The sequence below is a fragment of the Cervus elaphus genome, chromosome 19, assembly GCF_910594005.1.
Source record: "Cervus elaphus chromosome 19, mCerEla1.1, whole genome shotgun sequence".
NCBI classification, from domain to species: Eukaryota; Metazoa; Chordata; class Mammalia; order Artiodactyla; family Cervidae; genus Cervus; species Cervus elaphus.
The window spans coordinates 51,069,713-51,213,608 of NC_057833.1; the positions used below are offsets into that span (position 1 = coordinate 51,069,713).

The window sequence follows — 143,896 nt, forward strand, 5'->3', positions numbered from 1 at the left end:
CTGCAGTGATTTTGGAGCCCAATAAAATTAACTCAGCCACTGTTTCCACTGTCTCCTCATCTATTTGCCATGAAGTGATGGGCCCAGATGCCATGATCTTAGTTTTCTGAATGTTGAGTTTTAAGCCAACTTTTTCACTCTCTTCTTTCACTTTCATCAAGAGGCTCTTTAGTTCTTCTTCACTTTCTGCCATAAAGGTGGTGTCATCTGCATATCTGAGGTTATTGATATTTCTCCTGGCAATCTTGATTCCAGCACAATCAAGATTGTGCTTCCTCCAGCCCAGCGTGTCTCATGATGTACTCTGCATACAAGTTAAATAAGCAGGGTGACAATATACAGCCTTGACATACTCCTTTTCCTATTTGGAACCAGTCTGTTGTTCCATGTCCAGTTCTAACTGTTGCTTCCTAATCTTCATATAGGTTTTTCAAGAGGCAGGTCAGGTGGTCTGGTATTCCCATCTCCTTCAGAATTTTCCACAGTTTATTGTGACCCACACTGTCAAAGGCTTTGGCATAGTCAATAAAGCAGAAATAGATGTTTTTCTGGAACTCTGTTGCTTTTTCAATGATCCAGAGGATGTTGGCAATTTGATCTCTGGTTCCTCTGCCTTTTCTAAAACCAGCTTGAACATCTAGAGGGAGACATATAGATGTAGACACAGATACACTAAGTTCACAATTAAATACATATTTTATCTATAATATATTTAATATGTATTTAGGTATTAGTTGATTTAGTTTTACAGAGAAGTATAGAATTCTTAAAATTGTAAAAAAACCAACATTGGTCAAGAGTTTGAGGGAAAGCAGTTACTTTCTCTAAATAATTTCTGATTTTTTTGGCCCAGACACATTTGCCCCTAGGGTCCTGAAAGAATGGGGACATTGCTAAATGATGATCCAGGAAAGGGAAGACTTACTGAGCAGATATTATGCTGGGGAGCTTATATAATACTGACTAATGGGACTTGGAAAGGAAGAAATAATTGCTAGAAGCAAGGATCACCACTAAAAATTTTGTTGGTCATGGCAGAAAGTAAGGAACCCTGTGTTCCATCTGAGCTGTGCTACTTACCACCTCTGTCAACCTTTATACATTACCTAAACTTCCTGAGCCTCAGCCTCCTCATTGCAATATCATGGAGTTGTGTGAATGTTGCATGAAATGGTCCTAAAAACGCTTCCCATATGTAAGGGACTGTGCACAGGTAAAGGATTATTAGATTGTTTCATCAGAGGAATGTGGTAGACATAATATACCCAGACCTCAACAACACATCTGATAGTATCTTCCACTGTATCTTTTAGGAAAGGTTGGAAAATATGAGCTGGTTGCTGGGACAAGTGAGGAACTCGCTGGATGACTGTATCTAAAGAAGCTGAACTATTGGATTGATGGAAAATTTCTATTGGCCTGATGCAGGAGTCTAGGATACACTCACTATCTTTTATAGTGTTTTTTTAAATTATTTATTTATTTTACTTTACAATATTGTATTGGTTTTGCCATACATTGACTTGAATCCGCCATGGGTGTACATGTGTTCCCCATCTTGAACCCTCCTCCCAACTCCCTCCTCATCCCATCCCTCTGAGTCATCCCAGTGCACCAGCCCCGAGCACCCCTGTATCATGCATTTACCTGGACTGGCGATTTGTTTCACATACGACAATTTACATGTTTCAATGCCATTCTCCCATATCATCCCACCCTTGCCCTCTCCCACAGAGTCCAAAAGACTGTTCAATACATCTGTGTCTCTTTTGCTGTCTCGCATATAGGGTTATCGTTACCATCTTTCTGAATTCCATATATATGTATTAGTATACTGTATTGGTGTTTTTCTTTCTTTCTTACTTCACTCTGTATAATAGGCTCCAGTTTCATCCACCTCATTAGAACTGATTCAAATGTATTCTTTTTAATGGCTGAGTAATATTCCATTGTGTATATGTACCATAGCTTTCTTATCCATTCATCTGCTGATGGACATCTAGGTTGCTTCCATGTCCTGGCTATTATAAACAGTGCTTCGATGAACATTGGGGTACAAGTGTCTCTTTCAATTCTGGTTTCCTCAGTGTGTATGCCCAGAAGTGGGATTGCTGGGTCATATGGCAGTTCTATTTCCAGTTTTTTAAGGAATCTCCACACTGTTCTCCATTGTGGCTGTACTAGTTTGCATTCCCACCAACAGTGTAAGAGGGTTCCCTTTTCTCCACACCCTCTCCAGCATTTATTGCTTGTATATAGTGTTTTAATTCTCATCAAAGTTGGAAGTGACATGAAGTTAAAGACAGAAAACTTGTCAGAGACTGAAACAGAATATAAAATGTCCTCACAGACTAAAACAACGAATTTTCAAGATAAAATGTAACTAGAAAGACTGTGCTTAACAATTACACTTGACCTTTAAACAACTTGGTAAAGGCACCAACCCTTTGGGTAGTCGAAAATAGCATTATAAGATTGTAACTTACAGTTGGCCTTCCACACCCTCCAATCCTCCATATCTGTGATTCTGCACCCATGGGTTCAGGAACCATGTGGATCAACCATGTAGCACTGTAGTATTTATTATTGAAAAAAATCCAAGTATAAGTGGGCCTGTGAAGTTCAAATTAGTGTTATCAAAGGGTCAACTGTATATAAAAAATAAAATGTGCAAAGATCTTTAAAAAATATATAAATCCCAGAGCTAGCAAGGGTTGGGAAAACAGATTACCTCGAAAACTCTTGGTAAGAGTATAAAGAGGTATGCTACTAAGAGAAAATTAATGTTTATCACTGGCCTTTAAAAAAACAGACCTTTAAAACAAGTATATTCTTAGACCCAAAAAGTCACTTTTGAAAATGTGTAAAATATATAAAATAACAAAATGAGAGATGTCCATCCCAGCATTATTTATGATAGAGAATAGCTGTGTATAACATACACTGATATATTTAATGGTATGACTATATAAATAAAAGATAGTATTTACATAGGATAAAGTATTATAAAGCAGTGATTCTTCACTAGGGGTAATTTTGCCCCGAGGGGACATTTGGCAAAGCCTGGAGATATTTTTGGTTGTCACAACCTGTGGGGAAGGGGAGATGTTCCTGGCATTTAGTGGATAGATAACAAAGATATTGCTAAAAATTCTATTAGAATTTCCCCACAATAAAGAATTATATGTTCCAAAATATCAATAATGCCCAAAAATAGTGTTGAGAAACTCTGCTATATGGTCTTTAAAAATAATGAGGAGAAAGAATATCTAATGATATAGGAAAATGTTTAAACATCTTCTGAATATTTTCAGTTATAAAATACTAAGAGATTTCATTTGTGTGTGATTTTAAAAAATGGAAGATGTAATCAAAGTGATCAGTAGTAATTGATGAGCAGGGATATGAAAGATTTAAATTTTCTTTTGCATGCTTTTCTTCATTTTTCAAAGCTTTTTATAATATATGTAGTATCTTGAAAATAAAGAAAAATATTCAATGAAAATTAACTATCAAGGTCTTTTCTGTGAGCACTGTGAAAAAGTTTTGAATGTTTTTGCTGACAGTGAGTCTGCAATCTTAGACTAGATTAATCAAGATATATCCTATAAGATCTGGAATAAGGGATTCATGGTCCTCTCACCGTTGTGCTGGCCAGGTCTCACCTGAACTTTTATGTTCAGGACCATTTTGTCAGGAATGTAGAAGATGTATATTTACACTGCCTATTTACACAGGGAAATTGTGTATTTTCCTATTGATTGATTTAGTAGAACTGGTGATCTCAGTCTGATCCAATAAACTGAAACTTCTCCTTAGGTAGCTCTAGGATGACTCCTTAGATAAACATTCAGTCTTTCAGAGGCCCGCTTCTTCACGAGGTGTGGACAAAGTGAAAACTGACAACCAGGGGAGGGACCTAGAGCCACATCAGGTCCTGTGGGTCCTGGCGCCCCCTGCTGGTCCAGGCTGCCTCTGGCACGGTGGCTGCTGAGGGGCACTGGGTCCTGCTCTGAGGTATTCTGTTGCTGTCTGCTCCCGAGGCTTTGGCTCATGCACCTTCCTTTCTTTTCCAGTCCTGCCTGGGCACCACCTCGTTCCTGCTGGTGCCGTGGACCCCTGAGCTTAGTCTGTAATCTCACGAGGTGACGCTCTCTGGCAAGAACATCAGCCAGACTCTTAGCCCACTTCTACACCCCTCTGTCGGGGACACAAGAGAAATTGGTTTCAGCCATAAAGGAAACGGGGCCACCTAGAGAGAGTTGAACACAGGCCCTATTTGTTAATCTGGGTCAATAAATTACGAGACATGCTTGATGTAATTTCAAACTTTTAAAATTGTAAGTTACATTATGCCCTTTACCTAGATTCACCAGTTATTTAGCTTTTGTCTCTTTAGCCTTATCTGTGTTTGTCTGCACATATATATATATTTTGAGTAATTTGAAATATTAAAAATCCCAGAAAAATTCACATATAGATAAGATTATTCTAATGTTTATATGAAAAGGTAAAACAATTTTGAAAAAGAAAGATAGTGAGAGAAATCGGTCTACTTGATTTCAAGGCTTACTATATAGACACCAGTAAGTAAGACTGCATGGTGTTGATAGACATAGATCAATGAAACAGAGAACCCAGAAACAGAACTCTGTTAAATATAGCCAACGTATTTTTTACAAAAATGTAAAAGCAATGCAGTGGAGGAAAGGTAGTCTTCAACAAATGGTGCTGGAACAATTGGACATTTGTAGGTCAAAAAATGAATTCTGACTTGAGTCTCACATATTTTTTGAAAAATATTTATTTAATCTATTTATTTGGCTGCACCAGGTCTTAGTTGTGGCATGCAGGATCTTTGATCTTCATTGCAACATGTGGGTTCTTAGTTGTGGTATGTGACATCTAGTTCCCCAATCAGGAATTGAACCTGAACCCCTTGCATTGGGAGCATGGAGTTTTAGCCACTGGACCACCAGGGAAGTCCTGAATCTTATATCTCATATAAAAATTAACTCAAAATAGATCACATATTTAAATGTAAAACCTTAGGGGAAAACATAGAAGAAAATCTTGGGGAACTAGAGTTTGATGATGAGTTCTTAAATATGATATCAAAAACATGATCCCTGAAAGAAAAGAAAATTGATATATTGGTCTTCATCAAAATTTAAAACTTTAAATTTAAGACCCTGTTAAGAAGATGGGAAAAAAAATTAGATATAAACTAGGGGAAAATATTTACAAGGACTAGTATCTAGAATAAAAAAAAAAAAAACCCTCTCAAAACTCCACAGTCAAAAGAAAACAATCCAATTAGAAAATGGGCGAAAGACACAGATAGAGATTTCACTGAATACGATACAGAGATGACAAATAGACACATGAAGAATACCCAGCATCACATCTTTAGGGAAATAAAGGTACAGTAAGACCATGATGAGATACTACTGCATACTAGTTAGAACCGCTAAAACTAACAGCAACTCAACAACAATAATAATACCACATGTTGGTGAGGATGTGGAGAAATTGGATCTCTCAAAATTGCTGGTGACAAAGTAAATGATACAGTCACTTTGGAAAAGTATGGCAGTTTCCTTAAAAGCAAACACACACATGGCCCTGCAATCATACTCCTGAGTAATTACCCCAGAGAAATAAAAATTTACATCAATACATAAAGTAGCTCTATTGTAATGGTCCAAAATTGGAAACAGCTAAAATGTTCCTTAATATGTAAAGGGTTATACAAACTGTGGCACATCCATACCATGGTATCCTGCTCAGCAATAAACAGGAAGGAAATATTGGTACATGCAACAACTTGGATAGCTCTCAAGAGCATTACCATAGAATGAGACAAGCTATCTCAAGAGATTATATGTTGTATGATCCCATTTTCATAACATTCCCAAGTGGCAAAAGTACAGACAGGGAGAACAAGTTAGCGTGTGCCAGGTTTTAGTGGTGAGAGGGAAAAGGAGAAAATGTGTGAACATAAAGCGATATAAGAGAGGCCTTTGGTGGAACAGTTCTATGTTTTGATTGCAGTCCTGGTGATGCAAATCTACACATATGATAAACGGCATAGACATAAGGAATTTCAAGGGAACTTAATAGCCAAAACAATCTTGACAAAGAAGAACAAACCTGGAGGACTTACACTTCCTGACCTCAAAACTTACTACAAATCTATAGCAATCAAAACAGTGTGGTTGTAGCATAAAGACAGGCATACAGACCAATGGGATAGAATAGAAAGCTCAGAAGTTACATTCTCACATATACGGTCAAATGACTTTTGATTAGGGCTCCAAGACTGTTCAATGAGGAAAAAATAGTTTTTTCCATAAATGGTGTTGGGAAAACTGGATATTCATATGCAAAACAATGAACCTGGACTCTTACCTTACACTTGAGTCAAACTGGATCAGTCACAAAGGTAAGACATAAAACTCTTAGAAGAAAACATAGGAGAAAAGCTTTAAACTTAGCAATGATTTACTAGAATCACCCCCAAAAGCACAGACAACAAAAGAAAAAATAAATCGGACTTCGCCAAAATAAAAAACTTGTGTGCATCCAAAGACACTATTAAGGAAGCGAAAAGAAAGACAATCCACTGAATGGAAGGGAATATTTGCATATCACATATTTGATACAGGATTAATATCCATAATGCATAAAGAACTCCTACATGGAAACAACAACAACAACAAAACCCCACAAACAATCCATTTCAAAAATGGGCAAAGGACTTAATAGACACTTCTCCAAAGAAGATACACAAATGGCCGAAAAGCACATGAAATATGCTCAGCATCACTAATCATTAAAGAAATACAAATCAAAACCACAATGAGATACCACTTTACTTCCATTGTTGTCATTGTTCAGTTGCTAAGTCGTGTCTTACTCTTTGTGACCCCATGAACTGCAGCACGCCAGGCTTCCCTGTCCTTCACTATCTCCTGGAGTTTGCTCAGACTTACATCCATTGAGTCAGTGATGCTATTCAACCATGTCATCTTCTGTTGCCCCCTTCTCCTCTTGACCTCAGTTTTTGATGGCTATTATCCACACACACACACACACACGCCCAAAAAATAACTTTCAGCAAGGATGTGGAGAAATCAGAACCTATGTGCATTGCTGGTAGAAATTTAAAATGGTGCAGCCACTATTGAAAATAGTACTGTGATTCCTCAAAACACTAGACATAGAAGTACCATGACCCAGCAATTCCACTTTCAAAACAACTAGGACTCAAACAGATGATTTGCACAATTTTGTTCACAAGAGCATTATTGGAAATGGCCAAAAGGCACAGATAGCACAAATGTCCATTGACAGGTGAGAGGATAGACGAAATTTGGTGTATTCATATGACGGAATATTAGCCTGCCTTAAAAGGAAGGAAATTCTGACATATGCTATAACATGATGAACCTTGAAAACATCATGCTTGGTGAAATAAACCAGACACAAAAGGACAAATATATGCTCTAGCTTATATGAGGTACCTAGAAGAGGGAAATTTATAGAGACAGAAAGTAGAATGGTGGTTACTAGGGGCAAGGAGGAGGGGGATATGGGAAGTTCTTGTTTAATGGAGTTTCAGTTTGGTGTGATGAAAACGTTCTGGAGTCGGATATTAATGATGGTGGCACAACAGTGTGAATACACTTAGTGCCACTGAACTGTATACACTTGAATATGGTAAATTTTATATCTATTCATAACAAAAAAGGCATCACACACACACACACACACTTCTCAGTTGCAGTAACCGCATTTCCAATACTAAATAGCCATATGTGGCTAATGGCCACTATGTTGGACATCCTAGGCCTAAAACAAAGGATTTGGGGGCAGGCATATATTTGGTAGGAACATAACAGTAATTTGGTTTTCACATTTAGCTCAAGGATATTAGTTCCATTTTTCCAGCCTTAAAATAATAAAATAGTTGTTGTTCAGTTGCTAAGTCATGTCTAACTCTTTGTGACTCCATGAACTACAGCACGCCAGGCTTCCCTGTCCTTCACCATCTCCCGGAGTTTGCTCAAGCTCATGTCCATTGAATCGGTGATGCCATCTAAACATCATCCTTTGTTGTTCCCTTCTCCTGCCTTCAGGCTTTCCCAGCATCAGGGTCTTTTTCAATAGGTCAGCTCTTTGCATCAGGTGGCCAAAGTATTGGAGCGACAGCTTCTGCATCAGTCCTTCCAATGGATATTCAAGGTTGATTTCCTTTAGGATTGACTGTTTGAGTAAACAGCAAAAGCATACCTACAGGGAGCTCAGTTGTGACCAGCAATGCCCAGTCACTGTACCTGGGAGCCTCCTGGGAACAGGACTGGCCCCTCCTCCATTTTGTGTGATTTAAGCAAGCCACGTGAGCCCCAGGCTTCACCTCCTGGTGCTTTCTAGATGAGATTACACATCTTTTTACATTGGAGGAGCAAATTGCTTCCTGAACCCAGAGCACCACCTGCCTGTGCCTGGCACAGGAGAGTTTCTGGAAGCCAAACATCTCTAGGAAGGGAGGGCACCACATGGGGAAGATGGGAAGGGTTGGTGGCCAGCTCTGGGAGCCCGGGTTAGTGCTGATGGGCAATCACCTATGGGAGAGAAGCAGAGGGGGCCACAGGGTAAGGCAGACCAGGAGGGAATGGAACCGGAAGTAGTGACCCAAAGGAGAGAAACTGAGGTGAAGGTTATGCCAAAGCCACCAGCATGAATACTGGGAATCCATTTTTTCCTAACTTATACCCTTGCTTTTTGCAGAAAAATCCGACAGCAAAGGTAAGATCTAGGGGAACTGAGGGGATAATGGCAGGTCCTCGAGTGAGGGTTAGGGAGGGGTGGGAACCCCAAGGACACAGGGGCCTGGCAGGCTATCATCCATGGGGTCGCAAAGAGTTGGACACAACTGAAGCTATTGAGCACGCACGCACACTGTACTGAATACCAGTGAATCCCTGATGAACCAAGCATGGGAATGAACCAACCACTGGGAATGTGACTAACCAGGGGCCATGCTCTAACCAATCTGCACAGAGCTCAAGAACTGGGGCATGGGGGGAGAGGTGGGGGGTAGGAGAATGGAGGAATGGAGCTCTGTCTGCAGAGGCAGCTTCCCAGAGCTGGGCTGAACTTGCTCTGGTCATGCCCAAAGTCATAGCAAACACTAGACACTCTGACAAGGGCTCTATAACTAACAAATCCTGCAAATAAAGAGGGAGAAGAATGCCATTTCCTAATGCTTTCAAGTTCTCACACAGAAGCCAGCCCAGACAGTGGAATAAGATGGAAAGAAAGCCCTGTGCTTTGAATGTGAGCACCAGTGGCCCTCAGCCAGGGAGTGGCTTTTCTCAGGCATTAAAGACGCAGTTAAAAACATTTTTGAAGACACAAATATGTTTCTCCCACAAATATTCCAAACAACTGTTACGCATGCCCATATGCACACACACTCTCACAAGCCCCTTTGCAGGAAAGGGTATATGACATTCAGCATCAGGATTAAATGGCTCTTTGTCTGATAGTGTATGGCACCAGGGGAGATCAGTAAAGATAAACACGTGCTTCTTTCATACCCATTCACCTGGAGGGAGACCAAGGACCACTTTAAAAAGTGGGTGCTTAAAGACAATAAAAGGCTGACCAGGCAGTGAGTGGACTGGGAAGTTGGGACCCTGCCCCAGAACAAGGGTTTTCAAAGCCTTCGAGCTCACTTAACAGCACTGTGTGCAGTTAACTTAACAGCACTGTGTGCTGCCACAGTGAACTCTGTGGCTCCCACCCCTTACTTGGGAACCCATCAGCAGGAAGGCAGGGGCTGCAAGGGTGGGTCTGGTCCAGGAAACAGGGCTGTGCCCACAGGCCAACCGCCCCGTAAGGCCACCAAAGTGTGCTGCCCAGTGCTGCAGCTCTGGAAACGCCACCTCGAACTTCCCCAAGGACTGCAAGGTGAAGACCACTGCAGAACACTGAAGTCCAGAGAGCACAGCGAGGCTGCTCTACTTCCTGTGGAGAAGAACCATGGCTCTGGTAGAAGTGCTGAGTTCAGGGCTGGTGCTACTCATACAGGGATACAGAGGGCAGGCCCAGTGGGAAAGATAGTCAGGAAAGAGATATGAGAGTGTCAGAGTGAGGCCTGGATGGTGCCCGTCCATGAGAAGCATGCTTGCAAAGCTTGGAGGTTACTGTCATGGGGCGAGGGGAGCTGGTTTACAGACCAGCATCCTCACACTGAGTATACGCCCCCACATCCCACACACCATCCCTTCCAGCCAGGGTGAGGAGCAAGCGGCCGCACAAAGGTCACCCCCTACCCCCGACTCCCTAGTCCACTCTAGATGCCCTTTCAGCCTGGGCTTGACCATTGCACCATCCCCTGGAGTGGAGACTTAGTCTTCTTTAATGGGAAAGCTGGGAGGGGATGGAGGAGACAGGAAGACAGAAATAGCCAGAGAAAGAGAAATATGCAAATACATTCCAGGAAAACACACCCAAACTAAAACCACAATGATCCAGAAAAAGCTAATGCTTGGTTCCCATAAGCTTCAGAATCCCATTTTCCTGACCATCCTAATGCATTCCACCGCCCCCCCACCTCCCCCAGTCCCCCAATCAGTCATTGTCCAACAGGCTATCTCGTGATCTGATTCCCCTGTTCTGCTCTCCAGTGGCTGACTGGGGCCAGTATCCCTGCCTCCCTCCTCACCCGCCTGCCCCAGGGTCTCTCCTGGACAGACATGACCGAGGAGTGGGGCTCTCCACCCCCCAGGAGAGGACACAGAGGAGGGAGGATATGGCATCCACCTTTGGGCTCCGTGGAAATAACCCACACCACCAAACAATCGGTTTAATTTTATTTCAAAATTGTACAAAACGGCCACACGCGGCTATAAAAAACTTCGTCTTCAGAACACGTGGAAATTCAGAAAGAACAACAAAACAGGTATCGTTCACAGTGTAATGGAAAAGCTTTCTCTGAGGCAGAAATTACAACTCTTCCTTCTTCTTTCCTAGTCTCTCATGGTCTCCCTCCCGGAGCGTTCGGATAAAATTGGTAAATCCCAGCTCCTGTAGGGAAGAAGAGAAGAGTAGGACCTGTAACTCCATGAGGATGTGCGCCCTCCCTTTATGCCCCTCTCCTGACCCTCTGCGTGCTCACACTTCTGGGCACAGAGAGGCGGCTGAGGGGGTGGCCGGGCCCATGTGGGAAGCTTGACTATGGAGAAGCCCTGAAAAGTGGGTGAGGAAATCCTCCCACACCCTGGAACCCTGAATTCTCCTCTGCCCCCACCCTGCTCTTGGGCCAGGACTTGTATGAAAACCTCTTGGGATTCCCTTCCAGCCGGGCCAGAGCCTCGCCTTCTTGGCTCTGAGCGTCGCAGCTGACTGGCTACCTGGGAAGCCCCCTCAGTGGCTGTTTCCCTGCCCCTCAGCAGACAGAGCTCGGGGCAGTGCCTCCCCACGACTCACCGTCGGATTGGTGTCATACTTCTCCACAAACTTCCCGTAGTTGTAGTAGTGGAAAGTGGGGTAGCCCTTGACTGCCTCCTGCTGACACAAGTCCTTGTTCTTCTCTTTGACGCAGTCAATAGCGACACAGGCAATCTGCAGGGTGCAAGAAGGGAGGCTCAGCATGGGGGTCTCTAGCCTGAGAGCTGAGGCCTGGATCCTCTGTGTGCAGGCTGCACCCGAGGCCCAGAGCCTGTGATTTCTGAGCTCCTCCCCAACAGCAGGGACACGCTGAACCAAAGCACCCCCAGCCCCATGCTCCACTGAGCCCAATAGCACTTGCTTTTAATTCCCCAGGCAGACAGGTGAGGAATGCCCTCAGACTACCCTTTAAAATCAAGAGTACAATGTAAAGGAAATTATGACTTGAAAGCATCTGTAAACACTACAAGTTTGTGATACTTTCTGTGAGGCACTGTGGGATTTATTCATTCATCTCCTAATATTTCCTGAACACTTTTTTGGGGAGGCAAGGTCAAGAATAAGAGCTTCAAAGTCAAGTTTTCCATGTGTAAGTCTTGGCTTGGCTGCATATTAACACTTATGGGAAGTCACTTAGCATCTTCACGCCTCAACATCCTCATCTGTAAAATGGAGATAGTATCAATACCCGGGCTATCAGGACATCCTGAAGACTGAGTAAGACAAGTCGGGGGAGGTGAAGGGCACATGGTCAGAGGTCAGTACACGTTAGCTGCTATTAGAGGCACTCCTACTGGCCTGGAACACTGGCTCTGTCCCCAACAGGAGCCCAGAATCTGGTCAGGGAGCTGGGTAAACAGGAAAAACCAAGGCGTGACAGGAGGCGTGTGGAGTGCTCCAGGGTGCCAGGATGGCCTGCAAAACGGTTCAGAAGAACTCTGCAAAGTTTGCCCCCTGGGCGGAGGACTGATGGAGGGGGAGAAGCAGATTCCATCCTGGGGAACACATTCCAGAACCCGGGACAGAGTTCAACATGACTAAAGCAAACAGGTTTTAGCCAGAAAGAGATTCCTAAATCGGCCGCTGCCCTCTTCTTGCCCATCTAACAAATTCCACGTGCTGGGCAGTTTTTCCTTATTTATTGCTCTTTCCCAACAAGAGGGTGTAAAGCAGACATGGGGAACTTTTCTCCTGCTGAGGGTCACAGAGCAGGGAGGGAGAGGAGGGGGTTGACTAACGGCAAGAGCAATCCACAAGCGTCACACAAGAGTGGTGGCATTGACGAAGCCAAGCCTGCTCTGGACGCTACGAGGACAGTGGTGACCTTGACAAAGTCAGCCATCGAGCGACTGACATTCTTACTACAGGAAGGCACTACAGACACATAACAAGCGAGATCACTGTGGAGTCCAAAGGATGCCCTGAAGGAACTAAGAGGGTGCTTGGACAGACCACGGCCAGAGGGGCTGCTTTCACCAGGATGGCCAAGGAGGCCTTTCCAAGGAGCTAACATTTGATCTGAGCCATCAGTGATATAAGGCAGCCAGCGGCATGAAGGCCCGAGGGAAGAGCAGCCAGCTAGGACCAGCCCAGGCCAGGACCCGGGAGAGGAATTGGCGTGGCACCTTGAGGGCCAGAACCCACTCAGGAGCCCACACAGAACTACGACTGCACTGGAGGTTTAAAGCTGCTGGACAGCCGTGACTCACAGGGTTCTCTGGCTGCTGGTTATTCACACTTGGATGGAGGCCCCCTTTCCAGGCAGGAGAGCCCTGCAGGGCACCAACAGTCATGCTTATTTACCTGTGCCCAGGTAAGCAGGGCTGACAGGCAGTGAAGAGGGAGCCTTGCATTCTGGTTACTAGTCACTTGTCCCCCACTTACCCACCTTCAAGCCCCCTTCTAACCCCTCAGCTACATACCACTCTATACGATGAGACCTCTTAGAGCAGAGTCTGCAAACTCTGCACACAATCAGTATTTGACTCTCAGTCCTCTTCTGTTTGGCCCACAGAAAATTAAAAAAAAAGAGAGAGAGTCTGACTTAGTTGCCAACCTAGATAAAGAGCCCAAAGATTTTAATAGAAAGTTTGGCTTTTCAGCTTTTCCTTAAAAGCCAAATCTGAGGGTACTTGCCCTGCATTCCCACAGGCAATATGTGGCTAGGAAAGTGGGGTAGCTGTCTCCTTCAGGCAAGGTCAGCTTGCTGTCTGTCTGTGTCCACACGTACCAGCAGGCTTCTGAGAATTCCAGCTCATCCTCTAAAGCCTTTCCTGATTTATTTAGGAACATGAGGCGGAGGCTCCTCTGGCTGTCTTCAGGGCTCCATTTCTCAGGGCAGGTGCTGAGCAGCCGGGCCCGTGGGGACCGTGCACCGGGGCAGCCCTCGTCTAGGGGCTGTTGCTCCCCTGCTAGGCGCTGAAAATGTTTAATGAGCTTTGCTCCAGGCTGCTGTTCTCCCTGTATCCGCTTTAAATTATAAATTTAATTTGTATACATTCCCTGGAGCTGTGGGAAATGTAGTGTATGGTTTTATAAATCAACTAAATAAAAAATGGGTACTTATTCTGAATCCCCTAATATAGCTGCCAGTGCTTCTTCCAGCTGCAAAGGCTCCTCAGTTCTCAGTCTCTATAGCAGAAGGGGAGACAGGCATGGGCCCTTCAGGAAGTGGCTTAGACTCTCTGGAAAGAAGGCAGCAAATAAACCTCTCCACATCTACCCCAGTGTCACCTAAGTGCTGCCCCCCTCACACCCACTCGAGATTTGCACCAACTTACCCGAAGCACTGAACGTACACTAACTTCTAGATTTGCTCCACGCCAGGTGGCTCAGTGTCCTGCAACATCCTGTCTGTCCAGCACTTGCCAATGGCACCTGCAACTCTCGGCTGAAGGGAGCTAAAAGTGAGGCCAGTGATGGAGAGGCTTGAGGACACCTCGACCTCCGAGGGGGACTACTCTGTCCCTGCTGAGGTCTCCAGGGACTGAGCCTAGTTAGCCATGCAGTGATTTGCTCATTAACACACCTGCTCTGGCTTCCCTTCCTCCATCCCCTCAACTGCTCCCCAAGACCACCTCCCCAGAAATCCCCTGCACGGGAGTCCAGGCCCCGAGTCCACTTCTGGGAGACCTCTGACCATGCCTATACATTCGGTTCTGATGCTGCCCCTTTCCATCTGGTAGCTTTGGGCGAGTCACTTAACCTCTCTGAAACTCAATCTCCTCATCTGTAAAATGAGAGAGTAATAATACTGAGGTGACTAGACTACTGTGAGGACAACGTCACAAAATGCTTTAGAAGTAATATCAGCAGAAGAGGAGGAGGACTTAGGAACTATCAAACATGTTACCCAGTTTCTTTATCCAGTCAACACCTACAGAGATTTCAGGCGTCAAGACTGTGGGGGATTCAAGGGAAAACAAGGTCCCTGCTCTCAGGGAGATCTCCCTTCTATGAACTCGAGGGACGATACGCAACACACACCACACAGTCAGAGCTACCCTAGCTTCGCCAGCCAATCACAGAGGGGCCCCCACTGCTCCAGGGCCTGCTCCTGGGATGACCTTGCACCTGGCCGGGAGCTGTGCTGTACTGCTGACCGCCCCCCCACCCCCGGGCTGGGACACTTTGCTGAGCAGTGAGAGAGGCCCCACTTTGCCAGGCCAGGGGTCAGCCTTCCACTTGAGATCCTGGTCCTCACGGCCACCTCCAGAACGTCTCCTGTTCCAACACTAACAGTGTGCAGCCCTTTCTGCCCGCAGCATGTCAACTGCTAAAGTCCCCAGTAACCTCCTGGGAGGGGGAGGCTCCCCAGCTAAAATATGAGCTGCTTCATGCGGCTTTTATTGATTCAGTAAAATAAATCTCTGCAGGAGCTAATATTGACTTTGGCTATGAAAATGGAAGTGAACAACCAACTGCATATTGATTGGGGAAGGAACAGGGACAAGCTTCTGGGTGGGAAAAAAAAAATGCAATTCTGGCTCACAGGTGGCAGCATGGGGTGTCGGGAAGGATTGGGAGTCAGGAGACCCACTTCTGGCTCTCAGTGACATATTGGGTGTCCCTGGGCAAGAGACACAGCTCCTCCTTTTTGGGCCTTCCTCCCTCAGGACGGGGAGAGGGCTAGTAAGGCCAGTGGTCACTAAACACCAGCCTGTGGTCAGCACAAATTCCTGGAGCCATCCCCCGAGGCTCTGATCTGATAGTTCTAGGATGACACCCAGCCATCATGGCACCGGTGCCCCTGGCTGAAAACAGGATGCTTCCTGCTGCTACTGAGAGCCGTCTCCAGAATGCTGGCCTGCGAGCTGCCTGGGACAGAGAAGTTAAGTATGTTCCTGAAAATGAGTGAGGGTGATGCCTGGCTTGGAAGGAGAGACAAGGAATAACAGGGGAATAATTCTAGAAAAAGGTCAGCAACATTACTGGCCCAAGTTAAGATAATTAAGCAAAGGCATATCGGTATCTCAGAGAAGGAGGGGGTCACCATGGAAACAAGACCCCTGTGCATCAGCAGGGGGACGGAGAAGAGAAGGAATAGCCCTCAGCTGCCAATGAGGGGCACAGCCAGCCTGGTCTCATGAGGACTGGTGTGATCCCCTCACAGGCCCTAGAGACCTGAGCAGCCAGGGGGCGGGAAGCCCCCACACCAGTCACCCTCCTGTGTGCCCAGGGCACCAAGTGTTCTGGGTAAAAATGATGGGAGCTGTGTGGAGAGACTGCCAGTCCAGCTCTGGTCCTGGGGAGTAAAGGCCTCCCCACACCAACGCACGCCCAGCCCTGCAGGGACGAGCAGCCCGGGCTGTACTGGAGCGGCCAGACTGGGAGCAGCCACCCTGCTCAGGTCGAGGGTGGCAGAAGTGGGTGGAGCGGTGAGGGAGACAGACGACAGGAAGCACCTCCCTGCCGTGCCCCTCTCAATGCAAGCCAAGTGGCAGGGAGAGGACATAAGTGTTTTTGGTCCTTATACTCCCTCTTGATGGCGAAGGGTGTCTCAAGGGCACAGGCAGGGCTCGCAGGTGACCACGGGACTTCCTGATTCAGGGAAGGTGTCTGGAGCCTGAGTCCCCCCACATGTGCCTGGCTTCCTCTGACTCACTGTTCCTATACAGCTCTCACCACCCCACCACTGCCACCGTGGGGCCAGTGCAAGGCGATCTCAGCATCTGTATCCCACCTGCCCCAGCTGCGCCTGACAACTCCACATGGAAAAATAAGGCAGAGATGTATCGGACTTTGGGTTTGGGTGTGTGTGAGCATGTTTGGGGGGCATTTCAGGGGACAGGTTCCTATGATGGAGTCCCAGGCAAGTAAACCAGTGCTGCCACTTTAGATGAAGGAAATGTGAGACCTGGAGTCTTACAGCTCACGCAGTTTAGCAGCAGCCCAGATGCACCAGCCTGAGTTCTGGGGTCTTCTCGCTGCCGTGCACCCCCTCAGCCTCAGAGTCTGCCTGGTCTGCTGGAGCTGCCTGGGGGACTGCCTGGGGCCCCCTCGCTGTGCTCTAAGCCGATCTGCAGCTCTAGCTTGTTAATTTTCTGCTTCATCAGTCAGCAACTGCAGGAGCCTTTCACTTGGGCGGGATGAGGCTCCGTTCCCATGGCCTTGCTCTCCTCCACCTTGGCCGCCTCCAGTTGACTTTTGTGGGATATTTTTATTTGTACTTTTAATTACACAAGTAGTGCATGACTACAAATCCTACCGTAAAAAGATGTGAGCATTAAAAAAGAATGAACAAATGACCCCTTTACCACTCCCTCCTTCAAGGAAGGGCTGTAACGGTTCAGTGTATCCCTTTCAGTCGGTTTTGCAGCATAAATGCAGCCAGCTCTATCCCGCCTTCTAAAAAGGATGTCCTGGTTGCCAGAAATCCCTATGTCTCAGCAGAAGCTGCTTGGGGAGGGCAACCTGAACAGAAGGGAGGAAGGTGTGGGCACTGGTGGTAGTGGGAAGCTGGAGGCGGGACAAGAGATGAAGAGGAAGGGTGTCCTTACCTTTCGGTCATCTTTGAAGGCATCAGCAGTGGCAGTAAAGTGTGGAATGACCTTCTTACAGTGCGGGCACCCTGTGTGAGAGGGAAGGAGACAGCATTGCACATGGAGCAGGGCCAGGGGCCAGGAGCCCTGCCTGGAACTTCCAGAGAGGCCTTTCCAGGAGTTTCTCTCCTCCCAACAGACTTCAGGGTCCATCTGACTCCCACCCACTGCACACCCACCGTCAGGGTTCAGGTATCAACCCCACCACTCAAACTCTCCATTGTGCGTCTGCTGTCGGCACGAGGGCTCTGCAGGAGGCCTGTGCCAGTGTGAGGTTCACTCTTGCCTGGGACCTCCCACTCCATACCCTCTGACCCCCCACCCACCCTCAAGGCTGGGGGTGGGGGACACAGACACTGTGGTCTTGGTCTGCAAGCTCCTTGCATGGAGGGCTGCCCTCAGGGTTCAGAAGAGCCTGATCCAGGGCGCAGCGGGAGCTTTTCGGGCTTAGAAGAAAAGGACATGTGCTCTGGCTTCTCGGAGCCTGTTCTGAAGCTCCTTCTTGCACCCCAGTGACAATGGCGGAGCCTGCCACTTCATGACTGAAAAGGTACATGTGGGAAAGTGGAGGGTGGGAGCAAGCACTCTGCCTGACTTGAGCAGCTCATGCACTGCTGTCGATTCCCACACTGCCCCCAGCCCCCACCCCCAGACCGAGGACCCCTGGTTGTCATGCTGTCCTTCCACTCCTGCCTTAGAGTCCACCTGAACTCTGGATCCAGGAATAGGAGTGTAGAGGTCAGGCTAAGAGGAGGACAAGCCGCCGGAATCACTGCCGCTTCTCAGGGCCTGGGTTCCCGAACCAGGGACGAGGACCAGAGCTCCAGAGGCCCCGGATGGGACAGTGGCATGTGGGCTGCCCCGAGCCCCTCCAGTTCCAGTGACAGGTCCCCAGTATGGGGCCCACCTGTGTGCGGCCACTTTCTCCTGTCTCGGCAAGTCCAGGACACCATACTCCAGGGAGGAAGCCCAAGAAACTGCGGGCTGCTCTGGCCCAAATCCACTTTCCCGGCCTTCCCCTCAGCTTTGGTCCATCAAAACCCAAAACCCACCTCTCCCTACTGCTCTCCAGACACTGAAGCCAACTGCCAAGAGAACAGAACTGCTTTGAGGGAAGGAGTTCCCTGACTGTGGTAATTAATTCTGGTCAAAACACAGATGGGAGAGGCCAGATGCCCCCTGGGGAGCCCTGGCTCCAGCTAACTTCTTGACCAACAGTCGGACCAGGCCTTTGGGCCCTCCCACGGCCTTGGGGAAGCCCAGACAGAGAAAGGAGAAAGCCTGGCTCATCTGCTCTCTCTCTTTTTAAAATAAAGGTAATGATGACTGGCATTTCAAAGGGTTTTATGAAACCAAATTAAGGCAGAGCTACAACTTTAATCTGAATTTAGCACCTGAGCTGGTTCCTGAGAACCATATGGCGGGACCACCCATATGGCCTGGCTAGTGGAGTGGCCAGCTGGCCCCAGAGCAGAATGGATGGTGGTGATGGGAGGATTTTCCCAATGTCCATCACAGGAGTAGAGAAGAGAGCTGAGCTAGTTACAGTTACACCAGAACTGAGACAAAGTACCGAGCACAGCCTAACTCATGGCAGATGCCAATGGCAATTATAGGAACACGGTACTAATTTGACCCAATAGAGGGAAGAATGGCTCAAATTCATGCAAATATCAATACTACAAAGGAATGATGGTATAGAGCTTTCAAAACATTTAAAGAGCTCAATATACTGGTCGAGAGTTCGTCAAAGTGTGCCCTGCAGTACCTAGAGGTCCCCTGTAAGTGGCATGTGAATGCTCGCTAAGACATCAGGTTGGCTGGAAATAAGCTACTCCCTTCCCCTAAATCTGGTATCACTCCTAATTTCTCCTTTTTAACTTCTCTGCTTACTGAAAGCATAAAGGTCACTGTCAGTTTAGTGCAAATTCCTGCTATCATCAATTTGAAGCATCCAGGTCTCAGATTAATGGCCTTCTGCTACATCTCATTTTCTCATTATCTAAAAGAAAGAGCATGGCAGATGAATAACTAGAGGGGAGGTTGTTTTAGAAAGGGCATGAAGATGTTTCCCAGACATGTCAGGTGGGCCAGAAGAGGCATGATTTTTTAATGTGGGCTCTTTAAAACGGTGCCACCTCTGTGTCGCAGGAAACTAAAGCAGCCTTCCAGAGTGGGGAGAGAGGAACAAAGACCAAGGACAGGACAGAAAATTCCAATTCCAACTCAGCCAAGCTGGCCTAAGAGGGGCAGTCACCATGACCAGACCATTCAGAGCAAACAGAGGGGCTCTGGAACAGCACAGAACAATGAAACAGCAGGAGAAAGAGCTGTGTAGAAACTAGAGAGGGAGGATGTGGGGGGAGGTGGGACATGGGGGGACAGGACAAACAGTGTTTGCTTTTTACTTTACACCTACCTTTATCCGGTATGTGACCTTTCTGCAGTATTTAGATTCTTTATATACAAATTAAGTATATGTTACAGTCCATGGGGTAGCAAAGAGTCAGACATGACTGAGTGACTAACCCTTTTACTTCACTTTAATATATACTACCTATAGGATAAATAAGAATATATTATTTTATTGCTATTTTATTGTCGAGAACAAGAAATGCAAAAAGGCAAAATGGTTGTCTGAGGAGGCCTTACAGATAGCTGAGAAAAGAAGAGAAGCTAAAGGCAAAGGAGAAAAGGAAAGATATACCCATTTGAAAGCAAAGTTCCAAAGAATAGCAAGGAGAGATAAGAAAGCCTTCCTCAGTGATCAGTGCAAAGAAACAGAGGAAAACAATAGAATGGGGAAGACTAGAGATCTCTTCAAGAAAATTAGAGATACCAAGGGAACATTTCATGCAAAGATGGGCACAATAAAGGACAGAAATGGTATAGACCTAACAGAAGCAGAAGATATTAAGGAGGTGGTAAGAATACACAGAAGAAATAAACAAAAAAGATCTTCATGACCCAGAGAACCACGATGGTGTGATCACTCACCTAGAGCCAGACATCCTGGAAAGTGGGCCTTAGGAAGCATCATTACAAACAAAACTAGTGGAGGTGATGAAATTCCAGATGAGCTATTTCAAATCCTAAAAGATGATGCTGTGAAAGTGCTGTACTCAATATGCCAGCAAATCTGGAAAACTCAGCAGTAGGACTGAAAAAGGTCAGCTTTCATTCCAATCCCAAAGAAAGGCAAAGACAAAGAATGTTCAAACTACTGCACAATTGCACTCATCTCACACACTAGCAAAGTAAAGCTCAAAATTCTCCAAGCCAGGCTTCAACAGTATGTGAACTGTGAACTTCCAGATGATCAAGCTGGATTTAGAAAAGGCAGAGGAACCAGAGATCAAATTGTAAACATTTGTTGGATCATCAAAAAAGCAAGAGAGCTCCAGAAAAACATCTGCTTTATTGATTATCCCAAAATCTTTGACTGTGTAGATCCCAACAAACTGTGGAAAATTCTTCAAGAGATGGGAATACCAGACCACCTGACCTGCCTCCTGAGAAATCTGTACGCAGGTCAAGAGCAACAGTTAGAACTGGCCATAGAACCACAGACTGGTTCCAAATCAGGAAAAGAAGTACGTCAAGGCTGTATATTGTCACCCTGCTTATTTAACTTATATGCATCATGAGAGATGCCAGGCTGGAAGAAGCACAAGCTGGAATCAAGACTGCCAGGAGAATTATCAATAACCTCAGATATGCAGATGACACTACCCTTATGGCAGAAAGCAAAGAAGAACTAAAGAGCCTCTTGATGAAAGTGAAAGAGGAGAGTAAAAAAGCTGGCTTAAAACTCAACATTCAAAAAATGAAGATCATGGCATCTGGTCCCATCACTTCATGGCAAATAGATGGGGAAACAATGGAAACAGTGGCAGACTTTATTTTTGGGGGCTCCAAAATCACTGTAGATGGTGACTGCAGCCATGAAATTAAAAGACGCTTGCTCCTTGGAAGACAAGCTATGACCAACCTAGACAGCATATTAAAAAGAAGGGACATTACTTTGCCAACAAAGGTCCATCTAGTCCAAGTTATGGTTTTTCCAGGTGTCATGTATGGATGTGAGAGTTGGACTAAAAAGAAAGCTGAGCGCCAAAAAATTGATCCTTTTTAACTGTGCTGTTGGAGAAGACTCTTGGGAGTCCCTTCGACTGTAGAGAGATCCAACCAGTCCATCCTAAAGGAGATCAGTTCTGAATATTCATTGGAAGGACTGATGCTGAGGCTGAAACTCCAATACTTTGGCCATCTGATGTGAAGAACTGACTCCTTGGAAAAGACCCTGATGCTGGGAAAGATTGAAGGCAGGAGAAGAAGAGGACAACAGAGGATAAGATGGTTGGATGGCATCACCAACTCGGTGGACATGATTTTCAGCAAGCTCCTGGAGCTGGTGATTGACAGGGAAGCCTGGCATGCTATACAGTCCATTTGGTCGCAAAGAGTTGGACACAACTGAGTGACTGAACTGAAGTGAACTGATTTTATTGCTGAAAACATGTTAAAGATTTTTTTCCATTAGGTAGTCCCCTCCCCCCTGCCCCTGTCCAGTGATGAACACACGTCTCAGAGCTTGGAGCAGAGCTCAGGGCAAGACTTGGCAGCAAGGGAGATGGGAAGACTCCAGACACCAAGCCCTCTGCCAGCAGCTGAGTCGCTCAGCAGCAGGCCCTGCAAGGACCACATTTAGTTATTTCTCTTTGGGATGGACTGTTAGACTTTTGAGGTGGGCAGGGACCAGGCCTCTTTCCCAGGTATCCTGGGTCCCAAACATGAAGCACAAAGCTGTTACTTTAAGGAGGTCATTAGCACCCTAGCAGGATAGGTGTCCCCACTGAAGTCTGGGGGCAAGGGGAGAGAATTTGGGGAAAGTATTCAGTCTGGACTCTCTCAAGTCCACCCCATGGCTGGTCAAAGACTTTCTCCAGCCAGGTTCTCACCAGGTGCTGGGAAGTAACTACCCTCTGAATCAGGATTGTGACTAAGAGAGGGTATTAGCCCAGGCCTCGGGAAGGGCTCCATCATCATTAACTTGCTGCCAAGCCTCAGGCAGTCAGGCATCTCCTGGTCTCAGTGCTACACCCCCAACTCTGCCTGGAAGGAAGACAGCTTCTCAAGATCCACACAGTCTTCTGGACTTTCTCTCAGGACAGAGGACAACAAGAGGAAGCTCTGTAAGGAACTGAAAGAGTGCAAGGCCCACTTGCAGAGGAAAAGGCACAACCAGAGGAAGCATCAGCCACAAGAGGGTGGGGTTGGAGGCTAGGCCAGGAGGCCTCTTCCCAGGACAGTGAGAGCTGAGCAGACTTTCCTCACTGGAGAAGAAGGGATGGGAGGCTAGGACTAGATTGAGCCACCTGCTTCTCTATGGAGTGCACTCCATAGAGCTTTGTTATCCCCATTCCATTACACTAAGCCGTAACCTGGGGGAGAAAGGGCAGAGCAAGAAATTCAAGAGCCTTTCCTTTACAAATCAGTGAACAACTTTAAAATGGGAACACACAAAACTTGAGATCACAGACACCTACATCAGCAGACACATCATTCCCTCAACTTAAGCTTTGATTAAAATGGGGATCCCGGTGGGGAGCTCTGAGCGAATGTGACTGAACTTCCACCACAGCTTCAACCCTATGGCTTCAGAGCCATGACCTTCAGAAGGTCAGGGAGAGGAGGCTGGGTTGGCAGTGCTCAGAAAGACAGGAACAGAGAGGCCTAATGAGGCAGGCTGAATTCCCAGCTACGAAGTGCCAGGGTTCAAAGGTGAAGTCAATGGCTGGAGGGATGGAGGAAGCCAGGGGTGGGAGAGTCCAGGGACGTGAGGTGGCTGAGTAATCATTAATACAAGGCAGGCCCCAGGCACAGGCAGAAGCAGAGGGCTTTAGGGCTGTTGTGAGAACAGAGCCGAACCCAGCCGGCCCTGAATTCTGAAGGACCTCAGCCAGGAATGAAACTAGAGCCCTGCTCACAGAGAAAATGGCCCAGAGTTGGCTTGTGGCTGCCCAGGTCCCTAGGGGATCTTCTCACCCCATCCTTCACCCCTCAGTGAGCGCCCCAGCGACTTACATGGGGCGTAGAACATGACTAAGGCATGCTTCTTCCGCTTCAGGGTCTCCCGGAAGTTGTCCCCAGCCAGATGCAACACGCTGGTCTGCTGCTCTTCCCAGGCGGGGTCTGGGGGTGGGGGAGACTCGGGGCTAAAGGATTCAGAGTGGAGGGGAGACAGTCATTGAGAGAAGTGCTTCCACCACCCCCCAACCCCCAAACACTCAGGGGAGCACATAAGAGAAAATCACTTCGCATCCTTTCCAAAACTGAATTTAAATCCTCAATTTAAACAGGAAGAAATGTGAACTGTCTGCAAAGATTTCCTCCAAGGAGCCTCTTAAGAAGCCATTCTATGAAGGTGTGAAGGACCTGAGCCTGTTTTGGGGATAAGGAGCCTCTCTAGTCGTCTCCTCGCCCTGGGGAAAACCCCAGCACCCGGGCTCCCTCTTTCCCTCCCTCCTGCCTCTTCTGGTACCCTAAGCACTCCATGATCTTCTGCTCCTGAGTCTTTGTTCTGGTGGAGAGAGCATGGGCCAAAGAGTGAGGTGGGTCTGCATTCAAATCCAGGTTACCAATCACCTGCATGACCTTAGGTTAAGTTACCAAACCCTTCTGAGCTTCCATTTTCCTTTCTGTTAAATGAGTACAACGATACCTACTCCCTGGGATCCTTAAGAAGAACAGAGACAAAGTATGTAAAGCACCTATTCGGTCAAGCAACTACCAGTTGCTAAGGGCCTGCAAGCACACATAAAGGACAGGCATTAGATAAAGGTTCACAATTTTTCAGTCTACTTCTGTCCACTGGTTCCCTCCACTCTGCCTCACAGAAGTATAGATCTCCAGGGCCTTTTAAAACCCTTGCTGCCCTTCACCCCCTTCCTACAATCGCGCTTCTCTCTCCCTTCTCTGATAAGTGGCTCTGGGGAGTGGTCCAGAACCCATGCTGCCACATCCACTCCCTGCCGGCACTTCCTGCTTCTCCTGGTGCCACACGGCTCCTGCCCGCCAGACCTCAGGCCTCGTACCCAGCGAGGTCAGCATAGTACAGTGCCAGCTGCCTCAAGTTCAGGTTCATCTTTCAGAAGCCCTCCTTCCAGGCACCTGCAGAGCCCCACCCCCCCACCAACCTTCCCCAAAGCCCCTGCTCTTCTTCTGGTTCCATCTCCATGCTCCTGCAATTCTCAAAAGGTTTCATCCATCTGCGTGGCTTCCATAACCCCCTAGACTGAGGATGACTCGAGCCCTGACCTCTCATCCAAGCCCATTTCCAGGTGTTCTCCGGGTATTTCCACCTGGAGGCCCAACTGTCACCCCAATCCCAACAAGATTTAGAACTCTTCCCCTTCCTCCACACCTCCCGAAACAGTTTTCTTCCCCACCTTCTTCGTTTGGTTAATGGCACCCCAGCTCTTGTGACTGGCCCCTCCCAGACTTCCTGTCTTGCCCCGTTCTTTGCCTTCCAGATCCCCTCATACATCCTGGGTTCCTCAGCTGACACCACCCACCAACCCTCTGCTCTGCTCTGTCCCAGGATCCTGCCTCCCTGGGCTGGTCTGCTGGTGGGCACATCTTAGTCACCCGATTGGGTTACTCATGCACAAGCCTGGAGGCACCATCAGCCTCACCCGACACCATCTGCTTGTCCTTCTGCTGGTGGCCTCAGCCCCTCATCACCTCAAAGCAGCTGCTGTTAAATTATGCTCTGGCTGGTGGATTCCTTTTGAGCTCCCAAAGAACCACAATTTGTTGTGAGGAAAGGCACTTCACCACTCTGAACCAAGGAAACAGGGATAGGCCTCGGTAGGATCTGAGTATAAGGCGGGGCAACAGTTATACAAGCATGCTGCCAAGGCTGGGAGGTTCCAGCACTTAGGTGGTGGCACCATCAGTCACAGCACTACATGAGAACTGCCATCAGTAACAAACCAGCTTCCTCCGAGTATTTCCACACACCATGCACAATAATCCAATTTAATTCTCTGAACAAGTCTATGGGAAAAGTATTGTCTCCACTTTACAGATGGGAAACTGGGGCTTAGCAGGGTCAAGTAAATGGCCCAGGGTCATGACCTGAGTGCAAGGTTCTCAGACTCCGAAGCCCATGCTCTTACCCTAGTGCTTTTCAGGTGGTGACTAGGACAGGAAGGACAGAGACCTTCCATGCTCGTTATCTATGTCCAGTCCTCTGGACCAAGGATTGGCAATAATCAATCCTCTGGTTGCCCCAGCTCTCTAACCACAGTGCAAGCACCAGGGACCTCGTCTGAGACCCCGTCCTGCTCAGTCCTTCCAGGGAACCAGCCCTGGCAGCAGAGCGAGGCCAGAGAGGTATGTGTGAAGAACAATCTGCCTCCTGCAGCAGAGGACCGGCAGAGAGAGTGTCTCGTTCCTCTTGGGGACGAACCACTGCTCCCTCTGCTCCTAAGACAAGGCCTGGCTACTCTGGGCATCCACCCCTAGTGATCAGCAGGAGACTGGAGGGGCTGAGACCAGGACCTGACCAGTCCACTCACCTCTTGCCAGGAGCCTCTCCTGAACCGAGTGGTAACTTTGCTCCCATTCCATAAGCTGGTGTTTCTCAAAACCCCATCACTGATTGTTTCATTCACATTTTCCGAATCAAAGGTTCAGAATCTGCACTTCAATAAGCACCTCAACACCAGGTAATGTTTACATACACCCAAGTTTGAGGACCAGTGTTCTGACAAAGTAACTGCCCCTGGATGCTGCTATTTTGCACAATTCTCGCGTCACTGTGTGACTCTCAAGTCTTGGTTCTCACATGGGCATGATTATGCCACATACCAGGGGCCTCTGCAAAGGCTGGAGAGTGTCTTCTTTGACTTTACCTTTCCCTCAGTGCAGAAATGGGGCAGTATTCTCAAATATTCAAGTTATGTATGGGTGTGTGTCTCGGGGGAGGGGTAAGGACAGGAGAAAGCACTTGTGTGGTGGCCCAGTTAGTCCTCTCACAGGAGGGGAAGAGGCAAATAACTGCAGGTTCCAATGAAAGGAATAAAGGGTATATGATGAAACCTGGGGCTAGCACACTGGGGAAGGGTGTCCTAATAAAGAAACACATGGCTTCCGGCAGCTGATGCCACCACACCTAGAAAGATTACTGTGACCTGCTGGATGAGGACACGGGGTCAGCACACCCAAGGTGCCCTAAGGATTGGGAAGCCCTGTCTGTCTTGGCTCCTGGGCCCCGAGTCAAGGTCAGAGGCTCCTAAGTTTACTTCATCTCCTCAAGGCCCTGTCCAGTGGCCAAAAGCCAGGGACCAGCATGTGCTATCGAGACCATGGGACTCACTTTCGCATCCACTCAATGAAGCTCTTCTTTGTTCTGAGCGCAGGCACTGCAAACTTCTCTCCATTCTTAAAATATTTGAGTGTAGGAAACTCGGAGATGTGGAATCGTTCTGCCAGGGCCTTGTTGACGGTGGCATCGACAGCTGCAAGGACACCAGAGCTCTGGGACGGGGGAGAGGCCAACCATGCATGACAGCCTCAGACACGGTGCCGGCAGAAGAGGAGCCCGGACGCCAGCCCCCGCCCACCCTGGGCCTGTCAGAGCTTCCTGGGGCGGGAACGCCATACACCCCAGGGACAGCTGGACCCTGGCACCAGTCTCATTGTGGCCTGAGATGAGGCCTTGTTATCGCCCCCATCAACCAGGTGGAGCAGACTGCGGCTGTTCTCAACAGGCAAGGTCCCACAGAAAAAGAACTGTGGGGCTTCATCCCAGAGCCATGACCTTGGCAGAGGTCACCTGGATGGGTACCTCCAGGTACATTCCTCTGAACCAGACCCCATAGTTTCTGAGCACTGCTCCACCCCTGGTAGGAGCCCCACCTGCTTGACTAACTCACATCTATTCGGGGACAGAGAAATCCTGCAGGGCTCCATGGAGCTGAGGAGCTGCTACAGAGTTGCAGGGGAAAGTTGTCCTAATGGTTCGTATTACTGAATGTACGAATTTAGTAGAAAGCAATGGGGGAGTAAGGAAAGAAAGCTTACGTCTCCTTCTCCGTGGAGGACTTCTGCTGCATTCTCAAACTCTGGCTTCATTTTCTTACAGTGTCCACACCCTGTGGGAAGAAATCAAGAGAAACCATCCCTATGGCATGGAGGCTCCAAGGATGTCCCCTGCCTCCAGAAAACAGATGGGTCCTAGTACTAGATACCAGGGGTACCCAGGAGAAAAGAATAACAGTACCAGTTCGGAGAAAAGAAAGCTTTTGCCTGATCCACTGGGGGTGGGAGGGGCACAAGAGGCAAAAATGAATCAACTACATCAATAATGCTGGTGATATGTATATAGGTCCCGTGTGCCAGGCACTGCTCTAGGTGACTGTATCTGCATGACAGCCCTATAAGGTCTGAACTATGTTATCTCCATTTTACAGATAAGAAAACTGAGGCACTGAGAGGGTGGATGACTGCCCAAGGTTACATACACAGCCACAGGTCACAGAGCCGGGCTGAAAATTCAAGCAATCTAGCTGGAGGCCACGGCCACCAGCAGCATGTGCTTCCTAGCACCATGTAGACTGAAGTGAACTGGGCCTTGAACTGAGAATAAGAATCCACAAAAGCAAGAGTATGGGGAAAAAATCAAGTTCTGACTGCCCCCACAAGGGAGGTGGTATGATATGACAAGCACTTGTCCTTTCCAAACAAATGGCATTTTCTTGGGATAGACTGCTTTGCTTTGCCCTCTTCTCCTTACAACCACTTGAATGCAATAATGTTACAAATAATAACATTTGATACATTAAAAAGGAAGCATCACCTACTTTCTGTAGGTGATAAGAGGACAGTTTTAAATTGCTTTCATTTTAGCAGAAAAAGTATTTTCTAGCATCTTAGCAAAAGGGGCTATGAGGCCAGTAGGACCAGACTGGTTCAGGCTGGAGACCACTCTCAAGGGAAACCTGGCTGGGGTGGGTACACACAGACAAGGTTAAGAGGATGCAGGGATGTGACCTGGCCTTCTTGTGGTGTGTGCTACTGCTTGGGAGCTTAGAGCGCCATGATTCTACTGCTGATTATTGGGAAAAAGAAAGACAAGAAAGGAAGATACATGGAGACCAAGCAACATGCTATTACTAAAAAATCAACAGGCCAATAAAGAATCAAAAAGGCTATCGGAAAATACCGAGACATGGAAACACAAGTTTCCAAAATCTATGGGATGCAGAAAAGCAGTTCTAAGATGTAAGTTTATAACAATAAAGGGGAACTTCAAGAAACAAGAAAAATCTCAAATAAAGAACCTAATCCATCATCTAAAGGAATTAGAAAAAGAAGAACAAGCAAACTCAAAGGTCAGTTGAATGAAGGAAATAACAAAGATCAGAGAGGAAATAAATAAGACAAAGACCAAGAAAACAATATAAAAGATCAATGAAACCAAGAGATGGCTTTTTTAAAAAGATAAACAAAATTAATAAACCTTAGCCAGGCTCACTAAGGAAAAACAAGGACTCAAATAAATGAAAGAGGAGAAATAACAACCAATTATCAGAGATATTAAAAAAATCTACTATGGTTATACACCAAATCAGACAACCTAGAAAAAAATGAACAAATTTCTAGAAACATAATCTTTGGAGACTGAATCAGGAAGAAATAGGCAATCTGAACACATTGATCACTACTAGTGAAGTTGAATTCATAATTAAAAAAAAAACTTTCAGCAAACAAAAGTCCAGAACCAGATAGCTCCACAGGGTAATTCTACCAAACATATAAAGAACAGCTAATATCTATTCTTCTCAAACTAGCTCCTCAAAATGGAAGAGAATGGAACACTCCCAAATTCATTCTACAAAGCCACCATTACCCTGATACTAATACCAGGTAAAAGCACTACAACAAACTACAAACTAATTTTATGATGAATATAGATGTAATATACTCTCTACAAAATATTAGCAAACCAAATTCAACAATATATATAAAGAATCATATAGTATGATCAAGTGGGATTTATTACAGGGATGAAAGGATGGTTTAATATCTGCAAATGAATCAAAGTGATACAACATATTAACAAAAAGATCATGTCAATAGATGCAGAAAAAGCATTTGACAAAATTCAATGTACATTCTTGATAAAAATGCTCATCGAAGCTGGCACAGAGGGAACACAGCTCAACAAAATAAACATCATTCATGACAAACTCACAGCTAACATCACACTCAGTGGTGAAATGCTGAAAGCCTTTCCTCTAAAATCAGGAACAAGACAAAGATGTCTATTCTCACCACTTTTATTCAACACGGTCCTAGCCATAGCAATCAGACAAGTAAAAGAAATAAAAGGCATTCAAACTGGAAAGGAAATAAAATCATCACTATTTACATATGACATGAAACTATATATAGAAAGCCCTAATGTCTCTACCAAAAAACTATTAGAACTAATAAGTGAGTTCAGTAAAGTTGTAGGATATAAACTTAATACACAGAAATATGTTGTTGTCTTTATACTAATAACAAACTATCAGAAAGAGAAAGCAAGAAAACAATTCTGTTTCAAAACTGTATTGAAAAGAATATAAAATATTTAGGAATAAACTTAAGGAGATGAAAGACCTATAATCTAAAACTATAAAACAATGATGAAAAATTGAAGATGATACACAGAGATGAAAAGATGACCTGTGTTTGTGGATTAGAAGAATTAATTAATTATTAAAATATCCATACTACCCAAAGCAATCTACAGTTTTAATACAATCCCTATCAAAATGACTATGACATTTTTCACAGAGTTAGAATAAATAATCCTAAAATTTATATGGAACCACAAGAGACCCTGAATTGCCAAAGTAATCTTGAGAAAAAAGAACAAATCAGCTGGAGATATCACATTCCCTGACTTCGGACAACACTACAAAACTGCAGTAATCAAAACACTATGGTAGTGAAACAAAAACTGAGATCAATGGAACAGAATAGAAACCCCAGAAATAAACCCACTTAGGATCAATTTGAGATGGGAATACCACACCATCTGACCTGCCTCTCGAGAAACTTATATGCAGGTCAGGAAGCAACAGTTAGAACTGGACATGGAACAACAGACTGGTTCCAAATAGGAAAAGGAGTATGTCAAGGCTATATATTGTCACTTATTTAACTTATATGCAGAGTACATCACGAGACACGCTGGGCTGGAAGAAGCACAAGCTGGAGTCAAGATCGCCAGGAGAAATATCAATAACCTCAGATATGCAAATGACACCACTCTTATGGCAGAAAGTGAAGAGGAACTAAAAAGCCTCTTGACGAAAGTGAAAGAGGAGAGTGAAAAAGTTGGCTTAAAGCTCAACATTGAGAAAACTAAGATCATGGCGTCTGGTCCCATCACTTCATGGCAAACAGATGGGGAAACAGTGGAAACAGTGTCAGACTTTATTTTTCTGGGCTCCAAAATCACTGCAGATGGTGGTTGCAGCCATGAAATTAAAAGATGCTTACTCCTTGGAAGGAAAGTTATGACCAACCTAGATAGCATATTAAAAAGCAGAGACATTACTTTGCCAACAAAGGTCCGTCTGGTCAAGGCTATGGTTTTTCCAGTGGTCATGTATGGATGTGAGAGTTGGACTGTGAAGAAAGCTGAGCACCGAAAAATTGATGCTTTTGAACTGTGGTGTTGGAGAAGACTCTTGAGAGTCCCTTGGACTGCAAGGAGATCCAATCAATCCATCCTAAAGGAGATCAGTCCTGGGTGTTCATTGGAAGGACTGATGCTAAAGCTGAAACTCCAGTACTTTGGCCACCTCATGCGAAGAGTTGACTCATTGGAAAAGACCATGATTTGGGGAGAGATTGGGGGCAGGAGGAGAAGGGGACGACAGAGGATGAGATGGCTGGATGGCATCACTGACTCAATGGACATGAGTTTGAGTAAACTCTGGGAGTTTGTGATGGACAGGGAGGCCTGGCGTGCTGCGATTCATGGGGTCGCAAAGAGTCGGACACAACTGAGCAACTGAACTGAACTGAGGATCAATTAATCTTATTTATGATAAAGGAGGCAAATTTATTCAAAGAAAAAATGATAGTCTCTTCAATAACAGGTGCAGGGAAAACTGAACAGCTAAATGTTAAAGAATAAAGTTAAAACATTTTATCACACCATACATGAAAAAAAAACTCAAAACAGAGTTGAGACCTAAATATAAAACTTCTAGAACACAAGTGGAACACTGACAAATTGTAGCAAAATTTGTTTGGATTTGTCTCAAGGCAAAAGAAACAAAAGCAAAAATAATCAAATGGGACCTAATTAAACATAAAAGCTTTGTGTAGCAAAGTAACCCACTGACAACATGAAAAGACAACCTACTGAATGGAAGAAAATATTTATAAATGATATGACTGATAAGGGGTTAATATACAAAACATAAACAGCTCATATAACTCAAAATCAAAAACAAACAATCTGAGTTAAAACTGGGCAAAAGACTTGAACAGACATTTCCCCAAAGACATTGCTAATCATTAGAGAAATGCAAATCAAAAACCACAAAGAGATATCACCTCACAGCTTTCAGAATGGCTCTCATTAAAAATGTCCACAAACAACGAATGTTGGCAAAGAAGTAGAGAAAAGGGAACCTTGGTACACCATTGGTAAGAATATAAACTGGTGCATTCACTATGGAAAACAGTATGGAGGTTCCTCAAAAAACTAAAAATAGAACTGTCAAATGGCCCAAAAAATCCACTCCTGGGTATATATTTTGAAAGAAAAAAAAATCCCACTAATTTGAGAGGATACATGCACCCCAATTCCCATAGCAGCATTACTTACAACTGCCAGGATATGGAGGCAACTGTCCATGAACAGATAAATGGATAAAGAAGATGTGGTACATGTATACAATGGTATATGATCCCACCATAAAAATAATAAAATTCTGCCATTTGTAACAATGTGTATAGACATAGAGGGTACTATGCTTAGTGAAGTCAGACAGAGAAAGACAAATACTCTATGTTAATTACTTATATGTGGAATCTAAACAATAAAAGAAGCAAATGTTTATAACAACAGAAACAGACTCACAGAGAGCACAAACTAGAGGTTACCAGTAGGGAGAGGAAAGGGAAAAGGGGCAAGATAAGAGTGTGGGACGAAAAGATACAAACTACCATGTATAAAATAAGCAACAAGGATAGAGCACATGGAAGTATAGCTACTGTTTTGCAAAAGCTTTAAATGGAGTATGATCTATAAAAATACTGAATCACTATGTTGCATACCTGAAACTAATATACTGTAAATCAACTACACTTTAATTGAAAAAAAAAAAAAGAATTGGGACAAAAAAAGAAAGGAAGGATGACTGACACCAGTATCATCAGAGGAGCCCTCTCAGACACACCCCTCCTCCCCAGAGGAGTCCTCTCACACACACCCCTCCTCCTCAGAGGAGCCCTCTCAGACACACCCCTCCTCCCCAGAGGAGCCCTCTCACACACAGCCCTCCTCCCAGAGGAGCCCTCTCACACCCTTCCTCCTCAGAGGAGTCCTCTCACACACAGCCCTCCTCCCAGAGGAGCCCTCTCACACACACCCCTCCTCCCCAGAGGAACCTCACACACACACACCTCCTCCCCAGAGGAGCCCTCTCACACACACCCCTCCTCCCCAGAAGCCACTGGGCCATGCAAACAGCTTTCCTGCCTCCATCTGAGCACTTTGGCTAAGACAAAAGTTCCTCTCTCCTGCAAGGTCATTCCTGCAGAGCTCAGCTCCACATGGCATTGAGACACACGTTCAATTTCTGTCTGTTCCAACTTCCTCAGTCTATGCTCACTTTGTTCCTCCCGGGGACAGGGGCCTCACAGTGTCTACCCTAACTGCAACCCCCTAAATACAAATACACACACACACACACATAACAGAAAATGCAGGCCAGTGTTGTCAAGCCCTCCTCTGGAGAGAGTGCTCTGGGGAAGCCATGAGATGACTCGATGGACGAAATTCACTGATGTAATCCAGCCCAGGGAGTGGCCACAATTCTCAGCCACGCTAACATGTTGGTCCTTCTCAAACAGGCCTGAGGAAGAGGGACACCTGTGGGTTCATGGTCTGACTAGAGCCCGTTGGGACCCCAAGTGAACCATATAGGTATCAAATTCATCACAATATTAAAATACAAGAACATTATTTTCCAGAGCTGAACATTTGACATGATCAGAACCCATTTGCACTTTTATAAACAACTGAGATACAAAAGTATCTTTCGTTTTGTTTTCGTAAACTGTTTCGAATTGAAAATGTGACTTCCCCACAGAAACGATCTTCTACACAGATTCTACGCAGAGCCTCAAGAAAGACCACAAGAGGATGTTCCTGAAGCATGCAGAGCACAGAATCATTTGTTTACAGCATGCAGCCCCCAGTCCAGCTCGGGACTCCCCCACCAGCCTCCCCCTGCAGGCAGCCGCTGCCCACAACAGCCAAACAGAGAGCATCCTCCTCTGAGCTGGGCGGACTCTGGGCTTTTTTGGGTCACTGACATTCTTGAGAATTTAATGAAAGCTTCTCTCTCACCTCTCCCATATTGATGCATATATAGTCTATATTTATGAATAACTTGAGGGCTCTGAATGTCCTGACTGGTTCACAGACCCCTGGTCTTATAAGCGGCCAAGACAGGGAAGGGCTGACTCCGAGGCAGTGGTGGGGGCAGAAGAACAAGGAGCGGTCTACACAGGTGTCAGACGGAGGTTCCCTTCCACGCGGATCCCCGTGTCTGGAGTAAATCAGATATTCTAAGGAGGATTCTACTGACTCAACATGAAATATATTGACTTAAAAAAATTTTTTTTGATCTGACTAAAATAAAGGAATAAATCGCTCTTGAGGGTTTACAGTCAGGAGGGTCTACAACTCTTAGAGAAATCCGCAGGCCTGCCTTCAGGCTGAGAACTCTCTGCACCCTGCCCCACGGTGACCACCCCCGCCCCCCCACTACCCACAGCTCCCAGGCTGACTTCCCCTGGGGTGGAGGGGGCTCACCTTGCATGAAGAGAAAAAGCTCAGAGGCTCTTCCCCTGCCGTAGTGTCTGACACCCAAGAGTTCTCTCTGCCTTGTAGTAAGTAGTGAATGGCCTGAGCAGAGCCACTCAACCCAGCAAAGCAGAAGGAAAGAGGCGTGGGCAAGCCTCAGGAGACCCGGGCTTCCAGCTCCAAGTGGCCTCCACGGCAGGCAGGAGGGGCAGGAAGGGGATGCTCTCCTGACCACCCTCTCCTGCACCAGGATAAGAATGTGATGTCAGGCAAGTGCCACCAGGGCCCATGTTCAAGGTGGGCAGTGGGACTGTGTGACAGTGATGGCAGAGAAGACAAAAAAGACAAAGTCACTCACAGAAAACCATTCTTTCTTTCCAAAATGTACCAGTCAGTGAGGCAGGACCCCTGAAGATGAGCGAGTTCACCTTCATGCTTTTGATAGACTCAGTCCTTTGATGCTACTGCTCCCTGGGGAAGCAAACGGACTCCACATCGCCTGCCAGCCTCTATCAGCGGCGGGCTGGAGATGGACTCCTGAGATGGAAAACTAGCTCACAGGGAAGAGGAGCTGTGATCGACCCGTGAGGCCTGCCCTAGACACGGGAGGGGTGGCTGGAGGACACGCGGAGGTGACAGATTGTGTGGTGTGCACACACGGCTCTCCCGAACCTCCAGCTCTGTCTGTAGGACTCTACCAAGTAATAAAAGGGCTCACTCTCTCTGCACTGGCCTTCCACACACTGTCTCAGCAGCCTCATGAGATGAGACACAGGACAGAGATCATCAGAAATGACGCTCTGGGAGATGAAATGAGAAACTGCAGCGGGGATGGGGGTGGGGGGGTGTTCCCGGGGCCTTGGATAAACAAGACGGGATTAGAAGGTAGGATTAGAAGGCTTCTGGCTGGAGCACACTGTGACCACACAAGCCAGTCTTTTCCCCAAAGTTCTGTCCACAGCCCCCAGTTCAGTCCATCACAGCCTCAGCCCTGATGGACCAGGCATCTCCAGACAGAGCATCCCCCTCAGCTCTGGCCCAGACTTTGAGTCTCCAGTTCACTTCAGCTCCACCAGACCACCTATTTCTCTTCTACTCATAAAAGATGTCTTATTCATATACTCCTATGGTAGTTCATTTTGTAATGCCCTCTGACTGTTAGACTGCTGTCTCCTGATATTTAGGGGGTGACCAGGGCATCTTTTCAAATCATAAATCTTATCAAATTCCCTTGGTCAAAACTTTCCAATGGCTTCCATCACAAGTAGATTGAAATCCAAACTCCCTCCCACAGCCACAAGCTCCACATAATCGGACCTTCCTGCCTTCAACCTCAACTCAGGGAGTATCCCTCTGTCCTCTACACTGCAACCTGTGACCTCTTTCTGCTTTCCTATCTCAGCAAGCTCATTTCTACCCTCACAGCTCTTAACAAGCTATTGCCTGGAACACGATCTTCCCCCAGGTCTTCGTATGGCTGACCACTTCACATCATGCAGGCTTTAGCTCAAATTTCACTTCTACAGAGAAATTCCCTGACCACCTAACCCCAGGGAGCCTCAACCCATCACATTCACTTCCAACAGTGTGTTTATTTTCTCGACTGTTCTCCAAATAGCTGGAGTAATCTGCTTACTTGAACCCTCTAATTCCCCAACTGGGGTGAATCTCTGTACAGACTGATCTCACTTAGTCTCACTCCCCACCACATCCCTGGTACTGAGGATGGCATCCCACACACACTTTGTGAATGAATGGATGTGTTGTTCAGGTTTAGAGCAGTGCATATGAGGTTGAACTGAATCATTCATGCCTGGTCGAGGAGAGGATGGTCAGGAGAGCATCCGCTTTCTTTTGGGGCAAAAGCCACACCAGTTACTAGGTTGACTAAACCTCTATTTAGTAAAACCAGCAGCCATATCATTTACAATGTGCACAGCCTCTCCCCACCCTCCCACCCCCATTTATACACTTCCCGTGTTCCTTACTAGGTCTGGAAAACATCTTGGAAATCTCCAGTATCTCCTGATGTTGTACTAAAGTTTCCGATACATTTCCAAGAGTTCTCCTGATAGTGTTACTTGTTTTCACTACTAGCTGCTATTCCCTCTGCTCCCTGAACAAGATACAAAGGCTAAGCAATAAACTTCTGTAAACAGTTTGGGTTGAGGAAACCAGCCAGGCCCCTGGGAGGAGAGCTGTCTGGCTGAGCAAAGGTCTCCCTCGCCGGCAGCCGCCTGCCTTGGGGAGCTGAGGGTGTGAGCGATGACTGCCCGGACCCCAGCCTCCACGATGGCCGTGTGGGCTGCGGGAGGGCTGGACAGCACAGTGAGAACTCCGGCCCGCTGCATTTTACTGTCCTGATTGTGATTTGATGGGCCATTAAGTTTTACTGCCAAACTTCCTTGTTGGGTTTTTATCAGCTGTGTAAGTGCACTTACACCGATTTTCATGACCTGGCAAAGAGGCTGCCCAGCAGTTCCTCGACCACACTCTTTTCTGGCTGTGGGAATGCTGGCCTCCTGTCAACCTCAGGCCTTCACATTCCTCTGGATTCCATTAACTTCAGTTACACCTAGGATTTTATTACAGACCAGCAATGGAGACTTTCCTGGCTCTTTTTACCAGAATCTTCCAGGGGACCAGATTATTTTGGAAAGCTCCCTAGTACCTGGCACTCAAGAGGAACCTGGATTTTCCTACCCACATTCCTGCTGCCCTGTCTGGACCTTGGCTTGGACAAGCCAGGGAGGTGGGGCTCCTAAAGATGCTAGCAGAAACACTAATGCTTTAACATTTAACATTCTGACAGGCGCCCCCTAGAGACCTCAGGGCTCTTTCGAGGCTTCTAGCTGTACCTGCACCAAAGCTGACTGTACACACTCAGACATTCTGGGGCAGACACATCCTGATGAATGGCTCATCTTTCTTGTTTGAAGAGAAAGCATGGGATTTTCACCCCCCCTTCCTTTACATTAGCATAAAATGTAGATAACAAGCTGTAAAATTTTTTCTTCCAGGCTTCTATCCTAAGGAAATAATCTGACACGTGGACAAATATTTATACATGAAAATTGCCCTCTGCAGCATGATTTATAAGGGGAAATACAGTAAACAACTCAAACCTCCAACATTATGGGGCTGGTTAGGTAATTTATGGTGCCATTATATAATGGAATATTATGTGACCACAAAAGCATGAACAAATAAGCATTTTTAATAACATTATCTTATATGTTCTTATGTTAAGAAAAATGTAAATGAAAAAGCATGGTAAAAAGAACTTAAAATGAAACCCCTTCCTCCCACCTGGCACAACAAATGAAAAATTCAGGGGAATTAAAAAGCAAAATGAGAAAAACAAAAATATTATCACAAAATAGATGCATGCTAAGTTGCTTCAGTCTTGTCTGACTCTTTGCGACACTACAGAGTGTAGCCCGCCAGGCTCCTCTGTCCATGGGATTCTCCAGGGAATACTGGAGTGGGTTGCCATGCCCTCCTCCAGGGGGTCTTCCCAACCCAGGATGGAACCTGCATCTTTTGTCTCCTGCACTGGCAACTGGATTCTTTACCATTAGCACCACCCAGAAGTCCTGGGACACTATTTTTACATCCTGGGGATAGATATCCCAGAGGTCAAGAGGGAAAAGGCAGGTTCTCAGAGAGCCTGGTCCTTGCAGGCTGTGGCCCCTAGGACCTGGGTTTTTCCCTGGCCCTACCTTTTTGGCTATGTGACCTCTGGCAAGCTTCTCAACCTCTTGGTGCCTCCCTTTCCTAAGCTGTAAAATGGGGATAATCATGATATCCACTTCACAGGACTTGCTGTGAAGATTAAATGACTTCATATATGAAAAGTGCTTAGGACAATGCTTGATCCACACCAAGTTGCTCAATAAACATTCTAGCTTGTATATGACTATAAAAATGTAATGCTGTTGTACAATGAAAAGGCAGCATAGACCAAAAGTAAGCAACAGACCAACAGGGAATATCTGGAACACAGAAAATAGATAAAAATTAATAACCCTAAGTATGGAGCTCTAGGTCAAGAAGAAAAAGACAACCCATAGAACAATGGGCAAAGGGAATGAACAGCTGGTTCACAGAAGAAATACAAAAGACTGGTTACCACATGGAGGGATGCTCACTTCCCTGGGAGCTGTGGACAAGCTGCCCCACTGCCCCATCTAATAGGAACATAAACGGCTGATAGCACTCAGGGCTGGCGAGGATGCAGGCTCTGCCACGCACTGCTCACCGGGTGTGGTGACCCCTTCCTGGAGAGAAGTGGGTGGCATCTATCAAGGCTCAAGCATACTTACCACAGGGCCCAACACCCTCCCTTCCGGGAGTCTAACACATCTCAACATTTAGACATGTTCCCTAATACATATGTTTATAAAGATTTACTGCATTGCCTGGACAAATACTGGAGATAGATGTCTATGTTGGGATGTCTTAAAATCCATAGCATATGTAAATTATAAAATACTATTTCTTAGTTTAAAAGATTGCAGGAGATTTATATGCTAACATCTTACATTTACATAAAAATATATTCAAGACCTATATACTGGTAAGTGAAAAAAAATGCAAATCACAGGAAAATGGGTAAGAAACAATCCCTGTTGTTCACAGAGAAGCACAGGAGGAAAAAGGACAACCAACGGTCAGCACTGATCAACCCTGAGAAGGGGGCCGGGTGGGGAGGGGACTGTCACTGCTTACACTATATTCTATGTATCCTTTGAACTCTGTGCCCCCAATAACAAGAATGTTAACACTGTTCTTAAATTATTTGTGCCATTAAAAAATAAAAGTGATCACACAAAGGAGTTTTACAGCAAGATGGTTACACAAATCTACATATATTAGGAAAAAAAGTCAATTTAACTTTATGTTAATTTTTTTAAAAGTTGAAAACAAGGGAAAAATAAAAAAGAAAAAGCAACTAGAAAAAATGATGACAAAAAGAAGAAAGAGGCTGCTTCTGAATAATGGGATTACACATAGTTTTTTTCCTTAATTGTTTATATTTCTCTGTACTGTCCCAGGGATCACGTATTACTTGGAGTAGACATAAATGAAGTAAGAAGCAGAAATTCTGGAGTCTGACAGGGGTCTGATGCTGAATCCAGACAGGCAGCCCAGCTCCTGAAGGCAGGCCGGGCCCAGAAACTCTGGCACACACCTGCTACCGGGAGTTATGGCAAAGAAAACCTCTCATCCTGGGCGGCCTGCTGCCAAGAAATGGGGCAGAGCTGTGGGTGAGCCGCCGTAGCCCTGGGGAAGGGGTGGCAAGGATGCTCTGATTCCCCAGCAGCTTCTCTTTAGGCCCCAGGACCCCCATGGGAGAGACAGGCTGCTCCTCAGGGCCCCCCCTCCTTGGAGCCCCACTTTGTTCCTTCTATCTCCCCATGTGAGTGACAGTCACTCCGGGGGGTGGGGGTCATTACAGCAGCATGTCCTTCCCTGGCCTAACGCAGGGCTGCAGGCACACGGAGAGGGAGGAGCTGGTAGACATTACAGCAGCAAAACAAATGGTGAAGAGAGATGAGTGACAACGTGCAGTGACTTTTCTCATTCAGAATGCTGCAGAAAGAAACAAAAGGCACCACAGAGCGCTGGCTGCTGGGGTCCTGCTACCTCGCCCTCTTCAGATACTATTTACTGCTCTGCAGATCAGGGGACCGGGCCTGGGGCTGTGACCTCCCCACAACCACTCAGAGCCCCATGTCAAGGGCCATATGGACAGCAGAGGGGACTGGGCTCTGTCCGTGCCCCGCACGGTGCACGACCCCTCTAGGAGCCCACTGCTTGCAACACACTGTTCCTTGCAGGTGGCCCAGGACCTGGACAGTGGGCTCTGGGGGCATATCTGCTTGTGAATCTCAGCACCCCCTGTTCCCTTGGTGTGACTGGGGCCAGGCTGAGTTTATTTGTTCAATAACAACTCGGGCATCGGGAGTACAAGCTGCAGAAGAATCTGTGTGGGATTTCTCCAGGACTCCAGCTGGGAGGGAGATGGGGGAAAAGGCTGAGATGGGAATTGCCATGGGATGGCAGGAAAGCTGGAAAAGAGGGTAAAGAAGCAGGGGGTCCACGGAGGTGTTTGATAATACCAGGTGCCTCCCCTGCCAAGAACCCAGGAGAGCAGTTCTACAGGCACTTGATGAAGGTTCCAGGCAAGTGGGACTCTGACAGAAATTAACATTGAGCACTTTCTCTGTATAGAAATAACACAGCAAAGAGGGACCATGGCTCTTCCTGGGAATCTGCACCAAGAACAAGGTTAATCTTCTCTCTACCTTCCTATATTATCCCCTTATAAAACATATACACACTCCCTTTTTAATTAGCAGAAAATCATAAAGATAAATTCAACTTTATAATCTGACTTCCACTATTTCAGTCTGTAGGGACCTTTTAAAATCTTCATGCAGTTTCTCAGTATTTTAACTAGCTTTCCTTTCTCTAATTCTAACCCTTGTAGATTTGAAAGTTTGCCTTGTTTTTTTTTTTAATAGTTTCAACAAAACTGCTGATTAAAAAACAAGTATCACCCTCTAGACAGAACCAGGCCAGACTCATAGTCACAGAGCACCAAGGGAGGTGTTCCCCTCGGGGTGGCCCCACCCTGCCCATTTCTCCCAATTGTACTTGGGAAAATAGCAACTCACCTTTGATAAAAGAAAGACACACTAATCCATCAACCTGGCAATCCTATACCAAGAAACAAACCAAGCTTATATGACAATCCTGAGTGGAATCCATGGTCTTCTATGTTGATAGATCCCAACTAGTGTTCCTAGGTCTCCAAAATGGTCTGTTTCTTAACCACTCCCTATATGGCCCAGGAGTGGCACCTGTAACACTGGGATTTCCAGAACTCACATTTTGTTTAATATTTGCACTGCCTGAGCCAGCAGCGCAATCTCTGGCCTCCTGACATTTGTCCTTTTCTCTAGGTCCCTCAAACATCACAGAAGTGGTCTCCTGATCAGGGTGGGTTCTCTGGAGCACTCCAGTATAAGATACACAGCTAGGCAGCTAAGGGACCCTGCTGTCTGTTAACCTCCTGGGCTCAGATTCCTCTCGGAACCATGTGCATTCCATCCCTTCTAAAGCCCAGGCACCTAGATAGAGAAAGAGGACTGTGTAGAGAGATTATTTAATGTGGAGCCACACCCATCAGATGGGAATTTAAACGGGCAGTTCCTCAGGGAGCTTCACCTCGGGCTTTTGCCCTGACCCTGTCACTCTGATAGTCCAGCAGAAACACACACACACACACACACACACACACGTGTGTGCACAGGGGGCAGGCAAACACCTTGTTAGAGAATGTAGGATTCATGTTCTGCAGACACCTAACAATCGAAACTCCAATGCTTTGGCCACCTAATGTGAAGAGCTGACTCATTTGAAAAGACCCGATGCTGGGAAAGATTGGAGGCGGAAGAAGAAGGGGACGACAGAGGATGAGATGGTTGGATGGCATCACTGACTCAATGGACATGGGTTTGAATAAACTCCGGGAATTAGTGATGGACAGGGAGACCTGGGATGCTGCAGTCCATGGGGTCACAAAGAGTCGGACACAACTGAGCAACTGAACTGAACCGAACAAGAGAAATCTCAGCTCTATTCATTTGTTAAGTCTGAAGCTGGAACAGCCTCAACAGGGCTGGTATTCATAATACTCATTCACAATGACTAATGGGGAAACAAAAGGCTGCCATCTGGTTTCTGGTTCTCGTTTTCTAATTTAGCTCTCAACAACCTCATTTGTTCATTTTCTCATTCATTAAGCCCTTACTCTATGCCCATAGATGACTTAGATGGGGAAGTGATGATCACTCTGGTTCAGGGAGCCAGGTGGGTGCACTGCAAGGGGAGAGGGCAGGGAAGAACTAGACAGCCAGGCTCCGGGGATCAGACCCTGCCAGCATTTGCTACTACAATGAATTCCTTACAACCTAAGAGTACAAGAAAGAATACAGACAAAAATCTTCCCAGTTTGCAACCAGGGTTCTATAAAAAAAAAAAAGGGCTTAATAAACAATTGGGTTTCCCTAGTGGCTCAGCAGTAAAGAATCTGCCTGCCAATGCAGGAAATGTGGGTTCGATCCCTGGGTTGGGAAGATCCCCTGGAGGAGGAAATGGCAACCCACTCCAGTATTCTTGCCTGAAAAATTCCATGGATAGAGGGAAACTGGTGGGCTGCAATCCAGGGAGTTGCAAAGAGTCAGACATGATTTACAGACTAAACAACAACTAATAAACAATTATTAAACAATTCCAATCTATCAGCTACATGTTGCTAGGATTCATCAAAGGGGACACATACTCTTCATGCTGTGATGCATAAAGCACTGTTCAAACCACTCTGTAATCTTCCAGGAGCCAGAGGGCTCTCTCTGGCACAGACTAGAGGCACCAACATGCGGGGTGAAGCTCCCAGGAAGGAAGTGAAAACAGTGAGCCTGGGGCAGGAACTTGGGCAGGGTGAATGCAGCTCTGGGTGCAGCCTGACTTCCCATAAGACTTCCTTTCATTAGCAAATCTAAGACTGGCCAGGAGAGTGCATCTACGAAGGGAGAAGGCTGCGGTGCTAACCTGGCGGATGTTCATTCATCAGGGTTCCTCTGCCACAGGGACTGAGCCCTGGCAGGGCTGCAGTGACATGCTCCTAGGGCCCTCTCTGTCACTGCCCTTAATCAGAGGCCCTTTGAAATTCAGGTGTTTTTTTTTTAAGGCTTTTTTGGGGGTCATTTTTCAGGAAAAAGGTCAATAATTTTTCTTTGGATTCTCTTTGGAATTTGGCACTTATAAGACGGACTTGGGGAAATCCCCAGGAGTGGTCTATTTATGAACAATTGCTAATTAACCAAACCCCTGTGATACTGCAGGGAAGCAGAGTGTGGGAAGGCCAGGACTCGGCGGTATAGGACTCAAAGAGCAGTGCCATTTTTCCACACCACTGTCTACTGGTCTGTAAAGCGGAGTTAATCGTATTTGCTTTGCAGCACTGTGGGTAAAACAGAAGGAGATGGCCCTGTGGGCAGCCACTTTGTCACCACAGAGCAAATCACAATCAACAGCAGAAAGATCTCTATGACTAAGACAATTAATAAAGTAATCTTTCACTAAAGATGCCTCTGTGGACTGGCAATTATGACACTGATTTGTGAAGAAGTTATTTTTGCTTCTTCTCCTCTTCCACAGCCCCTTACCCACCATCACTGGGCCAAAGAGCTGGCAAGAAGCTATAAGAGAAGAGCACCCCACACATGTACCCTGTCCCAGGGTGCTGGGGACCCAGCTTCATCACCCATTAGGATGGTCCCACTTTTCCCAGAAGCTGCTCCCAGGAACTCTGTGGCCAGGGGGTGTCATCCCTTGCTCACCTTTCCAGAAGCAGCCTTCTCCCTCTTAGAAAGGAATTACAATCCATTTCCACCCTTCATGGGAATGGGGAGGACACTGGCCTAGAAAAATCCTGAGCTACAGGGCTTTCGGTCAATATTGCAAACACATTTTACAGGATTCATGTTTTTCTTCCCTTGATCCACGATGGATACCAGGTGAAGCAGAAAAAAGGGGTTCTAGGTGCTGTGGGGTCTGAGGCTCCAGCCCTGGCTTCCGTGTGCCCTTTCAACTACAGGACAAGATACAGGCTCTCTCAGGGCCTCAGTGTCCCCACCCGCAAGCTGAGGGATGATTGCTGCTCTAGGTAAACAGCTAAAGGCTCAGAGAGGTGTCCACTCTGAGCCAAGGGAGGGAGGCTGTGGCGGGGAGGAGCAAGGTTCCACTCACATGGGGCGTGGAACATGACGAGCACAGAGGAGTGTTCCTTCACAAACTGGTCAAAGTCTTCATCGCTCAGGTGATAAACGGAGCCGCCCTCATCTGCCCAGGGAGTCTCGGGGACCTGGGGCTGTGGCGGCTGCGGACTGGAAGACCAAAAACAGGCAGAGCTCAGAGCACACGCTGGGGCCGGTGCAGCCCTCACCCCCACTGGCTCGCACAGCCTGCTTCAGGGGCTCCCCGCAACCTCTCGGGGGGAGTGGGGGTTGGGGGGACTCCTCGGCCCTGCCCACCTCCATCATCCCCTCAAGAGCCCAGAGGTGCTCAGCTGATATCCTCCGGCAAACAGTGGCTTCCAACTGTGGCTCTCTAGGGAGGTCAGGAAACCTCACTTCCTCCCTGGGATCAGGGTGGGGTGGGGGGATTTGTCAGCATCTAAAAGTTTAGCCAACTGGCAAGAATAAGCTATGGCAGCAAAGAGTGACCTCTGACAAAGCTAACTGATGTGCTGAGTGGTGCCCACAGGGTGAGGGGTGAGAAGAGGAGGGAATAAGAAGGGAGGAGGGGTGGTGGGTGAGGAGGAGAGAGAGAGGCCAGGTGTCTTGAGAAAGACCAAATATCAGGGAAGGACTGGGGGTGGAGAGGGGACTGAGAGGTGTTCACTAACCAGTGTGGGAGGAGGGTCATGATGAGAAAGAGTGGGGCCCAAGGGAACAAGGCTGGGGGCTCCTTAACTAGGAGAACATACACTACAGTAGGAACCCTTCCTCAAGACCAGGAACAAGGTTCTCTAGATCTCTAGAGGTGGAATGCTCGAGCAGAAAGGGCCAGGCTCAGAGGTCAGGTCAAATCCCTGTGGCCACCATGAGCTGTAAGACCTCAGGCTGGTGGCCCACCTCTCTGGAGCCTGCCCCACCTGGGACAATTGTGTGCTGACATTTACATCACCAGCTGTTACAGTGGGGGAGGCTCACAGCTGCCCTCTCTTGCTTCAAAGCCAAGGGTAAGCCGGCCAGTGACACAAACTCCCTGATGCTTTATGAACACCTTTGCCAGAGCCACCTCAATCGTTACTTTGAAAAAGTACCCTTTAGGATGACAAATGTGAAAAGACAACCATTGCTTCCTGCCTTTGGGAGCCTACAGTAAATAAGAAAAAGTGCAAAGTTCCAGCGGCCAGGACTGACAAGTCATGAGAGCAATGTGTCCCAAACAATGGGAGCTGCTGTCCTCCCCTGCGGCTGAGGTGGTGGGGCCTGCCACCCCCACCCCACAGCAGAGCCTGGGTCTGACAGCACCTTCAGAAACCCTCTCTGGTGCTCTCGACTAGGCCCCACTGGTGGTCTCAGCAATGGAAAAGTAGCAGCGAGAGGGTCAAACCACTCTGAGCCCATGTACATCCAATGTTAGACGGGGCTGATGGCAAAATCAAGCTTTAGAATGAGTCACCACCAGTCATTCAGCATTCCCAACACCAAGAAACCTAAGCTCCCATACACAGACTCAAGATACCAATTCCTGAAAGCATCACCAATTCCACTTCAGGGAATTTATCTTTTCAATATACCTGGACATGGTCAGAATTATACACATTCCAAGGTATTCGTTAGAGATGATTTGTTATAGCAAAGACTGGAAGAACCCAGTACCCACTGGTATATGAACTGCTTAGGTAAACTGCAATCAATCAGGACCCCAGAGGGCTGAGCATGGTGCAGGGGGACAAGGAAGCTCCCTACACTCTGATGTAGACAGCAGGGTCAGACACAACAGGCCATAATATGCTAACTTTTGCATAAAATAGAAAGAGATAAAAAATACTTATTCATATTTGCATGCGTCTGCATAAGGAAACTAATTAAAGTTGCTACCTCTAGGGGGTGGGAGGGAGAATAGGATAGAGGAAACAGGTAAAAGGAAGACTTCAATGCATAATTTTTAAGTATCTTTTAAAAAATTATTTCAATTATGTGAATGGAATCTATTCTAAAATTAAAATAATTTTTAAAAATCCAGCAAGAGTACACACATAGAATGGAGAAGCCATGCCTTAGTGGCAGTATGAGTAAATGAAGGTGACTGAAGAATTTCTAGTTAAACATAGAGGAGGACACACTCCAAAGCCACTAAAATAACATCACAAGAGCTAAAAAAGAAAAAGGTAATGAACTCATAGGAGCAAAAGCAAAGAGAAAAAAAAGAGGTCAGTGTAAATTTAGAAGCTAGAAAACTGACTTAGCAAAAAATTTCTGCCTTTCTTAGAGGGCAGAAACCAGAGGTGCTGCGTGCTCAGAGGGCGTGGGGACCCAAGAACTACCCCAATATGCAAAGGCTCCAGAAGAGCAGAGGTTCCCGTTGAAGCGGGGCTGGGGCCCAGGGCTGGAAATGGGAGACCTTGGGATCTCCAGCAGCCAGGCGGCTGCCCCTCGTCCACCCAGTGGACAGTAGGAAGTTTGCTTTCTGGAGGGGCCTGCAGACCAAGGCACAGCACTAAGAGGGCACAGCGACTGAACTGTGCCCTTTACTGTGTCTCCCCTTAAAGACGGGGGCTCCCTCTAGATCATCTCTCTACTTTCTGCACCTCCCACAAAGCAGTTACCCAATAAACACTCTTTGAATCAATGCAGGAATGAGAGAAGAATGGCTGAAGGAACTGGAGGTGTCTAACCAGGAGAAGAAGAGACAAGGGAAACAGAAGAGTTTTCTTCAAACATTTCACACTGTAGCGGGAAGAGAAAGCAAGGTTGACTTTCTACAGCCCCATAAAAGAGAACCAATACCAGGTGGAAGCTCCAGAGAAAGAAACTTCAGCTCAACAGAAGGAAGAACCTCCTATCTACAGCAGATAAGAGAGAAAGAGCCAGACTAGGAGTCAGAATACCTGGTTCTGAGTCGTTTCCTCCACCTTTCAGCTCTAGGGGCTGAGGCAACCAGTCCAACTTAAAATATCTATCAACTTACATGCAGGCCCTTCTTCATCTGCCCTACAGGTACATCTAGACAGACAATGCCCTTGAGATACTTTGTAAATGTATATAGTGCTACCCAGGTGTTCCTAGACACCATTCATAACCTAAATCATAAGAATCACTCAAACATGAGTGGGCCCTCAAAGTGAGTCAATGTAACCACAAAGGGTTAAATTTAAATTTACACAGGATCTGCTTCAGTGACTTTAACCCTTTTTTGTTATTATAAACATACATAATGGCCTGCCTCCTGTGAAGGACTGTAAGGAAGTGAAACTAACACATTCCCCTCCCTGCCTGAGGCGTGCCACTCTAGGGGACATTTGCAAGGATTGAATAGTCTTTTTACTTTATTTCCTCACCTCCCCTCCATCTCTGATCCATGGAAGAACCTGGCAACCAGACCCTGACAAGATGGTTATTTTGAAGTGCTAGTCTGCCATCTTCTTGGTCAGCTGGCTCCCAGATTCAAGCTTTTTCCTCAACTCAACATCTCATCTCTTGGAATCATTGGCCTGCCTTGAGGTAAGCAGAGCGAGCTTGGACTCCGTAACATGGAGGCCCTGTTCTTTAAAGTGTTCAAGCACGATCAGTAACTCCACCTGTCCTAGAGGTAAAGCAACACTGAAAGGGAACTGCTGGGGGCAGGTTCACTGACATTCACATTCTCTTACCATCCTGTGACCCTAATTCCCCGGCTCTCCAGGACTGCGAAATGCACACAAAGCAGGTCCTTGCCTGAGGAAGGTGCACATTCCAGAGATGAGAAGAGGCAACTTAAAGCATGACAAGTCAAGAACACTTTGTGTTTGTTTCCAATCCACTTCTGCTTAGTATAAAAATACCCAGGCAGAACTGGGTAGCCAGGTCAACACTGATTGCCACTTGTGAACACTCTACCTGCCAAGCCCAATTCAGCAGCATGAAGTCTGCAGAGCGGAATGAGAAATGCAGCTGCTGGGAGCACAAGAGGGCACAACCATCAGGATCACTGCAACCACCCCAGAGCCCCGGGACGCTCTCACACAGGGATGCCCTGCCCTGCCCACTCGCCAGAGTCACGTGTCACAGGGCAGGATTTGGCCCATCTCTCCTGGGCTTCTGAGAGCCATCTGGAGAACTAGCAAGGCTGGACCACCCTCCTCATCCTCTACATTTGGCTGCAGCCAAAGGAGGGGCCCAGGGAAGTGCAGGGCAGCAGGAAAGGTGGGATCACCGCGACCCATGAACCAGGACATGGGGGAAACCTGGTAAAGACTTAAAACACCAGGTACCAGGGAAAAACACACACAGAGCTGGCTATCTGTTGTGGGGGATCTGTAAGGAAATGCCAAACGCCACAACATACTATTCTTGGGTAATGGGGTAAGAGGGCCACTTTTCCCTTTAACTAAATATTTGAGTTTTCCAGTAATAACATACCTCACTGAATAACCTTAAAATCAGAAAAGATTTTGAAAAAAAAAATTAGCTACCTGGAAGCACAATGGCACTGCTAGATCTTGTTGGGGCATGAGATGAGGCAGTCCACGAGGGGTCCTTCAGGAAGGGCCTCTCTGCCCCCACCATGCTGTGAGAGTGGGCTATAGTCCTGCCTTGGGAGGAGTTGCTGCCCAGGGGTACCCAGAGGCTGCCTTCCCTTCCCCAGAGTTACCCCATCAACCTCAGCGTGGAGACTGCACACCCAGGGTGAACCAAAAGCTGCTAACAAGGTCTCCTTCCCATGGGGGGCGAGGAGAGGAGAGGTGGGAAGTGGGGAGGCGCCAGCCCAGGACAAGGTGGAAGAACCAGGCTGGGGCTGTGTGTGGGGTGGGGACAGATCAGTGGGTTCCCAAGGGGAGAAAATCACCTGTCTCAGAGCCTCCACTGACATGCTCCCCTGGTCTAGGAGAGCAAGCAGTTCTGAACACTTTCTAAAAAAATAAATAATAAACCTTATCCTTCCAAGAAGATATGAGTGCATTTTGAAACCAGAAGAGAAGGGGGAGGGAAGCAGACAGATTTTATGCTCTGGTGACAAATGAGATTGCCATTTGTTGAAACCTTTTCCCAAAGCAGAGCGAGACATGTCTGGCTGGAGGAGAGGACATGCTTATTATCAAATGAAAATGAAAAGGAAAACAGGGGTGTGAAGGCCCAGGTTAAGACAATGAGTATAGAATAATGGAGACCTGCCTTCCTGGGCAGGGGCTGGAATTGAGGTAAGAGATGGAGACAGAGATGTGAAAATGCTTCCAAGAAATAAATGACAACATGTAAACATGGTTTGGCTGTGGTGTTTTATCTCTTGGGCCCCTGGGAACCCAAGGAACAGAAGATTGAGAGTTTCAGCCCTTAGAATCAAACAGTTTGTTTCCTGTGGATTCTGGGGTTTTGTTTTGTTTCTGTACAAAATTTATCCTCCTTTCCCATTCTGAAAATACACATTTTCAACCTCCATGTCTTTGGATAACTAATTCTTTAACCCTGTACCCGTGCAGTAATAATGTCAATAAATATCCACCATGTTGGCACCTTGGTAAAAAGGGAGGGGTTCCAGCCAGAACTCAGGGCCAAGCCTGGCCCTGCTGCCTGTCAGCTGCAAAAGCTTGGACGAGCCACTCCATCACTCTGCTTAGTTACCTCATTCATGAAATCATGAAATAAGGATAATAATATCTGTTCTGAGGATTCTATAAGAATCCACATAAAGTGCTTAGAACAAAGTCAGGCACAAAGTGGAGTCCCCAAAATGCTGCTATTATTCCAAGGACTGCATAAAGTGGGCGATGACTGGCAGAGCCCAGAGCAGGTGAGTGCTTGGGGCAGGGCAGGGTGGTCAGAAGAACTCCGGCCATGAAGAAGGGGTGGGGGAGACAGACTCCCCATCCAACATGCTGGTCAGGGTCCAAGTATCACACAAAAGTCACACAACTAGCAATGGCGGGGGTGGTTTGGGTTGTAAAGATCTAATCACATTACAAACAAGATCCTTGGGTGCTATGAAGCAGCTCTGCAGGGATGCACGGTGAACCGCAAAGCAGTGTGCAAATCTAAAGCATTAGGACACTTCTTAGCTTCACAGCACCTCATACAAAGTGTTATGTTTGAAATAAGCATTCGACTGACAACTCTATTTTCAGAGAGACCTGCAGCAGAACCTCTCTCAAACCTGCCATCCTGGGTGAGAAACACTTCTATTCATCAGGTAGACAGTAAGGGAGGGGGGACACCTATCTGAAATGCAGTCATCACGGCGAGTCACATGAAATTCTCCCAACTTTCACATCCTGCACTCACAGATCCCTCATCTAGACGCCGCCCACAATCAGCTGTGTGGGCAGCAAGAAATGGTCCTTTCCTTCCTCATTCTCTTACCAACCGCCAGGCAGAGCCCTGTGACCAGGGAAATACTGGGGCCTGGCAGATGCCCCTCCCTCTGGGTACCCCCACCAAGGCAAACGCCAACTTACTTCTTCAGCCACTCCACAATGTCCTCAGCTGTGGACCCGTAGCTGTCATACTGGAACAGAAACCGTCCTTTCCTGTGAAATGTGGGGAGAAACCATGGGCTCAGACAGGGGGCAGATGCCATCGTGGGGGGGAGCAGCGTCCACAGGGAGGCAGAGGACTTACTCGAAATAGCAGATGGTGGGGTAGCCACGCACACTGTACTCCTCCTTGATGTTTTCAAATTCCGAGGGGTAGACATTCATCCCGGCCAGCACCTGGGAGCAAAGGGAGAACAGACCCGTCCACGCTCTGCCCGCAGATGCCCTTCACTTCATCCACACACTGCCCATTCAGCTGTCCCATCAGAAACAGATGATGGGGACTGAGCCTCAGAGACTGATGCGTCCAGTGCAGAGGGGAGCAAGGCACGCCAAGCCATCTAGGAACAATGCCCGAGCTCTCCGGAAAAGACAGGCATCTGGGCTAAGGGTTGCCCCCCAGACAGGCATTCCAACCTGCCTGCCCTGTAGGGAGGATCATCCCAGAGCAAACACAGTTCTGAGGACTGAAGAAGAAACCTGGCCTCATTACCAAGGTCAATCGGGTCCGAGAGTAGGACCACTGCCTCCCAAGTTCATACTATGCCTTTTCTCTGCCCATGTCAACTAAGGGTGTACTCTTCTCCATTCAGTCACTCCACGGGGTCCTCAAACACCTTCCTGGACACCTCAGTCTGTCCACCCCGGCTTCATGCACCGCATTCTCAGATTACACAGCTCATGTGGCCAAAGAGGGTGTGTAGTTCCCAGGACGACCCACCTGCCTGACTCTGCTCCCTCCAGACCCTGTTAGGTGACCTGTGGGGACCATCACCTATGGCCTGACCTGACCATCATCTCTGAAGTCTGAACATACTCTGGCTCCTGGGGTCCACATATGCCAACACCCCTGAATGGAAAAGGAACTTCAGTAGCTATGTTACTGACAACAAGGCTGTATGCTAAGAGCAACCCAGAATGAGTCCCCAAGAACTTCCTTCCCAAAGCAGCAACTTTCTCCTGTAGGGCAGGATAGGTGCCCAGAAAGAGGACTTTGGCTCTGTCATCACAAGAGAACACAGCATGACCAGATGCAGGAAGACTCCCAGAGGGAAGAAGTTCAAAAAAGCCAGGAGTGGTTAGAGAAGCAGAGAGGAGAAAGCAGGAAGTGGAATTTTGCTGAACAATACATAAGGAGGCATATGAAGAGAAAATGGGGAATAGCAGTCTCAGTGGACAGTGAACTTGACTCAGAAAACTGCTTCCACTTGGCAGTCACATGACCTTGGGCAAGTCACCCTCCCTGAGGTTCCTTGTTTGGAAGATGTGGTTCAGGAGAAGATCACAGGGTTCTTAAGAAAACTGAAGATGACGACCCAAGTCAGAGGGCTTCCCTGGTGGCTCAGATAGTAAAGAATCGCCTGCAACACCGGAGACCTGGGTTCAATCCCTGGATCAGGAAGACCCCTGGAGAAGAAAGTGGCTACCCACTCCACTATTCTTGCCTGGAGAATCCCACAAACAGAGGAGCCTGGCGGATCACATGGGGTAATGAAGAGTTGAATACAACTGAGCAACTTAGCACAAAACTGCTGCTCAAATTCATTATTTCCTACCAAATTCTGGGTGATGGGAACCACCCGGGCCTCTGGCAGCTCCATCCCACAAGGTATCTAAACATACTGACCATTTTAAATGCCCGGAACAGTTTCTGCCGTAAAGCAGACACACCATAAAAGCTTGCTAATCTGATTTCTTTCTTCCCATTCCATTTTAGGGTGCTACAAGGAATACAGGGAAAATAAACCTGAGACAGAATTTACTAGACGCTCTGGAACCCTCTAAAAGCCCTTCTACTCATTTCCCCAGACTGATTCAGCAGCCAGTTCCAGTAATAACTGTCTACTTTAAAGTACTTTTTTTATGTCTAATTGATCTCCTCATTGACAGTACACATTCACCACAAGATTAATCTTCCACATCCTCCTCTTTCATTACATCACTTCCCTGCATAAAACCCTTCCATTCCACTGAATGGAGGCCAACGTCTAACTCCAGACTCAAAGATCACATGGTCCCTATCTCATTTTTTAATTCTTCTTTTCTACAAAACCCTTAATGTACATTTGCTAGAGTCTAGATTTTTTATTCTCCCAGGAATGACACAGTCTGAGATCTCTGCACAGGGAGGCAGCTGGACTCTTTGCCGTCTCGGGCACCTTGAAGATAGAAATATACCACAGTGCCTAGGAACCTGGGCCCGGGGGGCAGGATGCTGGGTCTAAATCCTAAATCCCCTCTCAGTAGATGTTCTCCTTGAACAAGTCACAGTTGCCTCTGCACCTCAGTTTCCTCATCTGCAGCTCCGTCTTCTGGCTTCTGTGAAGACTAAATGAGATGGTGTGAGCAAAGTATCTACCACACTCAGAATCTGTTAGCTGTCATCACTAATATGAATACCACTAAGAAGCTCTACAGATCCGCTCACATTCCCAGAGCCCACACTGTGCTTTCTAGGCCCCGACTCCTGAGTCTTCTAGCCATGTGCTCAGGTTGCCCACACCCCCTCTCTTGGCCACCACAGAAGACACATCCAACTCTTAAGGCATAGCAAATCCCACCCAGAAGGTGGCCTTTGTCAACCACCTTTGTTTGTGATGAAGTCTTAATTCTCTGGGTTTTTGCAGCAGTTTTGACTACTTTGGGGGCATTTATTAGTTAACGAGGTAATTATTTTTTGAACAACTGACAAGCACTTTTTGGAGTTTGTGATTCCAAATAAGGCAAAACTGACCTCAGCCTACGGAGAAGTGAGGGCTGCCTGACACTGAACTGTGTGTGCTGGGGGTCAGTCAGCTGGCACAACATGGCCATCCTCCTGTCCGGCCCACATCCCACGGTTGTGGGGACAATCACAGAAGAATCATAGAAACTCCACAAAGCAGGTGCATGTGAGCGAGTAGTCAAGGAGGATAAGATTTCCACAGACACTTCAGAAAGAGAAAACAGAGGTAAGACAAACCAAGATGTGGCTCAAGAACTGGGGACCATGTTGGTTTAATTGCAGGACACAAGCGAGGGCAGTGAGAGAAGGTCGGGTGGGTTCGCTGAGGTAGCTGTGGACCAGCCTTTAGTGTCTGAGAAACTAGGATTTTATTCAGGAAGTGCCAGAGAGCTATTGGGGGTTGTAAGGGGAAAGTGGTGGGATCAGGGAGATAAGTGAGCGAGCAGTCACAGCAGCCACACTGGGTGGGTTGAGCGGGGTCTAACCCAGGCTGGTGGGCAGGTCTCTTCTCGGATGGAGGATGTATCGAGGGGGAGATGGATGGTGACAGCCTGGCAGAGGAGCCTGCGGTGCTCAGGAGGAGGCATGGAGGAAAGTTGGCCGTCTGCCAGATGTAAGGACACTGAATTTTAGTAAATATTTTAGACACCCCGCATCTGGATGCAGGAGAGAAATCCAGGGAGAGAAATCTAGACCAAGATGTCAAGCAAGCAGTCTGACACATGGTACCCGAGCTTAGAGACTCAGTCTCCACGGAGCTACCTCTTATTGAGTTATCGACACAGATAAAAACCACTGAGGGATAGTCCATGGGAGACAAGGAAAGCACAGTGTCAGACCCTCATTCCAGTGTGTTAATAAGAAAGAAAAGAGAGTGGAAAGCAGAACCCTGGGTGCACTCCATGCAGGGAGTGGAAGGAACAGCAAGCACAGAGCAGTGGGGTAGGGGGTGCCCATCGCCTGTATCTGTGAAGTGTTTGCAGGTTACAGAGCTGTCCCCATGCACCAGCCCATTCACTCTTCCAACAGCCCACTGAGGCAGGCAGGGCTGGTGTCATCATCCCCATTTTAAGAATGGGGAAATGAAGCCTCCAAGGCTACTTGCCCAAGATCTCCCAGCCAGTTATTAACAGCCATCAGCAAAGTCTGCTCTGCACAAACCTGTTGCCAAGACCAACCCATTTTACCATTTACACCCAGATGGCCCATCATGGCCAAGGTTAACAAAAGACTTGGCGTGTACGTTGATAACTGGCAGGGCTGGGAAGAGGAGGTGGGCAGGCATGGGCTCGTTCTGGCAGCTGTGCTGGCTGCTAAGGGTGTCAATCGGTGGGACTAGATGGGACAAATGCAATGACTCAGTGACAGCAAAAAAGAAGAGGAGGATCTGAGTTTGGAAAATGGCAAAGGCTATGCATCCCTGACCCAGCCTGGCTTCCATCTTAATGACATCATCAGATTGGATGCCTCCCAAGAAATCTGTCGAGGAGGAAGGTTTCTAACCCCTGCCACAGACAGGGCTAGCCAAAGCGGGCTCAAAGATGACAGAGACAAAGAGAAGATAGGAGGTGCTAACCGGTGGATTTCAGCAGTGTGGAGGGGGTAAGCTTTTGATTTCAGGGAACAAGCAGTCCATCTCTGCCCCAGGTTCGAGGACAAAAAGGAATCCACCCCTCTGGCCGCCCTGTTCTTGGGAGGCTATGGCTGCAACCATGAGCCCTGGCCTCGAAGGACCTCCTAAAGTAGGTGATGTTCATAGGGGCGAGGACTCTTTCCCTAAGGGAGCTAGGAAAGGTGAAAACTTTTCAAAAGATACTTTCCTAAGAAACCAAGGGGAAAGAATAACAAAACAAGCCCCGAGTAAGAAAATATAGAAGCGAAGAAACGGATGAGTTCACATAACACAGAGGCCTCTAACACGTGGCCAAAGCTGGGCTCGGTCGGCCAGACCCTCTGACCTGGGCCCGAACAGGAGCAGCAAGCACTGCTTTTTTGTTTTTTCTTTCTTTCTTTCCTTTTTTGGAAGCAGGTACCCTTAACAAGTAGTCTTCAGGGCAAACATTGTAGAACCTAGTGTGAACCTAGTATGAACCCAGGGCCAGAAAAGAAGGCCCTTGTTTCACAAACATCCTTCCTACTTCGTCTCTGTCCCTAGGAACTGATGCTCTGACTTCCTTTAAAAAGGAGAACATCACTTTTAATGTAAATATACAGCTTAAAACAAAATATACTCAGGAGTGGTAAGCCACACGCCCATTCTTTCATTCACTAGGACGTGTTGGGCCCCTACTCTGAGCTTGGCCCGTACTCTGTACTGAAGAAATGCTCAAGAAACTCATCTCTCAGTTAGAAAACCTCCTCATAATTAGTATCAACTGTGGATAAAGTGATTCAGAACATAAGCAAAGATGAGCAGACAGGACCACGCAAGGCAGGGACAGGCTCTGGGGGACCACGGGAGGGGCCTGGAAAAATGTTTTTGGCAGGTAGATGTAGCATTAGCTAGAATCTTCCAGAAGGTGCTAGAGATTGGCAACAAGACCTTACCTGCTTTGATGGGACTGGCCAGCTAATTTGTGATCTGACTGGGGCTTGACCAGAGTTTGGAGGGTGAGCTGAGCGGTTGTCTAAGTGTATGTGGGTGAGAAAGTGAAAGTAGCTTAGTTGTGTCTGACTCTTTATGACCCCATGGACTGTAGCCCACCAGGCTCCTCCGTCCATGAGAGTCTCCAGGCAAGAATACTGGAGTGGGTTGCCATGCCCTTCACCAGGGGATCTTCCTGACCAGGGATTGAACCCAGGTCTCTGGCATTGCAGGCAGATTCTTTATCATTTGAGCCACAAGGGAAGCCTATGTGGATGAGAACTTGTGGGTAATTAAGTCTTTCCTTCAGGCAAAATCATCTTAAAATATGGTATCTATTGAGGCCCCAAAATGTGCAGTGAAACTTCCCCAGAGTTATGTCTGTGTGCCGCAGGGCCAAACATCTCCAAGCAGCTTGCTAAAAATTCATTAGTGAGGAACAAGCAGGACCCTGGTGTCGCCCCAGAAATGAGGTCAGAAGAGAAAGCATGTGGCTCTTTGCAACCCAATCCTGGGGCTGGCGAGCAGAGGCTGCCATTTAAAACTTTTTTAACTGACTCTGAACTAATCACCAATTTGATCCATAAAGATCAGGATGAATTTTAAGATCTCAGAACTGTAGCAGGACTCTGGCCTGCCCCACTGAGATGGCAGCTCCCAACGACCTTTCAGGAAAGGCATATGGACTTTTCCATGCTCCCAGAGGAGCCAGCAGTTATTTTTCTGTTGCCACCAAAAAGAAAAAAAAAACAAGCAAAACACCCAAAACTAACCAAACAAAAACCTCAAAACCTCTGTGGCTTGGGGTAAGTGGGAAAATGGACAGACCTGTGGCACAGAAGAGGTAAGCCTGGCAAGGCGGCAGGAGAAACACATAGAAAAACAGGCCTGTCAGTGACTGAGGCTCAGCCCTGGGCGAGGTCTGACCGCCCTGGCCTGTCCTCCTTCCTCACTGACCATCCTGCTCGCTCCTGAAGGCCCATTTCCTTTGTGGCTCGCCTTCCCCTTCCTGTCTCCCAAAGGTGGGTGATCCTGAGACGACCTTGTCTCCTGTCCATTCCCCCTGCACACTCTCCTTCAGAGAACTGGTGTGTTTGGGTCTCCAGCTCCCCACCACCTTGCTCCACTGCGGTCCCGACATCCCTCCTGCCCCACAGACGATGTCCCTCCTGGTCCCTCCGGAACCACAGAGCCCTACATGCCTGGGCAGGAAGCTGCCTCATGGGCCCGCAAGTGCTCTGGGCCCACTATTGGGGTCACTGTGCCCTCTTTCTTTGCCACTAGGCTGCCCAGCATCCGGAGCCTCAGCCTGCCTTTTGGAGCCCAGCTCCTAGCATTGTAGACCTTGATGGTTTACAGTCAGCCCCTGGCCTCTGCACACCACAGGGCTTCCTGCTACTGTCCTGGCTATTTCATCACTGGCCTTGACAGGCCCCATATTCTCCTGGTCCCCAGCAATCTGGGGAGTCCTCAACATTCACTGAGGACAGGCCTCTGAACCACATGCCAGGGGCAGCAATAGTAAGTCCTTCTCACAATTTTAAAACGTGTCCTCTCCCCTCCCCTTGCTGTCTCCCCAAGTGAGAGGGAGAAATCGAGAGCCGGCAGCCAGCCCCGCCTGGCCCCTGGCTCCTCACTTACGAACTGGCCCCGCAGCTGGGTCGCAGCCTTCTGGAAGTGTGGCATTATCCTCTTGCACACGCTGCACCCTGGTCACCAGCAGGAGAGAAATGAAATGGTTACAATGGGCCCCATGCTCAGCCCTCTCTCCCTTCAGGCCTGCCTCTACCAGCAAGCATTTATCCCACTTCCAAAAGCCACGACCGCCCAGGCTCTGGGAACACACAGGCTCAGAGGCAAAGGCCCCAGTCCCCAAGAGCTGACCAACTCCACGGCATGAAACAGGACCCAGCCCAGCATTCCCTCAAAAGGTGTGGGACTGTCAAAGCTGACGCAGCTGGGGGAGAGCAAAGCACTGAGTAACTGAGAGAGGTGAAGAGTTCAGCAGGAATCCAGAGAGCCAGGGGAGCACCCGCTTCATGCACAGCTGAAAGCCTCCCCTAGCTGCCCAGCCGGGGGCTGCAGATGAACCTGGAGCAAATGCTATGAGGGAAAATGTGCAACCACACATACAGTGGCTTTGGGGATTTCTTGCCTCTTTTCCTTCATTAACAAAGACAATCACGCCATGACAGGAGGCAGTTGAGCACTGGCCAGGATCTGACACTCCATTCTCATCTTCCGTTGACCTGCCCAGTGACCCTGACAGGTCACCTCCTCTCTACTGCTCCTCCCAGCAAATGAGGGGGCTTGGACCAGACGGCCTCAGGCCCCTTCCAGCACTGACACTGGCGTTCATTCTCTGTGATGTCTCTGGCTCTACCCTCTCTGGTCCACTACGGTCACACTCCTCTCCTGGGTGGTGAAGCCCCCAACACCCAGTACTACCTCAGAGAGCCTCTGATTTAAACCTGCCCCTTCCCTTCAAGGAAAACAAGCCGCACACAGGCACTGACCCCACAGAACATGAGTCCCAGTTTCCTCAGACAGGAGGAATTCTAACACACAAAGTGTTACTCTTCCTGACAGCTGCTCTGCTGCAAAACAGGCTCTGAGATGCTTCTGAAGGCCACAGACACCAAAGCTGCCTGGAAGCCCATGTCAGTCTGGACGTCAGCTCGACAGCACAGTGGGGACAGGGCCATGCAGCAGCAGGCTGACAAGCTCGGATCTACATTTAGCTAAGGCCTCAACAGGCCATGGGCAGAGCAACGTGGCTCAGACAGGAGCACTCTCCCACTGGGCCAGATACAAACACTGGAGACCGTGAACAGCTCAGAACTCCCCGGGGACCACTCAAATCTCCCCAGCACTGCATCTACCAGACAAGACGCAATGCAGGGTACCCTGACGTGAAACTCTCAAAATGCCCACAGCCCCTCTGGGACGTTCCTGCCCAGCAGACAGACAGAAACACATACATGCCAACACATTAATAAGCCTGGGCTCAAGTTTATGCCATTAGTTCAGGCTCAGACTCAGGGGGACATGGTAGCTGCAACGAGGTCAGCCTGCAGCGTGGCCCCTTAGTGTCTGCCTGCAGAGGACAAGCGGCCCCTCTCCCCAGCAGCTGCCACCACAGCGTGGTCCCCATCAGCACTGGGAAGGGAGGCATGTGACACCTGTCAGGGGGCTGTGTTCCCACTGTGGGGATTCAGGGGGGAGAACAGAAACCAAGGAGGCAGTGCCAGCTCCCTGGGATGTCCAAGCTCCACCAGGCAGATGTACATGGTAGGGATGGGCGGTCACGCAGCAGAGGAGGGAGCTCGGCTCCGGGGAGGGTGAGCCCCAGGTCTGCATCTCCCCTGGACTGCTGCTGGGTGACCCAGGGCTATCGTGAAAGCAGTCTGAGCTCAGCCTCCCCATCTGTAAGGAAGAGGCAGCACCTGCCCTCAGGCTGAGGACCAGGAGGGGAGGCTCTGCCAACACAGGGCCCGAGAGCCCGCCTCTCAGTTCATGGTGGGGAGGCACTTCCACCTTGAACAGGGATGTCACTCGACTCCTCAAGAGGGAGGATGATGGGGGCACACTTGAGCCCTTCACCCTCTCTTTAGCCAGTGACTTGATGAGATGGAGGAGTCAGACACCCACTAGGGCACATTCTGCAGTCTGGAACTTACTGCCTGTCCTCAGAGCTGTGGCCTCTCCCCCCCAGCTCTGCCTGTCTATGACCTCAAATCACATTATCCCCCGTGACCCCTAAACGAATGGTAAGTTGGCCAGCTGTCCCCAGGGTGGAAATCAGCAGTATCAGGTGAAGAGGTTATGGGTAGGGGAGAGGCAATGGAACAGTAACAGGAAGCTCTGGGCCAGGTCAGCTGCCACTTGAACTTTACCAGAAATAGAGCAGATATTGTGGTCCCTATTTGAGTTTACCTTTCAGCTGATTTAACTGGGAGGCAGGGAAAGAGAGAAGACTAATGACCACTCTCAAACCCCAAAGCTTAGAGCACCAACCCATTCATTTTTCCATCAGTTCAGTCAACAAACATTTACTGAATAATTTCAGTAGGTCCTGGGGACCCAGATTTCTTGTCACAACTAAAAGTTCCCACTGGCTCTAGGTTCATTCACCCTAGTCGTGATCAAAGAAAGAGAGTCCTAAAGGACTTCCCAGTGAAGGATTTGGCGACTCCCAGGAATAAGCTGAATTATAGGGCCATGAAGGCTTGACAGGATCAGTATAATAAGAGCACAACAGAACCCACACAATCTGCGGGTACCTGGGAACCAGAAAGCCATCCAATCCGACCCTAACAAGTGTAAACAGCTCTGAGTTTCCTCCCTTCCTCACTACTAATCATTCCGTAACACCTACAAGGAACCTAGCTTCTTCTGTCCTAGCTTTCTACTCTAGGAAGATAATCTGCTCATAGCTCTGCTTCCTGTGATAAGGATGGTCGCCCCGCTAGACAGCCTGGGGAGGTGCTGTGGGGCGGGAGGATGGCGCACGCACTTAGGTGCACATTGCCAGGGGACCTCTCTCTGTGACTACCTAGATCATTACACTAAAGCCGGCCCGGTTGTACCGTGAACCCGCCTCATGACATGGACTGTATACTGATGTCACTGTTTTAGTCTCATTTAGAGAATGTGCTGAGACCGGAAGCGTTCTAAGATAAACCAAAGGAGGCCCATCCTCAGGAATTGTGCGAGCAGGATAATTCCTGAAACAATTCACAGTTGGGCAGGCCTCATAGCTCAGTTGGTAAAGAATCTGCCTGCAATGGAGGAGACCCCAGTTCAATTCCTGGGTCAGGAAGATCCACTGGAGAAGGGATAGGCTACCCACTCCAGTATTCTTGGGTTTCCCTTGTGGCTCAGCTGGTAAAGAATCCACCCAAAATGCGGGAGACCTGGGTTCAAACTCTGGGTTGGGAAGATCCCCTGGAGAAGGGAAAGGCTACCCACTCCAGTATTCTAGCCTGGAGAATTCCATGGTCAGATCATGGGGTCGCAAAGAGTCAGACAAGACTGAGCGACTTTTACTTTCACGGAGAAACAAAGGGCTTCCCAGGTGGCGCTAGTGGTAAAGAACCTGCCTGTCAATGCAGGAGACCTAAGAGACCTGGGTTTGATCCCTGGGTCGAGAAGATTCCCTAGAGTAGGTAATGGCAACCCACTCCAGTATTCTTGCCTGGTGAATCCCATGGACAGAGGAGCCTGGCGGGCTACAGTCCATACAGTCACAAAGGATTAGATATGAGTGAAGCGACTTAGCACGCATGCACACAAGGAGAAACAAAAAGGGGTGACACCAACCAGTGAACGTTAATAGAGAAAATGACCAGCGATTAAAGTGCAGGCCACCTGGGCAGAGCCAGATCTAACAGGAAGTGGGACTCCAGGGCCACTTTCCACTGGCAGGCACAGTCCTAGGGTGAGGTTGGGGGCTGGGTAGGGGTCGCCTAGCAATCAACAAAGACTAGAGGGAGAGGCTGTTGTCATAGGGGTCAACCATAGGCCCAAATCAGGCAGAGCCACAGAACCTTACAGAAAGGCATTCAGCCCGGGGAGGTGTGCTCACCAGGGCTGAGACAGGAGGGGCCTTTTGGTGGGAGAACTCCTCTGGAGAGGGATTGGAAGAAGGCTTTTAAGAGTAAACAGGAGATAGGGTAGGGAGGGAGGTGGGAGGGGGTTCAGGATGGAGGGGACACAAGTATACCTATGGCCGATTCATACTGATGTATGGCAAAAACCACCACAGTATTGTAAAGTAATTATCCTCCAATTAAAATAATTTTCAAATATATATATATATACACACACACACTATATATATATACACATATATATATATCTCACTTCCTGTTGTAGTTTAAAAAAAAATTAAATAGAACCCTGTGCCACCCAATTAAGCCACAGATACGTCTAGATACACCCACCTCCCATCACACACACCTCTCCTGCTCAGGCCTTTAGGTCTTTGCTTTTCAATCCATGGGTAGGGACAAGTCAGACTTCAGAGGTGGCCCAGATGGGGGAGTATCTGTGGCTTGGAGGACAACTGCTCCATTCCATAGCTGCAGCTTGAAGGCAGCCATAGACAACATGCTGTGAAGAGCCACATGAAGAGATCTGGCTGTGCTCCAACAAAAATTAATCTACAGAAAAGGCAGCCAGCCCACAGGCCATGATTTGCTGACCCTTTATTAGAGGGTTATGAAGTAGTAGGAAAAACCAATAAAAAACAATAAAAAAGAAAATATCAGGTCTTCCACATTTGGTAGAGTGGATAGCAAGCAGTAGGGAAGGGTAAGTCTGGTTTAGTGAAACTTTGCAGCTTACACATATAGTTTATATACTTACAGCGTACAGGGCTACAGTGTAAAATATGCTTAATACTACAAATACAGTCAAAAAGTTTGAAAGCCATAGCTCAGATCCAGTCCTTTTCTGCCCTTTCAGAAATGGAAAATGAGGCACAGAGTGGTGAGGACTTGACCAAGGTCACCTAGCGCAGTGATGACACAGTTGGAATTAGAACCCAAGTCTTCTGGTCACCATCTCAGTGATCCTTCTGCTGTTCTCACAACCTCTAGCCTCATATAGAGACTGAAACCCAATAGCGGGCCCTTCCTCCCTGGTCCTGATCCCTCAGCCCTCCCAGCTGGATGTGTGGCTGCCCAGAGGCCGGCCAGGCTCAGGATGGTCGGCAGCGGTAACCACAGAGTGCACACCAGGGCCGAGGCACGGCTCCACCGTGCACAGCTGCCAGCCAAGGGCTTCAGGCCGCAGGAGGCAGAGGGCAGGGAAGGCGGAGGTACCTGGAGCAGATGCCGGGGGAAGGGGACAGAGGATACCAATGCCAGTGAGAGAAAAACTGGTGTGGATGGAGGGGCAGAGTCAGACGAAAGGCACAGACAAAGAAAAGACGTGCAAGGCAGAGAGATGGGGTGAGCACTGCGACCAGGCAGGCCTAGGCGTTCCAAAGGGAAGCCCGGGGCTAGTTTTCCATCCCCCTCACATCCACAGGGGCCCCGCCCAGAGTCTGATCTGAGTGCAGACAAGAAAGGTACTCACATGGAGCATAAAACATCATTAGGATCGGCTTCTCTTCCTTCTTCAGGAGCCGACGGAAGTCCTGAGGTACACAGAACATCGCAGGTTAGAGACAGCACAGAACAGGGGTGACAACCCTGGGGACCCCTGGTGGTGGAGTGCAGCGAGCACTTCTGAAATCCCACGGTCTGCCTTGGGGGATGGAGTGCAGTACAGAGTCCTAGCAAGTCGGGGCTGAAAGGCCCTCAGAGACCATCTATTCTAGCTACCTCACATGTTACAGATGGGGAAACTGAGGGCCCAAGGGGACAAATGGCTTTCCCAAGGCTACCTGGCAGGACGAGGTAGTCGGGACCAGGTTACCAGCCTTACTTGCAGCTCCCACCGAACAATGAAGAGACTGCAAGGCGCTGACTGGGCCCCACGAGGCTGTCTCTTGTTCTGTGATCTATGGCTCTGCTATGGTGGGTGCTTGTTTTCATGGAGGCCCAACTTGGCCAGGCGGAGATCTGCTCATCACACAACCCAGGCTCACCCACCCTCATGAACCTTCCCCAGCCCAGCCCTGTCATGCCACCAACCATCCAGGGCCCAGAAGACCACAGTGCACACAGGAGCATTAGGATGAGACGCACCCATCCCCAGGAGGCTACACGCTAAGTGGATCATTTGTATTTGTAAAACCCTTAGAACGGCGCCTGGCTCGTTATCAGGCAATATATAATCATTTGTTAAATGAACATAATAAATGTAAAAAGACAAATGCTCACAACAATGCTAATGGAGAGACTTCAGTGCAAAGCAGGGCAGGAGACTTTTCTTCCAACCAGAGTCAATGATGTTCGGGAAAAAGCAAATCTATCAAGGACTGCGGAGTAGCACCATGACAGAGCACATTTTGATTAAAATAAGCTCCTCTAACCAGTTTCCATGGAAGAAAATTAGAGGTTTTTCTCTCTCAAATAATAAAGAAAATAAGAGGAAATTTCAAAATGCAGGCTTCCTGGCAGCAACAAGGCATTAGGTAAATAGATGATGGTACATCCTGCACAATAGAATACTATTGCATCATTAAAAACGATGGAGAGAAATATTTAATGTCACAATAAGATGCGCATGTCACATTAAGTAAGGGGGGAAAGCAAGTGACAAAACAGCATATAAAATGTAATGACACTTGTGTGAGTAACATTGTTTATGTGTGCATTACACTGAAAGCCTGAAGGCTACAGAAAATACTGGCAGTGAGTACCTCTCAATGGGCAGGGATGGGGTGGTTTTTTTTTTCTTTTACGCTTAAGCTGTATTTTCTAAATTTTCAACAATGAACGTATATTATTTATAATTTTTCAGTAAGAGAAAATAGATTAAAATATTTTGTGAGAATTTAAAACATTACATAATCAATTCTGAAAATGTTCACTCTTATTTATGTATCTAGAGGGTAGGGGCACCCATTTGAAGAAAATCAGTAACCAAGATCTTTGACCCTGACTAGGAGTGGAGGATGCTTTGAAAATGATCTTCTGAATCCCCAGAGCTAAAATTGTTAAAAAGATCTGAGAAGAAAAGGTTTTCCTGAGCCTGCAGCAATTTGGTTTCATATCCTGAACAGTAACAAATATCATATTACATTCAAAGATGCTTCAGTTCAGTCGCTCAGTCGTGTCCGACTCTTTGCGACCCCATGAACTGCAGCACGCCAGGCCTCCCTGTCCATCACAAACTCCCAGAGTTTACTCAAACTCATGCCCATCGAGTCGGTGATGCCATCCATCCTCTGTCATCCCATTCTCCTCCCGCCCCCAATCCCTCCCAGCATCAGGGTCTTTTCCAATGAGTCAACTCTTCGCATGAGGTGGCCAAAGTACTGGAGTTTCAGCTTCAACATCAATCTTTCCAATGAACACCCAGGACTGGTCTCCTTTAGGATGGACTGGTTGGATCTCCTTGCAGTCCAAGGGGCTCTCAAGAGTCTTCTCCAACACCACAGTTCAAAAGCATCAATTTTTTGGCGCTCAGCTTTCTTCACAGTCCAACTCTCACATCCATACATGACCACTGGAAAAACCATAGCCTTGACCATCAAAGATGCTTAACTACCTTCAAATAAGTGTGGAACTCTTAAGTTTACAAACAGAAATCGGCAATTCAAACTTGAATTTGGAACTTCGGTTATTTTATGTGTGAATTTTATTAGCACAAAAGCAGTTAATATTTCTACATGAGAGAAAATAGTACACAGTATAACAAAAGGACTGCCTACAGGCATGGAAAAGATATTTCTGCTTAATATTTCTAGTTATAGAAGAGCAATTTTAGGAGTTTCAGGACATGAACATCTTGGGGGAAGGAGGCAGCAGGCAATTGCTTGTCTGAGAGGCTTTAAAAACACGTATTATCATAAAATCCACCCGGGAGAAACCATCGGTTTAGGCTGTCTGTCTTTTCATGGCTATGGGCACAGGTGCCACCACCTCTGGACACTGGCCCCTCCTCCCCTCCTCCTCCCTCTTCCAGCTGATGACATCAGCACTTTCTATCCCAAAAATGTTGATGCCCAGCGCCTTAATGTGAAACACCCTTCATCTGAAAGGCCCACTTGGTTATCTCATGATGATCACACATGATCCCTCCTCCAGAAAGTATAAATGGCATCATTTTCTTCTGAGCTAATAACAAGCATCAAGAGTCAATGATTTTAAATGAAAAGGGAAGGGAGTCAGAGGAAGATAAAAGGTACGTTTTATCTTCTCAAGATAAAACGAATGTTCTCCCTCCATCTACAAAAAAGCACTGCTTGCTGCACAGGCCATTTGAAATGTGACAAAGAAGTTCTTGCCCATCCCAATAGGAAGGCACAGTCAACCAAGTAAGGTACACATGCGCACATGATAAAAACATAGGTACCCGCGGACAAAGAGGCACCTTTAAGTCATGTGTGACCAGGATAAAAGCATAGGTACGATGGACAAAGAGGCACCTCTAGGTCATGTGTGCACATGATAAAAACACAGGCACCCATGGACAAAGAGGCACCTTTAGGTCATGTGTGCACAGGATAAAAGCATAGGCACCCACGGACAAAGAGGCACCTTTAGGTCATGTGTGCACACGATAAAAACACAGGCATCCATGGACAAAGAGGCACCTTTAGGTCATGTGTGCACACGATAAAAACACAGGCATCCATGGACAAAGAGGCACCTTTAGGTCATGTCGGGCAGGCTTCAAAAGGAAGAGGTTCAGGGTTGCATGCAAACTATACTTCAGAACCACCCTTCTACCCCCCACCCCAGCCAAACCCAGAAACTGAACTTGTTCAAAATTAACACAGTGACTCAGAATTGTGAAGACCTGACTCAAGTCTGAAAATCCAACCTAAACCTCTCAGAAATTTTTAAACAACAACAAGAAAAAAAGCAAACACAAAATCCACCTTAGAAATAATACCAAAAAACACAAAGGCAACAACCACATTACATAATGAGAAGGAAACATTTAAATGTCCCTATAAGGAAAATGTACACATGTTAAAATACATTATATAAGACAGTGGAGAACAGAAGAAGTCCCAGGCAGCTAATCTCCTGTTGTTTCCATCTCGGAGCTCGGAAGGGAAACCAAATGTTAAGGCCTGGCCCAGGGATCCCTTGGAGGTTCCATAATATTCCTATTTCTCAGTTTCTCAGTCATCTCTCCTGGGGGACCCTGGTTGGGGGGAAGCTTCCAAAGTCCATCAGAATTGATATGGAAAAATTACCTTTTCATTGTCAATGTGGACAACATCTTTGGCTCCAGGATCTTCCTCCCACAGTGGGGGCCCTTTGGGATCCTTCAGAAAGGCCACTATGGACTGAGGAAAAGGAGAGAGAAGGGAAAACTCATTTTAGCCAGGAAAAGAGGTGGTAAGGGGATCAGGAACCTGCCCCATCCCCTACCTGGAGACTAAAGTGCCTGAAACTGGATGCACACAGCCTATGGGCAAACGACTGGGGTGTGCCATGCCATCACCCACTGACAGCACTGCTAAGAGCCCTACAAATGCACCCCACATGACACCTAACGCTGGCCCACCGACACCTACAATGCTTCTTCAGGGACAAGAGAGAGGAACTTCGAGACAACTAGCTGGCTTATTCAAAACAGAGGCACATGCTTCTGATAAATCTCATCTCTTCCAAAAAGTCTCCCTGATCAGTTTGAATAAAGGTCTCCAGTCCTGTGCTATGTAAGATACTTACACATTCACACAGCCATTAAAACTGTCCATGGCATAAGCCAGTTAATCACGCCTGCTGGTAAACTGCTTCGTATTTCATGATCTAAACTGGTTTGGGAGTGCATTAAATCCTGATCATACTCTCTGGGACGCAGGTGGGAAGCCCCCCAGGGCAGGGTGCTCATAACTGTGGCCTCCTGGTTGCTGGACTTCTCTCCTTAGAGACACTTTTCTAGACAAAGACAGTCCTACCTTCAGGATAAAGGGCTTAACTAGCCTTTGTCTTGTGGACAACTGACTCAGCTCTCTGCTCCCCTCGGGCAGGACACACAGGAGCAGGAATGTGGGCGGGGGGTGGGGTGGGGGAGACACGTCCATCCGCTCCCCTCCCCACCAGCCACACAACAGAAGCCGCATTCCTTTCGCTTTCAAACAGTCATCTCAGAAATGCCGCTCAAAGCCTGCGAGAGCCAGGACTGGGTACCAGAAACCAGCCAAGCCTCTATCCCTCCAACCCTGGAGAGGTGGCCTCCTTGTCATCAGACGAGCCCTCAGTGTTCTGCAACTGGATGCAAGATTCCATTACATCTGCCAGCTTTGAGCATGCTCCTGTGAGCAGATGATGAGCTGGGTGTGCCACGTGTGTGCTGGGGAGGGAGGGAGGTCTGTGGTGAGGATGGAAAAACCCTGAGTGAGGCTGTGCATCCAGCCCCCCACCAGTCACACACAGAGGACCTGGGAGGCTTGCTATTTCTTAGAAATTCCTTTTTGGAAAGAGCTCTATGGGAGAGTGGGAGACAGCCAGGACTTCGTAGAATTTCATTCAGATAGTGGTCCCTGTCTGTCCAAACAGAGCTATGAAACGCCTGCTGGCAAGAGAAGATGGCTGTTCCTACCAGGCAGAGGCGGATCAGCCTTCTCTCAGCACCTTATCAAAGCTTCACTGTGACGATAGCAGCCAGTGAGGCCAGCAGGGCTACCCTGAACGCCACACTCACCCACAGCCACAGGGCACGCCCACGAGCCATGTGATTAAGATGCTTATGAGAGCCCACCCACCTGCTGTTCCAGAAAGCTTGGTGCAGATGCTATCAACTTAGGGTGCACAGTGGACCTCAACAGTCTGTGCAGCCCAAGACTCATGGGAAAACACTCCCTCCAATGTATGTATGCACACAGTGTCTAGCGATAAGGTCCACAGCTTCCAGGAGATTCTCAGTAGGACAGGAACTCAAAGTAGGTAGGAACTACTGCCCTGGAGGGGGGTGGGGGGTAGAAGTCCTGGTCTATGCCAGGACCAGCTGAGTTAAAGGGCTAGAACCCCCACCCCTGCCTCAGTGTCAAGGCTCCTTCTGAACCGTACAAGGGGACAGTAACAACAGCCAGACTATGCACCCACCCTGCTGGGGGACTCCTTCATCTTTGCAGAGACAGAAGCTCAGGAGAAACCCTGAAGGGAAAACTGACCTGAGACCAAGGAGGGCTTCATTCACGGCTGCTCCCCCTGAGAAGCAGGAGCTGTCGGGCAGTCATGAGAGCTCCACCATCGCACCCCCCTACACTAGAGATCCCCAGGGACTCCTCCCCAGTCCTTGATGGTCCCATGGTCTTCGGGGACCCTGGGACCAAGGATGCCCTCTCCCCACCTAAGACCCTGACCCTGTACCATGCTTGGCCGCTTCTCCAGCTCCTTGATGCAAAGATCACAGGCAGGATGGGAGCGAGCAGATCCCATACACCTGGTCTTTGTGAGAAGGTGGACAGAAGCCAGGACTCAGCCTCCCCAACCCAGGCAGGTCCAGACCACCTACCTGGGTGTCTCTCCTGCCACTGCAGTTCTGAGAAGCTGCTATTCCCTGCTCCACAAGCCCAGGACAGACTCCTCAGAGGGCCAGCTAAATATACACTGAACACAACCTCCAGACACAAAACAAAAAGCCCCGCCGCCTCTATCAGCAACACCCCCACACCACCCAGCTCCCACATCTGAGGAGCACGTGTTACCACTTCAGCTGACATCTTAACACAAAATAAGAGGGGTTAAGCAACTCTAGTTGGTAGAATTTTCTCTAAGTGTCTAAGTGGGTGTTAAGATGATGAGTAATCAGGCTGAGTCTGTATTAGGTAAAAGCTGTGGCAACTTAAAACAAGAGTTAGTGGATAAACAAGAAATGACCAGGGAGGTAGGGGGAGAGAGGCAGAGGGAGAAGGGCACAGACAGCCACACAAATAGATGGACAGACAGAAAAGAATCAAAGGAAACAGATGGAAAGAGAGAGAGACAAAGAGAGAGGAGCCCAGGGTCTAATGCAGTCTAAGCAGGAGAATCAGAGAGGGTGGATTCAACATATGCTGCGACAGAAGGAATACATGGCCCTAGCCAGGGCAGGGGCTGCAGCCTGGACCAGAGGCAGAAGACTGATCTGAGGAAAGGAACATGAAGGAGGAGAATCCAAGGGCAGTGGAAGGACTTGGGGCCAGGAGAGCTGCCAGGTGATACAGGACAGCACCTGCAGGTCAGAGGATCTCCATCCTTATTTTCACTGATGCTTTTCTATCTCTTTTTGAATCGGATTTGTAGCCAAGAACATCTCAGTGATGTGGGCATCTCATCCGGACCAAGCTGCTGCCCTGCCCAGGTCCTGCACACTGTGTTAACCTGGGCACCACTGGCCCCCTCAGGCCTGTGGGCAGCCCCCCGGGACATGACTGTAGAGGTGAAGGAGGGCTCTGGACTACAGTGAAGGGAGACTCTGGCCTCTACAGAGGAGGGCATGATGTCGGACGTCTCACTGGACAGAGTGATGTCAGATGTCTCTCTCACCGACAGAGTCACAAACCGTCTACAAAGTGGCAGGTCATCCCCACTGGTTTCACAGCTACAAACTTCTCCAGGCATTCTGCTGACCTATGCTCTAGAGATGAGACTCCCTCAGATCATTCGGAAGGGCATTTGTGCACTCTGCCCTTCCTCCTCTGCTGAGAACAAGGCAGGGAAATTTACCTTAAATGTCACAGCTCGGTTATATTCAGTATGAAATGCACCATCCCTGTGAAAACAGGAGAAAAAGGTGTTAACTTTAGGATTGGTTATGAAGACATGGGCTTCCCAGGTGGCGCTAGTGGTAAAAAGGCCGCCTGCCAATGCAGGAGACATAAGAGACTTGGGTTTGATGCCTGGGTAGGGAAGATCCCCTGGAGGTGGGCATGGCAACCCACTCCAGTATTCTTGCCTGGAGAATCCCATGGACAGAGGAGCTTGGTGGGCTACGGTATATAGCATCACAAAAAGTCAGATACGACTGAAACGACTTGGCACATGCTCACATGAAGACACTTAACCTTTTGGTTTCCTGCAAAATCTTAGTAAGATTCAGCTGTTGAACACAGCTCAAGTTTTTTTTTTTTAAGGAAATAATTGTAAACACACAAAAAAATCATTCTGAAATAAAGTTAATCTCACTAAAAACTGCGGTTTGCAGAGAATACCAATGAAAGCTTTCAGCATTTATTTGGAAATTGGAAAAGTCTATGTGTACTTACTGATAATGGAATAATTCAACCTTTTTGTCCTTTGCACTCAGGTCAACTTTCATCTTCTTGCACAATTTTCTACTTTCTGCATCACTGAAAGACACAAATGTTGGGGAAAAGACAATTGTTACCTAAAGTCCCCATGAAGGTTTGGACAGAGGAAAATCTGCTGGTGACCTAAGAGTAAAGGAGATAACTTAGGATTCTCAATAGCAAGTGAGGCCCTCACTACAAATGAGTTCTCAGAGAACTGGAGGAAGGAGAGAAACCAGCAGGATCTGGACTGATCTGGAAAGACAGAGGCAAGCAGATGGGGAGGACATATCACTGCGTATAAGGGGCCATGTAAGTTCTCTAAAAGCTTAGTGGGCAGGTGGCACATTGTAAGAAAAACAAGCTCAGGGTAGTGGTTCCCAATCCTGGCTGCTCATTAGAATCACCTGGGGGAAGTTTTCAAATGTACTGATTCCCTGACCACCCCCCAGGCCATGACTCAGAAGCTCCACCTGTGGCCCCAGCGAAGTTTTTGTTTTTAAACCTCTGATGTGAGGCATGTGCCACCACCAAACCAGGGTAGGAGAGAAACGTTCTATGATGTTGAAGGAGTTACGAAATCTGATCAGGCATTGATAAAAGCCAGAGAAAGGCGAAAGGTTCAGTGAGGTGCTAGCGGTCTGCAGTATCACACTCCTGCAGCTCTTCTAACGAGAAGTGTCGGCCGGGAGCCATTCACTATCCCCCAAGTGCTTATGCATGACTCCTCTAATCTTGCTTCCTGTTCTGTTAGACCTCTGATCTCAAAATGTGGTCCCTGGACCAGCAGCATCAGCACAGCCCAGGAGCCTGTCAGAAGTGCAAATTCTCAGCTCCCTCCCAGGCGTACTCTATTAAAGCTCCCAGTGGGTCCTCATGCAACCGTGTTTTAAGGAAGCTCCCCGGTGATCTGATGCCTGCTGCCACCCTGCCTGGCTCTCCCTTGTCTCTCCAACCCCTCTGCCACCCCCATGAGGCTTGGTTTCCCCTGTGCCCTGCACCAGCCCCCTCAGAGACCTTACCTGCTTTCGCAGCCTCCCTATGACCTCACCACACTCAGCCAAGTCTTCCCAACTTCCAACCAGAGGCAACCAGCTACCCCACTCCTTCAGCCCTGCTCCTCATGCCAGGACCCTCTCCCCACATCTCAGTGGACTCAGTGAGGGTCTCTTAGCACCCCCACCCCGCACCAATCCCAGCTGACTATACCACGTGAAAAACTGTTCTGCCGGGTATGACCACCACCTGAGGGAAGTCCTGTCAGCTCCCACCAGTTCACCTTTGACAGCCATCAGCTTCACACAGCTGTGCACCAGCCCTGGAGCAGATGGACTAATTACACCATTCAGCTCAATTCTAAAAGCCACACTCACAATGGACAGGCTACACTATGGAACCTCATTTCAAGTGTAAATATGCAATTTGCAATTCAAGAAGCATGTTTCACCGGCCAGGTGCCTGGGTTGGAGAGGGTGTGTCAGGCACTCTCAGGGACCCCCCCCCCGCCAAAAACCACACCATCCCTCCCTGTGCAATCCTACTTGTAGCAGCCAACACTGTAGCCCCTGCAGCTTCCAGCCACAATCCTGCCCCAGCACACAGAGATCTCAAGAAATACACAATGAGCTCAGGAAGGAAGGCTAATGATGCAGCCAAGGCTGCTTCCCCAAGGAGGTGAGGACCTTTTAAGATAGGGAGTCCAGAGAGGACAGATAAGCTGGGGTGCAGAGGGGGCCCAGAAGGGCCAAGAGCGTGCATCAGGGGGCCCTGTAAGGTGCAGCCATGCAGCCACGCACCCACTGACGGTGCTGATTACCGTCTAGCCTGCCCCGTCCTGCAGGTGCTCTGTGGTGAAGCCACATGGACAGGCAGCAGGGTCTGTTTGACAACTGTGTCTGAGGTGCCCTTTCCCTGCCCCAAGGAAGACGGGAGGGCTTAACTGGGATGTTTACAACCATTCCCTTGGCACTTTCCCTGTCCGGCTTTGCTCTGCTTCATGCCAACGATTTCTGGGACCACCTACTGTCCACTCAAACATGACAGCAAATAGGGGCTGCGGCAGAAACCAGGTCCAGGTGCCCGCAGCCCCCTCGCCCTATGCTGGCCTCCAGCAGGGGCACCCAGACTGCAAGGCAGCCTCACACTAGCACTCTCCTCTGTGGAGTCTGGCTGGCAGCCTCTTCCTGTGATTTTATGAAGCAGAGAGAGGAGAGATGGGGCCTAGTCTTTGCAACCCCAGCCCGAGCTGGCTGTGCAGAAAAAACCTACTCCATGGGAGAAAGCCTTGCTGTCCCGGGGAACCCAGGCCAGGCTTAGGAGCAACGTCCCAAAGCAGCTGCCTGGGCTGGGTGGAGCTGGGGTGGGGGGCAGCATGGAGGTTCCTCACAGGTATGTCCAGCCCCGCCCGCAGCCAGCCTATGACCCCATGACCGTCCAGCAACTGTAGCTCCATCTCGGCACAGGATCCCTCAGGCCGACTCTGCAACCCTCTCCTCTCCTCTGCTCCCCCACCCCCCTGCACACACACGCACGTGCACACGCACACACATGCACTCAGGGTGGCGGGTGGGGAGCCGGCTTCCCAACCTCTCTGAGCACCTCTGTTCTCAGATCCCAGGGCCTCAGCCCCCCTCATCTGGCACTGCCGCCCGCCCTTCCCCACCAGCTCTCTGCCCTTCCCCCAAGACGTCCACTGACTGTCACCCCCATCAGAAAGGTTTGCTCCACCAAGCCGATGGCTTTGTTTTGTTCATGGCTGGTTCCCCAGGGTTACAAAGGCTGCCGGCACATAGCAGGCACTCTATAAATAGCCTGAGTGAGTGAGTGAGTGATGCTGGCTGTCGTGCTGGGATGAGGCGCTCATGGCTGGCTCTCTGGGCTCTGCCTACTGAGCTCCAGGAATCCTGCCAGGTGACAATTCCTGACAGTGCGCTCTCAGATCGGTTCCCCTCCCTCCTACGATTCTGCCTCTCAGAGTGTGTACGTGTGCGTGTGTGCATGCGCATATGCACTAACTGTGCAGTACAAACTGTGCAGTACAATAAAAGTCGTAAGAGTTCAAGAAGGGGAGAAATTACCCAAGCTCAGGGACTTAAAAGGATCTGGATTGATAGATTTCGCAGTTAATTGTGCTCCTGCCCTTCCCTAGCCAATGACTAATGCTCTAGCCAGGAAGGAGACAAAGGCAGACAGCAGGGAATAAGCTGCTTTGCTGGGATGAGAGGGAGGGGACAACCACAGAAAGTGTCTGGCCGTGCAGAGGTCTTCACCTGTCATTCCCCAGACTGTCCTGCAGGAACCAGCCTTCTCTGCTGGCGCCTCACCATCCTCTGCCTGGTTACTGGTTACTCACCCCCTGACCTGCCACATCCCCTCCTTCCCCGCCTCCCTGGACTCTGCTCTACAGAGAATGTGGAGGAAGGTCACTGGGGCCTTTTCACACTTCCCTCCCCATCCCCAGCCCAGACAGACACACACCCCAGTTGTTTCTGTTCGACTTTGTTGTGGGTCGCTAGCCAGCAGTGCAGAGAGTGGCTGCGGGTACACAGTGCTGTGCTTACTAGATCTGCACATGCAATAAGGATCATTCAAGAGACCCACCAGAGATAAAAGGTGAGCGGGTGAGAGCAGGAAGAGAGAGAAGTAAGGTGCTGGAGGCTCGGAAAGCGGTTACTCGACTTACAGACGTCACAGCCTAAGTAGGAAACCCTCCCGCAGTGGCCGCCGGCTGCAGTGACTGGCCGTCTAGGTCTGCCTCTGCCCCTAGCCAGCCTGTGACCTCCGGCAGGACTTTGGCTCCCCAGCTGCAAAATGCAGAGTTGTCACACAAGCTGGGCAGAGCTTTCCATCCCCCGACGGGGTCAAGTATTACTAAAACACCAAGGCAGGCTGCCTGCATCCTGACGGACGAACCAAGAGCCAGAAACCAGGACAGATGGTGGAGATTCAAAAAAGATCTGAACCTCCATCATCTCTCTCCTAACTCACAACCAGATCCTCGCTTGGCCAGGCAACAATCTTATATCCATGCAAACCCTGGGCAGCCTCCTGCAGCAGGCAGAAAGCAGACTATAAGGACCAGAGGCAAGGCCCCCAGCCTATCTTGGACACTGTGTGTCCTTGGCCCACTCAGCCTTCCTGGGGTCTGTTTCCCTACCAAAGAAGGGGCCCTATCTGCTGGGTCTAACATGGCAGGATTCTGAGCAGATGGACCTGTGACCCTGAGGATGGGGAGGAGAGGAAAGGTGGGACTTTTTCCCCCCTTCAGAGACATGAAGAAAATGAGAGATGAGCGAGTAAGCAAGAAACAGCTTCAGAGTGACTGTGGAGGACAACACCGAAGGAAGGGGTTGGAGAACAAAGCCAGGAGACAGAGAACAGCCCTGGAAGAGCTGGGCCTCCAGCTGGCCAGGACCTGGGGGGCTGCTCATTGGCCTTGCTGACAACGGGACTCCCACAGCAGAATCCTCCCAAGTCTGCCTGTCCTCCTGGGTACGACCTCAAGAAGACACCTGGCTGAGCATGAATCACCCAGCAGAGCTCATAAAAGAGGATACAAGAAAGAGTGTGTCATCCCATCCTCCACCTGCTTCCCCAGCCCAGCAGTTCTGGAGGGGACACGACACCCTCATGAGAGCATGGCAGCATGCCACGAGGTGTCTGAAGCTACAACAAAAGAACGACAACCTCTTCTGGAAGCCCACTTTATATCCCATGATAATTCAACATGCTTACATGTAAAGGAGCAAATAATTTCTGGAAGAAAACATGGGCTTCAAAATATGTTATGCCTGCCCTGGCAGGCCCCCCATCTCGGATCTAGGAAGCCAGTGCTGCTCCTGGGGAAAGACAGCAGATGGGAGAATGAGAGCGGGGAAGAAGGAAAATGCCATAACATAATGACCTTAACCCTAGGGAGAAGAAAGCGGCAAGCACCCCATAAGGCTGCCTCGGCCCAGTGAGAATCAGCCCCCGGAATCAGCACGCCGGGCACAGGTCCCGCCTGCTGGCTCCAGCTTCGCTGCCCAGACAGCAGCACTCAGAGCCAAGGCCGAGCCCGATGCCAGGCTGCAGAGCACACGGGGAATACCAACTCCCTCACACACAACCCACTTAAGAGCTGAACAAGTACCACCAGCCAACCTGAGTGTGGCTGCTGAGATCTGAGCCAGGAGGTGGAGTGAGGGGAAGGGAGAGCTGACAGGCCCCTGGACGGAGGCCAGGAAGCCTAGAGACACCTCAGAGCAACAAGTTACAGGCCTGAGAAAACCGGCAGAGAAGGGTGTGTGTGGCTGTCGGTGTGCAGGCAGGGGTAGGGAGGAAAGAGCCAGAAAAGCAAGGAAAAGAGAAGAAATATCCACATAGAGAAGAGAGAAGGAAAAAGACCAAAAGAATGGGCAGGGACCAGAGAAAGGAAGAGGCAAGAGAAACCATCAAAGGAGAGGGAACAAAGAAGGAGAGAGGCTGAGAGCGAAGGACAGGAGGGATGTCAGAAGCAGACACCAAGGGTGGGGAGAGACACGAAGACCAGAAGACACACCCTCCCACACACTTACATGAATACACGGGCCTTCATGTGCATACATACCGGCACATATGTGTACACACATAAGAGCCTGGTAGCTTCCAGAATGTTCTCAACCAGGCTATGTAGGGATGAGAGCAACTTGGAAGATTCAACTCCATGTTTCACACAAGAGTAGACTGAAGCCCAGAGACGGGCAGTGACTTGCCAAAGGTCACACAGCTATTTGCTGTCAGAGCCTAGACTCAAAGCCAGGTCTCCCAACCTGCAGCCCTACAAATTTCACAGCACCCCATAGTTCGTAAGGGTCCAAACAGAACAGCCTGTGCACTGCGGCTGACTCATCTCTCTTCAGGGGCATCCTCACAATGACCTCCTCACCCAAGGAAAAACTCTTGAAGACAAGAGTCACTGGGCTAGTAAGCAGCTGAGCTGACCCTTCAGCCAAGGGCTGTGTCATCACTGCACACACTCTACAGACTCCCCACCCTGGAGCACTGTCTACTCTCCCCCGGATGCCCCCTGGCCCCTCACCTGCCTTCTAAGGGAGGAAAGCAGAGGGGCTGTCATCCCACCCCAAGTCCCAGCATCCCCGTTCTGCCTCCATCCCTTCGCTGGCAGGGCGGGACGCAGAGCTGGGGAAGCACACACAGCAGGGCCCATGCAAGGGCAGCCGTGCTCCGGCTGTTCACCTGTGGTCCCCTGCTCACACCCCTGCAGAGCAGTGGAGAGCACCCGCCAGAGCATTTCTGCCCTTCCATCTGCCCACCGCAGGGGCATCTCATTCAGACTCACGAACACAGCTGAGTGCTGTCATCACAGGGCCTAGAGAGAACACACTGGGTTCCCCTAGTGATTTATGGGGCACGTTCAGAAATCTCTGAGCAGGAGTGGCTGAGCAGAAGGGGTTGTCCAGCTCACATCCATGGGGATCTCCCTGTGTAATGGTGATCCGTGCCCTGCCACCCAGGGCGGCCTGCAAGGACCAGAGCTCCCAGTTCTATCCCTGTGGTTGTTCTGGGGAAGATTTGGTTGTATCCTACCTGATATTCTGGCTTCCAACATCATCCATTATAGCTCCATAATCCACCTACTTATCTAAACTTTTAAAAGCTATTTAATATTTCAGCTTATACCTCCTCTTAGAGGCATGAGTTGAGTAGCAATTATGTGAAGAGTCAACCCTTTGTCTTCAGGTTACCTCTTTAAAGTCCTAAGTTGCCCCCTAGATCTTCATCTTAGAGCATCAAGTCAAAGGATTCTCTCTTCCAGCAGCACTTTTTATTGATTCCAGACATTATGTCTCCAAATGAGTCCCCAGTTCTCTTCTTCTTAGTCTGTCTTTACACGCTAAGCCCAGCACCATACATCCTGCCTGTCCAGGGAGCAAAGCAGGACTGTCACCTCCAGACCCATCGGCCAGACAACCGAGGGGCCACACCACAGGGAGCTGCCTGCAGCGAAGGCCAGGGCACTTGAAAGACCTGGTCCTCTGAAGGCTTGCCCCAAGTCTGAACTCAACCTCCTCCGGGAAGTTTTCTTCAACCTTTCTAGGCAGAAGGAATGAAGTGACTGTAATCACCTGGCTAGATGTCTGCTGCCTCCCTGCATACTGCAATCCTCAAGGACACTATTAGCCAGGTCTGTGCCTCAAAGCACAGAGTAAGTGCTCAAGTGAATGGACCCAGGTGGATGGGGCAGCTAAACCAAGATCTTCTGCCCACTTCTGCCACCTACAAGCCTGGGAAGAACTCCCTGTGATGAGGCTCCATTGGCTTGGTACGGATATTCCAGAGCACCCTATCCCCTCTAACGGGCTCTATCACTTTGCCAGTCACACAGAGCAGTCCTGGTAAAATACAGGAGACAGAGACACACATGGGAGACTAGAACACTTCCAGACCCACTCTGAACTGGAAGTAACCAACAACTGAAATCTCATCAACTGTTTAGTGAGCTGTCTGTTCCATTAAACCGGTGTTTGAATCAATCAGGAGGTATAGGCCAGACAGGTGTGTGTGTGTGCGCACACACACACACACACACGTCCGCACGCGCGTGCACACACGTGCACACATACACATGCATGCACAGGCACACAGTGCAGCAAACACTGCTTGACGAAGACCAGACAGGCGCGCACACACACACATACACACGCGCATGCGCGCACACACGCACACACATGCGCACGCACGCATGCACTCGCACACACGTGCACACGCGCGCACACACACACAGTGCAAAAAACACTGCTTGACAAAGACCAGACAGGCGCACACACACACACACACATACACACACACTGTGCAGCAAACACTGCTTGACGAAGACTTCTGGCCTCATTCGGTGCTCTGTCAAAATATGCCTCTCCATCAATTCTCTCCAATGACAGGCAGGACCCGCTTGAGGCTACCAACTTATAAAACAGTTGTGTCCCAGAAGTTTACTTGCAAAACAGCCACTGAGAACTTAGGTTGAAGAGGGAGAAGACTGCACTGGAGTGGAGCCCCTAACAGCTCACGTGGGTCTGGAGGTGACAGTCCTGCTTTACCACAGAGTAGTAAAGGGTTTGTCACTCAGGCAAGGACAGAGTTACAAAGGTTACAAAGACCCTTATGGGCTGTGGAGGAAAGGAAGTGCCACTTTCCCAGGAGAGCCCCACCTCGTCCCCATACTGACAAAACTGTAGTGCTACCTATGCTCCTCTCCCCTGCTCTTCCCAAACTCACGTTCCCAATAAACCCCAAGTCCAGGTGAGGACTCAGCGGCCCTGGGAACACCTCCTATCCTCAATCAGAAGGACATGTAAATGCTGGTGTCCACCCAGTTCAGTGCAGTGCCTTGCAGGCAGACAGTGCTCAACAAACGTGCAAAGAACAAACCTATTCTTCCTGACCTTTTCCGTATGTTTCACTCTCTATGTGTCTTTGCTCTGTTTTTGCCAATCTATGCCCAATTGGGAACTAATTATGTGACAAGAGGTGTGTGTATATAAATCCCAGCAGCAAAAGTGCTGAATGTGGAGAGATGTGGCAATTATTCCTAATGAAGAGAAGGAAAGGAAGCCGAGAACACCATGGACTTAAAACTCCCAAACTCAGAAGGATCTGAGGAGTTTAAAGTGCCCCCTTTTGCTGCACTCAGAAGGGGCCTCCTGTGGGCTGGCATGAGATTCTGCCACCATGACACTGACACAGAGTCTCTGGGAGGGGGCAGGGGCAGCAGGAGGAGAAGCAGCTCACAGCCTTGTCATCGGGACATGTTGGGGTGGGGACACAGGCCAGAGGAAAGAGCTGGAAGGACTCAGCCACCTGTCCAGGACTGACCCGTGTGACAGAGCCACCTCGGACGCCAGAGCAACAGACAGGTCTGCCAGCTGACTCCCCATTTGTGCACTGTGGGCCCTGGAGACCCCCATGAAGGGCCTGGGCTGCGGGTAAAGCACATGGTTCTCAATGCAGACTCCCCCCATAAGCAAGCCCACCAAGTGGCCCTGAAAATAATCTTGCCTCTTCGGGCATCAAGGCTCCTTCTGCATCCTCTGAGAAGACAAAAATCAAGTGCATGACAACAGAGTAACAAGTAAAAGTACTTTGTAAAAGGGAAGAAGAGGGGTGGGTAAAGACAGGCGGGGAAGCCACACCTACCCTTCTCCAGCCCATAGTGGTCCTGCAGCATCACTGGGGGGTTGCGGGGGGAGGGGGGTGTTCTTCAGCAGTTATCTCTCCATCATACCTCCTCTCCCAGAATATCAATCCGGAACAATTCCCACCCCACCCACCAGAGCCCACCCCTTGCCCTCCAGCCACCACGGCCCACGGCCCCAGGATCATACCCACAGTCCACCCAGCAGATGGTGCCTTGTCCTTTCACTGCCTGGGCTACAGTAGACAATAACTTGAGGTGACTTTCAGCTGCAGCTTCTGTAAAATAAATAAGTAAATAAACATCTGTGCCCAAGCAACACTGCCCCCACCCCTGCCATCTTGCCCTGGGCAAGGAAGGACAGAGGCCAGCCCTAGAGGTGAGGTTCTGAGCACCAGCAACAATGCATCCCTGTGGGCAATGGTTCTAACTGAGGACCATCCAGCTCTTCTCAGAAAGCCCTGCTCCCACCACCCTCAGACACAGAACCCGTCACCCCTCCTTCAAGCCACGCCTCACATCTCACTCTGCCAAGTCTCTCTGGTAGATCCTCAACTCCCTGTAGAATCTCTGACTCATGACCTTTCTGGGGCACATTTTGAAAATTCTGTAACTGAACAATTACAATTCTATAACTAAGCAGGCGACGAGTCTGCTGGTTCCACGCTTGCCTGTCCTGGTGCCCAACCTGGGGACTGACAAGGGCTGGGACCAGACCCCCCCTTCACCTGTGTGTCACACACCCACCGAGGGGCCCCATACAGCGGAGCGATTAAATGAGGTTTACCTGCGACTCTGGTCTGACGGACTGACGCTAAATGGACCCAAGTCACTCTCACAGCCTTCTTCCCCAGCCTGGCAGTACCCCGGGGAGGAGGGGTCAGCTGCAGGACCATGGACTATGCCTCAGGGCCAGGCGGCGTGAACATGAGAAAGGAAGAGGTGTTGGGGCAGAGCCCCTGGAACGTACGGTAGGAGGGCAGGCTCTCAGACATGGAGCCCCTGTGGCCAGGATCGCCACGCCACCAGCCCTCGGCGCTCCACGGCATGGCGGCTGTGGCCGGGCTGTCGCGTTCCCGCATTGTCCCTGTCAGCTAGCTCCCTGGAAAGGGCCCCCATGCAGACACTGTGGGGACAGCAGGCTGCCGCCCTCACCCGCCAGAAACTGCATGATATGTTCTAAAGCCAAGCAGAAATGATATCTGAATTATTTGCCTCCTCAGATCTCCTTTTCTAGTGTGGATAATGGAAGCTGTTTGTGAACACAAAGCCTGCTGAGCCTTTTATGCAGTGAACAGAAAACATCCTTCAAAAGCCCTGCACAGAGCCACCCGCAGAGGCCCTCCCTGGAACCCCCAGGCCAAGGGGGGGCGGCCGAGGTGGGAAAGGTCATCCTCACCCTTCAGACTGGGAGCGGGAGGCGGGGAGGGAAACTTGAGTAGAGCACATGAAGCCCCCTCCCTGAGCCTGCCTTTCAGCCATGGAAAGGGAGGCACTGGTTGGGATGAGGAGGGGAGAGAAGCCGGTTATCACATTGCTCCTAAAGCCATGGGAGGTCCCCAGTGTCAGGAAAGGCCTGGGCAGGAGGCAGGAAGGTAAAGTCACCACTGGGGTCCAAGCCCAGAGATCCAAACCAGGGAGGAGCCAGGTGCACGGGGCTGCTGAGAGCCCCACTGCCAAGAGGCAGGGACAGAGGTTGGGCCAGGGCAGAAGAGAAAACAAGAGCGCTCCCAGCCCCTCAAGCCCTGGGCTAGACACCTCACCTTCCCACTCTACTCTCCGCATCCTTTCCTGGTGGCTGAGCCTCCCGTCACTGCAGACTTCGCACATTCTTCCTGCCTCCAGCAGAGGAGGCCAGGCAAAAGGGACAGAGGGACCCGCCCTAGCGTCCACTGCCTGGTGGACCTCAGGCCAGGCAGCTCCAATTTCCTCGTTCATAAACTGGACATCACCTGACAACCTGCACTGCCTCCCTCATGGAAAGGCAGCAAATCAGAGTGTGTCTCAGAAGTTCCTTGCAGAGCCCTTCTAAGTAGGTGAGCTTATGTGAAGCGGTGTGCCCGGGGAAGACAGTGAAAAAAGTGAACACCCACGTGTTCCTGGGTGGGGCTGATGACCCCCCAGCTCCAGGGGCACCCAAGGAAGTTGAGACACACTTGTTCAGTGCCCTGGAGCCCAGGCCTCAGGAGCAACTCTTACTGTCTCCCGCCTCAGTTTCCCCCTATTCCCAACAGAAAAACAACCCCTGGGAGTGTGTGCCAGGCCCTCAGAAGGGCAAGGACCAGCACGTGCCGGGTGTATGGAGGACGCAGGCCTCAGGTGGGACATGCGTCCAGAAGATCCATCAGCACCACCACCTCCCTGCCCCCGCCCCGGGCTGGGTGTTGAGGATGAGCTGCTGGGAGAGCTGTGCTGGAACTGGCCATGCCTACTGGCTACTGCTTCTCTGGGGCACAGGAAACTTGGCATCCTTGAGGGCAGCAAGAACACTTAACTCTGCTGGAACAGCGTCAAGTCAGATTTTCAAAGTCGCAGCCAAGAGCTGAGCAAACCTCTCCGTCTGTGATGATGCCCTCTCCAGCCTCAAGGTCAGAAGAAGCAAACCGCTATTCCCACCCCACACTGAGTGCGGAGCCCACTCCAAACTCAGTCTCTTGCTCTGACCCCAGAGCGAGACAGATTGGGGCCAGGCAAGGCCAGGACTGCCAGCCTGGGTGTGTGCCCCCAAGCCTGGGCCAATTCAGCTGGAGACAGGCTGGCCCAGTCAGTCAATTAATCCACAGCTCTGGCGAAGCGTGGCCCTGGCGGGGCTGGCCTGCTATCCAGCAGCCAGAGAGTACATCCCTGGTGGTCACTGTCCTCTGGCCTCCTTCACTCACATGTCCTCTCCCTCCTGAGGCACTGAGGGACTCCAGAGGGCTTTTCCTAAGGAACCCTGGTAAAAGGGAACTAAAACAACCTCTTAGGGATCCAAAGCAGCAGCACTAATGCCCCTTTGTCAAGACCCTCAATGGGCAGTTTTTAGTCCTGGGGTCTCTGCCTCCCACCTCTGCCCCGGCTCCTTCCTTTCCATCCCACTGCATCCCTGACCACGGCCCCAAGGCCAGGAGAGGTACTCACCAGATTTGGAGTAAAGCACCAGTACGTTATTCCGGGTCCTGAGAAGTTTTTTCAAGTCCTTGGGGTCAGAGATTCTGTCGATGAGTGAGGAGAACTTTGCGGAAGACAGCCACGTCGGCAGGACCACCTGGGGATCAAGGAGCCAAGGACCATGAGTCCCGAGTCCCGGTGGGCCCAAGGACAAGAAGCACCCCAGATGTGCTGCCCCTAGGCACGACTGACTGGGGAGGGATAAGGTACACCACTCCACTCAACCTGACACCTGCCTTTTGCCTCACCCCCTCTCCAAATCCCAGGCAGCGCTAGTGGTAAAGAAGCCACCTGACAATGCAGGAGACCTGGGTTCCATCCCTGGGTTGGGAAGATCCCCTGGAGGAGGGCATGGCAACCCACTCCAGTATCCTTGCCTGGAGAATCCTATGGGCAGAGGAGCCTGGAGCGCCACAGTCCACAGGGTCACAAAGAGTGGGACACAACTGAAACAACTAAGCACTCACGCACATACTCTCCAAATAGTCCCCTTCCCACAGGAACTCTTCCAGCCCACTCCCAGTCACCAGCTCATCCTTCCTCTTCATGCGCTTTTTTTATGAGGCCATATGGACTGCATGGGTACATAAGCATGCTGCATGGACATTCCTGCCACCCTTTCAATCAAGACTTCTCTGGGAGGTCAAGGTCTGTACCCTACCCTGCCCTCAAATGTCACACTGTGGAGCAATGTGAAAACTCCATCCCGCCTAGAAGCACCAAAGCCCCAAATCCACAGAGAAGTATGATCACCTCTTAACATGATCCCATTCAGGATGGGAATGAATGGGTGGGTGAGGGGTTTCTCACTTCCCCCACTGAGCCAATGGTCTCAGGAGACCAGCCAACAGGAAACAAGCCAATTCTCCCACAGAAAACCCTGAACACCTTGGGCCCTGGAAGTACCAGGCATTGCTGCAGGCATGAGAGGTGGGCTGAAAGCAGGAGCAGGAAGGGGAGGCTGTTAAATGTCTGAACAAAGCTGTGACCCAGCAGAGCCCCTCACCCAGCCCACATAGCTGGCCAACAGCCCCCTGCATAGCCAGCAAAGAATACCACGGTTAACACCTGGAGAGACAGAATAAGAAATGCTCTGCCAGGAGACACCAGGCAGAGGTGGGAAGAAGTACAGACAAACTGAACCTTGAAATCACCCATCTCCTCTCAACCCCTACCCCTTAGCATCTTCCCTTCCCTTTTCCAGAATGTTGCTAACCTAATCCCCCCACGAGGGTTATGAAGGAATGTGGTATGAAGAGGCAACTACAGATTATCCAATGTGTGTGATCTTATAGATCAGTTAGTTTGACCAAAGTTGCATAGCTAATAAGAAGCAGGACCAGCATCTGAACCCCCGTCTCTCTACATGACCCCAGGTCCTCTCAGGCCACTGCCTCTTTGTAGCCAGAAGTCTTGCATTGAGTCTGAGCTTCACTCAATAGCTAAGATGCTCAGGCAACATCACTCAACCTTCCATAGACTTAGTGCTTTGCATCTGATGTGGAGATAATGATACCTCCCCTCGTGGGACAGCTGTGAGGATGAAAGGGGGTAACTTATCGAATATGCCTTATAAATCATACAGCACTCTAACAGTATCAGTTACTGTAATATATAATATAAATTTCCATCTCAGCAGAGTAGAAGACAGAAATGTGGCCATATTATAGTGTTTCTAAATATAATCTGCCATTGGATGCAACTTAACCTTCTCCACAGAGTAAAACCATCAGAAGGAGTTGTCCAGGAATGATTTTTCCTTTATTCTGCCCTGGCAGGATGTGCACAAAGCCTGAGGACCCCCTGCCTTCATACAGCAACCTTGAGAGTGCACCAAAAAGTCCAGTCCACCTTATTATTACATGTTATTCCAGAAAGGTCCACAACAAAATGCACATGGTTAAAGGAAAAAAAGAAAAGAATTTGTTAGAAAAACATGTTGATGCTGCTGTTTTTAATCCTCAAATAACCTGGGTAGTCAATAGAAGCAACTGCCCTTGCCCAGTGCCTCAGGACTCTGACCCGCAGATCAGCCCTCCTGAGAGGCACCTGAATTTCTGGACTGGGGGGTCAGGAAAGGGGAAGAGATGGTGCAGCTGGGCCAAGCGACAGCAAAGTGTCTACAGCAGAAACCACAAGAGCACCAAGTCTCAAGGCTTATCCACAGCTTCCTTCCTAGAAAGCCCAGTGAATCCCTCAGGTCATCTAACAGTTATATTCTAACCAGCTACTCTCAGAGTACACAAACCACCAAAGCCTCTGCCCCTGAGTTCACCCTCACACAGCAGAGAGGTTCAGGTCTACCAGAAATACACTGAAGCTGGGGCTTAAACACAGCACTGTCTGCGGCCAGCCTGGTTAAGAACTCTTTATGGAGGGTCCATCTCCTCCTCATCTTGCCCCATCCCTACTCCACTCCCTAAACTAGGAGCACCTGCCCCTTGAAAGCCCTTCGGAAGTGTTTGTCCAACACAATAAACATGACACAGACACACGACTGCCATACTCTTGACCTTTGCAGAGGTCCTCTGCTGGGAGCACGTTACAAGGCGAGTCTGTGACAGCTCCTGGGAGACCCAGAGGGACCACAGAAGCCAGACAAGACCCAGGGCAGTCAGGGAGGGTCTGGGCTGGAGGGTGGTAGGAGAGAGCCGGTGGGGCCAGTCTAGGGTGGGTGGGGTGGGACCTTGAAAGCCTGGCTCAAAAGGCCCATCTGGCTGTGATCTCAGACTGGACAGTCGCCAGAAGGCTGGAGGTGAAGGGACTCCCCGGGTGGCCACCCAAGTAAAGAGAAATGGTTCAATCCAAGAGGCTTGAGAGAAAAACAACAGAATTCAATGACTATTCATCTGTAAGCAAGGGAGGAAGAGGAGAAGCTAAAACAACCCAAAGATTGTGTGCTCAGAAATGGAACAAGAACCAAAATTGCAAGAATGGAAAAGTAGAGGAGGCTTTTGTCTCTGTTGAGGAAGGTGATAATAAGCTTAGGCACAGATATGTGGACAAGACAACCCACCGAGGTATCCTCCAGACTGGAGAGTGAGACTCAATGAAGTCTCAGAGGTCAGGGTCTAGAGGGAGAAGTAAGGAGGAGGAGGAGGACCAGGAGAAAGGTCAGGAAGAAGGCAGGAAGTGCCACATCAATGCAGACCAGGGAGGAGACACACAGGCAAAGGCCAGGCCAAGTGTAGGGGGAGGCAGGCTGCAGAGAGACACACCCCATGCAGGAGGGGCACAGGCGGACGCAGGGTGGGGAGGAGGGTGGGCTGTCTCCACTGAAGGTGGGGAGCCACGTGGACGTTTGTCGGCACAGGAGAGGCAGGATCTGCCAGGAGAGGATCTGAAATATAGGGAACAGAGGAAAACAGTTGGGATAGGTAGATCCAGGGGAAATCAGGGGACTTGGTGTGCAAAGAGCTAAGATGCTCGCTTTAATATCTCTGAGAGGAGGGTAAGAGGCCCCTTACATGGCCTCAGACAGACCCTCACCTTAGTAAGCAACCACAGGGACCGGCGGGAGCACGGCCCTTTCCTCCCTCCTCTAAACCCAAGGGGACTCTCCTCCAGCCACTTAGCATTCTCCTTTCTCCTCCGCTTCAGTCTACCTTAACCTTTCCAGCATGCGTACTCCTTCCCTCCCTAAATATGCAGCTCCTGTGAGCCCTGGATAGCCTTGCCAAGAGCCTTCTGGCAGACTTCATAAGTCACAACCCACAAACCTTGATAACAATAACTACGGCAACAATAATAATGTTAATGATGCACAAACTCTGTTTTGTCAAGCCCTCGGAGGGGGGGACAGGGCAACGTATGAGAAGGAAGCCAGCCACCTTCCGAGCCAGCCATGGAGCTGTTCCTGGGTTTGGCAGGCAGGCAGGCAGGCTCTTTACGTCCTAAGTCTTTCACTTTGGAGGAAGAAGAGAAAAAAATCCCCTTCTGTTGCCTGTGCAAACTCCTTCTGACTTTCCCCCAATAATTGCTTTCTTTCTGCTCGCCAGCCCCAGCCTTCACAGTATTTCCATCAGGGCTGAACTACCCCACTGACTTGGCTGAGACCCATAAATCTTCCCCTGGGTGCAGGGCAGAACACACCTGGGAAGGACATTCTCTTCTTCTACTGCTGGGAAACACGGGCCCCAAAACCAGGTCCCGCTTGCATCAGAGAGCCAGTGCCCCCCATCAGAGTACTGGTCCCTAAATCCCCCAACCCCTGTCACAGCACAACACCCCTCTGAGAACACTAGGGCCCAGCATCAGAGCCCCCTCCACTCGAGCCCCTCCCCTCATCAGAGTAAAAGCACCCTACAGAGCCCAGCAGCCACTCAGGGTGCCCGACACAGAGGCCCTCACCCCCACCCTCTACTGCAGCTGGAGGCAATGGGGTCGAGGACGCTGGCTTCTCCCCTCACCTTCCAAACAGGCGTCTGCCTGTTTTAGGGCCTGCTGGACACAGGGGCCTCCAGGCGAGAAGCTCGCTCTCTTCCCTCTGCGGTCTCACCACCCCACAGACACATGGGAAGAGCACTGCGTCTGGAGTCAGACAAACCTGGGCTCAAATCCAGGCACCGTCATTTACAGCAGGATGACATGAGGGGTTATGAGTGTCATCTCCCTACCTATAACGAGGAGAAGATAATACTGACACCTGCCTTGCAGTGTTGGCTGAGGATCAAACAAGGGGTTTAAACTACACGGAGAACCTAACGTTATGCTTGGCACACAGCACAGAAGCATCGTAATTATCTGTATTAGTGCTACTAGTGCGACAAATCACAGACAGAGCAAGGACAACAGGAGACCCAGCACCACCTTTTCCTCTCCAGGGCCCTGCCTGCAATCAGGCAGGACAGCACGTCCAAGCAGGAAGAAATGTGCACGTACACAAATCTAGTGTCCGCACCTAGAATAACCACCCGTCTGCACAGCGAACCAGACCCACAGGCCACACAGCACATGGAGGATGGTGCTTCCCAGTTTTGTGCCCATCTGCCCCTCTGGGACAAGTGGGCACTAGCCTCGTCCTACAGATGAAGAAACTAAAGCTCAGAGAGGTTAACTGACTTACAAAGGTCACACAGTAGATCAGGTCACAGAGTTCGGGCCTCCTAGGTCCTGGCCAGAGGTAGTGGCTTACCTCTACCCCACAAGCTCCCTAGACTCACAGCACCCCAAGTGGACCCTTCCCAGAAGCACCTCCTTCCCGCAGTTGGGGTAAATCAAATCAGCCAGGATAAGCCAAAATCTTTCAGAATGGGCAAGGAGGGTCCCAGCAGGGATTTACACCAACTCTCTACTTCCTGCAAGCCCAGAACACCTGCTGTTGGCCACCCTTCTCAAGACCCTGGGGCTGTCAGCCCAGATCTGCGGTTCATCAGAGGTGTGTGCAAGGTCTGGGCTCCCTTCTGCCTCCTCTCATTCTAACACACTGCATTCACAACTTCCTTTCTCTTCACTTAACCTCACCCACCATCACCACCAGGCTAGACAGAGAGTCATGCAATTCTGGAAAATAACAGGAGATCAGTCCTTGCCACATTACACTCTCAGCTTTAAAAAGCTCCGGATCTCTGGGGTACGTGCCAGCACCCTCACATTCTCCATAGCCCAGGATGCTGTCTGTTGTTATAGATTCACTATTCAATGCAGATCATGAAGCCAGAGGTATTCAATTATGTAAAAGTGACTTGCTAAAGGAAGAAGAGTTGAGGACAGAAGTTTAACATTTAGGAAAAAAGGTGGATGTGGGACTTGACCTTCTTTTTGCTCTGTCACCTGAAAAAAAGATAGCCTTCTTATGTTTGGAGCTGTGAAAAAACTGGTTTAATTTAGTGTAGCCCACATCTTACTCAAAATAGTTTTGAAATGTCAGAATCTAAGTCTAGACTCTTAGGAAGCTGGTGGTAAAGGGATCCAGGAATAAGGTTAAAAACAGATGACCTGAACCCCAGGTCAGAGAACCCCAGCTGGCTGAGTATTTGAGAGCTAGAGGTTTGGTAGAAAGAGTCAGAGACCCAAGTTTTGTGCTGGTTTTGATATTTACTGACTGTGTGACTTTGGACAAGCCATGCCTCCTTCTCTCTGTCTTTCTCTGTAAAATGAACGGGTTGAAAGTGATTTCCAAAGTCCTTTGCAATTATGATATTCTGCAAACCTCGTCTAGTGACCACTACCAGAGAAGTACAGTGAGGTAATTACACCTCATGAAGAAACTGCTGAGTTGCCTTGGGCATGTGGCCACCCACATTAAAAGTCAAGCCTTTCAGTCTTCCCTGCATCAAGTGTGGCCCTGTGGCTAAATTCCAGTCCCTGGAATGTAAACCGAAGTGTTATGCAGCAACTTTTAGGAAGTGTCCTTAATAGAGTCTACGAATTTTCTTAGTCCCTTCCTCCTTTCTGCTCCCTAGAATCTAGAAAGATGGCTGGAACTTAAGCAGCCACCTTGAGACAATGAGGTGGAAGGACTTGCTAAAGATGTAGAGTTATCAAAATAGAAAGCACCTGGGACTCTGATACCACAGAGGAATGTACTGGCCCTGGAACACCCCTTTCCAGACTTCTCTGTGAGTGGAATAAAGAATTTCTTTGAGGCACTATCATTCTGGGTTTTCTGGCACACATGCAAATAGATTTTGAGTGCCTACTGAAACAAAAGCTTTAACTAGAAAGAAATATTAACAACTACTCCAGTTGGGATATTTCAAAGCATCTAAAGCATCAAATCATGCATTATACTTTAGATCAACTGCTACAAGGAAGGAGACAGACTACCAAGGGTTTGATTTACTGTGTTCCTCCTAATTACTCGAGTTTCACTGTGCCTATTTCCATCCCAAGTATCTTGGTCACCTGGTGATGGCTACCCACAAATGAAAGAAAAACTAATAACTCTTCAGGTTCCCTACAACCTCAGCCCTTTACTATTAATAGTAAGGAGACCAACAGGCCAGGACATCCCTCAGAGTTAAGCTGGGTTGGTTGGTTTCCAGATAGAAGACTCCTTTAAACATTCCTCCATGCCGTCTCCAGCCTCCAGAGCCAAGTACTCAAAATCTCCTGAGGCTGCTCAGCACATTGGAGTCTGGAAGGTTGCAGAAACTAAACTGTGTTAATGCACAGAAGTCCATGTCCTACCATTTCATCTTGGATGGCTCCAGTCATTAGAAAGTTCAAATCCCTCCCCCTCCCAAGCCATTCTGCCAGCCTACCACACTCTGAAGACAGCAAACACATTCCCTCTTAGGATTCTGTAGGTGAAATTCCCCAATTCCTCATGTGCCCCTAAGCCCCTCAATGTCCTGAATGGTCTGCCCCAGACACACCCATGCTCCCAGTTCCCAGAGCTATTCCAAGGCCAGGAGTGGGGAGGCAGAGCCTAAATGGAGTAACGTGCCATATTACACTATAATTTACTTTGGGAAATAAATATTTATGCTTTCATAATTCAAAATACAGGAAATTAATCTCAACACAAACCTTGATTTTTGGATCACGGTTTTAAAAAAAAGTTGAGAAACACCATTAGTGAATCTCTTAAAATATGACACCCGACTGTCATATAGTGCTGGCAAAGACTTAAGCCAGCACAATTCTTTTGAAAAGCTATTTGGCACAATTAATCAAGTACCTTAAAAGCATTTCTGCTCCTCCACGTGGTAATTCCACTTTTGGGAATGTGTCCCAAGGAAATTCACAGAGATTCTGACACATATATGACTCATTCATTCCTACTCAAGAGTCAGAAATTGTAAACAACTTAAATATCCAACATCGGGGGAAACTTTTCTTAGAGTAAACCACTTGACAGGATGAAACAGGCATTTAAGTGATGTTTTCAAAGATTGTACAGTGAAAAGATATTTGTTTTAATGTTAAGTTTTTTAAAACAGAATTTAAAATGTAGATGGTATGATTACAACTATACAGCCAATTATGCTAAGAAAATGACCAGAAGAAAAAGAAATTCACCAAAGTAAGCCTTTGTCCTTGAATAGATTTTATTCTTCTCCTTTGTGTATTTTTCTAACCATAATAGGCATGCCCGATACAAATACTTTTTAAAAATTACCATCATTTGGCTACCATCATGGAAACAATTAACAATCTCCAAGTATTTCTCCACTACAAGAAAATGTAACTTTATAGTTGAGAAATCTGGCAGAAACCTCAACTAAGGGACCAATGTTAACACCACCAAGAATGGGTCAAATGAACATATGTTTCCTGATAGAAGGCACCGAAGGAAGGGAAATATCATCCAAAACAAAACCGAGGGACATTCCTCAAAAATGCCAAGGTCCCAAAAGACAAAGACTGAGAAAGTGGCCCAGATTAAAGGAGATTAAAGAGACATGACAATTAATTCAAATTCAACATGGGATTCTGGATAAAGTCCTGAGCCAAGCGCTACATTCCTGATTTTGACTATTGTACTCTGATTATATAAGAGAATGTCCTTGCCTCTTAGGAAACAATAAAGTATTTATGGGACAAAGGAGAATTGTGTCTGTAAACTTTATATATGCAGAGGGAGAGTATGATAAATGTGATAAAATGTTAATATCTGTGGAATCGGGTGAAAGGAAGATGGAAATCCTTTATACTCTTCTTGCAGCTCTTCTCTAAGTCTATCTCAAAATTAGAGTTAGGGAAAAAACACCTAAAATAAGACAGAAAAAAAAAAAGAGATTCCCAGATGTCCAGAATACAACCAAATACTGCCCCCCGTCTTTCAGAGGCCTCCTGATACCCTCGACCACCCATCCAGTGTTCACTGGCACTTTCCCAAGCGAGAGGGGTGCTTATCTTCCCCTCTTCACTTTGAGCGGACTGACTGCTGCAGGCTCCTCTGCTCACCTGACAGTGTGGAGTTTTTTAATAAGAACTATTACACAGAATCCGCAGAGAACTCTGCATGCAACGCATGCTGAGAATGGCTCTGACGAGAGAGAAAAAGAGGGCGAGAGAGAGAAATGTTCATTTTTAAATATAGGTAATTTATGCTCCTTAAATGGACAAATTGTAAGCATCTGTCACCAATCACCATGGCTAAATATCCTCTTCACAAGGAGCTAAGGCCTGACCTCAAACCAAGTTTGAAGATTTCACCACTGATATTTCCCAGTGTTCAAAAGTCCACCACCCAGCAGCCTTTGAAATAAAAATGAACACTGCCTGGATGGCACGTGCGTGTGCGTCCATGTGTGTTTGTGTGGCAGAAAGACAGAGCCTGGCCCTTGGAATGTGGACCCCTGACTAGCTGCAGCTGAGGAGCTAAATGTGCTAAAGAAAGAGAGGGAAACTGGAAAGCACTCAGCTGGGATGGAACCCAACCAGAGAGAGGACTCTTTAATCCTGAGAGGACTCTTTAGTCCCAACACCGAGGGCCTGGGGATGAGGCCATGATCATCGCAAGAGCTGTTGAGTTTAGAGTGCTCATGTGTGCCCAGGAGCCAGCAAAACTGCTCACATGACTGTCCAGTTCATTCTCTTGGCAAGTGAATTAAGTAGGTACTTTCATTATATGTAGTCTATAAATAAGGAAGTCAAGACAAAGAGTTAGAAACTTGCTCAACATTACCCGGCAAGTAGGTAAGAGAGCTCTGACTCGGACCCAAGGTGAAGTGGAAAGACCAAGAGCCACGCACGTCTCACCACTTGCTCCCATGAATGAAAAGCCAGGGTATGTCTTATATGTTGCTTCCTTTAAAAACCACAACCACACCTTTGATGTGGGCTACACAGTTTTCCCACCCATTTTCCGTGGCACAAACGTGGCTGTCAACAAGGGACAATTCGGGGGCAGGACGACTGATCCAAGAGCTTATAAAAACAGGTTTTTTTATCCTGAAATTGCAACTGCAGTGCATTTAACCAGGACTTAAGTCCCTAAAGCTTTTAATGTTGTGGAAAACCTCTTTAAGAGCCAAGAGGGCTCTGGGCTGCTGCCAGCCTGGTGTGCCAGGCCTGCTAACGAGGAAGAGCTGGGGGAGGAAGCAGAGAAGCAGGCAGCAGGGCCCGAGGAAGAGCAGGTGAATTCCCACTCCGGAAACCCAACCCTGTCTCAAAGCTCCATTAATTGAAAAGAAAATAACAATCCAAGGGCTCATGACCCATGAGATACATCTGTGCTTTGACATACAGTATCTCATTCAATCCCCTAAAGCTGAGATTTGAAATCAGTATTTTCTATCCCTCAGGCCTTAACCCAAGAATAGAGTTATAAAATTGCTTCAGTGGGTTACCACCAGCATTTCTTTAAATAACAGTAAGAAGGAAACATCAGTGTGTACATTGGTAGCAAGACTGTGTATTCCGTGAAAAATCTGCATCTGTTATGTTCATATATAGATATATGTACTTGGTTATAAATGTAAAATGCAAAACTGTTCTTGCAGGAATTGCAGTAAAAATGTTTGAAAACCTGCTGTAAACAATCTGTGTGGGAGGTGTACCATCCCTACTCTAGAGATGTGAAAACCGAGGTTCAAAGAAGTAAAGGCACTCAACTTAGGTGATGCCTAAAACAGCAGAACCGGGACTCAGAGGCCTTGTAGGCACAGATCACAAGCTTGCCTTTGCCTGTCAATGCACACACTTCCCACTGGTGTCCCTCAAGCTCCCTCCCCTCCCCAGAGCTGCACCCAGACAAGACCCGAGAGGCCAGCAAGTCGGCTTCCCCTTCCAATCTAGCTACTGAGCACAACCAACCGGAAAGAGCTTCAAGGACAGCAGGAGCCATCCCTTCTCTGCTACCTGTTGTGCACAATTTCCTCAATGCCCACAGAAAAAAGCAAAAACGGCACATGCTCCAGCCAAGTGAGTCTCACAGTGTCACTGGTGTATGTGGCTTTTATCATGGGCAGAAGTTGTGTCATGCCACTCGGCCCAAAGAGGCAACCTTGGCTGGCAAGATATTGTCCACCACGTAAAATTAATGTTAGCTTGTAAATGTCTCTGGTTTGTAGCTGCACAACAGCAGTAAGTAAAAGCTTTCTGGAAAGACAGCTTCCTGGGCCTCACCCTTGAAGAAAATCATCTCGTAGATCTGAAGAGCCCAAGAATCCATTTTCACACATACCTCTTTAAGGTGGTCAGAGTCACAGCTGGGTTGGAAGACCACTAACCCATCTTTCAAAAACCTCCTCTCTGGACCCCATACAGCTCCTCACTCCTTCACAGCCAGAATTTTCCACCTCCCTCCTCCCCTTCTGAGCAGTCCTTAGCATCCTCAGATCTGCCCCCCACCACCAAAGAGGCTCCTGGCGGAGGTTCGGCAATGACCTCCATGCGGAAGACCCTACAGGTACCTCCACTTCTCCTTTCGCTCAGCCCTGGCAGAACACACTTGGTCTCCCTTCTACCTCTCCCACAACCCTTACTGTCTTCTTTGTAAATCCACTGCCACCATCCTGTAAATGCAGCACTTCCTCCGGGCTCACTCAGTCTATCTTCTCTACCTGCCCATACCGTCCCCTGGGGCACCCCACCTGAGCCCACCCCTACATTAACAGCCCCACCCAGACCTCCCTTCTGAGTGCCACAACCTCACATTCTGCTCGCTCCATGGCTCCTCAACAGGGAGCCAGTATAATTTTCAAATTTAAAAACCCAATTTTCATGCAAAGATTGAGCATATTTCAAAGTGGTATTAATTAAATAAGGGGCGCACTAAAATGACAAAGCTAGGTCAAAAGAGGATGTAAGAAAGAAAAAAACAGGTTAATAAAAATATTTTGTTAAAGAAGTTACAGGGAATTCCCTGGTGGTCCAGTGGTTAGGACTCCACACTTCCACTATTGGGGGCACTAAGATCCTGTAAGTCGTGCGGTGCAGCCAAATTTTTTTTAAAAAGATGTTATAAGAAACTTACAAGTGGTCGATGAAAAAAGGTATGATATGATTGCTAAATGAGATAACAAGCCAGTTAATATCCTGAAGAATCTCTCTTCCCTACCTAATAGCAATCATCTGCATCCTTTCTAAGTTTACAGAGTGTGGGTCCTAAGGAATAAAAAACATAGTAACAATCCCTAAAGCACCGGATGCCCCTGAGGTGGGCTTCCTAGACAATGTTCCAGTGTGACATTAGAAAGTCATAAAATCATATTTAATTTCTAAGTTTGGGGATAATTTTTCTTACACCGGGGTCTGTGAATTTGGATGGGATCTTTATCTTCACTAATTTCACTGAAATAAATAAACTGCATCTTTATTTTCACTAATTTCACTGAAATTTAGTCTTCCCTTTATTATGAATGTAGGTAACCAATTACAGTAGCACTGACAATGTCCATGACTTTGTCACCAATAGAAATCATATCTTCTCAGCACAAGAGGGTTATTGCAGATATCTATGCTCATCACTACTTACAATTTATAGAAATTATCAAATTTGTCACTAGATCTTCCTACATGATGCATTAAAAAAATACATACTACTTTTTCACAATTTATTAAAATATTTTGATAACTATTTCAATATCACTGGTTTCTTCTATAATCCTATGCATTGTTTTATACATTTAAAAACATTTTTTTGAGAAAGGGTCCATAAGTCTTCAGAGAGGCCTTTTCTGACACCCTGCAATAGGGTAGGGATCCTTGTTACACATGCTCTAACCACTCTATCTCCCTCCTTCCAGCACTTCCTACTTGAATTAAATAATAAATTAGTGGCCTCTCACCAGGCAATGGGAGGAAGGGATGGTATCCATCCTTTTTATCAGTTTGTCCCCAATGCCTTGGCACAGTATGTCTGGCTCATAACAGAGTCTCATGAGGTATCTGTTAAAAACAAAAAAAGAAAGATCTGTGGAATGAATGAACATGATATATGTAACATGCACATGGTGGTCCATGTTCCTTTGAAATAAGGAGCATGTACAACACCCTGCCCAGGACGCAGCCAAGTCAGACTCCTTGGTGAGAGCAAACCTGCTTGTTCCACAGGAGCCTGCCCTACTTGGCCCCAGAGCAGAGCTTTCCAGCCAAGCCCATGACTTGGCTCAGAAGCTATATCACCCTTATGTTTAAGCCCCAGCGTAAGCCCTCGACCTCGATCTCCATTAATACCTTCCAAGACAAGGATTAAAGGATCTGCTCACGAATTAAAGACATCTGCTCATGCCAAGGGGCTAGAGGAATGGTGGGATTCTTTGCGGTGATGGACGCTCTTACTCCTGCCCCGGCCAACAGTGAGGAGCAGGAAACCCTGAAGCCGGGCACAGGCTCATCACCAGGCCATGTGCGCACAGAGCACACATCCAAGCTGGGGGCTCAGTATGACCTCAGGGAATAAAAAGATGCAAAAAGGCTATTCCAACTCCACATCTCCGCCCCTCACCACATAACTGCAAAGCTAATTATTTAGAAGTGATTGTAAACTGGTGAATGGAATGAGGCCCTGATGGGCGTAGGTGGTCAGAGGGGACAGTTACCTAGAGCCCAGCAGGGAGGGTGATGAGAAGGGTGAGGAGGATGGTCAGGGAGAGCCTGGCTGTGGCCCCGCCTCCCGTATTCAGGCCATTAGGAAGCTAAAGAGCAAGGATCATGGATACCCAGGGTAAATGGCTGGTGCTGCTATTTCAGAAAATAGCACCTGCGAAGGAGGCTACTCAGTCAGTGATCCATTCATCTGTCTATGCCCTCCCCTTCCAGTCCATGTCCATCACTGGTCTCTCTCTCCCCACTCTGTCAACTTACCCATCCCTCTCTTGAAGTAATAGGACTCAACCAGCTTATCTCACCCAGCTAGTGTGGGACGCAGAATTATACAGACCTGAAATACACTGAAATACTTTGCAAGCCCTCTACAATGTACCAGGTGTTTTATAATTCTCATCGACAGGTCGAATGGGAAGCCAGAGACTCAGGTTAGTGCTGCAGGTTGGGCGAGGCACAGAGCTCCTTCCCTCTCCCACCACGATGCCAGGTGTGGGGGAAACGAAAGGAGGGTAAGAAAACCATCGACGTCTGGTAATGCAGGAGAACTTAGGCTCTCCTACATCCTGGGGGTCACTCTCTGGTCCACTGTCAGCCTCCAAAACCTACTACAACCACCAAGGGAAACACAAGAGCCTCACAGAACAAAACCACAAAGCTGGGGCAAACCCTCCAGGGAGGCAGTGTGGTTGGTATCTCCGGCCTCAAGAGAGGATCCACTTTCAGAAAAAAGGGGAAAAGCAGAGTGCTTAAACTCTTAGCCCCTCTGGGCACACACAGCCACACCCCCACCCATCCAGAGGCTCTGAAGGGCCCACTGCAGAGGGGCAAGGAGCCATCAGGACCTCGGCTCCAGGGACTCATGATGGCAAGAATCCAAGAATCCCATGGTACAGCCCCCTACCCACAGCTCACGGCCTCCACTCACAGCCCCTCTGGCCCTTCACTGGCTACCAGGCACCCCGTCTCCAACCCCTGAGGTGCCTGCCCGTTCCTATTTATTGGGCGTGCCCATGTGCCATGCACTGTGCTGGGTGCTCCCTGTATTATTTCTGATCCTTTCAACTCTGCACAATGGGTATTATTACCACTGCTGACAAACAAGAAAATAGGCAGGGCCCAAGGTCACACAGCTCCACAGTGCGGCAAAAAGCCCATGTTCTTTCCGTAACATCGCCCTGAACTTCATCTTGTAGATAACAGAGAAGAAAGTAAGAGGAAGAAAGTGTTGTTTTGGGAAAATTAATCTAGTCTCTCCCACTCCAACCCAACCCTCCACTGTGGCCTCACTGTCCTTTTATTAAAAAGGGCAACTTTCATTATGTCTCTCCATTGCCTATAGATTTCAGTTCTGAAAGCTCTGACAGGCATCTAAGGTTTTTTTACTGGATTCACTTTTCCAGTCTTATTTCCCCAGCCCCAGATTCAAATCCTTCCATCCATCCAGCCTGGTCCATTGCTCCTCATTGTCTACATTTCTGTCTTGGACTCCCTGCCTGCAACACTGATTCCTTCCAGCAAACACGGACCAGGGGTGACTGCATGTCAAGCCTGGGCGAGGTGCCAGCACACAGAGGATCCCCACTGCCACAGAGGTCAGGGTCTGCCCTCCTTGTGAGGCATAAGCCGGGGCCCTTCCCTGGTCACTGGGTGCCCCAGAGGCTGACCCTGGACAGAATCCACAGGACCCTGTTTGCCGCTCCTAAGGCACCTGACCATTCCCCCAACTCATGTGCCAGTTCTTTTTTAACACTTCCTCTGTAAAGTGCTTATTTCTGTGGGAAAAGTGCACTCCAGGTTCCAAGCAGCATTATAACTGGCAATTAGGCCCCCAGGCCAGCCCACAAGAGCCTATTAAATATATAATGGTGTAGAACCTAAATACGTATACATTAAAAGCTCAGCAGGAGAGACCAGGCAAACATCTGTTCCCTGCACCTCCGCCCCGTCCCACCAGGTTCTGAGCTTCACGCCACCCTCAGGGGCAGAGGCCTGGGCAGCGGCGTGGGTGGAAGGAAGCAGGTGGGAGTTGGATGACATAGATGGAGTGGGAAGAATGCCCATCTGTAATTCAGGAGCCTGGCTCTCGCACCCGCCTTATCTTTACAAACTAGGTGGCCTCACATGGTGAGTCCCTTCTCTCTCAAAGCCTCATTTTTCCCTTATAAAATCAGAGAATTTTGAGTTAGGTCAATAGTTCTCAGACTTCTGAAGCTCACAGAGTAGCAGGATATATTTTAAAATATAAGTTAATTTTTAAAAATATATTTTAAATATGTTTAAAATATATTATACATATAACATACAAATTTGAATTTAGATTTTTATCAATCGAAGGCTTTTTTAAAAAAATCACAATACAGTATCACTGCTTTCATCTTTTTTCCCAAAAGGACACTCTAAGCCACTCCCCGAGCACCCTCTCAATATGGACACCATGGCAGAGAAATTAAGTTTTTAAACTGGAAATACTTGGAATCATGAAAAAAAAAGAAAAAATTTACCATTGTTATTTTTCCCATTTGTCTATGAACCTGTGAAAATGTCATCACAGCCCAGCTCCGGGCCTCAGCCTGACACTGAGACCCTTGAGCAGGGTGAGATCGTGTCCTCCCAAGTTCTGGATGGAGACTACAGGACAGTCAGCACAGATGGCCTGAGGAAGGGCTGACTGCAGGGACAGCATGAAGGGCCAGGCAGCCGCGGGGGTGGGGGACAGGACAGCCTGGCCCCCCCAGCTGCAGGCCCCAGGCAGAGATACCCAGCCTGCAAGAGCTGGGACCAACTTGTCCAAGTGTTGACTGCAGCCCTTTCCACGTCATAGTGTTGGAACACTGGGAGTCTCCAAAGAATCATTTTTTTTTAAAGTTCCTTTACTAACTTCTGGTTAAAAGCTGATGCGCATTCATATAGAAAACTTGGGAAATATAAAAAAAGCATAAACAAAGAAGTAAACAAAAGTCACCCACAACTCCACCTTCCAGAGCAATCACTGTTGACATTTGGATGTTCGGCTAATCCCTCACTTCTGTAGCTATCTTCAGCCACCCTGGGATTCCGTTTTGTATCCCGATTTTCCCCTAATTATCATACACAAGTACTTTTCATGTCCTTAGATAGTCCTCATAAGCATTATAAAATATTTTGAAAATAAATCCAGCATTCTAACAAATACATATATCCTTTATAAACATCACTTTCCATGGTATGGATAGGGCTACAAGTAATTTAAACATGTTGCTATTGTTAAGCACGTAAGCCACTTCCATATTTTTGCTACTGTAAAAAATATGAGGTGTGTACACCCCTGTCCATGAATCTCTGTAGACCCCTTCACACTTCTTTGCGTCTCTTGGGTCATAGCCCAGTGCCCTGCACATATCAGCTCTCAGTAAATACTGAGTGAACAAAGAAACCCAATCAACTCCCAGGAGCTGGGGAACCCTTATTATATGGACACAGTTTATATTTACAGAGACCCATCCTGGTGTCCAGGCTTCCTCAGTGGCTCAGTGGTAAAGAATCTGCCTACAATGCAGGAGCCACAGGAGACATGGGTTCGATCCCTGGGTTGGGAAGATCCCCTGGAGGAAGGCACAGCAATCCGCTCCAGTAATCTTGCCTGGAGAATCCCATGGACAGAGGAGCCTGGCAGGCTACAGTCCATGGGGTCGCAAAGACTTGGACACAACTGAGCAACTTAGCATAGCAAGGCACCCTGGTGTCCACTCACCACTTGTCACTGGCTCTACACCTCAGTCTCATACCTGCTAAGCCAATCTTGGGCTTGGGGAAAGGAGAAAATGCCAATTCCTTGCTGATGACTCCCAGGTTCTAGTGCTCTCAGCAAACCTACCCACTCTCTACACCTCCCAGTGGAGGGCATCAGCAGATCTCAACTGCCTAGATGACTCCCACACTCGCTCCTGACAGCTCAGCTCACCCCTCAGGAAAGTCATGGCTGACCTTCCCTCTAAATTAATGTACAGCTCTCCTTCAGTAGTGCTCCCAGAACTTCGAATATGGGTACTCACTCTTCTGTCTTTATTTGCCCACAGCACTGACTTCCCCGCCCAACTGAGGGCAACACCAGAGGGCAGGAACAATGTGTGTTTTGCCCTCCATCTCAAATCCAACCCAGAGCCAGCCAATAAATGAATGTTTGCTGAATGAAACTTCTTTCTGGTCAGAGTCCCAAGTCTTTCATTTTCACAGGAGGGAAAAGGAAGGGGAAGTAGAAAGTAGACCTTCTAAAACAGACTGAGTTCAAACACCTTTCAGGGGTGGCACTGGAGATGGCCCCCTCTGCACAGTCCAGCAGCCCTGCCTGGCCCAGAGACGGCCCAGGCCAACTGGCTGAGGGAACAGAATGCAGAGTATCCAACAAACCTAAACAAGCCTGGGGAAGTGACACTGCCCCACTCCAGCCCCGTTTCTAAGAGGGAGAAACAGACCTAGAGGGGCAGGGAGCTTCCTTTTCTACTCACTTTCAGACAACCAGAAACCACTGGGCCACTCCTCACTGGTGATCCCAGAAGGGCAGAGTATTGAGAGATGGAAATGTTTAAAACAACTCAATCCACACTACATTTTTTTCTCCTCACCCGTTGTCCAGCATCCTTGCCACACACCACCGCCCCTCCCCCCCCCCAAAAAAAAACCCTGGAAAATCCAGCTTGGAAAGAGTGCCAGCAGCAGGAGTCTCTTTTCAGGAACTTCAGGAAAAGAAGGAGCCAAAACTGTCCTAGAATAAGGGAGACCAGAAACTACAGAAACACCAAGGCCAAACCCCGGTCCCTGGGTGCTGTGGACACACCCATTCCGACCTCTCTCAGCAATGCCCTGGGGAACACTCTCCACCCCCAACCCCTAGAGTAGCAAACTGCTCCGGAGATCCCACACTCCCATAACCCTGGCCCGTCCCTCCTCCCCTCTTGTAGGGTTTCGAAATTTACAGAGCTTCCTCCTCCAATTTGTCATCCGATCATCCTGGCAACCTTGCGGGGGGTGAGGGGTGGGGTGGTATCTAAAGCGTCCCCATTTCACGGATGAGGAGACTAAGTCACCTACATTAAACGATAGGCCGCATCACAAGCCAGAAAGTGGCTGAGGTTCCAGCCAGCCTCAGTTGGGTAATGGAGCAGAACTCCCCGCCCCGGCGACCCCACCCGGCCCAGCCAAGTCTGGCCGGCGGGGGCTGCGGGAGGGCAGGCCCCATGGTGGCCGGCAATTTCCCGGCTGCCCAGGGCCAAAACCAAGAACTAGGTGGCCCTAAAACAAGGTTTCCGGCAGTGCAGGTGCCAAGCATCCCCTTCCTACCCCAAACTCACACAGGTGCAGGGCCCCGAGTCTGGGGAGCAGCCGCCGGCTTTCCGCCCTAGCCCGTGGCCGCCCCCTGACCTGCACCCCCGTAAAGTCGTGTCCATCGCGCAAGCCCCCAGCCAACGATCGCCCAGCTCCCCCCGGGCTCCCCTACCCGGGCTCCTTCCGACCTTTGAGCGCCTTAGCACTCCTCAGGGAGGGCACGGCGACCGCCCCGCCGCCTCCGGCACAGCCACCGGGTCCCCGCCCGTCCAGCACGCATGCCCCCACCCAGGCGCCCGGAGGCATCATCTCCCCGCAAGTCCCGGGAGCGCCGGGAGCAGGGAGCTTGGACCTGCACGCCGGGCGCACGTGCCGTCCCTGCCCGAACCCCAGCGCCACAGCCTCACCCAGACGGCCAGCAGCAGGAGCAGCCACGCCGGCACGACCCGCGCCATCCCTGCTGCCGCTGCCCCCAGCCGGCTCCGGTCCCCACTCGGGCTCCCGCGACCGCAGCTTCGCCGGGTGCCACCGCCGCCACCACTTCCCAACTGCTCCCCGCCTCCGAGTTCCCGGTGCCACGTCTGCCAAAGCATGCGCACCACGCTGGGAGAGCCGGCCCGGGAGAAGTGCGTGCTGGGAGTTGTAGTTTGCAGCACGGCTGAACTTGGCCCCTTGGCCAGGTAGAATCAAGAGCCTAGTGCAATATGGTCAAGGTCAGAGTAAGAGAAGGCAGTTAACTTGGGGGCTTACTCTGTGCCTAGAACTTTAGAAAAAACATGTCCCTCGGCTCACAGAGAAAAGATTTATTTTCCCCACTTTGAGGATGAAGAGGTGACCCAGAGAACTTAAGTAATTTGACCCACATCACACAGCCTGCAAATGGCACAGTCCAGTGCAGCTTGTGGAGGGCCGAAAAGCCCTCATCCCTGCCTCCCACCTACTGTTCCTTTTTTTCATTCAAGAAACTTCTATTGACCTGTTGGAAAATAATTTGACATTTCCTCAGAAAGTTGAAGACGGATTACCATATAACCAAATAACCACATTCCTGGACATATACCCCAAAGACTTGAAAACAGGCATCCAAACAACTACTGTTACACAAATGCTCACAGCAGCGTTATTCACAATAACCAAGAGGTGGAAACAACCCAGGTGTCCACTGAGAGATAAATGGATAAACAAAATGGGATATATTCATACAGCAGGATATTGTTCCATCATTAAAAATAGTGAGCTACTGATACATGTGGATGAAGCTCGAAACTATTATGCTAAGAAATACACTAGACACAAAAGTACACATACTGTATGATTACATTTTTATGAACCACCCAGAAACAGGCAAATTCAGAGGCCCAGAAAGTAGGTGAGTGGTTTCCTGGGGCTGAGAGGAGGAGGGATTGGTGAATGACTGCTCACTGGGTGCAGGATCTCCTTTGGGGGTGATGAAGATGTTTTTAGGCAAGACATAAGTGATGGTTGCACAACCCTGTGAATGTACTAAATGCCACTGAATTGTACACTTTTAAATGGTTATTTTTATGTTTTGTGAATTTTATCTCAATAAAAAAAACCTTTATTGAACCCATTCATGTGCTAAAACATTCATGCATGGAATCAGTTATTCATTCAAGAATGTTTATTAAACACCTACTATATTCTGAGGCTTGAGATGGACAAGGATGTACAATCTTGAATGGATAGGTTATAGCTGAAAGAGCTTTTCATACTGTCTGGAGGTCCCAAGCTCAATGCCTAGAAGTCATCCTTGATCCATCCTCACTTCTCAACAGGCCCATTCAACCCATCACCATGTCATGTCAGTTCTACTGCCAAAATATTGGATTGGCAAAAAAGTCTGTTCAGGTTTTTCTATAAGATGTTACAGAAAAAATCCAAACAAACCTCTTGGCCAACCCAATATGTCTCTTCTGCCACCTCCCAAGTCCAAGTCACTGACATGTCTCACCCCATGCAAGGGTAAGACTGCGCCTTCCGTTTGCCTGCTCCTTCCTCCCTATACCCCCTACAATACAGTTGTTAAGGTCAGTTGGATTTTGTTTGCCATTTCCTTGAAACCCTCCAATGGTTTCCCATTGCCCATAAAATGAAATCCAAACACTTCCGCATGAGCTGTGAGCCATGAATGGTCTGGGCCTGACCTCTAGACTTCATCTACTGTCTCTCTTCTATGTTGTCTACTTGGCTCCAGTTACACAAACCATTATTTCCTGCACATTCCCGGCCATCAGAGCTGTTCCTACTTCAAGGCTAGTACTTTTCCTATTCCCCCTGCCTTAACACTTTCCCTGGCCCTTGGTCCGACTGACACCTTCTCATCCCTTCAGGGCTCGCCTCTCTGTAAGAGAAAGGCACTTGGAGCAACCCATTTAAAGGAGATTTTACCCTTTCCACCCCAACCCCCTTATTCTCTAACTCAGCTTCCATTGTTTCTTTGCTAGCACTTACCACATTCTGCAATTACCTCTTTAGCTGGTATGTTCATTTTCTGTTGCTACAAGTAGAATATAAGTTTCACATCTCTCTTGATAACCACTTAACTTCAGAGCCTAGCATAGGACCTGAGCCTCGGGTGGTTTTTGGAATTCTTTTTGATGAGTAACTGAATGATTGAATGAAATAACGTGTTGGAGAATTTCAGAAATTCCCGAAGCAGGTTGAGACAGGGCTTCCTCTGCATGCTCTGCTCTTCAAGCTCATGATCTACATATGGAAAGTGGGCCTTTCAGTTCCTCTCTTGGGTCTCTGTTTCTCATCTGTAAAATGAAGCACCTGGTGAAGATGTAGAGCAACTGTACCCCCAAATGATGATGGGAGTGTAAATTGGTTTGACCACTTTGGATAATGGTGCATGTACAAAACACATACCAAAATATTCATAGCAGCTTTATTCATAGTAGCTTGTTCGGGACAGAATTTTATTCTTTCTCCACCACTGCCCCCCCCCCCCCCCGCCAAGTTCATATACTGAAGTCCTACTCCCAGTACTTTAGAATGTGACTGTATTTGGAGATAAGGCCTTAAGAAGTAGTTAAGTTGAATGAAGTCATTGGGGTGAGCCCTAATCCAATATGACAGGTGTCCTTATAAAAAGACAAACGAAAGGAAAGACTGTGTGAAGACACAAAGTAGCCAGCTACAAGCCAAGGAGCGAGGTCCTCAGGTGAAACAAATCCTGCTGACACTTTGACCTTGGACTTCTGGCCTCCAGAACTCCAGAATTGTGAGAAACTAAATTTCTGTTATCTAAACCACTCTGTGGTACTTTGTAATGGTAACCCTAACAAACTAATATAGGGGCAAGCTGAAAACCATCCGAATGTCCTTGAAAAGAAAAGTAGATAAGTAAATGATACTCTATTCGGCAACAGCAGCAACAACAAACGAACAAAGTACAGATATCCACAGCAACATAGATGAATCTCCAAACCCTGATGTTGAGCAAAAGTAGCCAGGCATGAAAAAGCACATACTGTATGATTCCATTTATCTGAAATTCAAGAACAAGCAAGCATAATCTCTGGTGATAGAAGAAAACTAAGGGTTCCCACGGTGCGGGGAAGGAGGGGAGAAGGAGAGATCAACTGGGAAAAAGTATGAGCAAACCTCTGGGTGCTAGGAATGTTCTATATTTTGATTAAATGTTATGTGGCAGTCTACATAGATAAAGACTAATTTATTTATTGAGCTATATGCTAAGATTTGTATACTTTGTGCTGTGCTTAGCTGCTTAGTCGTGTCTGACTCTTTTCAACCCTGTGGACTGTAGCCCACCAGACGCCTCTGTCCATGGGGATTCCCCAGGCAAGAACACCAGAGTGTGTTGCCATGCCCTCTTCCAGGGGATCTTCCCAACCTAGGGATCGAACCCAGGTCTCCCACACTGCAGGCAGATTCTTTACCATCTAAGACACGAGGGAAGCCCAAGAATATTGGAGAGGGTAGCCCAGCCCTTCTCCAGAGAAACTTCCTGACCCAGGAATCTAACTTGTGTCTCCTGCATTACAGGCAGATTCTTTACTAGCTGAGTTACCAGGGAAGCCCTTGTACACTTTACTATATGTAAATCATATCTTGATTTTTTTTAAAGTTCAAAAAACAAAGGGTAGAATGAATCAGCTAATCTTCTGAATCCCTTGTACCTCCTGAGTCTAAGACTAGCTAAAAGCTCCTGGGTCCAGAAGAGGGCTGAACTCTGCAGAGATGTGACTGCCAAAAGGGAAGGAGTCCAGGAGAGGAAGGAAGGAAGGAAGCCATGCGCCTATGAGCCAGAGAACCAGAGGGCAGGGGACTGAGAGGGAAAAATAAAAATTGCCAAGAAAACAAGCCATTTCATCCTGCAATTGAAACAAGCTAAAATGAGATTTATGTCCCTTCTGGGAATGTTTAACAATTCTAAGCTTCACTCTCCTTGAAATATTAGGAGAACAGCACAGGGCAAGTGCTGTCCCTCCTCCATTACAGCCCTCAATGGAAACCATCCATTCTCCAGCAGCAGCCCCACGGGGCCAGCCAGAGAAACTTCTCGTCCTGAGGTTTATTGTGAATTGTGCCGCCACCTGATATTTGTGTAGCCAGTTCCTCTCCATCATCTGGGCTGAAATGAAGACTAGCACAAAGACCATTTTCTGGCATTTAAGCATGGATGAAAATTGGCCAGAACAAAATAGAAGGAATGCTGAGTCAAATAAGCCAGACACAAGAGAGTATATTCTTTTGTATAATTTCACTTATATGAGCTACAAGAAAGGCAAAAGTTCTGTTTTGTTATAAGTCAGAATTGTGGTTACCTTTGAGGGAAGGATGTGGGTAGTCACTGGAAGGGGTCTCTTGTGGTTCTGGGGTTCTGTTACTCCATCTGAGTACAGGGTACCTGGGTATGTTCACTTTGTAAAACTTCATCACACACTTTCATAGGTTATGCTATCCTTAAGTTATATTTAAATAAGAAGTTCACAGGTTAAAAAAAAAAAAGGAGAAATGAGATGGAGGGAAAAATAAGTCTGCACTGCATAGGGATGGTGGAAGGAGGGGAAAAGTCTAAAGATGAGATAGCTAGGAGATCATTAGTAATCCCTACACCTGGGTGAGAAGCTAGTCCTAGCAGAACACCCCATGCTGCTCACAAGCCTTTGCCTCTGCTCATCGAGGGATGTCACTCCACCTGCATCCGCCCCCCCCCCCCTCCATTTTGGCTGATACCCACCCAGCTTGGGTAACCCCTCTCCAAGAGCTTCTTCTGACACTCATCATTCTCCCACCAACATGCCCAGCAGTCTGGGCCTAAGTGTCCCTTCTCTGTGCTCCCACAATTTCCCATGTGGAGTGAGGTCCTTAAGAACATGGACTGTGATGAATTTATACAGACAGAAAGTAGAACAGTAGCTTCCAGGAGATGAGAGGAGAGGGGGCCTAAGACTTAGTGTTGAATAGTTACTGAATTTCAGAGCTGTGTTCAATCACTAAGTTAAGTCCGACTCTTTGCAACCTCATGGATTTGTAGCTCATCAGGCTCCTCTGTCCATGAAATTTCCCAGGCGAAAATATTGGAGTGGGTTGCTTTTTCCTTCTCCAGGGTATCTTCCTGACCCAGGGATCAAACCCACATCTCCAGCATGGGCAGGCAAATTTCTTTACCACTGAGCCACCAGGGAAGCTCAGAATTTCAGTGGACTGATGAAAAGGTTTTGGAGATGGATAGTGGTTGCCCTACAATATGAATGCACTTAATAGCATTGAATTGTAGACTTTAAAATGGTTTAAAGTGGAGGATAGTCTTTTCAGCAAATGGTGTTGAGAAAACTGGATATCTACACACAAAAGATTGAAGTTGGACCCTTACCTTGAATCATATACAAGAATTAACTCAAATGGGTCACCTGAATATAAGAGCCAAAACTATAAAATTTAGAAGAAAATATAGGTGGAAAGCTTCATGACTTTGGATTTAGCAATGATTTCTTGGATATGAAACCAAAAGCACAAACAACAAAAGTAAAAATAGGTAAACTGGACTACATCAAAATTAAAAACTTCCAAAAAAAAAAAAACAAACAAAATTAAAGACTTCCATGCACCAAAGGTCACAATTAACAGAGTGAAAAGGCAACCCACAGAATGGGAGAAAATATTTGCAAATCATATATCCAGTAAAAGGCACTAAAGTAAACCAAAACAGAAGCCACAGTTTGAATATAACCAGAGACCTAATGCTCCTAGTCACATGTAAATGTCCTGATTTTCCCAAAAAACTGACTCTGACCTTAAACAAAGCTTAAGCTTTCTTCACATCAGTGTGATCTTATGGCTTCCTAGCCAATTAGCTACAAATAAGCAAGCTTATGCAATGAAATGAAACATGGCTTTCTAAGAACCAGTCACAACTAAAAACAATGTATTCCTCATTCCTGCTTCATAAACTGAGCTGCAACTGGTGAAAACAAGCTTCTGAGGTCTCTCTGTTCTTTAACAGTTTATTTCTCGCTCAATAAAATATTCATATCAAGTAAAGCTGTCTGGATTTTTTTTGACAGGGGTAAATATCCAGAATGTATAAAGAACTCCTTCACCTCAACAGTAACAACAAAAACCAACCTGATTTAAGAATGGGCAAAGAGCTTCAATAGTTCTCCAAAGAAGATATACAAATGGCCAACAAGCATATGAAAAGATGCTCGATATTACCAATCAATAGGGAAATGCAAACTAAAACCACAATGAGCTACCACCTCACACCCATTAGAATGGCTAATACATACAAGCAAACCCTCAAATAACAAGTGTCAAGGATGTGGAGAAGACCAAAAAAGAACCTCAGAGATCTGGGTTAGAGTATGTCCTTCTGAACAGGGGTATTGAAGGAACAGCTTAGGGTTCTGCCCCTTGTTTCTGTGGCAGGCCTGAAAAGAGTGTAACTCTTAGTAACTCATTATTGGATATTGATTGAACATAGACTCATTGCAGGGCCTCCCTCTGACATTTCGTTAAAAAAAGTATCATGTTAAAAGACCAGTCCTCAAGTTAGTAAGAGTACTTCCTGCTTGTCCTCTCTGGTATTGATCCTCAGTTCTTCCCACTGTCTCACCCCCCACCCCCGACCCACCCCTTCCACCTGTCTGTCCTGACTCCAGCTAGCAGGATGTTTACACCTGAGGTCCCCCCAGGCTGACCCCTGGGCCTTCACTTAGAACAGCTGTCTTCCCTTTGTGTGACTGGGTTCCCTGTAAGCCCCTAGCACTCTACCCAGCCATGTCCCCCTGGCCTGAACCCCATTGTGAGACCACAGCAGCCTGATGTTGCGCTTTGTACTTCTTTGTACTGGTCAGGTCTCCTAGACCATGTCCCTGATGTCTCTGTATGTTTTGCACCTTCTTTTTTTCCCTCAAGACTTAGTTCTCTAACTGGCTTCAACTACAGGGCCCCAGGCTTGAGCTCATTAAAAAAAAATTGACTTGCTAAAACTAAATCCAGAGTTGACCTTAGATGATCTGTTTTCTCCCTTAACAACAGTGTTCACCTTACTAAAGACCAAGCTTATATCTGAAGCCAAGTGTCAAAAGCCAGGATGGCCTCACATCCTCTACCAGGTGGGTTCACTCTTCTGTTGATAGTCACACTTACGACCCAACACCATGCCCACATGTGAACAATAAGATTTCCAAGCTGGCGAACACTCTGATGTGCTGGGGGGATGATGCACTTGGAGAAGAGCATGGGAGCTCTGTGCCCTCGCAAATACTTTGCCCATTAGGCTGTAACAGAGTGGAATCCTTTATAATAAGCTAGTAAACATAAGTACAGTGTTTCCTGCATCCTGTGAGTCATTCTAGTGAATTATCAAGCCTGAGGGTGATTGGGGGAACCCCCAAATACGTACTCAGCCAGACAGAAGTGTCTGGACTCCACAAGGACTCCATTTCTAGCTGGCATCCGAAGTGGGGGCAATCTTATGGGACTGAGCCCTTAAACTATGGGGTTCATGTTAAATCCGAGAGTTGGTATCAGAATTGAATTATTGGATATCCATTAGAGAATCAGACAGGAGTCCTTCTGTGAAGGGCATTGTCTTCTGGGGTGTGTGTGTTTGGAAGATCTGCAATTATGTAGGTCTTGGTGGGAGTCAAGATCCTGTCTCATAGTAGAAGAACCCCAAAGGCTGTGTTGCAGGCAGGATACAGGCACGTGATCCAAATCAGTCAGTCAGCTGCTTAGGCCAGAGTGACTATGTCTCTGGAGCAAATGCTACATAAACGCAGGGCATGTTTACAAGAGGAGAACCCATGCTTGGGCAAACAGGTCACACACCCTTAACCAGTTGTTCCTTGGTGTGACCTTGGCTGAGTATCTGGCTTCCAGCCTGTTTTTCAAGTCTAATCCTCTAACTCTCCTATAATGGTTATTGTTTAAAAATACATCCACAAAGTTTTGATACTCCTCTCTCCAAGAGCTGGGGCTCACTTCCCCCTGCCCCTGAGGATGGGCTAGACTTAGTGACTCTCTTCTTATGAACAGAATATGGTGGAAGTGACAGTGTATGACTTGCAAGACTGGGTCATGAAAGGCACTGCAGCTTCCTCCTTATGCTTCCTCCTTACACTCTTGCTTGGATCCCTCACTCTGGGGGAGGCCAGCTCCAATGCCATAAGCACATTCAGACAGTCTCATGGGAAAAACTCATATATCAGTACAGGGGATAAGAGCCTCCTATCAATAACTAATGAAGTACTGAGCTTTCCTGTCAACATCCAAACAAGCGAGCCATCTTGAAAGCAGCTCCCCAGCCCCAGTCAAACTTCAGATGCTGGAAGCCCCACCTGATGTCGTGATGAACAAGCCTGAACCCTCCAGCTGAACTGCTCCCAAATGCCTGACCCACAGAAACTAGGAGATAATAAATGTGCATGGTTTTTAGCCTCTAACTTTTGGATAATTTGTTATGGAGCATCAATAGCTATTACACTTCTGGATTCTGTGAGCCACCAAAAAGCCTTCCAATGGTTTCTTTTTCTACATAAATTATCCAGTTTCTGTTGTTTACAATCAAGAGCCTCGACTGGTACTACTTATTTACATCTTCCTTGACCCCTGACCCACAGCCCCAGGCTCTCACCCTCCCCTTTCATCAAGCAGAGTAGTTCAGACTCAGGTTTCTCCTGTCACCAGCCTACCCAGGTTACTTCGGGGAGCTTTCACTTCCTTACTCAAGCAGGCTGTCCAAGCATCTTCCTAGCTGCAAAATCAGTCTCACCACCCCCTGAGAAGGCAAATGCAGCTGCAGACCACAGGGGCCCTAAATTGCTTCTAGCCTGTCCTCTGCTGCAAGCCTTGCCACCTGCCTTTTCCCCCTCATTATCCACTCCTGGCTCCCTTACAGGTTTCCTGTGATCTTGTCCTTCTTTCTGGAAACCATCGGTTTCCGCAGCTTTACCCATGCTGTGTGTCTGCCCTATACCTCTTGAGTGCTCTCTCCCTATTTTTCATTTTCTCACTTCCTGTCAGGTGCCCACTGCCTTTTCTTCCTCTGTGCTCTCCTTCAGCCGCCTTGCAGTCGCTGCTCTACAGCCAGCTCCTCTCCTGAACACCAGGACATGCTTCTTTCTGTTTAGTTACTCTAATTAGCTCTGTCACTGGTACTTTGGCTCAGCGCTGATGTGTGAGAGCCACTCAGCTTCTCTCCTGCCTGCCCTCCTTCCATTTGTGGTATCCTCCTCCCTTCTTGAAACCAGTCTCAAATCCCCAGTCCTCCTTGACAGGTCCGTCTCCTTTACTGCCCCATGTTCTCAGTTGCTAACTTCAACCACATCCCTTGCCTCCTCATTCCCCACATCTCTCTCCAGTCACTCGGGCTCTACACACCTCTCAGACTGGCCTCTGTGGGAACATCCCTCTTTATTATCCCCGCTGCTTCCCATCCAAGTTCCCCCAAGTAATCTTTCCTACATACAACCGCCAGGGCAATATTCCTAAGGAACAGTCCTTATCCTACCATCACTTCACTTAGAAATTTTCTATTATAGTCAACAGTATCAAGTCCCAACTGCATGTGAATTATTTATGATTCTTTGCATAAAACCTAGTGAAACCAACATGTGCCAGTTTAAACTGAAAATGAGATTTGATGACATAGCTACGGGTGGGATCTCACAGAACTCGTGGGCAGGAATGCAGCCAAGCCTCAGACCTAGAAAACTCTTAGGACTCCACGGTGTTTTCCGACAATGCCCTCTCTGCCTTTTTTAGCATCTGCCCCTTCATCTCCCCTGCAGACTCCAGCTTTCTCTGGTACTCAAGTCACTTGCAGAAGATGCCTGCCTCACAGGAACCAAGGTTTCTTCTTACTGACACCACTCAAGAGACCACTCCCCAGGGGAAGGGAGTCTTTCAGTCCCAGTTTCCAGTTTGCAGGTATGCTAGTGAGAAATCTGCTTGCAAATGATGGACATCCAACATAACTAACCTCGGCAAAAATGTCATTTATAGGCTTTGATAAACAAGCTTTGGGAAGGGCAGGCTTGTGCGAGGCCTCCTGGATAGGAGGTTACAGAGAGTGGATGTTATTTCTCTCTCCATTTCCCAACTCTGCCTATGAGTGTCCTTTTCTTAAGGTAGACCTACTCTACCTAGTATCAGTATGTTAAAGGACACTAGTGACCCCTGTTTAATCTTGCCACCTGAGAAGACTGGCTCTTTTCCACAAATTCAAATTTAAGAAAAATTCTTAGAGTGGACTTGAATTGATCCAGCCTGGGGCATGACTCCATTCATGGGTTGGGTGAGAGGAGCACTAGATAAAGTTAGAGGGGAAAGCACAGACTTTGGAGTAAGACTGCCTGGGTTTAAATTCTGGCTCTGTTACTTATTAGCTGTGTGATTCTTGGTAATTAACCTCCCTGTGCCTCAGTTTCTTTGTCTGTAAAATAGGGATAACAATAGGATGCATCTCATAGATTGCTACTAAGATTCAATTCAGAGTGCTTAGAATAATGCCTACCACATGGTAAGACCACATGTCAGCAAAAGACAATAATGATGGTGATGATGATGACAACAACCACAGCAAGGGAGGATGAGAGGAGATACACTCTTCTTGAACCATATACTTGAGACAGGAGGAGAAGTTCAACCAAAGGAGTGTGTGTTAGTTTTCTAGGGCTGCTGTAACAAAGTCCTGCAGACTGGGTAGCTTAGAATGGTAATTAATTGTGTCAGCTCTGGAGTGTAGAATCTGAAGTCAAGATGTGGGCAGGGTGGTTCCTTCGTGGGCTGGGATGGAGAATCTGTTCCAGGCTTCTGTCCTTGCTTTTGGTAATCTTAAACATTCCTTGATTTGTGGATGTAGGTTCTCTTGTGTCTTCATATCTTTTCTTTGTATGTATCTATCTCTGTGTCTTGATTTCCTCTTCTTATAAGGACACCAGTGTTTTTAGATTAGGGCCCATACCAATGACCTCATCTTAATCATCTGCATACTCTATTTTCAAATAAGGTCACATTCATGGGTCTTGGGGATTAGGACTTCAACATTATTTGTAGGTGGAGGAGTAGGGACACACATGATGGTGGTTTAGTCACTTAAGTCATGTCTGACTCTTGCAACCCCCGTGGACTGTAGCCTCCCAGGCTCCTCTGTCCATGGGATTCTCCAGGCAAGAATAGTGGGGTGCATTGCCATGCCCCCTCCAGGAGATCTTCCCAACCCAGGGATCGAACCTAGGCCTCCTGCATTGCAGGCAGTTTCTTTACCTACTGAGCCACCAGGGAAGCCCAACAATACTGGAATGTATAGTCTGTCCCTTCTGCAGGGGATCTTCCTGACCCAAGAATCGAACCAGGAACTCCTGCGTTGCAGGAAGATTCTTTACCAGCTGAGCTACCAGGGAAGCCCATATAATTCAAGTTATAACAGAGGTGGGACAATGCTGGAGCAGACCAACATAAAGGTCCCCTCTACTTCCAACTCCCAGGACCAAACATTCTGATCAGCCCAGCTTGGGCCAGCAACTTATCCCAAGTGCTATCAATAGTGTCTGGAGGGGACAGCAGGGACAAGGAGCCACACTGCACAAAGTGATTGTGGGCATGCCTCAGAGAAAGGGCTGGGAGATTGGCTCACCATCTCAGATGTTGTCCACTCCAGTGTGCAGACTGCCAGTCACTGGGAGATTCCTAGTGATGAGAAAGAAGATGTTTACACTAGAGCAAGGGAGAAGGTCCCCTACAAAAGCACTAATGACAGGTACCACAGAATAAGTGCTCCAGTGGAAGCACAAACAAGGCATCATGAGTGTGAGAGAGGATTGAGAAGTCCCCCATTGGAAACAGAATGGAGGTGGGGGGAGCAAAAAGAGCCTCTCTGGAGGAGTAACAGTTGAGCTCCTCTTAGGAGAGGAAAATTAGGATGAGTGAAGAAAATGTAAAGGTGAGAGAGGAAAAAGAAATCAGAGAATAGTGGGGAAGAAACCCATTGTGTCTGGGTAGTCAAGTGAAAAATGAGAAGTGATATCAAATAGTTACTGAGTAGTAACTGGGCCAACAACTGTTTCATGCATTCCAAGGACATAATCTCTGCTGTCTTCACTATAATCTCAGTACATCACCATCACTCCTGTTTTCTGGTTTATTTGTTTGTTTTTAAGACTTTCTCTAGTTTAGTGAGTGTGGGCCAGTCTTCGCTGCAATGCTTGGGCTTCTCATCGTGGTGGTTTCTCTTGTTGCAGAGCACAGGCTCTAGCCAAGCAGGCCTCAGTAGTTGCGGCACACTGGCTTAGTTGCTCTGTGGCATGTGGAATCTTCCCTGACCAGGGATTGAAACCGCGCCCCCTGCACTGGCAGGCCAACTCTCAACCACTGGACCATCAGGGAAGCCCACTATCACTTCTGTTTTACAGATAGGGTTCAGTCACTTGTCCAGGTCACATAGCCAGGAGATGGTAGAGCTCAGGGTCTTATGTCACGTCTCCTATGAAAGATTAGGTTGGAAAGTCGGTTAGGCACAGAACATGGCTAGTTTTGCCAAGGAGTCTGGAGTTTATTCTGGAGGGAATGAGAAGCTAATGAGGAACAGTAGACAGAGGATGACTTGCCCCAGCCTTTTTTCAGGATGACAGCTTGGTGGCAGTGTGGAGGATGCTGAGGAGCTGAGAAACCAACATATGCCATCTCCCGTCCCATGGGGGAGGAGAAGAATTAATTAGTCGTTCTTTTGTATAATGCAGTACCAGGAGTTCCAGGGACTGTTTGCTGGCTCATTCGTTTTAATTTAAGTTTTACTGAAGCATAACCTACATACCAAAAAGCGTACAAATCATAAGTGTGGCTGGATTGATTTTTCATCAGATGAACACATCTCACAGATTCATTCTTCATATAATGATCCTGCATCCTTCCCTACTACCCCTGAAACCATCACTCTAACTACCCCACTCTGCAGCAGGAAATCTCCTACTGCCTAACTAAGATTCAATACATTCTGCTGGAGAATTGTGCTGCCCTTGGAAAGTGCTGTAGGCCGTGGCGGAGCTGGAGGACTCTGAGTCATCCTACCCAGGGGGACTGGCTCCCCTCACGGTCAGTGTGGCTTCAGACAAGCTCCCTTATCTCTGTTGGGCTCAGAGTCTCTGTCTGTACAATGGAGTCAATAATAGTTAGCTTCTTTTGTAATTTATAGAATTTCTATAAATTCTTCTATAATTTATGGAAATTTATTAAATTGATACGATATAATGACATTATATAAGGTCCATCTAATTTATATGATGTATAAAATTAATAAATTGATTAATAAAATGGAATAAATATTGACCATCACCATCTTTGTTGGTGTCTGTTCTGTCTTACTTTGATATATATTCATAGAGGAGTTTTTATACAACCAGCTGGCAAGTTACTACAGAGGACACAGAGGGGAGGAAATGCATCTCCCTCCGCCCCAAGCACTCCAGATGGAGTAGGGAGAGGTGACCAGGTACAGTGCAGAAGCCAGGTACACAAGTGACCTTATAAGATTCTCTCTTAGGTGTGCTGGTTATGGAACTCTGATGGAACTTATAAGCTATCCTCTCCCTCCCTCCCTCTCTCTCTCTCCCCCTTGCTCTGAAGGCCTCCACCCTTGGCCTAAAGGAATCAAGGCCCAGACTCAGCTGGTGCTTGGATGGGGTTGGACTGGTAGCCGGCTTGTGGCTCCCTAAAGTGCTACCTGTAAGCTCCATGGTGCATGTTGCATTTTCAGTTCTCAATGATTGTATTTCCTTCTTTTCCCACAAACACTTCCAGCAAGTTCACCCTTAGACTGCCTGTCTCCTCTGCTCAACCCATACCCAGAGAGGCAGAAGAACTGTAATAGCGAGACCTCCAGGAGAGGGCCCTGCTCACCTCTTTGGCCTCATCTCTGTCATTGGTCTCCTGGCATGTGAGCTCCCCAGCTCTTCTTGATCTCCCATCTCCTCAGGGAGCTGGGTTCTAGGACACTGAGGTCCCTACTCTGGGCTCCACTACGTACAGGGTGGGAGCAGGGGAAGCCATGACCAGTGGAAATTAGTGGTCTCTGGGACTTCAGAATCCTGCACCTCTGGAATTTAACTCTGAAGTATGGAAGTGGAAAAAGGTTGCTGGGGTCAGAGCCTGGCAGTCCAGAGTTCTGGACATCAGTCCACTTCTTGATATGTCCTGATGCTTCGACTATCTGTTTACTTTGTTGAACTTCAGTTTCCTTGTCTATAAAACGGGAATAACACCGACTCAACTCATCCCAAAATGGATAGTGGTAGCACTTTTAAAAGTGTCATGGGCTGTGACGAATGTACGAGATAATTATTCTTACTATTATTGTTTCTCTTTCTTGCCACTTTGCCATTCGAAAACCTTATAATATTTTTAAAAATAAAATTGAAAGCAATACATTCTTGAGGCACACAATATAAGCAGTAGAGAAGGGCCTAAAGTAAATAGTTCAAATTGCCTTCATTCTTCCTACCCCAAGGCCCTAATCTCATCCTCCTAAGACTACTACTCCTATTCATTTCTTATGTATCTTTGACACCATGGGCACATGCAAGGGAATATGCAGGCAATGGGTTCTTTTTATCTCCAAATCAGAACATGTTGTACATCTTTTCTGTACCTGGCTTTTTTCCTTTAGTATTTTGAAGATCTTGGCATTTAGCATGAATATACTCTTGAATGGCTGCATGATATTCCACACTATACTATGATGTGTTTACCAATCCCTTAAAGTTAGACATTCAGGATTCCCATCCATTTAAGGTACTTCAAGCTGGCTGATGAAGACTCTACATTTGTCCCTAACATTGTGCTTTTCTGAGTTTCCTTCTCACTGGAATTCCTGGGCCTCCAGTGTCAGGGCTTGTGGGAGCTGAATGCAGCCAGGCACATCCGGCTGCAGGATGGGAGGAGTAGTGAGAGACTTATCGGCACCCGTGGGTTGCGGTCCCCCTGGGGGCACAGGAAACAGAGAAGGAAGCAGGTCTGGAGACATCGCTCAGGATCATTGCCTCTGTTGACCTCTTCAGCCTCCGAGCCTGTCTCTGGGTCCAAGGAAGGAAGTTCTCTCTCCTATTAGAGTCACCTAATTCAATCTCCAAGCTGAATCACACCCCAGGTCAATTCAACTAGGATCTCTGAGGACTGGCCCAGGACATCCAGTTTTATAACTGTTTTAGGTGATTCCACTGTGCAGCCACAAAAACTATAGCCCAGAAGTCTGGAGATAAACATGGCACAACAAACATGAGGGACTTTACTTTCTTCCTCTTGTTTCAACCCTGTGAGATTAGGATTATCCCACACCATCAACCTAGAATGCATTTACCCAGCATGTGTGTATGATGTATACAGGAAGTGGTTCCTGTATACAGGAAGTGGTTTCCTAAATTTTTATTTGATCACTGTTTTGATTCATTCAAAATTGCTTATGTAAATCGGTTAAGACGCTTTTAGCAGGCAATTTGGCAATACATATCAGAAACCATAAAAGTGTTCAAAATCATTGGCATACTTATTCTACTTTTGGAATCCATCCTAGAGAAATAACATAAATATAAATATAGGGGGAAGCTATATGCATAAGATGTTCATTGCAGCATTATTTATATTAATGGAAAACTGGAGAAACCTAAATGTCCAGTGTATAGGTATGGGTAAGTTAATTGTGGTACAACTATCTGCTAGACTGTTAAATAACCATTAAAATTATGGCTAAGATGACAAAGCAGTAACTTGGAAAATGCTTGTACTGTAATGTTAAATGAAACACAGGATACAATCGTGTGGATACACTTTGATCACATGCAGAGAAAACTAAACATAAAAGAAAAAACTAGAAAAGAACAAAATGCTGGCATAGACTGTGTTATGATGATGGGAATAATTTTCTCTACTTTCCAAGTTTTTACAATATGATTACATTGCTACTTAGACGGAAACAAATAGCAAGATAATTCTGCCTTGTGTATTTATTCATGTCTGTCTGAAACTCCACCTACCATACTGAGGCCAATATCCAGTGATTCACCCAACACAAAGGTGTGATAATTGTGGAAAAGAAATCAGAGGATCTGGTTTTTAGCTCTTGCCCCAGTTTCATAGTTTGATTTTGAGCACATCATTCCTCCTTTCTGAACCTCAGTTTCCTCATCTGTGAAACAGCAGACTCAACTAGAAGGATGCTCAGAAACTTCCGGTTCTGAAATGTGATGATCATGATATTGATGACAATTAAGACAATGCTAATGAACCCCAAGTGCGTTCAATAGCGTTAAGTGGCAGATTAAGAGGCAGAAAAGTATCTCCTTAAAACGTCTGCAGGCAGGCTGCCTTTGTTCCTTGTTTCCACATGCAGAATTGCTCCCCCTCCCTGCCTCACATTAAAATCCTGAAAGCATAACTGAATAAATGAAAGGCAAATCACACACTGCTTTTCAATATTTGGTGATTTTTCTCCACATCGTTCACATGTAGTCCTGATGACTTGTAAATGTAAGCGCCTCTGGAATACGCAGGAGAGTGAGGGGAGCCAAACAGGAAGCCCTGCTCCACCCCCACCCCTGACTTTTCATCTTGATAAAGTGATTTTCCTCAACAGGCAGAGGACAGGGAGCCATAAATCATGACAGCACAGCTCCCTGGGGTCTCGAAGCCCTCTGCTTGGAAGAGACACCTCTCCTATGATGTGGATGCACCAGCCTGGGGCTACAGAATAACAGGGGGAAAGGTCTGGGGTTGTTAAAAGCAGAATCTTTCTGATGGGAAGGGAAATTGAAACCCCAGGATTTAAAGAGAGCAATAAAGGTGATGATGGGAAACGTGAGGCCCATGGATACACATCAAGGCTTGACTCACGTGGCAGGAGGGAATCCACTCTTGGGATTAGTACATTTTCCACATGACTGACGTTTAACTGTCCAAGAGCCAGGATTGACTTTTAACTCCATTAAGATGCTTCTCCATCTTCTTAATTGTCTGTGCAGAACATGCTTTAGCCTTTTTCTAACAACACAAGGAAATGGAACCAGGAATTATATATTTTGGGGGTGATTATTTGTGAATGCCTGTATTCCCCACTAGACTGTGTAGGACGCGCCTAGCCCAGAGCAGGCACTCAAGACATATTTGTTGAATGAGTGAGAACCTCTTGCTGTGTAATATGCTATATTATGAAGAACTCTATTGGTCATAAGTATCAGAAAATGACTCTTGCTAAGCTCAGCAAAAAAATGGAGGTGATCAGAGGAATTTATGTGGTCTCTAATTGGAGTCTGAGTACTAGGCAATCACTGGGACTAAGCTGGAGCCCTGGGGGGTCGGGGGGCCCAGGGAAATATCCTTCTTCTCTCTGCTTATCTTTGGGCTCCTGCTTTCTTGTTCTCTCTCACTGATGACCATCCTTTTCTGCTGTGCAGAACAGGGCTTTCATCTTCTAGTTTATAGGTCCTAAGTTTCAGAAAGAAGATAGCCCTGCTCTTTGGTTGATTCAATTCCTAAACTTCTGGGGATAGGACTCCAGTTGGTCCAGTTTGGTTGGTGTGTGTCTCAGACCCATAGGATGACTACCCTGGAAACTTTCTAGGTGGAGCTGGAGGGATCCCCATTAAGGAGCAGGATCCACAAAACAATAAGCACATTTGCATTATCTCTGTTAATCTTTCCAATAAACTTTAAGGTGGATGAGCCTGTTATCTGTACTTTTTAAGTGAAAAAATTAAGGTTGAAAAAAGATATGGAATTTGCCCAAGGCCACACAGCTAGGAAGAGGTGGAGACTGGAGGAAGGGGGGGTCGGAGCTGGGTGCCTTCAAAGCCTGGGCGTCCCTCCATTCCACGCGGTCTCTGGTCAGCCTCCCAAACCACAGCAAGGAGGTAATTGTGGCAGACAGGATGGCCCATAGAGATGAATGATCACTGACCCCAGGAAACGCCCTGCAGAGTGCTCTCTTGGAAAGGCCACAAAGTCAGCTTGCTTTTTGGCTATTTGTTTCTCTCTCATAAACCTAGGTGCAGGTTGTATCCAGCCTGCTCTTGGGGCCAACATACTGCAAGTTGTTTTTCTGCAAAATTAATTAGCAAATCAAAGGTCAGAGCTGCCTTCTCCCCAGCAATTGCTCAGGTCTCTAGAATAGCTTTTTCTTCTTCACTGTGGCCATTGTGCCTTTTAACCCTTCTGCAGCATGGTAACTGTATCAGTTATTTCTGCATCTCTACCATCATCAGTTAGACTGGGACACACAATGCCTTCCTCACATGTAGGACCTTTGTGATTGGATGTGAAGGAAGATTATCTTTCACCATTGCCAAGAGATAGTGCAGAAGTGTTTAGACGCCAATTTATTCAAACCGTCACTATTATCATCCTCCTCTTCATCAGGTGATACTTTTCTCCAAATATACCACTGATCTCAATTTCCTGAAGTTCTTTTTAATGTTTGACTTTCAACAAACTCTTAGGCACAAGCAATATGAAAGCCATATCTTTAATATTGTCACAAGGCTGAAGAAATCCTCTACAGTGTCTCCATGTTAGAACAGCTTGCTCATGACATTTGTTTTTTAATAATACTTCATACTCATAACATCCCCCTGGGCAATAGGTCAGGCCAGGGAAGTAACATGGGCGGGGAGAGGGTGACAGGAAGGGTAGAAAGTCAGTAAAAATATTATCAGACAATAACCTCAGGGAGCATTTTATAATTATCTAGTAATAAGATTCAGTGTTCTTGCCTGGAGAATCCCAGGGCCGGGGGAGCCTGGTGGGCTGCCGTCTTTGGGGTTGCGCAGAGTCAGACACGACTGAAGCAACTTAGCAGCAGCAGCAGTAGTAATAAGATAGCTTTACTCATCTAGAGAGTTCTGTAGTTCTCAAGTAAGCTATAATATAAGTACTGTTAAAAAAAAAAAGAAAAGAAACAGGTCCAAAATGGAGGCCCTTGGGCTAAGCCCTTGTCACCAAATCAGTGAAGGTCCCTTAGTCATGTCCAACTCTTTTCCACCCCACGGACTACACAGTCCATGAAATTCTCCAGGCCAGAATACTGGAGTGGGTAGCCTTTCCTTCTCCAGGGGATCTTCCTGACCCAGGGATCAAACCCAGGTCTCCTGCATTGCAGGCAGATTCTTTACCATCTGAGCCACAAAGTGAAAGTGAAAGTGAAGTCGCTCAGTCGTGTGCGACTCTTTGCCACCCGGTGGACTATATAGCCCCCAGGCTCCACGGTCCATGGGAGCTACACTAGCAACCTGCTAAAGAAAATAACTGATAAAGAGAAAAACAAAATCTCTTCTTTACCCTCTTTGGGGACGCCTCGGTAGTCCAAAGGGTTAATTAATACTACCAGAAATATTTACTGTTTATCCTGTGTGAAAACTGAAAAAATATCTAAAAGATTTTTAAGTAGCTCTGTAGTCAGAAGCTGGTAAGATTCTACTCTGAAGTCAGAGTCTGGTAAAATTTTTTTTAAAGTCTTCTTCCACTAAGGTAAAATAAAACTATATACCTATAAGAAAAAAATACCTTTTAAAGCCCTTGTAAAAAGATTTATGAATGGATCTTCTTATGATATCATTTAAGTTACAATTCCTGGAGGAATTAAAAGCAACAGTTGTTACCTTACAAATATTTACAAAATAAAAATGCAGCTCCAGAAGCAATTCAAAGTTCACCTATTCTTTGTCATCAGTCCCGACCTCCCCTATTTATCTTTAAAGGCTTGTAACTTGCACTCTTTCCTGTACCTCTGAGATGTAAATATTAAAGCACACGTTTCAGGAGGTAACTCTTATTTTTAAAAAGGGGACTGTCATTTGAAACTTAGCTTTAGCCATCTGAGCTGGTAGCCTTAATTTATTCCACTGCCAGGAAAACAACTTAGATCCAACTTATTTTGTAACTAATAAAATAAGAACTATAAGGTTTCTGCTTGTATCTGACTATATGTTCATATGTGTCTATATGTATGTGTTGTAGATGTATGGTGTTTTCTACCTTTAAATGGTATTGCCAAAAATAATTTGTAAAAGAGCTCTATTTAAGGGCTTAAAAGAATTAAGAACTTATGTAAGTTAAATTTTCAGAAATATAACAGAAACTATTTCAGGTTTATGTGGTCTGAGAAACATTAAAGTTTAAGTTTGTTGTGTTGTTCAGTCACTAAGTCATGACTCTCTGCAACTCCATGGACTTCAGCACACCAGACACCTCTTAGTTTAATTAAAAAAAAAAACAAAAAAACAGGCAACCTTTAGAGTTATTGACATTAAACATAATACTTTTATTCTACTTGGGCTTATCAAAGATCAAGTGAGTTCATGTTACCTCCTACAAAATTTGTTAGCTAGAAAAATGACTTGGGATGATGACTGACATTGTCTAATGTCTAATGAACTTTTTGGTGGGTAGTTGAAACATAATTGTTCAAAGCAACTAAATTAAATAGGTGTAAGTAGTATAAAAAGTTTTAGGTGATTTTTAAAGAGTTTCCCTAATCATTTGGGTAACCTGAGACCTTAAAATTTTGGTAAATTAAACAGTCGATGGCAATTAAATATCTAGATAATTTCCAGATAAGATGAAATACTCAAACATTTATTACTGAACTCAAGTTTATTCATTTTTTGCTTCCTTTTACAGAGAAACTAAGACATATTTGGATCCATTAGTAAACATGTTTTGTACTACACTGAAAACTTTACTGTGAGAAAACATGCATTTTAGAAATCATAAAAAGTATTTACAAGTTTTCCAATCCACAGAATGCTAGTGTAAGATTTCTCAATTGTTCAAAGTTATAGAAGGTTTGTGGAGAAAGAAATCTTTGGAAAGAAATTTTTTAGTCTGGTCAATCTGGGTAAGATTAAAATGAGTTTAATTAAATAATCTTAAAATCAAAAGTAAGCTGGTACAAAGTTAAAATTTGATTTTCTCTCTTGTAAAAAAACAAACTTTTCTTAAACTATTGAGGTGCTCTTAAAAAAATGATTGTAAAAGTTTTTTCTTTGTCTTCTGAGTAGTCTACCTAGAAGACAAGATTTTGTGTCTTGTCAAAATAATTTCCTGTGTCTTTATCATCAGGTCTTTGAAAAGAAAGCTGAGTCTTCTAAATTAAAAGAGTTAAGTTGTTCTTTTTAAAACAACAACAACAACTATTTGTCTGCATTTGCCTTTGGAGTCTTTGTCTCTATGATTAAATGAATAACTACTGTCTCACAGTGACCTGTGATCTTATTTGACCAAGCAAGCATTTTAAAGCTTTCAACATTTTTGACTAACTTCCCCAAGTCAAATTCTAAGTGAAATCTTTTTTGACCTCAACTAACTTAGGGATATCCTGGAGGGCCCCATAGTGTGCATGAGTGCTAAGTCTGACTCTTTATGATTCTCTGGACTGTAGCCTGCTAGGCCCCTCTGTTCATGGGATTCTCGAGGTACCAATACTGGGGTGGGCTGCCATGCCCTCCTCCAGGGAATCGTCCCAACCCAGGGACTGAACCCTAGTCTCTTACATCTCCTGCATTGGAAGGCAGAATCTTCACCACTAGGGCCACCTGGGAAGACCCTGGAGAGCCCCAAAACATCTCAAAAGATTGTTTCTCTACTTATAAGAAAGGAGATGCTAAACTTATTTGACAATTTGAATTGAGCTTTTTTAATCTGTTAAATTACATTGGAAGCATTGTCAAATAAGATGTACTACTAAGCCTTTTTTATGTTGTATGTGTGTAGATATATGTTATGAATGTTTCCAACATTACGTAAAATTCCAAAAGTCTGATATGACCTGGTATGATGTTATCATCATAATTCCAGTTACCATCTTAAAATGTGTGTTATAGAAACAGCCAAATTTCATCAATTCCATTACAATAAGCTTTCATTAGATCTTTAGCAATGAGCATTTTAAAAAGTCTTTTGTCATTTGCAGATATTTATTGTTTTTCTCCAATGTCTTTTCAAAAACATTCCTTCAAAAGTACTTCATGGAAATTCAAGGAAAGGACTTTTGACAAGTACAGGTTTCTGATAAATTTAAAATCGTAAAACAGAAGCTGGGTAGAAATTTCCAGAACTAATGGGAAAAATGGATTCAAGCAGAACAATAATTAATACCATGGGATTGAATAAACTGAAGATGATCATAATTTTTAATGATCATAATTTTTGCTTGAAACATTGCTGATTTTTTTAAGTTTCATTTTTCCAGATTTAAGGAAACCTTTTTCTCTTTAAGCTTAGCAGCAGTTTGATAAGCTATATCTTTATGAACAATGATAAAACATTTACTATTCTTCCCTAAGTGATCTCTTCAAAATTCGGAAACTTTGAAGTATTTTTTTTCATGGCAACAGTTATTTGCATAAATTCAATTAAAATTTTTTGCCTGAAATAATTTTTTTTATTTATAACTTCCTTGTCCCACCTCCTCTCTTACATTAAAAAGTTTTCCTTTTCTGTAGCTCTTTGGAACTATTTTTCTATTTGCTAGATGGGATGCTGCCTGCTTCATGAATCATTGAATAAAACAAGTTAGAAAAAATTTACATGGTTGAATTCTGTTTTTTAATGGTACCAGTTAAGAAAAATATCTTTGCGAGCAATCTTTGCCATATATTTGAAAGATCCAGTCTGTGACATTTAAAAAAAGATATGGCAAATTCCCCAAATAAAAGGCTTTTGAAAAACAGACAACAACTCAAAATGATTGAAACAAAAGAGGTTTAACAAGAAGGCTAGAGGTAAGGTAGTTTCAGAGTTGGTCAGTTACTTGGCTTAACATTATCGATGATCCAAATTCCATCTTTCCTTTCTGCAATCCTGAAGTATACTAGTTATCTTTCCTGGTGGTCACAAGATAGCTGCACGCTCTCCAGGCATCACAACGTTACACACTGCCCTTCAGAGGCAGAAAGGGGCAATCTCTTTCTTGTGCCTCTGTGTAAGACTAAGAAATTTCTCTTGGAATATTCTACTCAGCAAATGGATACAAACATCTCACTGGACAGAAATTCAGTCACGTGTCCTTTTCAGAGTCAAACACTAGCAAATAAATAGAATCATTCTGAATGATGAAGCTGTCTCTGGGGCTGTGGCTGGGTGACCTATCCCTATAATACATGACTGCCTGATACCTAAACCGAAGTGGAGGTAAAGGGATGGCTATTGGTCAGGGCACCAACAATGCCTACTAGGGGGGTCAACACACGTTTCTTGGCTTTAATCTTTTAACCCCAGGACATTTGATTCACCGACAACTACTGGGAGAGATATCATTAAGACTTACACAATAAACTGGTTTCAGAAACACTATAAAACTGCTCAAGAGAGACAGAATTCAGAAGAGTTCCTTGAAAAAGCCACAAAATTGGTCTACAGCTTCATGGCAAAGTGATTACTTTTCATTAATTTGGTACAGCCTTCTAATTCTGTGTCTCATTTTGAAATGCTAAAGCAGCCTCTCGGAAAACACATGACTCCATCAACCACACTGGCTAAATCCATTAGCTGTTTCAGTTAGCAATGGGCCAAAGACAGGATGACTATGTGATACCCAAAATTATCAATGAAAAGTTTATCAATATCCACTTATATGCCTGGCTATCTACCTACCTACCTACCCACCTGCCTGCGACCTTTTATAACTGTCCACATTCCACCACAGCTGAGACATGCTCTGTGACACTTTCATTAGAGGAACTTGGGAACCCTTCATAGGATGACTCTTGTCACATCATCAGCTCTGTTCTGGCACATGTGGTTTCCCTCCAATTTGACACTTAGGATTTTTTTCCATTGCAAGCAACAGAAACTGGCAATGGCTAATTTATGTGGAAAGGAATTTATTTGACAGACATGGGGAAGCTCATAGAATCAAGGGGAGTTCCAGAGATCAGGATAGAGGAACTAATCACAGTTGCTGGGATAAATTAACTTCAGCATGCCAATTCTGTCCTCAAGGTCCAAGAATCTGGAAAGTCCAATTGGCTTAACTTGGATCCATTCCATTCTCAGCCAGAGGAAGTGGGCACCTTGATTAACATGTCTGTTAAAAATGCAGCATGGGAAAGGAGTCAGTCCCCACAGAGAAATCAGGGTGCTGCTCCTGGAGGGGGCTGGAAACTGGGTAGGCAAATGCAGTCAACCACAGCACTAGCTGAGCATTACTGGAAAACAAGGCACAATCAGTAAACAGGATTCATCAGATGTAATGACGAAACAATTTTTTTTTCTGCTTCCCATGTCTCATTAAACTTGCTTAGTGAAGGAAATCTACTCCCTGTGTTGGAATATACAAATTTTACTCACTTTTAAATAATAAAACAGCCTCTGATCACTTTAAGATGCAAACACAGCCTTAAATTCAGTAATAGAATGTTAATTCTATTAGCACTTAAACATTAATTCAAATATAAGACTTCCCCCCATCCGCCCAATCAGGATCAGTTCAAGCAAGCTGCCTGCCTTTGGCAATGAGAGTGGTCAGCCTGTTTTCTCACTACCTGCTGCTTCTCATCCCTTTGTGGTTGCAGCAGGAGAAGAATGAATGGGAAAGAGGAAAATAAAGTTTTTCCTTAAATGGACTGTCCTAAGATCGCTTTACAGTCTCAGTTCAGTTCAGTTGCTCAGTCGAGTCCGACTCTTTGCAACCCCAAGGACTGCAGCACGCCAGGCTTCCCTGTCCATCACGAATTCTCAGAGCTTACTCAAACTCATGGCCATTGAGTCGGTGATGCCATCCAACCATCTCATCCTCTGTCGTCCCCTTCTCCTCCCTCCTTCAATCCTTCCCAGCATCAGGGTCTCTTCGAATGAGTCAGTTCTTCACATCAGGTGGCCAAAGTATTGGAGTTTCAGCTTCAGCATCAGTCCTTCCAATGACTATTCAGGACTGATTTCCTTTAGGATGGACTGGTTGGATCTCCTTGCTGTCCAAGGGACTCTCAAGAGTCTTCTCCAATACCACAGTTCAAAAGCATCAATTCTTCAGTGCTCAGCTTTCTTTTATAGTCCAACTCTCACATCCATACATGACTACTGGATAAAACCATAGCTTTGACTAGACAGAACTTTGTTGGCAAAATAATGTCTTTGCTTTTTAATATGCTGTCTAGATTGGTCATAACTTTTTCCCAAGGAACAAGCATCTTTTAATTTCATGGCTGCAGTCACCAACTGCAGTGATTTTGGAGCCCAAAAAAATAAAGTCTGTCACTGTTTCCATTGTTTCCCTATCTATTTGCCATAAAGTGATAGGACCAGATGCCATGATCTTAGTTTTCTGAATGTTGAGTTTTTTTTGTTGTTGTTGTTTTTGTTTTTATTTTTTTCATTTATTTTTATTAGTTGGAGGCTAATTACTTTACAATATTGTAGTGGTTTTTGTCATACATTGACATGAATTAGCCATGGATTTACATGTATTCCCCATCCCAATCCCCCCTCCCAATGTTGAGTTTTAAGCCAACTTTTTCACTCTCTTCTTTCACTTTAATCAAGAGACTCTTTAGTTCTTCTTCGCTTTCTTAGAAGTAATGGAGTAGCCATTATAGTCAACAAAAGAGTCCAAAATGTAGTACTTGGCTGCAATCTCAAAAATGACAGAATGATCTCTGTTCGTTTCCAAGGCAAACCATTCAATGTCACAGTAATCTAAGTCTATGCCACAACCAGTAACATTGAAGAAACTGAAGTTGAATGGTTCTATGAAGACCTACAAGACCTTCTAGAACTAACACCCAAAAAAGATATCCTTTCCATTATAGGGGACTGGAATGCAAAAGTAGGAAGTCAAGAAATACCTGGAGTAACAGGCAAATGTGGCCTTGGAGTACAGAATGAAGCAGGGCAAAGGCTAATAGAGTTTTGTCAAGAGAATGCACTGGTCATAGCCAGCACCCTCCTCCAACAACACAAGAGAAGACTCTACACATGGACATCACCAGATGGTCAATACTGAAACCAATTGATTATATTCTTTGCAGCCAAAGATGGAGAAGCTCTATACAGTTGGCAAAAACAAGACCAGGAGCTGACTGTGGCTCAGATCATGAACTCCTTATTGTCAAATTCAGACTTAAATTGAAGAAAGTAGGGAAAACCACTGGACCATTCAAGTATGATCTAAACCAAATCCCTTATGATTATACAGTGGAAGTGACAGATTCAAGGGATTAGATCTGATAGAAAGAGTGCCTGAAGAACTATGGACAGAGGTTTGTGACACCGCACAGGAGGCAGGGTGTACAGGAGGCAGGGATCAAGACCATCCGCAAGAAAAAGAAATGCAAAAAGGCAAAATGGTTGTCTGAGGAGGCCCTACAAATAGCTGTGAAAAGAAGAGAAGCGAAAGGGACAGGAGAAAAGGAAAGAGATACCCATTCGAATGCAGAGTTCCAAAGAATAGCACGGAGAGATAAGAAAGCCTTCCTCAGTGATCAGTGCACAGAAATAGAGGAAAACAATAGAATGGGAAAGACTAGAGATCTTCTCAAGAAAATTAGAGATACCAAGGGAATATTTCATGCAAAGATGGGCTCAATAAAGGACAGAAATGGTATGGGCCTAACAGAAGCAAAAGATACTAAGAAGAGGTGGCAAGAATACACAGAAGAATGATACAAAAAAGATTTTTATGACCCAGATAACCATGATGGTGTGGTCACTCACCTAGAACCCAACATCCTGGAATGCAAAGACAAGTGGGCCTTAGGAAGCATCTCTACAAACAAACCTGGTGGAGGTGATGGAATTCCAGTTGAGCTCTTTCAAATCCTAAAAGATGATGCTGTGAAAGTGCTGCACTCAATATGCAAGAAATTTGGAAAACTCAGCAGTGGCCACTGGACTGGAAAAGGTCAGTTTTCATTCCAATACCAAAGAAAGGCAATGCTAAAGAATGTTCAGTCTATCGCACAATTGCATTCGTCTCACACACTAGCAAAGTAATGCTCAAAATTCTCCAAATCAGGCTTCAACAGTTCGTGAACTATGAACTTCCAGATGTTCAAGCTGGACTTAGAAAAGGCAGAGAAACCAGAGATCAAATTGCCAACATCTGTTGGGCCATCAAAAAAGCAAGAAAGTTCCAGAAAAACATCTACTTATATTCTATTGACTATGCCAAAGCCTTTGACTGTGTGGAACACAATAAACTGTGGAAAATTCTTCAAGAGACGGGAATACCAGACCACCTGACCTGCCTCCTGAGAAATCTGTATGCAGGTCAAGAAGCAACAGTTAGAAATGGACATGGAACAACAAACTGGTTCCAAATTGAGAAAGGAGTATGTCAAGGCTGTATATTGTCACCTTGCCTATTTAACTTATATGCAGAGTACATCATGAGAAATGCTGGGCTGGATGAAGCAGAAGCTGGAATCAAGATTGCTGGGGGAAATATCAATAACCTCAGATATGCAGATGACACCACACTTATGGCAGAAAGCGTTCTCATAGCACAGCAAATATTTAAAATGAACTCTCTTGTGGGTACTTTCATATACTCTTTAAGACGTCCCTGCTGGGTCTCTTTGCAGCTCTCCTCCTTTGCTCTCAGCCTCCCAAGCAGCCAACACAACCCCTTGCCCTCTAGGTTCAAGGGAGCTGGTACCAGTCTGCCGTGCTCCCTTCCTCCAACTGTGGGGCCCCGTATTTCATCTTCTGAGTGGTCCTGTTGAATGCCCCTTCACCAGGCTTGAGTTGAGGAATGGCCACCGGCATCCTACTCTTCATGGTGTATGTGTGTGTGTGTGATTTTCAGCACAGTTCTCTCCAAGGAAATTCTCTTAATCCTTTCCTGTCCAGTCATCATCCCCACAATTTCTTTTATATCTTCATCGAATGTGAAGAATTCATGATTACAAATAATTTTTAAAAAATAATCTTTGCCAACAGGTGATAATGGTATCTTGTTTTTATTTCCATTTCTTTTTTAGTGAAAGTCGCTCAGTCGTGTCTGACTCATTGACACCCCATGGACCCCATACAGTCCATGGAATTTTCCAGGCCAGAATACTGGAGTGGGTAGCAGTTCCCTTCTCCAGGGGATCTTCTGAACCCAGGGAATGAACCCAGGTTTCCCACATTGCAGGCAGATTCTTTATCGTCTGGGCCACCAGGGAAGCCCAAATTATTAGTAAGCATACCCATTTTTCATATTCTGTATGATGTGTCTAATAACAGAAGTAATTAATGTGGAGCTCCTCCCATGAACCAGCTGCATCACTTATGCTAACTCATTTAATACTTGCATAGACCCTATGCAGTAGGTGATATCATTATCCCCATTTGGTAGACGAGATACAGAATGATGGATTAATTTGCCCAAGGTCACAGAGCTAGTGGATCTGGCCCTGGAGTGTTTTTGCCTGGCTTTCCCCCACATTTCCTGCTCTGTTTGTCCTGCCCTGCATCCTGACCTTTTTCTTCTTATTTCTCTCCTCATCCCTCTTCTCACAGTCTTCATTTTTCCAAGGAGGATTTTGACCTTTCCAGCTGTCATCAACCTGTACAGTTCAGTTCAACACATGTAGAATGAACAATTAGCACAAATCAAACACTGTCTTAGAGAATGAGAGATGAAAGCTCCCCAGCATGACTAGAAGTAGTCATCTAACATGGGAATCACATGTTGTACGTGTGCAGCTCATCATGGTTTCCAAGCACACTCATGACTCTCTCCACAGTTCTTGGTCTTAAAGAGGTTAAATGACTTGTCCAAGTTTATACAATTCAGAAGTGATGGAAGAGAGAGGAAAATATCAGGGTGTTTAGCATACAAACCAACCAGTTTCAGTGAGAGCTCTTTAGATCTTTTCTACTTTTTACAGTTGTCATTGTCATTCCATGTCCAGGGACTATTTGTCATTAGAAATAGCTTTCATCTCCATGTGGGGGTTGTTCCTGAAGCTTAAAGCTCCTGGAAGGATGCTCTGTAGTTAATTGAGGTATTACTATAGCAACAGTGACAAAAAAATCAAAATAGCAGGTACAAATTTCATAAGCACAGACTAGGTTGTGCAAACATGTAACGATGTTTTCTTACAACTCATTTTTGACCCCAAGCTCCTATTCTGCTTGATGCAATGGATGTATTCTAGTCACTTTTGAGTAGGTTCAATAAGATTCAGTGCTTCTTAGCCATCTCTTTAGAATACTTAGTCAATTCAAGATGATCTTCCCATTCTGCTTGGGGATGGTGTTGAGTTCATGGAGGAACATGGGACCCTGCAGATGATCCCCACACCTGGCAATGGAGTTGTGAGGTAGAAGCCGGTGTCTGCAGCTTCTATGGGCCTCATAGTTAGGCTGGCTGGGGTAATATTTAGTTCTCCTTTGAATGGAGACTGTATGGGCCTGGTGCAGGGGTTCCCTGAGTTGTGGTCACTTCCCCATCAGATTCACTTTGGGGACAGTCCGGACCACATCCCTCTGATGCATGTCCCCTCAGCCTATGGATACACCCCTTCCAGTGCAGAGGCTCAGTCTGGCACTCTGTCTCAGCTAATGCGTCCCATTCCTAGGATCTACATGTGCTCTCTTGTGTCATTTCCAAGGTTTAGAAAATATAGGAGGTTTTCTCTCCCTTTGCGTTGAGGCCAGAATGAGATGGAGAAGGAGGAAAGAGAGGAGGAGAAAAGAACACGGTAGTTAACAGTTCAAATATCATTCTATCGCATCTGTACAAATTTCCTCCTTCAAAGCACTATGATTTTTCATTTCCAAGTTCAAATCTACCAACATATCTCTTCAAACCAGGTTTCTACTTAGAATGATAAATGATAAAAGAAACACCAAGCACATCTCCCCTCACCCAGAAACTCTCACAAATATACCTCTTTGTTTTCCCTCACCTGTGACACATTAATCCACTGACAACCATTTCTGCCTTCCTCTCACCCCCACCCCACCCCACCCCACCCCACCCCACCACCTGTCACTGGACCCTGCCCCTGGGACCTGGCGCTCTGCTCCCACAGACAATCGCAGCCTCCACCCACCTTCACTTTTCACTCTGTTTTTTAACGACGTGTGCTCGGCCAGCTGATTGATATTTTTTTCTTTTCTCTTTTTTTTCTTATATGTTTGTTTTCTAACTTTTTTTTTTACCTGCCTCCAATCCACTTTGAAAACAGATGAGGTCTAAAGTAAAACTGTAATAAATAAAATCCTTGCAGCCCTTTTAAGGTTCAGTGAGCAGAACTGCCCACATTATGCCAGATGTGGCTACACCATAATTTTCCTGACTCCAAATTGCTTTCATTTTGAATCAATTTCTTCGTGTGAAGCCTTTGATGTTTTTCCTCCTTCTGAGTCAGTGATCCTAGTTAGGCAAAAGAAAGAAAAGGCAAAATGGAGTTGAGTAATCTATGATATCCCAGCCTCTATGCTGGACACGTTTATCTACATTATCTCATTGCCCGCATCCTAGATCTATAGGGTCCCAACTGGAGCCAGAGCCATGTTTACCCTATGGTTCAGGAAAGCCCATCTGGAAGTTGCAGGGAGGATGAGATGGACAAGGATGCAAGGACTGGTTTGAGGCTTGTGGGGAAAAAAATAATTTTCTAAGTTTGAAGACAGAATCCACTGGAAGAGAGAAATTTGCCCACTGATCATTCAACAAATACTTACCAAGCATCTGCAATGTACCCAATACTGTGCTAGATGCCAAGGATACAATGATGACCAGTCTAAGGGCAATGAACTAGTTTTAGAGAAAAGGGCCAATTCTTTTTAAAAAATATGTATTTATTTTGATGTTCAGGGCTTCGTTACTGAATGCGGGCTTTCTCTACTTGTGGCAAGCAAGGGCTACTCTCTAGCTGTGATGCATGGACTTCTCATTGCAGTGGCTTCTCTTGTTGTGGAGCGCAGGCTCTAAGCACTTGGGCTTCAGTAGTTGTGGCTCGCAGACTTTAGAGCAGGGGCTCAGTAATTGTGGCACAGGGGCTTGGTTGCCTCAAGGCAGGTGGGATCTTCCCTGACCAGGGATTGAACTGGTGTTCCTTGCATTGCAAGGTGAATCCTTAATCACTGAACCACCAGGGAAGCCCAAGAGGGCGAATTCAGAGGGCAACATCAATCACCCCACTTAGACTGTCCTCTGACCCAGACCTCCATTCCAAGGCACGACAGCTGCAGTACAGGGGAAACAAACACCAAAAGTTGCTTTGGTTTCATGTTCAAGAAACAATAGAAAAGAACAGTGGGAGGAAAACCGAGGCCCATGGTTTCTGCACCCTGGGAGACAATGCCTTCTCCACAAACATCAGAACATGTGACTTGCAGACATTGTTGGATGCCAGGACACTCAAACGGGAAATCAGGAGAGACTGGGGATGCTAACCCAAACAACTGAAGCCAGGAGGACGGATAATGCAAGGGCAGCTGACGGGATTTGGGTCAGGACTTAACTGAGATCCACACTGTGGCTTGTAAGGATTAATGGGGAGGAATTTGGGGAAAGCTAAATTCCCGCAGAACTAACAGACGTGGAGCTGGAGAAATACAGCTTGTGACTTCTGCCAAGTCTCTGCTTCTACCCCCAGGCTAATGTGACCTGGTAGGGTTTATGCCAAGTTATTCCACAGCGGCTCCATGGAGTTAAGACTCTTGCTCAAGGCTATTGATATACAAATGATATTTCTCCAAAGTCCTTCCCAGACCCAGTCTCTGGCAAGGTTAGTGGAAAACCTCACGATTCCCATCTCTGCTCTGCTGTTACTTCGTTCCTTAAAGGATATTGCGTGAGTTAATTCATCTCCTTGAGCTCTAGTTGTTCATCTTTTAAAAGAAGGGCCTGGATTAGAAAAGCTAAAACATTCTGTGATTCTTGGACTAATTTTAGCTGCTCAGCCCAGGTTCTGGGTACCCTTGACAATCTAACCCAGCCAAGCCCTCTCACTTCCTAACATGGCCTGTTTTCTCCAGGCAAGCCAGTTGTTTTTACTGTCCCCAAACACAGCACACTCAATATTCATTCCTGACCCTCTGCCAAATCCCTCCCTAGGGGTGCTAAGAAAATTGGAATGCACATGCTGGTCAGACCCGGAGCTCTCAGTCCATTGTTGGAAAGGACAAGCCCACTGCCTTCTCTGAGGCCAGCCTTCAAGGTGGGCATATGTCAGCTCCCCTGAGCATCCATTTATATCTCTGACATTAATTTGTCTAGACTCTCTGTGGATTCATTTATATTTCCCTCATGTACTACATCTTGGCATAATGTGTTTCATAGTTTATTACCTGTTCCTTTTATTTGTTCTAAGTGTTCCTTGCCTCATCTCCCCCTCCAGCCAGTGTTTAGGTTAAATGAGTTCTTGTTCACTTTCTCCTGGTTATTGAGTTCACTGCTTCCCATCGTGTCCTTTTCCAGGCTGGAGAATCCTAACCTTCATGACCTGTCTTCCCTCCACAGTCCTTGATGTTTCTTAGTTCCTTCTTCCTTGTCAGTCAGAACATCCCTTTAGAGGTTCAGGGGCTAGAACTTGTCACAATCGAGGGGAAGCTGTACAGAGTTTAGAGAAATGCAAGGGCGTGGGCTCAGCTATTTTCAGTCTTTCTGCACCCCTAGCTAATGCTTGATAGGAGTTTCCTTGGTCTTTGGAGCAAAGCAGTACTTCAAACTCATGCCCTGGAAGATAAAAATGCCTCCAAAGATACAAGCCCTTTCCTGATTTTTGAGAGAGACATTAGTAACAAAGTTTGGATTTGTTTATTTTTAAACATAGCTGCACATGCCACTGTTAAATCCATCTGTTCCTTTCCTGCCCATTTATGCAAACTCAGTTGATAACAATGATAATTAACATTTAGTGAACTCTTAAAAGGCCCCAGGAACTGTGCTAAACATGCAATATCTTTCTTAATCCTCTCTGCAACTCTGTAAGATTGAGACTATTATTACCCAGTTTTGCAGACAGGAATATTAACAGAGATTAAATCACTTGATCATCACACATCTGCCAGATGGCAGACCCTAGCCTCAAGCTCAGGAAGACTGAGTTTTTCAGCCTTACTATTCTCTGCAGTCAACCCTGGCTGTAGATTAGACCCACCCGGTTGGAGCTTGGAAAAAGCACCAGTTCCCCCAGACCACACCCCAGGGCAGCTCAATCTGACCCTTTGGGGGTTGGGGTCTAGATACAGAGAGCTTTAAACGCTCCCCAGCAAACCTATTGTCCGTCCAGGATTGAGGACCACTGCTCTGGTGCCTCCTACTGTCAAAGCCTGTCAGTTTATTTCGATTGTGAGCAGAATACATTTACTCATCTGCAATGTGGAGGCTTGTCAAGGCACTTTCTTCAGAACATTGCTAAAGATGTTAAATCGGATCAGTCTTGGAGTAGACTCTTTTGTTGTTGTGGTGGTGGTGGTGACATACATGTGATATAACATTTAGCATGTTAACTATTTTTTCAAGTACTTACTTTTTAATATATAAACTGGGTCATTCTACACATTTTTTTCTTTTTTTTAATTTTGGTGAAATAGACATTACATAAAATTTTCCATATTCATGGGTTTTTTAAGTGTACAGTTCAGTGGCATCAAGTACATTTATATTGTTGTGCAGCCATCACCCCCGCCCACTTCCATAACTTTTTCATCATCCCCAGCTGAAACTCTATATGCATTAAATGCTAACTCCCCATTTCCGCATCAGCTTAGTCCCTGGCAACCACCATTCTACTCTCTGTCTCTATTAATTTGACTATCCTAGGCCTTGTACAAGTGGGATCATACAATATTTGCCTTTTTGTCCTGGGTTTATTTCACTTAACATAAAGCCCTCAAGGTCCATACATGTTGTAACATGTGTCAAAATTTCCTTCCCTTTAAAAAAAATTATTGGGATATAGTTGACCTCAAGATTCCTTTAAAAACTAAAAATGGAGCTACCATATGAACCAGCAATCCCACTCCTAGACAAATATCCAGAGAAAGTCATAATCCTTCCTTTTTTAAGGCTAAATAATATTCCAGTGTGTGTCTATACCACATTATGTTTATCTACTCATCACAAAGATTCTTGAGGAGGGGGTTTAACTGTGCACCATCTAGAGATGTCTGTATCTAAACCATTTGTTAATCTTGATTAGAGACATCATTCCCTCCTTTAGCCCCATGGTGACTTAACCTTTTAAAAGAGAACTTTCTTAGAGAATTTTGTCAAAAGCTTCAAAATATTGTAAGTAGGTTATAGTTATTTCTCCCTTGTATCTACTTTTTTACTTCACAAAGAACTCCATTGTGTGCCTCTTCCTCCCCTGTCCACACCTACATCTTCTGTGTGGTCCAGGGAAGTTCACACTTCCTGTAAGAAATCTTTCTGGACCCAGCTCTAGCAGGCTTGCTCTGTCTGTTTCTCTCCAGAATTTCCCTGATGTTTATTGCCTGGAGCAGCCAATCTGGCATTTACCTGATATTTACTTCTTGCTGGTACCTCACATTCCTACAATGATGATCATCCCTTAAGCATTACTCATCGTCTGTGTCCTCTCCAGCCTCAGTGCAGAACTGAGCAAATAACAGAGGTGGGGAAAATTCGTATTTAATTGAAATGAAGGCACCAACTGCCTCCTCCTGGAAATCGGTGCTTCTTAGCTAACATCTGAGATCTGAACTGCCTGCAGCATCACCAGGATGTGTTAAGGACACATCCCAACCCTCTTCCCTTCCCAGACTTGGGGCAGAGCCAGCGCTAAGCCGTACTGATAGGGGCAAAGTTTTTCTCCCTTATTATTTACTTGGCTCACACACCCCTCTTTTCTGGGCACCCATAATCCTACTTCTCTCCATCTCAGTCCCCTATTCTGTACTCCAATTCCTTAGATTCTGACCTAGGGCTTGTCATTATTTCTGTCATGTCTGCCCTCATCAAGGTCTCGGAGGCTGTTGTGATGTTCTCTTACTGGCATCTCTCACTCAAGTCCACCCACTGCCTCCCATCTCACATCAGCCTCCTGCTCCAAACGCCAGATGATTCTCTTTGCCTGGCCTGTGGGGTTAAATCCAACTGCCTTCCATGGCATTTAAGACCTCCCTAATCTGGCCCTGCTCACAGTTCCGTATCATTTCCTACTGCATCTCTCCATATATTCAATTAGTGATAAAGTATTGAATGACTGCCCTCCATGGGCCAGGATTCTGGATGCATTTTATGGTTCCCGCACAGTGGTGTGCTCAGTAGGTAATCTGGAGGGGGTTACCATGTTTCCTTCATTCCTGCTAAGGGGCTGTTAATTTATGGGTGAGCCTAAGGCATTATGCCAACCTATTGTTTCCCTTGGAAGGACTGATTTTGAAGCTGAAACTCCAATACTTTGGCCACCTAATGTGAAGAGCTGACTCATTCGAAAAGACCCTGATGCTGGGAAAGATTGAAGGCAGGAGGAGAAGGAGACAATGGAGGATGAGATGGTTGGATGGCATCACCGACTCAACGGACATGAGTTTGAGTAAACTCCAGGAGCTGGTGAGGGACAGGGAGGCCTGGTGTGCTGCAGTCCATGGGTTGCAAAGAGTCGGACACAACTGAGTGATTGAACTGAACTGATTGTTTCCCTACCATGGATTTCAGGGGCCATGGAACACTAGAAGAGAGACATCTTGGTCAGAGTAAAGGAGTCTTTCTGGACCTCTCAACCACGTTAGCAGTTTTCTATCCCAAATCAGGCAGCAGGGTCTCTTTCCAATGTCTCCTGAGTTCTGTCCAGAGGTCTGGCCCTGCGTGGGTCCTCTAACTGCCAGGCTTGGATCTCTTCTTGGTTACAACCCAAGATTCTCTTCTTGAGATTCAGATTCCCTTCTAGGGACAATAGACAGTGTAGGTATTCTTGGCTACACCCATTTTTTCTGATCCATTCAGGATCACTGTGGCTTTACTACAGTTCTCAGAGAGAATGACAGACACAGATCCCTTATTTCGAATGTCTTCAAGAAGGGCGGCCATGCCTTGTGTTCTTTCCTGGGTCCAAATGTCCAGAAAGTGACCCTTACACCCTTGTCTGGAGTTGAGCACTTGACCTGGCCCTTGATCTAGAACATCTACCAGGAAACCTGGTGTCATCAGGGGGACCAGCCATGCCCCTGTCCTTCCTTCTGATCTTCACACCCCTCCCACACCTCACTTCCTCCTGACTCATCCTCAGCCCCAGTCTGACAGTGTTTGTCAAAACATCAGGAAAGAGGAAGGTGAAGAGGTGCTCTTGACTGCCTGAGGAATGAGATGTGATCACCCCTGGGTGTCAATCCAAGGGCAAACTACAAAGTCAGCCTGCCTTCTCTCACACATCCCTGACTTAGGAGATGCGAAAGTGGTGTATGTGTTCATGAGTGTATGAGTGTGTGTGTGTGTACGTGCGTGCGTGCATGCACACACTTATCTTCACTTTGCCTGAGACAATGTGTGAAGCCCTGGAAAGGGATTTATGTTCTCAGGAAATGAGAAGAAAAATTAGAACTGTAATACAAGAAACAAAAATAACACCAGAATGAATGTACATGAAGGGTCGGTGACCATTCAGAGGCTGAGGTTTTCAGAGCTCACTCTTCACTCTGCTCTGACTTGGAGAGCTGCTGTGTGGGTCAACGGGCACATGTGGTGAACTCAGTAGAAAACAACTGGTATATGTTTTACTCTAGTATGTATGTTCTATTAACAAGTTTTTAAGTGCAAATACAGATGTTAACTGATCATCAATTGGATAGAACATTCTGATATGGAAAAATCTAAGTTCAAATCTCATCTCTGAAAACAGAAAAGCTACCACACTACACCTCAGTTTCCTTATCTGTAAAATGGGGATAATAATAATGATTCACTCTTAGATATCGTACACTTGTTTTTACCAAGTTCCATTCTGTGGGCTAAGAGTATAGCAATGAACAAAAGTAGGCAATGTCTCCACTTTCATGGAATTTATATCTGGTCAGGGCAGACAGACAATAAATATGGACAATGTCAGACAATGATTCATGGGTTTGTAATTTTTGAAAGGATGGTAATGGATCTCTAATGAACTGATATTTGAACAGACTCTAAAGGAAGAGAGGGAATGACCATGTAGACATTTGACAGAAGAGCTTTCCAAGAGGAGAGAACAGTAAGTGCAAAGGCCTAGAGGGGACTCCAGAAACAGTGGAGAGGCTGGGGAGGCTGAGCAGACGCGAAGGACAGGAGAGTGATAGGTGATGACGTCAGAAAGGGCCTCATGGCTTGGTGAGGATGTGGCTTTTCCCCTAGGGAGCTGGAGAGCCATGGAAGGTTTTGAGCAGAGGAGGGGAAAGATCTCACTGAGGATGACTTCTGTGTGGAGAACAGACTGTAGGCACAAAGTTGTAAATAGGCAGGGCAGACATCCAGGTGAGAAAAGACAGCAGTTTGAATTGGGGCACTAGAAAAGGAGGCAGTGAACAGAAGTCAGATTCTGAAAATATTTTAATGGGACTTATTGATGGGTTATAGGTGGAGTGTGAGATGACCTCAGGATTTGGGGCTTGAGGAATTCAGAGACTGGAGTTTTAATTTACCAGGTTGGAGGGGTCTCAGGGAGAAGCTGGTTTGGGGAAAGATAATCAGAAGTTAAGTGTTGGACATGTTAAGTCTGAGATGCCTTTAAGATGTTCACCTGGAGGAGGGCAGCAGGCAATTGGTTCTCTGCATCAGGTTTTAGGAGAAAGGTCAGAGCTGCCGACGGAAATTTAGACGTCATCAGCAGAGAGATGGTTGGACAAGGGCTGGACAAGACCATCCCGAAGAAGCAGTGTGGCTATTTCCTTTGCAGGGTGTGAAGGCCAAAGGATGTCACATGAAAAAGACTTTTGTAAGCTGTTAAGTGCTGAACACATGGAAAAGACTCAGAGCACCAACATGTAAAGGACACAACTTGAAGAAGTATCTGCAGGGAGAGTCAGAATCACAGAATGTTGTACCAGGAGGACCTTAGGAAACAGGTGATCAATCCCTCTCGCGTTAGCCTTGAGGAGCTCAGGTCAGAGAGGTTAAAAGGCTTGTGCAAGGACCCCCGGCTCAGCAGTGGCCAGCCACTGGTTTCAGCACTGGGAATCTTATGGGTGCAGTGTTCTTTCCACCAACAATGCACCTGTTCACACTTACTGCTTAGGTTCTCTCTGAATTTGTTAACCAGGGCCGAGTAATTCTTTCAAAACAGAAATCTAATTTTATCTCTGTGCGCTTTCATACATGCTATTTCCTCTGCCTGGAATGATCTGCCTCCTCCCGCTTCTCTGTCTGGCAAATTCCTGTCCTGTCTCCATTCCCAGATAGCAGGGCCCTATGCTGGGAAGACCTCCTTAGCCCCACCAACTAGAGCTGCTGGCTGGCCCTTCACATGCCCCCAGTGCTCTGGTCCTGCATTTGCTGTGATCATGGCTCTGGTTTTCTCCTCTTCCTATGACCTCTCCACTGAGCATTGAGAGTGGCAGTTAAAATGTCTGGGGAGGAAGGAAGGAAGGAAGGAAGAATGGTCTCTTCTCTCCCATCAGCTCAGGACAATGGCAAAGCTGTCATTTAGTGACACTTCAGTTACTCTGACCTAAGTGTGCTTTTGGTTCATGAACTGACAATGACTTCTGGGTTGGGTGGGAATTTTCTTTTTTCTTTTCCATCCCCAAGCACAACGAGCGGGTGATTCTGGGGCCAGAAAACTACTCGGACATTATAAGTGATTGGTGCCTTATTTTTTTTCAATTCTCTCTCCTATTGTTATACGAGTGGCTATGGCTGGTTGCCTTTTGCCAGAAGGCCAGATTTGTGTTTGTGTCTGGGCTATGAACAGGTGGGTATATACACACACACACCTACACACACTTCTGGGAGAGGCTGCACTCTGTTTTTCAGAAGTAGCTAGCTCTAAAAAATGCCTTCAGGTGAGCTCCCAGCTTTGTCACCCTTGAACATGAGAATTTGGACTTCTTAACCTCCTGGTACATTAGTTAAAGGAAAGTTTGGAATTTCTAGATCAAGAGTGAATTCTAAGAACTCCTTCTCATTCTCTATGTTCACTGCTCTTTAGCATGTTTGTTTTGGATAATTCTATGTTAATTACTTTATTTACATTCTGCTTAACTGCTCCTAATAGAAGTAATTATTGTGCAGGTTATTGCAAAGGTTTAAGCAAAGTGATAGACGGTGGCAGTGACACTGTGATGGTGGGGTCAACAACCCAGGTTTTGTTCCTAGTAAATGATTCAGAGATTCTAACCTGGCTGGGTTTGCCAAGCACTGCGGATGCCTGAAGCAGGTGATAAGCCAGGCTAGTAAAATAACTGTCCCTTCCTAAAGTGTGGACTTCTGAAGCTCTCTTGTATTGAGAGCTCTTAAGTAATCACTGTTCATCAATAGAAAACTGTAGAATCCAATTAGGCTTAATTAGCCCAGCACCCCAAGCATCTCTGCTCCTTTGTCTGTGTCTCCTTGTGTATTTCCCTTTCTTGGTTCCTGCTTCCCTTGAAAATGAAGGGTTCCCAGGCTATGTCCCCCACCGGGGTCTCCTCTCTTCTCTTCCTGCACTGAGTCCTCTCTCACACTCATTCATAATGTGGAGAGGGGGAGCCAGGAAGAACCATGAAGCGATAGTGGAAAGGGAAGAAGGAAAAAACAATCATAACATAGTGGAAAAGAGAGGGAGGGTGAGAGAATATGGTGAAGGATGGACAAGATTTTTATTGCCTTGCAGGAGAGAGCTGCTGCCGACCATGGCTCAGAAGGCACTTTGTCTATTCTCCCAACCAGACAAATGGGAAACTCTCCTACCCATATCTTTTCCCTGCTATATAGAGAATATTTTCATACTTTTATATTAGTGAAAAGGTGTCTATATTTCACACACATTTATATTTTTGCAATAACAAAGCAGTCCCCACAGTTCTGTAGGAAATGGAAATGGGGTGTGTGGGAGGGACAACACTCACAGTAGTGGAAGGAGGATCAAGAGACCTGCCCCCACCCCCAGCCTGCAACTTTGGGACAAATGCTTTCCCTCTAGTTCTCATTGCCCAGTCTGTAAAATGATGGGTTTGGATTCGATGCCCTGTGTTAACCTCTTCTGACTTGATTTCTACCTCTAATTAAATGGATGGGGTGTGAGACTAGTATGCATGACATGCCCACTGCCTTCCTTGTTCCCTCATCTGCATCTCTCTCCTCTTGTCCAACGTCTTACCTTGCAAGTTCTTCTCCATTCAGCACATTATGAATTTCAGCATTCCTGTTGCCCTAGAAAGGCATTATTTCTGAGATTGTGCAGTGCCCCTTTTCGTAGCATCTCATAAACTCCCTTCCAGGATTCTTTCTTTTTTTTCTTTCCCATCATCCTGGCCAAACTGCTTCTCTCCTTGGTTCAGAGGGGTGTGTGTGTGAGAGAGAGAGAATGCCTCTCTGGTTACTGTCTCCATTCCTCTGCTGTACCTGGGATTTCCTTTATCCAGAATTTTGTTAAGTAAAATGATTCACTCTAATTCTTCAATTTCTGGCATACTCTAGAAAGTCATTTAATGTTTTCCTTCTTCCAGTTTAGCCATTTTGATTTCACAGTTCTCTTTGGCTAGCCCTTAAAATCACACTTTCCCTGGTTTAATTTTTCAGGGTCTTTGTCTTTATCCTTCATTCTTGCATTTTCTTTTCTTAGGTCACCTTAAAAAAAATTTTTTTTCCAAATACCTTTCTTTGTTCAGCAGAGGGCTCTCTTCCCATCCCTCTTGCAGTCGGGCAGACAGGATCTGAAGCTTGCTCCCAGTCTTTCCCTCCGGTTTTCTAGCCATCAGAAACACTAAGATACTTACACTTGTAAACAGTTCAGCCTTGTTCGGTGTGGTCGCATTCAACCTTCCCTCCTCAGCTGAGAGCCCCTTACCGCCTTCCCGGCTCGTTAATTTCTTGGATGCCCTCCCAATGTTCCTGATGTTATGGGACTCATTATAGCCTCTACTCAACCCGCTCAGGAGGGGTAGGTTTCACCAAGCCTAGTATTACAGCTGAAGAAACTGAGGCTTAGAGAGGTTCTCTCCAGGTCGTGCAGCTCGTAAAGTTAACCCTTCTAAGCCAATTCTAGTTCTCCAGTCCAGCCCAGCAGCCTCGCCTCATGCCCTTCGACTGCATTTTTAATATCAGATTTCCCCTGTTGTATACGAGATCCTTTCCCCCCTCTAGACCACAGGCAGAAAGATCGTCTCCAGCTGATAGGGCTGCGGAATTGGGG

At 47.0% G+C, this 143,896-nt stretch overlaps 1 protein-coding gene across 1 annotated transcript; it reads right to left on the minus strand.

Moving 5' to 3' along the window:
- Nucleotides 1-10,866: 10,866 nt before the first annotated feature.
- PDIA5 (protein disulfide isomerase family A member 5) lies at nt 10,867-102,733 on the minus strand. The gene is made up of 17 exons (XM_043874205.1): nt 102,560-102,733; nt 83,379-83,505; nt 80,449-80,536; nt 71,063-71,146; nt 70,524-70,569; nt 67,061-67,153; nt 63,319-63,379; nt 57,877-57,944; nt 51,012-51,103; nt 50,849-50,920; nt 44,437-44,573; nt 27,594-27,664; nt 26,887-27,047; nt 23,589-23,719; nt 17,460-17,530; nt 11,500-11,634; nt 10,867-11,097 (listed from the first exon to the last, which is right to left on the minus strand). The coding sequence occupies exons 1-17, from the start codon at nt 102,605-102,607 to the stop codon at nt 11,017-11,019; spliced, it is 1,566 nt and encodes a 521-aa protein (XP_043730140.1). The 5' UTR covers nt 102,608-102,733; the 3' UTR covers nt 10,867-11,016.
- Between the last annotated feature and the right edge of the window lie 41,163 nt (nt 102,734-143,896).

Excerpts from the sequence above, each read along its gene's own strand:
- PDIA5 (XM_043874205.1), bottom strand. The coding sequence starts at position 102,607 with ATGGCGCGGGTCGTGCCGGCGTGGCTGCTCCTGCTGCTGGCCGTCTGG. Across the intron at positions 71,147-80,448 it reads ATCTGCTGGGTGGACTGTGG|TGATGCAGAAAGTAGAAAAT; the intron begins GTATGATCCTGG and ends TGTGTCTTTCAG. Across the intron at positions 63,380-67,060 it reads TCCACATTGACAATGAAAAG|GACTTCCGTCGGCTCCTGAA; the intron begins GTAATTTTTCCA and ends TGTGTACCTCAG.